Raw genomic sequence first — 144,179 nt, 5'->3', positions numbered from 1 at the left:
ATGATTATCTGCAAAATATCCTCTAAAAGAACAAATATCTTCGCAAATTTCTTCTGTGTTTCGTTTTGTTATTTTGGGGTTAAAGAATGGTTGACTGGCTCCTGCAAAGGTCCAGGCAGGTCTTTATCTGCAAGTGAGTGCACCAGCTGTGTGGTATTTGCAGTAGGAAAACAGGCAGCAAAAACAAATGGTCTAGGTTTTTTGCATTTCCTCTGTCTCCTTATTACATTTTTAAAAGTTAAAAATAACTAATAAAAAAAAGAGAGGGCCTTTTTCCACCAGTTACGTCAAGTTCATCTGACATCACATTCTGGATGAGTCAGAATTTCTTCAGCCAGATGTCAGCAAGGTCAAAGCCATATTTTTTTGTTTCTGTCTCTGGTGCCACTTACTTGACTGAGAGTCCAATTCTTGTCAATCTTCCAAGCTGCTGCTCAGTTTAAAAGATGTGATGTACAGACTCTTAGTTCCATTCAATTCTGTACTGAGAATTTCATTGTCTAGCATTTGGTCCCTGTGCCCACATTCAGTCTGTCACCAAGATCCAACTCAACTGGGTCACTGTCCACGTGGAGTTTGCACATTCTCCCCGTGTCTGCAAAAAGATGCGCAGGATAGGTGGATTGGCCATGATAAATTGCCCCTTAATTGGAGAAAAAAATTGGGTACTCTAAATTTAAAAAAAAAGATCCAACTCAGTCACCTTGCATCATTGCCTTCTTGCACCCAAAATGCAATAAAATTCCATAAAAGATGCTATAAGCTCCCCCCCCAGCCACCTGTGTGTATTTTCACAGATGTATGTGGGTGGCACTCCGGACCGGTGATGCATGCTTTTAGGGGTTTTTCATTGAGGAGCCTTGGTGAAAGGTCTATCAAGATAAGATAATATGAACCATTAGTTTTGTGCATTTAAGCTAAGATTTAAATAACTGTGGCACAGTGTATTTCCCTGCAGTGAAGATTAATGAAAACGGGCACTTTTTTTAAGAAGGCAAATAATGAATTAACTTCCACCTTCCTGCCCCTATCGTACTCCAACCCTGCACATAATATGTAATAAGTAACACTTCACTGGCTCTTGGTGAAGCTTAAAGCTGCTGCAATCTCTAATGTTTGTTTTTGCCCTTTTGCTCATAGGAAGCAGTGAAGATGGTGAAAAGGATTGAAACACAACATGGAAAGGAGGGTGCATCGATTTCTCAAATTTTTTTTAACGACCAGACTGTTTGATGGGTCAAGTCATTTCAGATTTAATGTAAGATGGATGAGTCGCCAAATCCTCTTCTAAGAAAATGAAATGAGATAGTTCGCAAAAAGGTATAAAATGCTTCAGTTTTTGTGTATGGTATATTAAAGATATTGTGTCCTTGTTGGACAGTAGTCAGTGTCACATCAAGGTGGGCAGAGATGTCAGGGGGAAAAAACCTTGAGGTTTCCCATGGTCACAACGCTTGGTAATCTCCTATTGAATTCCCTACAGCTTTACATATGATTTCAGTTTGGCAGAACATAGGACTGCTAATTGTCCATTAAGATTTTTGTTCCCTATAAAATACTGCAATGGAGAGTTGAAAACTTATCTCCAAATTTCTGTATAAAGTGTTATAACCAGTAAATGCTTGCTTTTTTCAGAGAGAGAATAAATTATAAACTAGGTGTAATTCTTAAACTCCAATACACCATTTCGGAGATATAAAGGGGATTTTATTCCAGAATTTACATTATGCTTTCCATGTAAAATGCATCCTGTGATTTTATAGTACTCTGATTTTGAAGTTATTTCAGAAATTGTTGTCCAGTGTGGCAGTTTATTAAATTCCAGTGGGGATATGAATGGGATGCCCAAAAATGATTATCATTTTCAGAAGCATGCTTTAACCACATGAATATTCCATAAATGTACTTATTCTCTTAAAACTGGCCACTCTACAGCAATAATGAAGTTTGCAAAAGATTGCAGTCAATCTGCCGACAGCAGTCTGAATTCTTTAACACTACAGATGGGTTTTGAAACAAACACCCCACAGCTGTGTGTACTAAGCATTTCTGTAGACTTAGAAACTCAGTTAAGGATGCATCTTTACATTGTAGCAAATTATATAAACAGTATGTATCAGTTACACCCTTCAGTTCTAAAATTCTGAGTGCTCCTACTTGTCCTGAGGCCCGTGTGAATAGTGTGTTTTCACGCAAGTTTATTTTCTTTTGCAAGACACTAGTGTCCATATTGCAACCAAGGTGGCCAGTATGGATCCGTCTTCCCTTGCCTGTAGCTCTCAGCAGATGGTAATGTTTTACACCCTTATCCACATTCCACCAATTCTGTGATGTTGGTGTGTGTATATTTAAAAAGTTTTTGAGACTGGGTAATGGTGCCATAAATAATGTGACCATTAGTGACTAAATGCTGTGCTAAGTGTGGCTTACAGAGAACGAAATATGGCACAAGGTAACATACTTGGGGGGGGGGGGGGTTAAATCAATAGTACTCCAGGTATGGTATTAACTTTTGAAGGGTGATCATTGGTGGAAAGATCTGACCGCCCAAATAGAGTGGTGAATGCCATCTGTGGGAGTCCCAGCTTTAACTCTAATTGAACAAACTGTACCCCATGTAAGCAAAATCAGACAAAACTGCTGCAGCTTTATTTTAGGCCAGATTAATTTGGAGATTATCACAGGAAAAAAATCAGCCAGGCTTCCTGTGAATTGTTGAAATATGTTTCCCTGTTGACTGATGAGAAACAGTTTTGATGGTCACAAGGAATAGTTTGTGTCCAGTATTGGAGCTATGAATGTGTAAAATAGATATTTTATTTCAATTTTATTTTCTTATTCTGAAGGTGTAAAGCTGTGCTAGTAGTGCCCTGACATTATTACCTCTCCAGGTTGGCTGTGCAGATAGAAAACACTGGAAGTCATTCACTGTGGGATCCACCACAGCTTGATCTGTTCTTTCCCCGATATCTGCATGTGCCCCTACCCATTTCCAGCCCTTGCTTTGTAGTCTTTACTCCAGTCGAATTCTGCTGTTGGTAGCCGTGTGCCAACTGCTACTGCTGCAGTCACTAAACCCAGGGGATACACTGCAGGTCAAATGTGCAATCTTGGAGGTCTCACCAGAGCAATCGTGCATCTCCACAGCAGTACAGATTCATTCAGAATGCTTTTCCTTCCCTAATTCTCCATCCTCACTCCTGATTTTGGAAGTGTAACAAATCTACCTAGCCCTGTGGGATCCCACCACAGAAAAGAAAGCACTTTTTATTTAACTGGAACACTCCCATCTTCTCGATGTCTAGTGTCTTGTAGAAATGGAACGAGAGTTTACTGTCAGAGAGTGTGGGGTTGTAAGAATAGTGATGAATCCAGTCGTGCCTTTTGTCTGATTTTAGAGCAGGGAGGTTGGAATTTTCAAAACATTGAACTGGATGTGGGTTTTGAATTTGAGTAAGCCTCGCTGTCATGATAAATCAGTCAGAGGAGTTGGTCCTGAAATCTCCCGCCAGGCATTGTGGCTCTCACTGACCTTTTACAAATATTTCTTCATCTGAGTGAACTACCACTGTAAGCTGTGTATGTTTCTGAATGCCAGTGGAACAGTAGCAAGCGAAGGTTTGCTGGAACGGATAATAGCTAGTGAAGATAATTGAGCCGGTTGTCGTGAGCATTTCAAGACCGCAATTTCTGAAGTTATCCAGATTGCTGATTTTCTTTTAACGTCCTTCTTTGGGAATTGCTAGTTGTGGAGTTCATGGTTCTCAGGAAATGACACTCAGAAACAGGCCCCAAGGTTTCTGCTTTAATCCCTCATAGTAAAAAGGGGGTATCTGTTCAGATTTCCTATGATCTGGGATCACCTGATGCACGGGCCATCCACTGGTGCATCAGATTATTCGTAGCTTTGTACTGTTTTGGAACCAAGGAGTTATTTCCAATGGCAAACTCAGTTGTTGAATTTGGAATTTAATGCAAACAGGAAGTTAAGTACTTAGAAGATTTGAATTAGAGATGATACTTGCCAATCTTAACTCTTAAGGGCTTAGAGTCAGTGCTTTGTATGGCCCGATTTCTGCGATGTTATTGGAAATTAACAGTGTTTGCTGTGGAAATGTTAACAGTCTGAGATGGCTACCCTGAAATTCAATTTCTGAGACCCTCCCGGGTCAATAATTCAGTGGAAGACATAAAAACAAGGTTTTGCACAGAGCTCCCCACAGCTGAAACAAGCCAAGGGTTTCAAACACCCACGGCATTTTGTAGAATCTGCAGAAAAAAAGACATAAAATTACATGAAGACGGTTGCTGTTTATTTAAAAAAACATCTGTGACAGATGCAGACTGAAAATTGTCCTGTAGAAGTGGTTTTCTAGGAAACAGGTTAGATAAATTGTATTTGGCCCAGAACTTTCCTAAAGGTGCAGATTCCCCTGTGATATCTGGTTAGATTGACCAGTTCACCTGCAGTATATGTGCGTGACAATAAATAGCCACATGCATGTGTTTTCCCTGAACTGTGACTGGTATTGAGCTGGACAACTGCTTCGATGCAAATTGAACAATGTGGAAATGGCCATGCTATAATTTTACCTGGTGGGATGATTCACTAGGCCCTGACTATATGAAATGAAAATCATTGCAAATGCGGCAACACCTGATCACCCAGGCTCCGAGAACTTATCGATTTAATGTATTCACCTGACTATCTAACTCCACTAACTGGTGGTGAATACACAGACAGAATTAGTTATTGGCTTTTTTTGAATTAAAGAAGTTGAAGGCATGGCATAGAGGGAAACTGGAATTGCAATTTAGTCTTTGAATTATTAGCAACATTATTATAAGTTCTCCAGATCCCATTGCTGAATTTTTAATGATGAAATCTGTAGGATTTTCCTTCCTGGTTTGATCAGATCAGAGGTTAAGGAGAGTGAATGACCCCTTAAGATGCTAGCTCTACAGAGAATAATAACTGGTCTTCAGTACCGTTCAGAGCTGGGCCCTGAGCACTTGGTTCAGTGTCTGATGGTACATAGGTGTCATGGAACAATGAAAGATTTGAAGAAGTTAACTTGTGGAATGTCCCCATGTTCGTTAAATTTTGAAGTAATATTTAAAAGAAGTCCATGAATTGTGAAAATTGTTGCATCTCTTCTGCATTACTGCTGCCCATATTCTTCAGCTCCCTGTCGGGGAATAGATGCTGCAGCTATGAATTGCAGTCAGGTAGTATCCTGTTTATATTATGTATTCCCATCCAGTAGAAATCTGTAACTTTCACGCATTTGCAGTGCTCCTGCCCTCATGGGACTGTCCCACACAGTCGAAATATTTAAAATAATAAGTTTAAGAAGTGTTCAGGGCTTGGTACTGGCTGTGACTGGAGTTATACTGCAAGTTAGTTCCTGTGCAAAGCAGAAACCCTATTGTAAGGATACTAAAAATTGCAGCATAAGCTCTTAAGAATAGACCCCACTGCACATCGTCTCCCTCCTCATGCATTTATCCTAGGCAGTCCTATTTACTACCTACAAATGGTTACTGCAATCCCTGGATTGTGTTACAGTTTGTAGCACTCAAAAAATTACTGTTTACATATTTAAAAACTTAAATACAAAATATAGCATGTTGATTTTGTACTCGCATGTGTTTCCCGCACTGAGGGGACTGCCCTCTATGATGACCTTGTAAAAATGAGGAAAGTTTGTTCAAGTGATGGGATAACAGCTTTGTATTGAGATTAGGTGCATCATGGCATGTGTCGGTCAGGAATAATTTGTTAGTTCACTAGTTTGAAAGCAGCATATGGACTGTATATTTGACAATGAGAGGAACACCTGTTGAATTTGGATTACACTACTATACCTCATTTGTACATGCATACATGTTGTGATGGAATACCCTATTACATTGCTGAGGTACTGGCCAAGTTCTAATTTTGAAGCTGGTAGCTTTACCAATTTCAAATAGCTGTGCAATATCATAACCTTGAACACAATTCTTGTTATCGAACAGCTCATGACAGCTGTGAACTATTACTAGAGAAAAATGTACAAAGCAAAAATATTTTCATGTTTCTTGTGAAAAGTACAGGATGTATATTTTCCAGTGACTCAAAAATGTGTCTGTTTATGAACCCATGTTCCTCACAACCAAATGTAGAAATAATTTAGGGATAAGAAAGCATTTGGACCGTCGACAGGTAATCCATAAAAGTTTTATTGTCCCAAGGAAGATCCAGCAATTTTGTGGGAATTTAAACCATTGCCTTATCAAGGCACAGTTAGGGTGAGTGACACACCTAACACCACTCTTTATTGTAAATAAAGTAAAATCTAAGTAAAATAATGTTAACATTTTACTTTGTCCTCCTGGTGGTAGTCCATTGTGTGTTCTTTCCGTTACTAGTCAGTCAGACAGTTAGTTGCTTTTTTGGTGAGATGCTTAAGGAAGTGGCAAAAAGCATCATGCAAGTAGGAATGCTGTGATCCTTTTAATATTGCCCTCCATCCAGTGATGATGTGGTTATCGAGCAAATCACACACACCAAGCTCTTTGGCAGGCAGAAGAGCTGTCAAATAAGCATTAGTGCAATCACTCTTCTTGCTACGTGTGCAGCAGCTTTATTCGGTGCCACGCACCATGAATTTCCTCACTTCCAGGTTCCAGTTACCTTGTTGAGTTGTTCAGAACAGTACAGCTGTTGGATGAGTTTGTTTGTAAAATAAATGTTCACTCGGTTCCCACTTCCAACAGTACTGAACGTTTTCAGAATGCAGTGTCAAAGATGACCTGCATAAATTCTTGCTAACGTATTATAACTTAAATGCAAATATAGGTTCCAGCATGCTGAAGGTTTTGCCATGTTACTGCACATGTCTAAGATATTTCTGATTAAACAATGCAGTATGGTCCTATATGTGGTTTGACTAATCCTGTAAACATGAGCCATTGGAATGTGCCTAAACGATCAAAAACCGCATGTTCCGTTAAAAATACTTTCCTGTCGGGGTTCATGCTTGAAAATTATTTGTAAATAATGAAACACTATTCCCCCATCCCTACCCATCCCACTTAGAGTCGAAAGTTGTGTATACTTTTTTGTCAACAGTAGCTTGTTCTACATTATTTTGGATCTACTTAAATCATTGATGAAAATACCAGATTATTTTGTTCGATGTATTGCTTTACCTTGCACATTTGAGAAGTGTAACTTAATGTTTGATGGTACTGGATGTATATAAGTGTTTAATTCTGTCTGTAAATGGGAGATGATGTAACAAAGTCATAGGTACAAGGTTTCCTTTTGTAATTTAATAAAAATATATTATGAAATTATTGATTACATATCAGTTAATGAAAAAAGAAATCAGGTCACTGTCCATGAAATATGTACATTTTGATATGTAATATTTTTACTTTGATTTCCATGCGTAGTGTAATTCGATAAATTGTTTGTAATTTAAATGCACTATGGATATTTAATATTCAAAATAAAGTCAAATGAATTAATTTACATACTCAACTTTGTTCGACTTACTTTTTTTAGTCTTGTTGCAGATGTATTTTGAATTTTGCCTTTCAATTTAGCAATTAGATCATTGTTACTGTCTTCATGACATAAACTAGTCAGACAGACTAACAATACAAGATGACAACTTCCTTTGTAACACTCAGACTAGAGCAGCTACACTTCAGTTGGTGAGGAAAATTTGATCAATACCCAAGCTGTCTGCCTGATGTCATTCAGGGTGTGCTCGGTGTTGCTGAAACTGGCTTTGTGAGTTCAAAACTTGCTTTGGTGATAAGCCATCTTTAAATACTCCTGTTGAATAAATTGACATGCAAAGTAGTCTTGCCTGTGAATTTTCTGGCAAATAGATGAGCCAACATTTGGCTTGGGGAGGTGACGGTTACAACACACAGCTGTCTTATACACCTACTATTCTTTTTAGAGGATGTAGCATCAAAGTTCTGTTGCTTTAACCATTTAATGTTCATTTTAGGTAAGAACAAGAATACATGTGCTGAATCTGCTGACTTTTTTTTAAAAAAACATCTATAACATGTCAAGTTTAGGACACAAGGAATAATTGCATTGCTGATGTGCTTTGACATAGAATCACATGGGCCAATGTTTGTGATGTCAGGTAAGTAAATAAAACATTGTTAAAGTTTTAAATCCTTTTGTGTATGAAACCATTTAATCCATATTAATGAAATCCCAGTATCTGGAGCAAATAATATGACATTTCCCATTTACCAGATCTAATTTCTTGGTGTCTGAGATACTATTGAAACGTGGAAGCAAATCCTGGAGTAATAGTAAAAGGGTCTTGAATATAATAAACGCTGGTTGTTCATATTTGTAATCTGTGTTACTAAAACTTATTCCACCAGTACATTGCTGAAGCACATTTTCCTATGCCTCCAGCATATGTTTTTGGTAGGTTCAACTTAAACCCATCATTATATGTAAGAGAGGTAGCTGCATGTCGCAGTATTTTTATTCCATAAGTGTACTATCTACTCTAGCTCAAGAATCAACTACCAGCAATTCCTTAGCTGAATGCTACCTGTTGAAAATATACATTTTGGAACTGGGTTGGGCAAGTGGGTTCAACCTGGGCCTTTCATTTGGGACTTGGATTCAAAACCAGTCCAGACTGATGGGATCATATTTTCCCCAAATGGTCATATTACATTTCTGACACCAATTTTGATTTCCATGTGGACCTTGTGTAGCGAGTGTATGACATCTCCTCACGCGCAGTCAAACCAACGTCCTCTGGCCTATCTGCTATCCCAGCTATTGGATTTTATTTTGGATGACTGGGTTTATCAGAATTCCATAGGTCATGGACAAGCAGCAGTAACATTGATGCTTCTCATCCAGAAGCTGTAGCTCGCCTGGTCACAAAGCTGTAAAAAAAACTTTCTGAGGGCTAGATGGGACTCTTGTGTTCAAATCTTATTTTAAGGCATGCACATCGTAGATACCTTAGACACAACGTGGTTGCTTGAATTGTAGGTGAGATTTTGGAAACGGATACTGGAACAGAAGAGGATGGGAATATGTAGATTATGCCATCCAGAAACAAAATTTAATTTGTTGAATTAACAGACTCGAGAGTTCAACACACAACAGTTTTGTGAAAGATAATCAATCTATTACAGATTTCCACATTTTGCATATGTTTAGGGAACGATGGGAGGGAAAGGCGACAGTATGAGGGGAACGTAAAGGAAAACAATGGTGGGATGAAAAGAATGGGATAGCAATGGCATTAGAGAGGTGGCAAGGAATTGGGATTTAAATAATTAATGTAATTGATACTAATTTAACCCCAAATGTTTTGTGGGTCTTTAGTAGAATTGAAAAGCAGTGAAATAATTTTAAAGTTTTAAAATTTTAGTTAGACGACACTTGTGCACATTTCAGGACATAATCAGAGAGTCCTAACTGATTGTGGCAGGTTCTGTCAAAGGTCTTCTAAGCAGCCACTATTACAACAGAAGTGTTAGTACTTTCAAGATTGCGTGTGAAGCTCAACTGAGATTGAGGCAGCAGGCTTACACTGACATTCATCAGCTGATGAGCAAGACCTAACTTACAATCTTTGCAGTTGAACTTCAGACTGCCTTCCACAATGATGATTTTGGTGAAATCCTCAGCTAAGAGATTCCATACAATCATTAGTTGCTCCAACAACCTTGTTAATAGCAAAAATAACTTAACTTTTCAGTTCTTGAGAAGTTACCTCAAGCTGCTAGAAGAACTGCTGCTTTTTATCAGAGTAGCCAGCTGGGATCTTCATCTTTGTTCCATGCTGCCATGGTTCTTCACATGATTAAATCAAGAATGCCAGGAATATTTCAGAATTTTGACTTCATGTGCAGCTTGAAAGAAAGTTATCCTACATCCATGAGAAATTGTAATCAGGACAGTTTGTTGCCCAATGATGAGAAAAGTTTGGCTTCTTTTGGACTGCAGGTGATCAAGTTATTGAACTGATGGCCAGACATGACTCCAAGGCAAAGGGAGGTTTGACATGATTTATTCTTGATAAGGGAACTGTACAAAGATAGACTTTGTCAGAGCATGAGGGCTTCTATAAGCAGAAACTGTCAAGATATGGCTGGTCACAATGTGTTTTTAAAAATATTTTTATTGAAACGTTTCCAATTTTTATACAAATCAAACAATAACAGAATAACAATCTTTATCATTGTCACAAGTAGGCTAACATTAGAGTTGCAAAATGCCATGGGGCAAAAATCACTTGTGGGCGTCATATATAGACTGCAGTGGTGATGTTAGGAATGGCATTAAACAGAATATTAGACATGCATGTGATGAGGGAATATCTGCGATCATGTGTGATTTTAATCTGTACATTGATTGGGCAAATCAAATTAGCCACAGTAATGTAGAGGAGAAATTCCTGGAGTGTATACATATTGGTTTTCTTGACCAATGTGTGGAGGAACCAAGTAGAGAGCAGGCCATCGTAGACTGAGCACTGTGTAATGAGAAGGAAATCATTACCAATCTAGCTGTGCGAGACCCTTTGGGGATGAGCGACCATGAGAGGATTTTTAATCAAGATGGAGAGTGATAGGGCAGCATGGTGGCATAGTGGGTTAGCCCTCTTGCCTCATTGCACCGAGGTCCCAGGTTCGATCCTGGCTCTGGGCCACTGTCCGTCTGGAGTTTGCACATTCTCCCTGTGTTTGCGTGGGTTTCGGCCCGACAACCCAAAGATGTGCAGGTTAGGTGGATTGGCCTCTCTAAATTGCCCCTTAATTGGAAAAAATTAATTGGGTACTATTTTTAAATTTATTTTTTTAAAAGATGGAGAGTGACATAGTTGAATCGGAGACTAGGGTGCTGAATCTTAATAAAGGAAACTATGAAGATATGAGGTGTGAATTGGTCTTGATAGATTGGGGAGAGGTGCTTAAATGGATGACAGTGGATAGGCAATGGCAAACATTCAAAGAACGCATGGAGGAACTGCAGCAATTGTTCATTCCTGTCTGGCACAAAAGCAAAATGGATAAGAGGGCCAATCCATGGCTTACAAAGGAAATGAGAGGTAGTATCCGATCCAAGGAAGATGCATACAGATTGGCCAAGAAAAATAATAGGTCTGAGGATTGGGAGCAGTTTAGAATTTAGCAAAAAAGGACCAAGGGATTGATTAAGAAGGGGAAAATACAATACAAAAGTAAGCTTGCAGGGAACATAAAGACTGACACTAGGAGTTTCTGTAAGTACGTGAAGAGAAAGAGATTGGGGAAGACGAATGTAGGTCCCCTACAGACAGACACGAGGGAATGGATAATAGGGGACAAAGAAATGGCTGAGCAACTGAATACATACTTTTGGTTCTGTCTTCACAAAAGAGGGCACAAATCAGATACCAGAAATGTTGGAGTATGCAAGATTTGGTGAAAGGGAAGAACTGAGGGAGATCAATATTAGTAGAGAAATGGTACTGGGGAAATTGATGGGATTGAAGGCCGATAAATCCCCGTTGGCCTGATAATCTACGTCCAGAGTACTTGAGGAAGTGGCTCTAGAAATAATGGTGGTCATCGTCAAGGATTCTATAGACTCAAGCAGTCCCTGCAGATTGGAGGGTAGCTAATGTCACTCCAATATTCAAAAAGGGAGGTAAAGAGAAAACAGGAAATTATAGACCAATAAACCTAACGTCGGTAGTGGGGGAAATTCTCAAATCCATTATCAAGGACTTTATAGCGGGGCATTTCAAAAACAGTGGCAGGTTCGGACAGACTTAGCATAGATTTATGAAGGGAAAATCATGCTTGACAAATCTATTGGAATTCTATGAAGATGTAACTCGTAGAGTTGACATGGGGGAGCCAGTCTAAATGTGATCCCAAGGGACAGGGCTGCAGCTCAATGTTCAGAATCGCTGACATGGTGCTAAAGAAGGTGAGAGCCAAGCACCTGTCCACCACCCTTGAAAAGAACCGACTCATCTTGGACCTGGTCAGATGAACCCTATAAACCTCTATGTTGTATTAAGCCAAGCCTCACACAAGATGACATGGAGTTTACCATCCGCAGGACCTCACTCGAACACCTCATCATCCAACACCGGCCCAACTCCTCCCACTTGGCCTTAACCCCTTGACTGATAATGAATCCTCCGACATAATCTATCCTTAGATACCAGAAGTGCTCCCACCCTCCAACGCTGCGAGTGAAAAAACCCTCTCCATTAGTGAGGCTGGCGGCGCCACAGGGAATATCGGGAAGATCTGTTTTGCAAAATTGCAAGCGTGCAAATATCTGAACGAGTCAGATCACGAGAGCCCAAACTTCTCCGACAGTTCCTCTAAACTGGTAAACCACTTTAGTAACCCTGCAAAAGAAAGCCTTGAGAAGAAAGATTGGGAGACACTGAAACAAAAACAAAAACCTTGGGTGAATATTCATCTTCACCGTATGTATCCTTCCCGCTAAGGTCAGCGGAAGGGCATCCCACCTTTTCAAATTGGCATTCACCCCACCCACCAGACTAGACAAGTTAAGTTCATGGAGTGAGGAACCAATCATGGGCCACTCGGGTTCCTAGATACCAGAAGCTCGTCCTGGCCAGATGAAATAGCAGCCTCCCCAGATCAGCTCTCCTCCCTGCGTGGTTCACCGGCAAATATTCACTCTTGCCCAGATTCACCTTTACCCTGAAAAGGAGCCAAACTTCTTGAGCAACTCCAATATCTCCTCACATTGGGGCGAGAGTCTGTAGTATATTGTAACAAATTGCATATAAGGACACTCTATTCTCCCAAACAAACAAAAGGAGAGACAACGGACACCCCTCGTCAATTAGAAATAACCTGAACTCAGGGCTGGTTTAGCACATTGGGCTAAGCAGCTGGCTTGTAATGCAGAACAAGGCCAGCAGCACGGGTTCAATTCCAGTACCAGCCTCCCCAAACAGATGCTGGAATGTGGTGACTAGGGGCTTTTCACAGTAACTTCATTGAAGCCTACTTGTGACAATAAGTTATTAATACTGGATATTATAGTAGGTACACTCGTGATGGGGGACCCTGTATAAAATAAATTTTTGCCTGAAACCAAACCACCCCAGGATCTCGGAGGTAACCCCGCTCAACCCTATCGAACACCTCCGCGTCCATCGAAATAATCACCTCTGGCTCAGTCACAAAGGATGGCGACAGCACAACATTTAACAATCTCCTAACATTGGCTGTCAACGGCTAACACTTAACAAATCTAGTCTGCTCCTCCAAAATCACCCCAGGTAGATATTGTTCAACACCTTAGCCAACAACTTAACTTCAGCTTTTAACAACGAAATAGGCCTGAACTACCCACATTCCATAGGATCCTTGTCCTTCTTCAGGATCAAGGCAATCAATGCCTGCGCCAGCGTGGCTGGCAACATCTCCCGGGACACGATCATTAAACGGATCCTCCAGAAGTGGTTACCTACCAACCTATCAGCAAACATTTTGTAAAATTTAATCGGGAACCCATCTGGTCCTTTTCCCATCTGCATTAACCAAATACAGCTCATAATCTCCTCCAACTCTTGCCTTCACTCCTGTTCCACCTCTGAAAAAGCCAACCCATCCAAAAATTGCTTTATTGATGAACACTCCTGTGACACTCATAACCCACGAGAAAAGGCCTCAGAGACTTGGGACTCAACCTAGGACCCAAAACACAATTGAACCCCCTCCAAATAATTAGCTGATGTGAATTAAGATTTGAGATAGACGCCAGCACTTTACTACTCTTGTCATCCCAGTTTGGGGCATACACATTGCCTAACACCACGGACATGGCAGTCAACGATCCACTGATGATTACCTACCTCCCACCTGGACCTGCTAATATATTAACTGTAGGAAAAGCCACCCTCTTATTAATCAACACAGCAGCCCCTCGACTCCACAATCAAACCCGAGTGATATAACTGCCCCACCCAGCCCTTCTACAACCTTGTTTGAGTCTTAATTCTCAAATGGGTCTCCTGTGGAAAAATCATATCTGCGTTCAAACCTCTGAGATGCGCAAACTCCTGGGACTATTTAACTGGGCCATTTAACTGTCTCACATTACAAGTTATCAACTGGATAGTGGCCTCTGACAACCCCCCCCCCCCCCCCCCCCCCCCCCCCCCTCCTCCCCTCCCAATCCAGGATCGGCCATATCCAGCCTGTGAGGCAATCCAGTGGTGCCTCACTCTGCACCAGCTCCAGGCCACCCAGGATGGCCACCACTTACCCCATCAAGCCTGTCCAAAGCCGGGCAGTATACTGGCGGGAGCCACCAAGTGTGCGACTGCTCACCACATAGCCGCCAGGGGAAATTTGCCTTGCAATGACAACAAGGTAAATCTACTCCAGCTCCTCTGTGAAAGGTGGTGCAAATGTACAAGCGAGATCACTCATGACGGAGCATTCTTACATGAACATGGAAGGGTGCTGTGCTCTTCATTAGAATGACAGCAAAACAATCCCAGCTCCGCTCTCCAACAAGAAGAACTGTGCTTCAGTGATTTACAGGAGTCAGTTCCAGTCAGCATTTTGTCATACAGGCTGTCTTTGTGCTGTGTTTGAAATTCTGCAAGGGCATTGATGCTAAGCTCTACTTTTGCAAAGGATGAGGAAAAAGGCACAGGCACAATTGGTCATTGCTCTTTGCTTACTTTGGTAGAATGGGCGCTACTCTCATTAGGTTTCACTCTTCTTCAATGAGTGGCTCTGTATGGAATGTGGAAGATGAAGCCCACAAAAAGTCCTGATTACCAACAAAGAGTTCTGTGCAACATTTGAGAAGTTAGGGATATAATTTGCTAATTTGAAATCTCTGTGAAGAGCTGCAGACGTGCATTTGTCAACTCTATTGGCAGGTTGGGTGTAGAGGTGTGAACCGGTCCAAATGGTTCCGGTTCAGGCCTGGAATTTACACAGAGCGGTGCTTTCCACCGAACAAAAATACATTGTAGAGGCATATACAGCATGCCAATTATTAGCCTGCAATACCATGTCTGCAGAACATTCCAGAAATCCCATCTCTGAAGGACCATGAATGGAAACTAGAAAATGGTTTTGTACTTGTCATAGACGCTTACTCCAGCACTCGGAGGTGTAATGGTGCCTGGACATTATTCGTGCGAAAAGATGCAATGTGCACAAAGACAGCGTTATTGATTTAGCAAGCTGCTCTGCACCGACATCTCGTAATTAAATTATGAGAATGTCACATCCTTGCTGGAGACCTCTGGGACTCAGTGAGTGGATAGCCTCGATTTGGATGTTGATGATTCATAGATATGCAAATATTAGGCAAACTAAATAATGAAGGAGGGGAAAAATGGGTAAAGTGATCAACTCCATCAGCCACCATAACTGCCTTCCTTTTATGTCCCAAGGACTATTTATAGGCAAATGTAGGGATTTTGGATGATAAATGACTGCAAATACCCTTAATGTTGTATGGAACAAATAATTGCTACAGTAGATGTCTTCCTTCGCAATTAGTATGAAAAATCATTTAGATATATGTGTAATTGCACCATAATGTAATTCCATATCTCAGATGACCTCAGTGATACTTTTAAGTTCTCACACTACCCACTTTCAAAGTTTATAATAATAATCTTTATTAGTGTCACAAGTGCTGTTAGGTAATTTGGACATTCTGAATTCTCCCTCTGTATACCCGGACAGGCGCCGGAATGTGGAGACTGGGGGCTTTTCACGGTAACTTTGCTGCAATGTAAGCATACTTCATAGATCATAGAATTTACAATGCAGAAGGAGGCCATTCGGCCCATCGAGTCTGCACCGGCTCTTGGAAAGAGCACCCTACCCAAGGTCAACACCTCCACCCTATCCCCATAACCCAGTAACCCCACCCAACACTAAGGGCACTTTTGGACACGAAGGGCAATTTATCATGGCCAATCCACCTAACCTGCACATCTTTGGACTGTGGGAGGAAACCGGAGCACCCGGAGGAAACCCACGCACACACGGGGAGGATGTGCAGACTCCGCACAGACGCGCTGACTTGGCACAGACAGTAACCCAAGCTGGGAATCGAATCAGGGGCCCTGGAGCTGTGAAAAAACAGTGCTAACCACTGGGCTACCGTGCACCCGTGCCGTGCCATGGTGGTAGTTTGCTACCATTGCTTGAGAAAAAAAAGTTCATTGAATTCTTTATCTTTTTCACAGATCTTGGCAATTCCTCGGTAACGCTAAAACTTGGGAACATGCAGTACTTTGCTTTCCATACGTATTTTAAATATATTTACACGTTCCAGCTGCTTCCCAGATGAGGACTACTGTGTGGTACACAAAATCCAGTCAGAAAACAGCCTTCACCAAATGGTCAATTCAAATCATAGAATCCCTACAGTGCAGAAGAAGGCCATATGGCCCAGCGAGTCTGCACCGACCCTTCAAAAGAGCATCCTAACCAAGGTGCACCTCACCCAATCTCCATAACCCCTTATCCTAACCTCCACATCCCTAGACACTAAGGGGCAATTTAGCACAGCAAATCTACCTAACCTGCACATCTTTGGACTTTTTGGAATTCTTTTTCTTCGGGCGGCATGTGCGCAATGTTTAGCACTGCGACTACGGTGCTGAGGACCCAGGTTTGAATCCTGGCCCTGTGTCACTGTCTGTGTGGAGTTTGCACATTCTGCCCGTGTCTGTGTGGGTTTTACCCTCACAACCCAAAGATGTGCAGGTTTGGTGGATTGGCCACGCTAAATTGCTCTGTAATTGGAAAAAAAAAATTGGGTACTCTAAATATTTTTTTTTTAAGTTAGAGGCGGGCGAACTAATGAGAAGTTTTTAAAGTTATGAAAGCGTTTGATTGGATAGACATAAGGAAATTTCCAGCTGGAGAGCACAATTAGGAGCCACGTGTCAGTGCAGACTTGATGGGCCTCTTCTGCACTGTGATTCTGTGAAAAATTCAATGGTGCGATGAGAAAGGAGCAATATATAGGGACATTGTGACCAAAATTTACAGATGGTGCCAGAGAAAAGCGAGTACTGTGTATGGATTAAATGTGGAGCAACGACTTCCAGTGGCAGTTATGCAGCAGTAAGCCACACAAGTGGGAGCTCCCGTTTTAAAGAGATTTTTCGGCTCTTTTGAGAGCCCAAAATGGAAATTTTTCGACGTCTCCCGGTGGGGGAAGGTGTGCTGAACGACTTTCCCTGCAGTCCATGACTCGAACTCGGAGTGGAAAGGTGGAAAAAACAGCAGCAGCTCCTCAGAAAAAACAGGGGAAGGGATCCAAGATGGCCACCGACAGAGCTCCAGAGGAGTGGAGACTCTGGGCCCAGAAACAACAAACTGATCTCCTGCGCTGCTTTAAAGAATTCAAGGATGAAGTACTGAGCTCTCTGCAGGAAACAAACAGAAGGCTGTCAGAGATTCAGTCCACCCAGGGTGCTGCCATCAAGAAGTTGCAGACGCAGGCCATTGAACGAGAGGAGGAGGCCGTGGTCCTCGTGAGTAAGGTGGAGGGGCACGAAGCACTCCACAAGAAGTGGCAGGAACGCTTTGAGGAGCTGGATCACCGCATGAGGCGGAAAAACCTGCGGATCTTGGGCCTTGCGGAGGGGCTAGAGGGATCAGACCTGACAGCCTATGTGGCTGTAATGCTGAATTCGCTAGTGGGGGCCGGGTCTCTCCATCTGCCCCTGGAGCTGGAGGGAGCACACAGAGTACTGGCCAGGAGGCCTAAGGAGAATGAACCCCCGCGTGCGGTGCTGGTGAGGTTCCACCGGTTCAGTGATTGGGACTGCGTGCTGCGCTGGGCCAAGAAGGTGAAGAGCAGCAATTGGGAGAATGGGGTAGTACGGATCTACCAGGACTGGAGTGCGGAGGTGGCTAAGCGGCGGTCCGGATTTAATCGGACGAAAGAGGTGCTTTATAGAAAAAAGATAAAGTTCGGAATGTGGCAGCCCGCGCGCCTGTGGGTAACTTATTCGGACCGGCACCATTATTTCGGTTCCCCGGAGGAGGCGTGGGCCTTCGTGCGGACGGAGAAACTGGACTTGAACTAGGGGTTGGGGGTTGCGAGGTCGGCTGTAAGGTTTTAGTGCTGGATTTGGCTGTTGCTGTGTTCTCTTTTTCTTCGGTTTTTTTTCGTCTTGTTTTAGTACTTTTGCAATTTTGATATGGTTATTTACGGAGGGGTTGTCCTGCTATGTTTTTGTTTTTGTGTTTGGGGCATTGTTTGGGCTGTGTATCTTGCGGGGAGGGTCGGGGGGGTATGTTGTATTCTATGTCGGAGTGGGGGTATGGAGGGGGGCTGATATTTGGGAGCTGCGTCAGAAGGGTGTGGTGGGGCAGGGCGAAAGCGCGGGCTTTCCTCTGGTTTCCCGCACTGCGGGGCTGGGGGGCGGAGACGGTGACGGGGGAGGTGGGGCCTTAACTGGTTCTTCCCCGCGCTGGAGCGGTGCCAGGAGGAGGGATAGGATGGGGGATGATCCCACTTCGGGAGGGGTCGGGCTATTGGCGGGAGTTTCCGGGGTCAGCAGAAGTTAGCTGACCCACGGAAGTACAATGGAGGACGGTTCGCGGCTGGGAGGGTTCCTAGCCTGGGGGGGAAGGGAGGGGGGGGAAAGGGGAATACCGGGTTGCTGCTGGTAGGGGCAAGAAGGAGCTGGTGGGGGTTGGGGGGACAGAGGTGAGGGGTTGTCGCTATGGGGACGGGGTCGAGCAGGGGATGCTGGCCTGGGGCGGGCAGTCGACGGGCTATGGCTAGCCGACGGGGGAGGGGGGTGGGACGCCCTCTGATCCGGTTGGTCACCTGGAATGTGAGAGGGTTGAATGGGCCGGTGAAGCGGTCAAGGGTACTGGCTCACCTGAAGGGGCTAAAGGCGGATGTGGCAATGCTGCAGGAGACCCACCTGAGGGTGGCGGACCAGGTCCGCCTGAAGAAGGGATGGGTGGGGCAGGTTTTCCACTCGGGGTTGGATGTGAGGAACCGGGGAGTGGCGATTCTGGTGGGGAAAAATGTGTTGTTTGAGGCATCGGAGGTGGTGGCGGATAAGGGGGGTAGGTATGTGATGGTTAGGGGCAGGCTGCAAGGAGAGAAGGTGGTATTGGCTAGTGTGTATGCCCCAAATTGGGACGATGCGGGCTTTATGAGGCGTATGTTGGGACGGATCCCGGATCTGGAGGCGGGAGGTCTGATCAAAGGGGGGGACTTTAATACGGTGTTGGATCCTTCACTGGATCGGTCCAGCTCTAGGACGGGTAGGAGGCCGGCGGCGACCAAGGTACTGAGAGGGTTTATGGATCAGATGGGTGGAGTGGATCCATGGAGGTTTGTGAGGCCGAGGGCACGGGAGTACTCTTTCTTCTCCCACGTACATAGGGTCTACTCTCGGATAGATTTCTTCGTGGTGAGTAGGGGACTGATTCCGAGAGTGGAGGAGGCCGAGTATTCGGCCATTGCAATCTCCGACCACGCTCCGCATTGGATAGAGTTGGAGATGGGGGAGGTGCGAGACCAACGTCCATTGTGGCGGTTGGATGTGGGGTTGTTGGCGGAGGAGGAGGTGTGTAGGAGGGTCCGGGCAAGTATTGAGGGGTACCTTGAGGTGAATGATACGGGGGAGGTTCAGGTGGGGATGGTCTGGGAAGCCCTGAAGGCAGTAATTCGTGGGGAGCTGATATCCATCCGGGCACACAGGGAGAGGAGCGAGAGGAGTGAGAGGGATAGACTGGTGGGAAAGATGCTGGGGGTGGACAGGAGGTATGCAGAGGCACCAGAGGAGGGACTGTTGGGGGAGAGGCGCAGCCTGCAGGCTAAATTTGATTTGCTGACCACTAGAAAGGCGGAGGCACAGTGGAGGAAGGCACAAGGGGCAGTGTACGAACATGGTGAAAAGGCGAGTAGGATGCTGACTCATCAGCTCCGTAAGTGGGATGCGGCTAAGGAGATTGCTGGAGTGAGAGACAAGAGTGGGAATGTGGTGCGGAAGGGGGTAGAGGTGAATGAGGTCTTCAAGGACTTTTACGGGGAACTGTACCGGTCGGAGCCAACGGGGGAGAGGAGGGGAATGAAGAGGTTCCTCGACGGGCTTTCTTTCCCGAAGGTGCAGGAGGAGAAGGTGGAGGGGCTGGGTGCGCCGACTGAACTGGAGGAGCTAGTTAAGGGGATCGGGCAGATGCAGTCAGGGAAGGCACCGGGGCCGGATGGGTTCCCGGTGGAATTTTATAAAAAGTTCGTGGACCTAGTGGGCCCCTTGCTGTTGCGGACACTCAACGAAGCGTGGGAAGGGGGGACTTTGCCCCCGACGATGTCACGGGCACTGATCTCGTTAATTTTAAAGAAGGACAAGGACCCCCAGCAGTGTGGTTCATACAGGCCCATATCTCTCCTCAACGTGGATGCTAAGGTGCTGGCAAAAATCCTGGCCACCAGGATAGAGGACTGTGTGCCAGGGGTTGTGCATGAGGACCAGACAGGTTTTGTGAAGGGAAGGCAGCTGAACACGAATGTGCGGAGATTGCTGAATGTCATTATGATGCTGGCGATTGAGGGGGAGGCAGAGATAGTGGTGGCGCTGGATGCGGAGAAGGCCTTCGATAGAGTGGAGTGGGGGTACCTATGGGAGGTGTTGGGGAGGTTTGGATTTGGTGAAGGGTTCATTAGATGGGTAAGGCTGCTATATGAGGCCCCGATGGCGTGCGTGGCCACGAATAGGAGGAGGTCGGAGTACTTCCGGCTTTACCGAGGGACCAGGCAGGGTTGCCCCTTGTCCCCCTTGTTGTTTGCACTGGCAATCGAGCCGCTGGCGATGGCATTGAGAGATTCAGAGAGGTGGAGAGGCTTGGTGCGAGGTGGAGAGGAACATAGGGTGTTGTTGTATGCCGACGACCTGTTACTGTATGTGGCGGACCCGGTGGGAGGGATGCCGGGAGTGATGGAGTTACTAGCCGAGTTTGGGACCTTCTCAGGTTATAAATTAAACTTAGGCAAGAGCGAGGTGTTTGTGGTGCACCCTGGAGACCAGGAGGAAGGAATTGGTAGGCTCCCGCTTAGGAGGGCAGGGGAGAGCTTTAGGTACCTGGGGGTGCAAGTGGCCAGGGACTGGGGGACTCTCCACAAGCATAACTTTACCAGACTGGTAGATCAGATGGAGGAGGAGTTCAGGAGGTGGGACATGCTGCCATTGTCGTTGGCGGGGAGGGTGCAGTCCGTCAAAATGACAGTGCTTCCGAGGTTCTTGTTCCTTTTTCAGTGCCTGCCCATATTTATCCCCAGGGCCTTCTTTAGGAGAGTGACCGGCAGTATTCTGAGCTTTGTGTGGGCACATGGGACTCCGAGAGTGAGGAGGGTGTTCCTGGAGCGAGGAAGGGATAGAGGCGGGCTGGCGCTGCCCAACCTTCTGGGGTACTATTGGGCAGCCAATGTGTCAATGGTGCGTAAATGGGTGATGGAGGGGGGAGGGGCGGCGTGGAAAAGAATGGAGATGGCGTCATGTAGAGGTACGAGCCTGGGTGCCATGGTAACGGCACCGTTGCCGCTCTCCCCCAAGAGGGTTACCACGAGCCCGGTGGTGGCGGCGACCCTAAGAATCTGGGGACAGTGGAGACGGCATCGGGGGGAAACAGGGGGCTCGATGGAGGCTCCACTGCGTGGCAACCATCGGTTCATCCCGGGGAACACGGATGGGGGATTCAGAGGATGGCAAAGGGCGGGCATCAGCAAATTGAGGGACCTGTTTATTGGCGGGAGGTTTGCGGGCCTGGGGGAACTGGAAGATAAATTTGGCCTTCCCCAGGGGAACATGTTCAGATACCTGCAGGTAAAGGCGTTTGCTAGGCCACAGGTAGAGGGATTCCCTTTGCTGCCCTCGCAGGGGACGATGGACAGAGTGCTTTCGGGGGTGTGGGTAGGAGAGGGGAAGGTGTCTGACATCTATAAGGTAATGCAGGAGGTGGAGGAGTCGTCAGTGGAGGAGCTGAAGGCTAAATGGGAGGAGGAACTCGGGGAGCAGATAGAGGACGGGACTTGGGCGGAGGCCTTGGAGAGAGTCAACTCTTCCTCCTCATGTGCGAGGCTTAGTCTCATCCAATTTAAGGTGCTGCACCGGGCCCACATGTCCGGGACTAGGATGTGTAGGTTCTTCGGGGGTGAGGACAGGTGCACCAGATGTTCGGGGAGTCCTGCGAACCACGCCCATATGTTCTGGGCATGCCCAGCACTGGAAGAATTCTGGAAGGGGGTGGCGGGGACGGTGTCGAGGGTGGTTGGATCCAGGGTCAAGCCAGGGTGGGGACTCGCGATTTTTGGGGTTGGGGTGGAGCCGGGAGTGCAGGAGGCGAAAGAGGCCGGGGTCCTGGCCTTTGCTTCCCTAGTAGCCCGTCGAAGGATTCTACAGTGGAAGGATGCGAGGCCCCCAAGCGTGGAGACCTGGATCAGTGACATGGCGGGATTTATAAAATTGGAAAAGGTCAAATTTGCCCTGAGAGGATCAACACAAGGGTTCTATAAATGGTGGCAGCCTTTTCTGGACTTCCTGGCTCAGAGATAGGTAACTGGGTCAATAGCAGCAGCAACCCGGGGGGGGGGGGGGGGGGGGGGGGGGGGGGTGCATTATTGTAGTGTTTATTCTGTAACTTTATAGTGTGTTAATTTGCGTTGTTGTTAAAATGCTGGGTTGTTCATGGGGATGGGGCGAATGTATATGATTGTTAATATTATTGTTATTTTCGGTATTTTACTAAGGTGTGTTATTGTATAAAATCAAAATTTCTCAATAAAAATTATTTTTTTTTTAAAAATGTGGAGCAACTACAAATTATTTGATAAGAACACAGACTCCAAATATCATGTTGGGGTTGGGAGAGCAGAGGAAAGAAAGCAAAAACAGCAACAGTAGGGGAGGTTGATGTACCTCTTGGAGGTGTTTGTACCACCAGTGAAATGTAGAAACGTGTCCAGCTTTGTGACACAGCAAGACTTTCCAGTCTGCTTCAGGGATCGGGGCTTGTTTGGATTTGATTGTGAGAAGCCAGATATTAATGGAGTTTAAATACTCACCCCTGCTGCTCCCCTTTCCTGCCACATGTCGCCTCTCCCTCTCCAAATACATTGCAGGGTTTGGCATTGGTCCTTTTCATTAGAAATATTCAGGGATTCTTCTATTGAAAAGTAGAGTTGAAAGCCACAATTGTCTCTGTCCTGTGTTGTCTAACTACCAAATAAATATTTGTATTTAACATTCTTGCTGCAGTTGACTTTTCCATGTACTTTGTCTTGTGTTGCTTTTATTTATTCTTTCATGGTTTGTGGATGTCACTGACAAGGCCAGCACTTGTTGCTCATCTCTAATGGCGCTCAAACCTTTCATGACCTCAGGATGTCCCAACGTGCTTTACAAAAGTCCTTTTGAAGTGTAATCACTGTTCTGTAAGAAACAGATTTCCATTTGTGGGGCAGATCAGGAGAATTCAGACAAAACTTATTTACATGCATTGCACACCCCAACAGAAAATGCTGGGGAAACACAGAAGGTTTGGCAGCATCTTCTTCAGATCTCTGAAGAAGGCACACGGAATCGAAACATTAACAGTTTCAAAATCTAGGCTGATGCTCCAGGACAAAGCAGGGACTCAAACAGCAATGAGATAAATGACCAGGTGACCTGTTTTAATTATGTTATGATGTGGAGCTGCCGGCGTTGGACTGGGGTGAGCACAGTAAGAAGTCTTACAACACCAGGTTAAAGTTCAACAGGTTTGTTTTGAATCACTAGCTTTCGGAGCACTGCTCTTTCCTCAGGTGAATGTTAACAATGTTAGTTGGGGGATAATTATTGGCTCCAGGATGCTGGGGAGAACTCCCTACTGCTCTTCAAATAGGGATCAATAGCGTTCACCCGAGATGATAGTTTGGGGCCTTTGTTTTACATCTCATCCAAAAGATGACACCTCAGTGCACCACTCCCTCAGTACTGCACTGGAGCACTCCTGTGGGACGTGAAGCCACAGTCTTCTGGATGTGCCACCTTAGCGATGTTGGTGCCTCTCGGCAAGTCTTTCTGTGCTCCCTATTGAACCAGATTGGTGTCTCAGCTTAATGTCTTGGGACCTCCCCGAAGTGGCTGAGTGCACTGGACATAAATGGTTATTATGTGCCCTGGCGACATCCGGTTGCAGTGCTGAAGTTCTGTCTACCAGCTCCAGCTGACCACTTTGCCAAGCTGATGTAACTGCCACTATGAACTCTGGCACCGTGCCTAGATCTTCAGACATAGCATGAAGAAATCCCCCAAAAATGTTCCTAATGGAAATTTTCAAAAAAAATTTAAGGATTTCCATTTGTGGGTCAGATCAGGAGAATTCAGACAAAACTTATTTACATGCATTGCGCACTCGCTGCCACAGAGTAATAAAAACAGAAAATGCTGGGGAAACTCAGAAGGCTTGGCACCATCTTAATCAGAGCTCTGAAGAAGGCACACGGAATCGAAACATTAACAGTTTCTCTCTCCACAGATGCTGCCTGACCTGCTGGGTTTTCCAGCATTTTCTGTTTTTATTTCCGATTTCCCAAAAACCCCGTTATTTTGCTTTTACCGCAGAGCAGTCGAGGCGAATAACATGGATGAGTTTATGGGGAAGTTAGATAAATATACGAGGAAGGAGGGAATAAAATGTCACATCGATAGGAATGAGATGGAATAGATATGGTGCAAAGACAGTTGCTGTAAACAAACAAAAAACAAAAACTTCTCTTTCAAAAGGGCTGTCAAGTTCTTGGACTTGGACTTGGACTCAGCACTTGGACTGTCAAGTTCACTTGAGCAGGCAGAGCTGGGTTTAAACCAAATCATGCAAGCCCTGAAGTGGCAGGTGAGTTATGGAGAAAGCTTGGAGCATGCAAGAGCTTGGAGCCATAACTGAGCCATTAACCTGACGATACAGCTGCAGGGTGGCTGGGTTGGACTGGAGTCACGGCGCCTGCTTCTGCAGGAGGAACTCAGATCCTGTTTGTGTAGTGGGAATCCACCCCTGAACTCTCCCATTGGAAGAGAGTGAAACGCGTACGTGTACAAAAAAACAGAGCCTGCCGAGGAGACACTCTTGGTAACAGACCCCAAGTCCATTCACATTCCGTTTTATTATTTCACGGCATCTTTCATCCGTATATTCCCCGAGTATATTTACCCGCAGGTATGTAAAAACATAATTTGTAAACCATCGACACTGTTTTAAAAGATGCACGTAGACCCAGATAGTATCGATTATCATTGCGGTTAACTTGTGTCTGCACCTGTCTCAATTGCTTTGAACCTTTTAAACTCCGCGTTAACTGTTGCCGTTGAATGGTGAGGGGGCAAGTGCAGCGTTATTTAAAACTGGTTTAAGGTTTTGAAATGAAGATGCAAGGTGCTTGTTTGGTTTTTCCACCTAGGGTAATGATTAAAATATTTTGAAATGAGGGAATAATGTCTTGGCGGCGGGGGGGGGGGGGGGGGGGGGTTGCTGCAATGCTGACGTATAAAGCTAAGAAACAATATTTTAATTTTGAAAATGCTATTTCTGGTCTATTTGGGGTTGGCGACCCTGCAGATAAACTGGAGGGAACTTCCTAAATTCTTCCTTTTTACTAAAAGGAGGGGGTCCTTAATCTAAATGCTATCTCTCCTTTTACTAAATTAAAGCATGCTAAAGTGTCCCTTCGTGTCCAAAAGGTTAGGTGGGGGGTACTGGGGTATGGGGAGTTACTGGGGGTGGGGATTCCTGGGGGATGGGGGTTTACTGGGGATGGGGTTACTGGGGGATGGGGTGTTACTGGGGGGTGGGGGTTTACTGGGGATGGGGTGTTACTGGGGGGTGGGGTGGGGGTTTACTGGGGGATGGAGTGTTACTGGGGGATGGAGGTGGGGGTTTACTGGGGGATGGGGCTAACTGTTGATGGGTTGGGGGTTAACTGGAGATGGGGCTAATTGGGGGATGGGGTGGGGGTTACTGGGGGATGGGGCTAACTGGGGATGGGGGGGCTAACTGGGGATGGGGGGGTTACTGGGGGATGGGGCTAACTGAGGGATGGGAGGGGGTTACTGGGGGATGGAGCTAACTGGGGGGTGGGGTTTACTGGGGATGGGGATAACTGAGGGATGGGGGGGTTACTGGGGAATGGGGGTTACTGGGAAATGGGGCTAACTGGGGGATGGGGTGGGGTTTACTGGGGGATGGGCAAACTGAGGGATGGGAGGGGGGTTACTGGGGGATGGGGTGGGGGTTTACTGGGGGATGGGGCTAACAGGGATGGGAGGGGGGTTACTGGGGGATGGGGCTAACTGGGGGATGGGGTGGGGGTTTACTGGGGGATGGGGCTAACTGAGTGATGGAAGGGGGGTTACTGGGAAATGGGGGTTACTGGGGATGGGGCGGGGTGCACCTTCAGAGGGTAGGTGCAGGTTCGATGGGCCAAACGGCCTCCTGTACTGTAGGGATTCTGTGAAAACACTGCGGGATGGTGGAAATGTGAAATAAAAACAGTAAATGCTGGGAAAACTCAGCAGGTCAAGCAAAGTACTGGGTTTAGCCAACATGTTCTGTCTTTCTCTGTTTTTTATGTTGTCTGGAGAAAGCCAGGTTAATAGTGATTTAAAACTGAATGGTTAACTATTTTCTCAGGTCTTGTTTGGCAGCACAGACACCAATCGGTATTTATTCTGTATTTTATTTTTTGGTTTAGGTGGGGAGCAGGTTCCTGGGCAGTTGCCGCCGGCCGCACCGGACGATGCATCTTCGGCGGAGAAGTGGCGTAAAGGAGCAGGGAGCGCGAGGATGAAGTCCAAGCTGCCTTTCCCGCCGCCGCCATCGCCCTCCTCCTCGGACATGAAGGGCAAGTTCAGCGGAGCCAGAGCGGGGATGGAGCTGCACCTGGGCGCCGAGGCCACGTGCTGCCAGGGGCGGAGCGGGCGGCCGCCGCGTCCCCGCGGGACGCGCGAGCGCGGCGGCGCGGTAGGTGGCGCGGGCACGGCGGGCCGGCGCCGGGCGGTCGCGCCCAGCGCGCGCGAACGCAACCTGCGGCGGATCGAGAGCAACGAGCGCGAGCGGCAGCGCATGCACAACCTCAACAATGCCTTCCAGGCGCTGAGGGAGGTCATCCCCCACGTGGAGGCGGACCGGAAGCTGTCCAAGATCGAGACCCTCACCCTGGCCAAGAACTACATCGAGTCGCTCACCTCCACCATCCTGTGCATGAGCAAGGAGTACGCGCCGGCGCCCGGCCTGGCCCCGCCCCCGCCCGGCGACGCCAACGGCTCCGGCCCGCCCTCGCGCCCCCTCCGCAACCGCCACCGCCGCGTGCCGCCCCGCCCCCAGGACGACACCATCCGCGCGTGAAGCGATCGACTGGCTCCCCGCCTCGCCCCTCAACTGCCTTCCAAACTCGCCGTTGGAGTTCAGCCCGTCGAATCTTCTGGAAGAAAGGTGGGCTGCTTTTTGTTTGGCCAACTTTCTCCATGCTGCCAGTTTGAAACCGATGGGAGGGGCTTTCACACCCGGACCTTCTCCAAGACTCTCCGAGCCATGCCCTCTATGGTGGAGGAACCCACACACTGCACCTCCCCGGCAGATGTTCTGATCAGACCAGAGACTCCGCTCTGACACAGGGCAGGCCTCATATGAGAGAGAGTATGTTGTATGGCAGCTGACCGATGGACTGTGAGGCTGATGGACACCACGGAGCAGTGGCAATGGACCCAATATTAGCCAGAGTGGACACAACGGTGTGAAGGGTTTTATCCAGAACTGGAGCGGATTGTAGAAAGGCACCAAAGTTTGTGCTTGTCCACTTGGAAGATCAGGCAACAAATCTGACCTTTTTTTTAACATTACTGTCATGTTTTCTCTCAATGTGTATTTTTATTTGTGTTTTATTTGAATATTTAGTTTGAGTTTTCTAATTTATAAGCGATGCAATGTGTATCGTAGATTATGCCCCTGCAGCCAGTGCAGGTAGTTAAGGCGCTCAAACCTCTAATCCCTACAAGATTCAACTCTTGCACACTACTCCTTAGAACATGGGATTCTACAGTGCAGAAGGAGGCCATTCAGCCCATTGGGTCTGCACCGATACTCTGGAAGAGTACCCTACCTAGGCCCACACCCCCCCCACCCAACTTTTGAACACTAAGAGGGCAATTTAGCGTGGCCAATCCACCTACTTGCATCTTTGGACTGTGAGAAGAAACCGGAACACCCGGAGGAAACCCCACAGACACAGTGAGAAAAGTGCAAACTCCGCCCCAGGCCGAAATTGAACCCGGGTCCCTGGCATTGTGAGGCAGCAGTGCTAACCACTGTACCACCTTGCCTTGTGGCTCATCTCATACTGAATCATAAACTGGGCTTGGGAGCCTCCTTCAGTTTACCAAGATGTGGAGATGCCAGCATTGGACTGGGGTGAGCACAGTAAGAAGTCTTACAACGCCAGGTTAAAGTCCAACAGGTTTGTTTCAAACACTAGCTTTCGGAGCACTGCTCCTTCCTCAGGTGAATGAAGATTCACCTGAGGAAGGAGCAGTGCTCCGAAAGTTAGTGTTTGAAACAAACCTGTTGGACTTTAACCTGTGTTGTAAGACTTCTTACTCTGTTTACTAAGTGAAGGCCCTGTCTTCTCAACCTTGCCCCTCGCCTGAGGGGTGGTGATCCTCAGGTTAAATCACCACCAGTCAGCTCTCCCCCTCAAAGGGGAAAGCAACCTATGGTCATCTGGGACTATGGCTACTTTATCTTTTACCTTTACTAAGCCAACAACACCGTAAACATGAGAAGCTGCTATTTCTGGTGAAATGTTTCTTGAAATGATATCACTAGAAATGCTGTATTATTGTGGTACAGCTAATAGTTTTCCTCCTGGGCTGCTTAACGTCTAAATTATAGGTGAGGTCCTAAAACTGTCAGCGGAGAACTAAACCAGAGAGATTATAAATGATTGCGTAAAACTATTATATCTGTTAGAAGTGCACAGCAGCCTGGAGCAAACCATTTATCGTGTATCTGGGAAGTTGTCATTTAAAGGGACTGCTCAAAGATTTCTGGCCACGTTCAGCTCTAAGCTTTGATCTTTCTCACCTCGGTATGTTAACCTGAGGGAGAGTGGACTTGTTAGAGATCCTTCTCACTGGTCCGCTCTGAACATGACCAAATCAGCTACCCATAGGTGTAGGATACCTGTGATCCACAGGGTTGCTGTGCCTGCCTTTTGAAGTGTTGCACACTGGATGGCTCTGGAGAAGTAATTCACCGTCAGTGGGCATCTCAACATGTTCAAGTGTATTATTAATAAGGCAAAACAGACCAAAATTTAGTTTCACTTTAGTATAGATATGAGCTCACATAGATGGTGTGTAATAGTAATGGCCTCTTACAGAACATCTACCTGCAGTGGGGATTAGTTTAGATGTCAGAGTCCGGTGCTGTTCTTTTGTTCTGTCACAATAGTCCTGGCACTTCATCTGTACAGAGCAACATGCCTAGTCCAAACCTCAGCTAGAATTTACTGATAGTTCTGAAACATTTTGACCAAATTAAATAGAAGCTCCCCATGCCTGGGTTATTTTCTGGTAATGAGCAACAGATTATCACTTAGCATAAATGACAATTGGTAATCTGTTAACTGGGTAGGATAGTCTGGGCATTAACATCCATTATGGTCTCAGGAATTAAATTGACAGTTTATGTCATCTCGCATTTAGATCACCATTTCAAGTCTTAAGAATTTCATTAGGAACCCATGAGGTGACCAGTAATTGTTACCTGCTTTTGCTCTTGCAATTTCTTTTGGCCAATTGGAATTTATGAGCAGGATGATACATGACAAGGCAGACTGTCCCAACACAACCTGAACGATGGATCGATTCTAGTTCCTAGGTGCTGTGCTCTGGTCTGGAGTTGATTTATTCCATAATTATACTTCAGAAGATCAGTGGGCAGGGTGATTTTGAATTTACCTGTGCAAAATTTTTTTGAAAAGCAAAATTTCTGTATTATTTTGCGGACCCTCAGAAATAGGCATTTCCCTCTCAGCATCACTGACACCTGTATAAGTGGTCACAATTTATTTTCTTTCAGCCCGTGATACCCCAAAGATTGTGCAGGAACTGTGTGCTGTGCATTGCCACAAAATGTTGCAGCATTTACCTGAACTAATGAGATGCTTGGCATCAGGTAGCTCTGTTACATGTGTGCAATGGGTAAAGTAACATTTAAAAAAAGATCTTTTAAAGTACTGACATTTAATATTTTTTACCTGAAAAATTCTCCCATTTTGAGATTAAGCGCAGTGGCGGGCAGGTCCATTGATACCTGTCCTGCCAACCAGAATAGCAGGATCCCACACCAGATTCAGCACCTGGAACCTCATTAATTATGCACAAACGCGTTTCCCTCCAACTCTCCTGGTGTGCCGGCAACTGATTCATCCACATGGGTTAGCCCTGTTGCCTCACGGCGCCGAGGTCCCAGGTTCGATCCCGGCTCTGGGTCACTGTCCGTGTGGAGTTTGCACATTCTCCCCGTGTTTGCGTGGGTTTCGCCCCCACAACCCAAAGATGTGCAGGCTAGGTGGATTGGCCATGCTAAATTGCCCCTTAATTGGAAAAAATGAATTGGGTACTCTAAATTTATTTTTAAAAAAAAAACTGATTCATCCACACACCCTCAGCTGCGGGTTCAAAGGTAGCAGCGCCATATTTAAACTCCGGTCCAGTAGACCCATATGACTCTCCCCGGCCCACCTGTCTTCACCAGACAAGGGCAGCACGGTAGCCTTGTGGATAGCACAATGGCTTCATAGCTCCAGGGTCCCAGGTTCGATTCCGGCTTGGGTCACTGTCTGTGCGGAGTCTGCACATCCTCCCTGTGTGTGCGTGGGTTTCCTCCGGGTGCTCCGGTTTCCTCCCACAGTCCAAAGATGTGCAGGTTAGGTGGATTGGCCATGATAAATTGCCCTTAGTGTCCAAAATTGCCCTTAGTGTTGGGTGGGGTTACTGGGTTATGGGGATAAGGTGGAGGTGTTGACCTTGGGTAGGGTGCTCTTTCCAAGAGCCGGTGCAGACTCGATGGGCCGAATGGCCTCCTTCTGCACTGTAAATTCTATAAAAATTCTATGAATACAGGCTGTCAACAACCCAGAATGAAAAGTCCAACAGCCTCAAGAAATCTGTTTATTCAACCACCCTCCCCATGAGCCCATCACTTGCGAGGCGCCCATGCCCTACTACCCACCGCATCTGGAGTCTTCATTTGCTCCCCTCCAGTAAACGATGAGGTATCCTTTTGACCCCCTTGTAACTTTCCCATGCAGCCTTGTCAGGGTCTAGCTTCCCTCCTCTAGGTCTTCCCTCTGCCTGCCGTTCAACTTCTTTATCCAACTCCTCGCCCCTTCATGTGCCATCGTTAGTGCTCACACACCCCCAAGTTTGCACAGCCCTCCTTCCACATTGCCTTCCCCTTATCTTCGTTAGGCCACATCCCCCTCACTCCCCCAGCTTCACCTTGCACTGCACTCCCGGTTGTACTTGGATCTCTGTTGTGGTGGCAGCATGTGTCCTGCAGCACAGTGCGGTCCAGCTAGACAGTGCTGTATGGTACTAGGGGGGGGGGGATGGAGACCCCTGTATCCCTCAACCCCAGGCACACTGCTGAACAGACTCGGTGACATAGGAGGGTCCATGAGTCCAGCAGCGTGGTGCTGTACATGAAGACCAGCTCAACATGGAGATGGAGGGCAGGAACCAGTCTGCCGCGCAGAGTGGTAAACAGCGCATCAGGAGCAGTGCAGTTCTGAGACAGAAAGTTGCTGCACTCACCCCAAAGTCTCTGGCAAACTGAGAATCTTCTTGTGTACTCCTCTCATTAGCAATCGGGTTTGTGCCGATGTAATTTCCCGTGGCAACACAGGTTTGTGTAGAAGGATGAGGGGGGGTCTTATTGAAACTTATAGGATACTGTGAGTCCTAGATATAGTGAACGTGGAGAGGATGTTTCCACTCATAGTAAAAACTAGAACCAAAGGACACAGCCTCAGACTGAAGGGACAATCCTTTAAAACTGAGATGAGGAGGAATTTCTTCAGCCAGAGGGTGGTGAATCTGTGGAACTTGTTTCCACAGAAGGCTGTGGTGGCCAAATTACTGAGTGACTTTAAGACAGGATAGGTTCTTGATTAATAAGGGGATCAATGGTTAAGGGGAGAAGGCAGGAGAATGGGGATGAGAAATATATCAGCCATGATTGAATGGCGGAGCAGACTCGATGGGCCAAACACTGGTTAGTGGTACTTGTTACATGGCTTGAGAAGCTTATAGTGAACCACCTCTCATTCACATATGGATGTCAAGAAACCATTCCATGTTTTCTTTGCACAACCACCTGTAAACTATTTGACCTGGGATGTGGACCGAGCTGAAATCAAAAGCTCTCTCTTCATTCTCCAAGATAAAAATTACAAAGGAATATTACTGACAAGCAGGGTTATTCCAGCTTCCTTACTCAAGGTAAAAGAGCCCAGTTAATTTGAAACTCTGATGGGGACTATAGTTTCCCTTCTCTACTTCCAGTAGGGCAGACATTGCTTATACCTCTAGTTGAAATCAGGAGCTCACCCATCACTCCAGATGCTTCACTTTACAATCTCTCTGTAAGTAGTGCCGGAGTAAGATATTTATAGGGATTGTGGTTCTCATCATACAGTTAGTAACACAGAAGTAAAATTCCTTCCCTTCCTGACATACACTTATTAACTCCACCCCCTTCCATCCTCAGTTAGGCTGAACCAGCTTGAAACTTTTGGGCGCCTGTTCTCAAGTCAAGGCATTTCTTGCAGCTCGACTCAATTTCTCGAATGTTTCCTATTGCTGATCACTGATTTTGTGACCTGCATTAACTCCAATTTTTCCAAATCGCAGCTACCCATTTGCTGCCTGGACTCAGTCCTTGCTGACCCACCATAACTTTGTCTTCCTAGGCATTGAAATTAAAAATCTTCATTCCTACTGTCAAATCCCTCAGTGACCTATCCCTCAAATTCACCAGAATGATAGATTTATGGAATGGTTACTGCTCAGAAGGAGGCCGTTCAGCCCATAATGTTTATGCTGGCTCTGCAACAGCAATTCACCTAGTCCCACTCCCTCGCCCTTTTCCTATAGCCCTGTAAATACTTCCAATTGAGATAATAATCTAATTATCTTTTCAAAATTGAATCTGGTAGCAGTTTGCCGATGCTTTGTTTGCCAAACAACTTATATCGGTGTCCTCTGGTTCTTGATCTTTCCACCAATGGGAAGCAGTTTCTCCCTATCTACTCTGACCAGACCGCTCATTATTTTGAACACCTCTATCAAATCTCCTCCCACCTCTTGAAGGAGGCCCTAGCATCTCCAATTTATCTATATAACCAAAGTTCCTCATCCCTGGAACAATTCTTATGATTTTTTTCTGCACCCTTGCTAGCATCTTCACATCCTTCTTCAAATAGCTTCACCCCCAACTAATTTAATCCTCTTGCCTCATGAATGTAGAAAGTTTGCATTTTCAGGCTTCCAATCTATTCCGAGATTAGATACAAAGCCACAACTTTTTTCCCACTGCGCATGAAAGATTAAATTGTAATAGTACGAATCATTGCCCAAATTCTTGCATTTTAATTTTATTTGGATTTTATTTTTTTTGGCTTGATACAAAAAAGCCAAACCAGAACTTCAGAGGATGTCAGATGAAAAAAAACCTTCTGCAGACAAAATGAGTCAGTAACAGTGCAATCAGAATGAGTGTGTCCGGAGTGGAAATGGACATGAGCAGGGCTTAAAGGGTTAAATTAATTTAAAGTACAGAAGGAGGAAATTCGGCCCATTGAGTCTGCACCGGCCCTTGGAAAGAGCATCCTACTTAAGCCCACATCTCCACCCTATCCCCGTAACCCAGTAACCCCACCTAAACTATTTTGGACACTCAGGGCAATTTTGCATGGCATATCCACCTAACCTGCACATCTTTGGACTGTGGTTGCAAAAGCTTGGCATGTTATCCCCGAGTTTAGAAAATTGGAGGCTAATCTAATCAAGGTATTTAAAATAATAAATTCCATTAGGGTAGATACAGAGAAACTGTTTTCTCCAGTGGGGAATCTAGAACGGGGACATAATCTTAAAATTAGCACTAGACCATTTAAGGAAGCTCTTTTTCATATATGGAGTGGTGGAAATTTGGAACTCTTCCCCAAAAGGCTGTGGATCATTTGAAGTTCTCAGTAATAGATGATTGTTAGGTAGGGTATCAAGGGATATAGAGACAAAGTGGGTAAATGACTAGCTATGAAAGACAGAACAGGCTGAATGGCCTCTTTTTCCTCTGCTCCTAATTTATCACATTTTCTACATTTGAAATGAAAATCGCTTATTGTCACAAGTAGGCTTCAATGAAGTTACTGTGAAAAGTCCCTAGTCCCCACATTCCGGCACCTGTTTGGAGAGGCTAGTACGGGAATTGAACTGTGCTGCTGGCCTGCTTTAAAAGCCAGCGATTTAGCCCAGTGTGCTATGGTGCAGTGTAAATAATGAGAGGTACCGTTTTAAAATAAATTTAGAGTACACAATTTTTTTCCCCAATTAAGGGGAAATTTAGCGTGGCCAATCCACCTACCCTGCACATCTTTGGATTGTGGGGGTGAGGCCTACACAGACACGGGGAGAACGTGCAAACTCCACACAGACAGTGACCCAGGGCCGGGATTGAACCCGGGTCCTCAGCGTTGTGAGGCAGCAGTGCTAACCACTGTGCTACCATGCGGCCCTGAGTTTATTACCTTTGCTACAATTCAACAGACACTGAAGCTAGTATTGTGTGATAGTGAATGTGGACAGATCGGTCAGGTATTATGTGTCCCATTGAGACTCCAGAGAAGAAATTCAATATACTTGCAGAGACCCAATGAATTCCTACAGTGCAGAAGGAGACCATTCGGCCTATTGAGTGCACCAACCCTCCAAAAGAGCACCACCACCAAGCCCCCCCCCCCCCCCCCCCCAATCCCCTTAATCCTGGAACCCCACTTAACCTGCACATCTCTGACTGGAAAGATGGCCACAAGGAGTTGCTGGATTCACTCTTATTGACGTCGGGAGCTTTTGGACAAAGCTGGCTGTTCTCAGTCCGCCAGAATACCCAGGAATAGCAGCAGGGGTGGGAGGTGTTGGGCTGAACATGTCCATTAAGAAAAGGCAGTGACGCCAGCTACAACTTTCTACCTCACGGGTACAAAAACTCAGGTTAGTGAGTGTCACTGCTGTCAGTGATTCGAAAGTGTTAAAACACTGACCTCAGAGGTCGTGATGGAACTGGTTTTGTTCACCAAAGTCGTTGAAAGAAAATCACGCTGCAGTTTCTATAAAGTAGGGCTTGTCAGTGTGCCCTTGGGTTAAAAATAAAACCAAGGACAATAGTTTCCTTGCTTAATGCAAAGCTGATAGAGAATTCTGATTGCCAAGCGGCACCAGTGTTCGAGAATATACTTTTAATCGGTGCTTTTATAAAGTAAATGGTAGTGTTGAGCATTAGTGCGGGGTGGTTGCAAATTCCAGTCCCAGTGACCATATTGATAACAGCATAAAATAAATAACTGCATTTACATATCACCTTCCATCACCCCAGGAGGCCCCAAAGTGCTTTAAAATCAATAAGGTGCCTTTCCAAGTGTTGCAGGAAAATTGACAACCAATTTGCGCATATCAGGCTCCCAGAGGAAGTAACAGAATATATAGCACATCATAGGATTTTTTTTAGATGTTGGTTAAAATCTAAATATTGTCCAGGACACAGAATTCCTGCCCATTTTTGAACTAACGGCAAGCATCTGAGGGGGCAGACAGGCCCTCAGTTTAAGAGAAAGACAGCACCTCCGACAACACGACACTCCCTCAGTTTGGGGTGAAGTGTCTGGAGTGGAACTTGAACCCACAATTTTTAGAGGTGAGAGTGTGACCCAGTCGGGCAAAGCTGACACCTTGCGTCTTCGAGCAGGAGTGCAGGACAATCCGAGAGGTGAGTGTTTGTCAGAAGCACTTGGATATCGCTGGGTAGGGAGAACATTGGGCGGCCAATGCTGGTGTGTGCTTTTGAAATTTGGGTGCAGGCGCGCTGTTGGGAGGTTCAGTCTGTTTTAACCCACGAGTGGTTGGTGCAGTTTAAAACGGCGGTGCAACCCCACCTTCAGCCCAAAGAAAAAAATTGAGGTTTTAGACAGGTGCGGTACTACAGAAAAAAATATTGACCCCCATCCTTGATGCATGATGTTGGCATCAGCATTTAACAATATCCCGCGCACGGCGCCCCATTAGTGTGGCATTCGCTGCTTCAAACACTCCTGTACTGGATTCATTCTAAACTTTCTAAGCAGCAACAAATAGATTTCCAACTTTCAAACGATCTACAATATACACATCTTATATTTTTGCATAAATGATGGCATTTAACTAAAAAACACAAAAAACGAAGTACAATGTACTGGAAGATTTTTTTAAGTATTTACATTTAGTGATTACTTGAAAATATTTAGATAGATATGAAAAGAAGTTGGGGCGGGAGATAATATATTTTTTATTTCTAAACGAGTATTCTAAGATTGAGGTACAGCAGCTGCATTAAAATACAACTCCACTTACTGGCTGTAAAGTAGCATCGGCCTCGCATATCCAGAAGTGCAGTTCTGTTGCCAGATCACAATGTGAACCTGTGGTACACCACAGGTGTAAGAGTTTCAAACCCCTTTCTGTCAACCCGACGTGCCAGGGGACACACATGGAGGTGTAACTCCAGCAGGCAGGAGTTTAGGTGTATTTACAGCAATCTTTTATTTGTTTCCCTCCACCCGCCTCCTCAGTTATTTTGTTAGAGAAGTGGCGACCTCTGCAATCATTCTCCAAACAGATTTGCCTTTCATGATGCGCCTTGGTCTGACCCACAGCCCTGCTGTCTGTCACCATCTCAGTCTCTGCGGCATGTCTGCACCCGGGGTCCCAGAACCAGCTTGCTTATTACTGGGGGGGGGGGGGGGAAGAGAACATTCCAACAGCAACTTTATTTAAGCTGCTGTGTGAATGTAATGATGTGGAGATGCCGGCGTTGGACTGGGGTGAGCACAGTAAGAAGTCTTACAACACCAGGTTAAAGTCCAACAGGTTTGTTTCAAACACGAGCTTTCGGAGCACGGCTCCTTCTTCAGGTGAATGGAAAGGCTTGTTCCAGAAATGTTTATATAGACACAGTCAGAGATGCCCCGGAATGCGAGCACCTGCAGGCAATCAAATCATCAAAGATGCAGAGAGAGAGGTAACTCCAGGTTAAAGAGGTGTGAATTGTCCCAAGCCAGTTCAGTCGGTAGGCCTCTGCAAGTCCAGGCTTGTTGGTGGGGGCCGAATGTAATGCGACATGAATCCCAGATCCCGGTTGAGTCCGCATTCATGCGTGCGGAACTTAGCTATAAGTTTTTGCTCAGCAATTTTGCGTTGTCGCGTCTCCTGAAGGCTTCCTTGTAGAATGCTGACCCGGAGATCAGAGGCTGAATGTCCTTGACTGCTGAAGTGTTCCCCAACTGGAAGGGAACAGTCCTGCCTGTTGATAGTCGCACGATAATTGCTGAGCAAAAACTTATAGCTAAGTTCCGCACACATGAATGCGGACTCAACCGGGATCTGGGATTCATGTCGCATTACATTCGGCCCCCACCAACAAGCCTGGACTTGCAGAGGCCTACCGACTGAACTGGCTTGGGACAATTCACACCTCTTTAACCTGGAGTTACCTCTCTCTCTGCATCTTTGATGATTTGATTGCCTGCAGGTGCTCGCATTCCGGGGCATCTCTGACTGTGTCTATATAAACATTTCTGGAACAAGCCTTTCCATTCACCTGAAGAAGGAGCCGTGCTCCGAAAGCTCGTGTTTGAAACAAACCTGTTGGACTTTAACCTGGTGTTGTAAGACTTCTTACTGTGTGAATGTAAGACATCTCAAGGTGCTGGCCAGATGCACTATCGGTCAACCTTTAATACAGCTGCAGCCATGGCTACCCAGAACAGCGCGATTAAAATCAGGGCTGCCAAGTGGCCACAAGCAGGGCAGAGGAGTGGAAGTCTGCAGATGTCTCAGGGGATGGTAGGACTGGAGGAGTTTACCGAGATAGGGCGGTGGCGAGGCTATGGAGGGATTTGAAAACATAAAATGTTATTTTTTTTAACGGAACTGAATGGCAACAGGACACCTGCCCAGACGTGTGAGGCCAGTGGTATTGTTGCACACTTTGTGTTGCTGGAAGTTCATTTGTAAAGGAACTCCACTTGCCCATTTACCCTTGCTGCAGCTGTTCTACATGTTGTTGAAAAGCAAAATACTGTGGATCCTGGAAATCTGAAATAAAAACAGGTCAGGACGTGCCTGTGGAGAAGGACAGAGTTAACATTTCATATCATTGGCCAGGATTATTCACTCGCCACAGATACCACATTTTGCACATCTATTCATGTGCAAGATGCTGGAAGCGCTTTGTCCTGATTACTGTGTAGAGGGGGTAAATCGTCAACACATTTTGTGCAAGTGATCCTGTAAATTACACATTGCAGTTCTTTCCTCCATATTTCGAAAAGTGGTTTAATTTTTTTTTAATGCAACAGGTCCAAGTGTGTTTTTAAGATGTAATGTCTGTACTTTGATAGGTGAATGAAACCTGGTACAATAGTTTCCTTTTACGCTTTGTACAGTTTTAAAACCAAAGATGACATTTAAAAGCATTTCACTCCGTGTTTCCATCAGACAATTGTGAGTTAAAGCAAGAGATGTCAAATAATAATTTTGTTCTGTCATTTATAAACTGGTTTCCTGACATGATTTTAAGATTAAAGAAATTAAATTATTTTTGTGTATCATCGACAATAATTACTGAAAAACAATTTTCTTCCAGATTGGTTACTAAACATGCAGAAAATGGTTCGAATCATTTACAGACACTTTAATCATTGCATTTTACAGCCTAGGAGGAGGCCATTTGGCCCATCGAGGCCTGCTAGCTCTGTGAAGGAGCTGGCAGTTAGTCTCACATCCCTGCTTTTTCCTCATTCACCTGCAGGTTTCCCCCCCTCTGGACATATTTATCCAATTTCCTTTAGAAAATTACTACTGAATCTCCTTCACTGCCATTTCATGCAGCACCTTCTAACTCATAACGCCCTGCATATCAAAATATCCTCTAGTTCCTAAACCTGCAACTTCTGCTTCCCCATCCTCATACCAGTGGAAACAATTCCTCCTCAATATTGCACTTCCGTCTTCCATATTCTCTGACATTTAGCACACTGGGCTAAATCGCGCTGGCTTTTAAAGCAGACCAGCAGCACGGTTCAATTCCCATACCAGCCTCCCCGGACAGGCGCCGGAATGTGGCGGCTAGGGGCTTTTCACAGTAACTTCATTGAAGCCTACTCGTGACAATAAGCGTTTTCTTTTTTCATTGAAATTTGTCTTCACAATGGCCACTGATTTGTAACCTCTTAACATTAGGAACCAAAAGAAAAACATTTATATCTTGATTCGCATGGCTTCGGGTCAACCCAAAGCACTTTCTAGCCCATTAAGTACAGTTTGAAATGTAGTCACTGTTGAAATGGAGGAATATAGGAGCCACTTTGAGCCCACGATTCTTCCACAAGCCGCTATGTTCAGATAATTCCGTTTCAACGATGTTGGTTGAGGGATAAATATTGGCCAAATCACCACGTCGAGCCTCAAAACAGAGCCACCAGATATTTTATGCCCATCTTGATATAACATCTCCGCTGAGAGTCAGCGCTACTCAGCAGTGTCAGTCCCGGGTTTTTATTCCTAAATCACTTGAACTCAGCCTCCTCACCCAAGAGTCACAAGTGCTACCTACTGAGCCACGATCGCATCCACACAATACATCTTGCAGCAGCCTGAGTTGTCACACATTCCCCTCCATGGCAAACTCAAAAGGTTTGGCCTCTCCGTTAATGGAAGATACCAGGAAGAGGCAAAGCTTTTCCCCCAACATGAAAAGGCTGCAAAAAGAAACCCACAGCGAATAGTTTGCTGCACCCAGAGAATAGAAGGGGGGGGGGGGGGGGGGGGGAGAGATGGACCTAGAGCAACATCACTAAACCCTGTTTGCAGATAAACTGAAAAGACAATTGCACTTGTCACTTCTGATCACTCTCCCGTGTGAAATGGATGCAGATTTGGTTATTTCAGAAAAATTGGAAACAGAACCCCAATCAGACTGGCAGAATTGCTACGCTGCTGCAGAAATAGAAAAAACTGGACAATCTCAGCAGGTCTGATAGCATCTGTGCAGAGAAAAGGGAGCTGGCGGTTCAGGTCTGGATGACTCTTTCATCAAAGCTTTGACAAAGAGTCATCCAAACCTGAACCGTTAACTCCCTTTTCTCTGCACAGATGCTGTCAGACCTGCTGCGATTGTCCAGCATTTTGAGTTTTGTTTCAGATTCCAGCATCCGCAGTAATTTGCTTTAATACTCTGTAATAGGCTTTTCATTTACATTATAATTGGTGAATTTAAATAACTATTACCCCTCATCAGTTGAGAGGTGCAGATGATTTTCACATGGACTAGCACCTCGAGGAAAAAAACATCGCGGAAGATTTTTTTGGGACCAAAAGGTGACAAACATGTATCCCCGAATGAGTTTCTCTCTCTCTCCGCCACCCCTAACCCCCCCCCCCCCCCCCCCCCCCAGCTTTAGGACAGGTTGAAGAAAATGCAACCTCAAGTTTCTTCTCCGTTATTGGCGCGCACCATTGTAAATTTCCACACCGCTGTAAAATCGCTTCAGTTAGTTCCACAAAGGTTAAACAGCGGATCAAATGCTGCAGTCAAAGTTGGCGTCTTTTAACTGAAAAATGACCAAATTCACACAAAAAGATGCACCTGAAATTATTTCCACCTAGAGTTCCAATTCTTCGAGAATGTCAAAATCTCAGTTAGCCTAAAAGAATAATTCAATGCAATTTAAATCAAAATCAGGCTGTAGATGTATTTAGACTATTGGCAGTATGTTATCGGAGCAAGAAACTTACTTAGTAACAGAAACGTTGGCAGACACTGGTGATGCTGCGCTGGAGTGTGGCTAACTGAGCTATTATGTTAAAGTTAATTATTATCAATGTTAGAGTAAGCCAGCACTGCAGGAGAACAGAAAGTCTTGGAAATATTTAGGAACAGTAGATGAGATTACAGCTGTTATTGTGTAAAAAAAACTATTTAACTCTTTCTAGGCACAATGGGAAGCTTTTACATTTGACTCAGGGCCTCTGGTAATTTTGTAATGTTCTGAAAGGCCATCCCTGCTCACTCTCATGGCTCACATGTATGTTAATATGGGCAGGGTAATGTAGGTCATGTGATACTGGCGCACTTGCATCTGTAACCCAACGCAACTTGTTGGTGCATTGTGTGGCACCTTTAAAATAGCAGAGTATCCCAAAGCACTTCACGGAAGCTTAACCAGACAAAATTTGACACACAGCCATATAGGAGATATTTAGACAGATCACAGAGGTTTTAAGGAGTGTCTTGTGGGCAGCACGGTAGCAGCAGCGGTTAGCACAGTTGCTTCACAGCTCCAGGGTCCCAGGTTCGATTCCCGACTTCGGTCACTGTCTGTGTGGAGTCTGCACGTTCTCCACGTGTGTGTGTGGGTTTCCTCCGGGTGCTCCGGTTTCTTCCCACAGTCCAAAGGTGTGCAGGTTAGGTGGATTGGCTATGCTAAATTGCCCTTAGTGTCCAAAAAGGTTAGGTGGGGCTACTGGACTACAGGGATAGGTTGAAAGTGGGGGCTTAAATGGGGTGCTCTTTCCAAGGGCTGGTTCAGACTCCTTCTGCACTCTAAATTCTATTATAAATTCTATGAAAGAGGGAGGGTGGCATGGTGGCGCAGTAGTTAGCTACCTCATGGCACCGAGGACCCGGGTTCAATCCTAGCCCCGAGTCACTGTCCACGTGGAGTTTGCACATTCTCCCCATGTCTGCGCAGGGTAGGTGAATTGGTCACGCTAAATTTCTCCTTAATTGAAAAAAAAATATTTGGGTACTCTACTCGAGGGCGCAGAGTGCAAATTTCAGAGCTTAGAGCCCAGGCAGCTGAAAGCATGACCATGGTTGGTGGAGGGGTGATAATTGAGGATGTCCAGGAGGCCAGAATTAGATGAGTGGAGAGATCTCAGAGGATTGGAGGGCTGTTCAGAGTGATTAGGAGGGACGAGGCCACGCAGGGACCTGAATTAAGGATGAGAATTTTACACTTGAGGTTTTGCTGGGCTGGGAAAAGTCAGAGAGCACAAGGCTGGCGTGCGATGTGGGTTAGGATATGGCCAGCTTTGGAGAGTTTTGGAAAGGAGCGAGGAGAAAAACATTTGCAAGGTAGAAAAAGGCACCAAACACATGTGGAGATTTAAGAATCACAACCCTTAACATGTTGAATGTTTTTATTGGTATCAAATATGAGAGTATATGTGTTTGATACGTTGGTTCATCTAGCAACTGGGGTGTGTTTTACTATTGAGGCAACAGAACTAAATTATTAGACCTCATTTTTAAAACATAGAATAGAGAAAAGTCATTCAATAATGGGCTAGAGGGTTTAAGACTATGTCACAACAAATTATTAAAATATGCTGTTTTACAATCTGCACATGGCCCAATAATTTAATCTTATATAATTCAGTCTCTCTGACGATATATAAACACACAGGAACAGACTGACTGGTCCTTCAAACCCCGTCACATTTTGGCTGAAGCGTCTTTGATGTGCAATCTCTTCCAAACTGCCAATCCCCGTTTCCCCCTCCCCCATATTCTATCCCACCCCAATGCACATGTTGGTGGCATTTCGTATAATTATATCCAGTGGGGCAATGAGATAAACATTGCTGATTTTAAAAGCCCTCAAGTGGCCGATTACACCACCTTAAAATCTAGGTAACCATCCTGGAGAAAAAACATTGAGAGGAAAAAAGAAATTGCATTTATTTAGCACTTGTCACAAACTCAGGACATCACAAAGTGTCTCACAGTCAGTGAAGTACGCTTTAGAACAGTAGTGGTAGCGAAAGTGTCAATGTGATAATGGCCAGATAATGTTTTAGTGATGTTACTGAGGGGTAAATATTGCTTAGGATACAAGGGAGAATTAACCTGCTCTTCTTAAATAGTGTCATAGGGTCTTTTACACTCACCTGAGAACACAGAAATAATTTGCTTTTAATGTACCCATAAAATAATCTAGCAGAATATACATCTTAATTCATATGGGTGTATATTATAAAATATATACAATACTATCACTGTAAAATAAAATAGTTTTACAAAACATGGCTTAACGTCTTAACTGAAAGCAAACACCCCCCTTACCGCTGCATCTTTGATAGTCTAGTACTCCTTCACTGCTGCCCCTCTGATAGTGTAATGCTCCCTCAGTACTGCTTCTTTGATAGTGCAGCGCTCCCTCAGTACTACCTCTTTGATAGCACAATGCTCCCACAATACTGCTACACCTACAGTGCAGTGCTCCCCCCCCCTCCCCCCCCCATACAGCCCCAATAGTATCATAGAAAAGTTACAGCACAGAAGAAGGTCATTCAGCCAATCTTATCCATGCCAGCCTGAGGACACCCAGGTGCCCTTTCTAAATCCCAGCTTCCTGCCCCTGGTCCAGAACCCTGGTTCTTACAGCACTTAAGGTGCAGATCCAGATACTTCTATGTTTTGAAAAAATGTATTCAAAATTTTTACAACAAATAAACCCAACCCCAAACACCTCCCCCCAAACTGCACCCCCCCCCCCCCCCCTCCCCCAAATCACTTCATGGCAACTAGATCTCCAAAATATAAGACAGACAAACTGACCTCCACCCCAACAGGACCCGCCTGCGAGTGATCAACAAGACGAAGGTTAAAACATCTGCCCCCACTCCCGTCTGCAATGCTGGCAGATCTGATACCCTTATTATGGTCCCCAGGGGACCCAGCTCCAATTCCACATGTAGAACCTCTGACATGGTACTGAAAAAACGATCTCCAAAATTTGTACAACTTCGGCCATGACTAGAACATATGGTCATGATTGTCTGGGCCCCTCCCACATCGCTCACAGCGATCCTCCACCTCCTCAAAGAACCGGCTCATCCTTGCCTTTGTTAAGTGCACCCTATGCACCACTTTTAATCGAATCAACCTCAGCCTCGTGCAAGAGGTTGAGGCATTGACCCATCACAGCACTTCACACCATAATCCTTTCTCCAACACCATCCCCAACTCTTCTTCTCATTTGGCCTTAATTCCTTCCACAGACTCCTTGTTCTCCTCCATGATCCTGCCATAGATCACAGAAATGAGCGCACTCTCCAGGCCCCCCACCAACAGCATCTCCTCTAACAACGAGGACGGTGCCACCAGAAAGTTCAGGAAGACCTTTCTTTTTTTTTAAATTTTAGAGTACCTAATTCATTTTTTCCAATTAAGGGGCAATTTTGCGTGGCCAATCCACCTACCCTACACATCTTTGGGTTGTGGGGGTTAAACCCACGCAAACACGGGGAGAATGTGCAAAACTCCACACGGACAGTGACCCAGAGCCTGGACCGAACCTGGGACCTCGGCGCGTGAGGCAGCAGTGCTAACCACTGCTGCACTTCGGGAAGACCTTTCTTGCGAAATTCCACACCTGCATATACCCAAATCCTCCTCATGCTGGAGCCCATACTTCATCCCCAAAATCTCCAAGCTTGTGAAACACTTCTCCCAAAGCAGATCCTTCATCTCTTTCACCCCTTTCTCCTCCCATCCCCGGAACCTCACATCCCTTCTCCCTTGCTCAAACACATGATTCCCTCTTATCGGCATCATCCTCGAACCTGCCCTCAACTTGAAGTGCTTTTTTTTTTATTTGTTCATGGGACGTGGGCATCGCAGGCTGTTCTAGCAATTGTTGCCCATCCCTAATTGCCCTTGAGGGGGCAGTTAAGAGTCAACCATTGTGGTTCTGGACCAGATAAGGAAGTCAGATTTCCTTCCCTAAAGGACACTAGGCTATTGTGATTGTCCCCAAATCTTCAGCACGGCTACGACCACAGGACTACCCAAGTACTTCCCTGAGGTGAATGATAGATGTGCCATTGCCAGCACCCGCAACCCCAAAAGAACCCATAAAGCCTTCGTCTGTCTACTACAGCCCCGTACCTTCTTCGCATTCGCCGCCAAATAGTGTAACAATTTGGAAGGGCCAAACCCCCCAACTGCTGCCGTCTTAGAGCACCCCCTTCCTTATCCTTGCTATCTTCCCTGCCCACAAAACAATGAGACCAGTCTGCCCACCCTTCAAAAGAATGACTTTGGTAAAAAGACCGTCAGATACTGGAACAGAAACAGGAACTTTGGCAGAATGTTCATTTTTACTGCCTGCACCTGGCCTGCCAGCGACAAAGGGAGACTATCCCATCGCACCAAGTCCTCCTTCACTCTCCCCACCATGCTCGTGAAATTAATCTTGCATAGCTGTGCCCAGTCCCGCACCACCTGCACCCCCAAATACCTAAAATGAGTTGCTGCTACCCAGAATGGCAACCCCTCCACTCCTGCCCCTGGAGAAGACACCACCAAATACTTGCTCTTCCCTAACTTTACCTTATACCCCCAAAAATGTCCCAAATTTCCTTAGCAACCCGATTATGTTCCTCACCGACGAGCTGGGGTCCAAGACATACTGCAGCAGATCATTTGCGTGCAGAGACACCCCATGCACCCCCCCCCCCCCCCCCCACTATCCCTTTCCATAAGTCCGAACGCCTCAGCGCAATGGCCAAGGGCTCTATCACCAATGCGGCCAGAAGAGGGGACATGGGGCATCCCTGCCTCGATCCCTGAAATAGTGGAAAGTACCCCAAATTCGTATCATTCATCCATGCCGCTGGGTCCTTGTATAACAATTTCACCCATGCCACAAACTTAGGCTCAATCCCAAACTTCTCCAGCACCGCAAACAAATAACTCCACTCCACTCTGTCAAAAGCCTTCTCTACATCTAATGCCATCACCACCTCCAGCTCCCTTCCCCCTGCTGGAGAAAGCGCCACATTCAGCAGACGGCGCACATTTCACGACAGCTGCCTGCCCTCAATTAACCCCGTCTGATCCTCCCCCACCACCTTTGGAAGGTACTGCTCCAACCTCAGCACGTTCTCCAATATCTTAGCATCCACATTCAGTAGAGGGATGGCACAGTAGCATAGTGGTTAGCACTGCTGCCTCACAACTCCTCACAGTTTGCATTTTCGCCCCGTGTCTGTATGGGTTTCCTCCCACTATCCAAAGTGCAGGTTAGGTGTATTGGCCATGCAAAATTGCCCTTAGTGTCCAAAAGGTGGGGTTACAGGGGTAGGCTTAAGTAGGGTGCTCTTTCCAAGGGCCGGTGCAGACTCGATGGGCCGAATGGCCTCCTTCTGCTCTGTAATTTCAAAGATTCTATGAAATGGGCCTGTATGACCAACCCTCTACCAGATCCTGCTCCTTTTTGACTAATGCCTGCTCCATTGTCTCCAGCAATACCCCCCTATACCATTGCGTCCTCAGTATGCTGGTATCCTCAGGTGCCAAAGTATGTTGAATTTTTTATAAAATTCCACCGGGAATCCATCTGGCTCCCAGTGTCTTGGATCCAGGTACTTTTAAAAAGAGTTTAAGGTTTCTGCCTCCACCACCAATTTGGGCAGTGAATTCCAGAATCCCACCACCCACTGTGCAAAAAGATTCTTCCTCATGTCTCCTCTACACCTTCTGCTACTTCACTTGAATCATGTATCCTGGTTCTAGAATTCTCCACCAAGGGAAACAATTTTATTCTGTCCTCTCTATCTCTTCCCCTCATAATTTTGTACACCTCAATTAAATCACTCCTCAGCCTTCTTTATTCCAAGGAAAATAACCTATAATCCCAACCTATCCAAACTCTCCTCGACTTTTCTAGCTCTGACAACATACCTCCTCTGCACTCTCTCCAGAACAATTATGTCCTTCCTGTAGTGTGGTGACCAGAACTTCACACGATACTCCAGTTGTGGCCTCACCAGTATTTTATTCAATTCCAACATTATATCCTTACTTTTATATTCTATATCGCTGCCAATGAAAGAGAGCATTTCATTTGCTTTCTTTACAACCTTGTCTACTTGAACTGCTGCCTTTAGGGACTTATATCTGTACCCAAGATCTCTCACTTCATCTAACCCTGTTAATATATTTCCATTTATTGTGTACTCCCTATAATTGTTTGACCTCCCTAAATGCAGGAGTCACACTTCTCTGTGTTAAATTCCATCTGCCACTTTACCGCCCACTCCACCAACCCATCTATATCATTTTGGAAATTATAGCTGTCCTTTTCACTGCAAATTTCCCAGTAGTGTCCCCCACATTCACGTCCAAATCTTTAATATACAACACTAGTGGTGCAGTATTCCCTCAGTACTGATCCTCCTACAATGCAGTAGCCTAGATTTTGTTTCAAATTCACTCACCAATCGACAAAAACAAATAAATTTGAATTCCATGCATGGATTTTACTAAATATGTGTAGATCTTTGAGCTTTTGGCACTCAACAGTACTGACAGCAGCTACTGCAATCTTCGCTGCCAGCTTAGTTCACTTAGTACACTCCCAAAACTGCTCCACCTAGCGTCACTGGGACACAATACTGAAGGCGTGGATCACAGTACTGTTGCTACACAAAACACTGGGGTAACTAGAACAAACTGTGGGTCTGTGTGTGAGAGAAGAGGCTTTTCCTCCAGCTTGTGCAGTAGCCGGTTCTCCACCCTTGTTTGGTAATACCATTCAGTATCCCCACCTCAATATCCCCTCGGCACACACAGACTACCCATGACCTCTTGACAAAGGGTGTCAGTATGTTGTAATAACTATTTAAGACAATATGTGCCTTCAGCAGGAAACTTACCTGATTCCAATTGAATTTGAAATGCATTTTAAGGTTGGTAAAGCCAAGTTGTTATGTAACAAACTGTGCTTGTACACCCATATATTGTTCTCACAATTGATGGATGCTGAATGTTCTACTCTTACCATTGTTTTCTGACAAGAACATTTGAACAAAATTATTTAAAGATAAAAAGTTACATTTGTTGAAAATATTTAGTCAATAGTTCATGCTAATATTTTAGAGGTAATGTTTAGTTCTGGGAAGATTAGTTTTGTGAAGGTAACTAAACTAAAATGTTGGACTTTAAGAGATTGTCGGAAAACAAAAATCACAGTTTAGAAGGTTACCTATGTTTTTTAATAGTCAGATTAGTAACAGCAGATGGGCCTACTTATCCAGAGAAATTGTAAAGGAGGGATAATTGGCCTGGAGGTCAGTTTGAGGACAGACCAGACCAAGCTATGTCGATATGGAGATGGATGGTTAAAAAGATTCTCTGATTTCAATGTATTTGTGTACTGGCTGGGAGATGCAGTTTATAGCTCACAGACAAATCCTTGGAGCTGTTTGTTGCAGCTATGGCTACCCCAGAGCCATTTAAAGCTTGGTGCAGCCAGTACCAGCTTAGAGAAGCTAGCGGTCTGCAAAAGAATTGAAAGTGTGCCGGTAGTTATAGGCGGGAGTGCGGTTTTGTGAATCCCACAGATTTATGGATCCTGTAGAACAGTCTCAGGAGGAGAGATTGAACCCTCAGGAGGTGAGCAGTCATTGAGGCAATCCAAATCGGAATGGCTTTTGATGGAATTTGGAGGCAAGATCTTCAAAAGCAATGAGTTGAAATCCCCCAGAAGGAAACAGCTTAAAAAAGGTTTTGAGTCTCACAGTGGTCCCTGTGGGCTGCTGAGAAATCCATGGGATCTGCCTTGGTTGCATCTGCATTTTAATGCGCAGTTTGATGTGTTGGATCACCGTTTGCCTGTTAATTCATATTTACATCATGTTAATTCTGAACATTGAAGTACAAGATAGATATTGTAGATTGTGCTCGTTTAAAACAGTGGAATCTTATGGCTTCATTGTCCTGGTGAGTAACTGGGATGTCAAACTTGATTACTTTAAATAAATAGTTACTGGTCCCTAACTAGAACGCAATGCATTTTGTTTGCAGAATCTTTTATCTATGTAAAATGAAATTTATTGCATCATTTGCATACCCAGATTATGATTTTCAATTAGAAAAATAATTTCATGGTTAGTGGGTGTTGAAGGCTAGGCCAACATTTTAAAAACACTGCGTGGGATAACTCCAGTGTTAACCACACCAATCTCTCTGCAATTGTCATCACTGCTATATTCAACATGAGCTAGACTGGAAAAAACCTCCCAGCGAACTGCCTTGGAAAGCAAGATTCCAACTTATTTGATGCAAAATTACTGCTGTATGGGTTTGCATTTTAAGCAGGTAATATGGCCAGGGTTGTATTGAGTGAATGGAAATTTTAAGCTGCACTCATCTTAAAATGTTCAAGATCCTGGGAAATAGGACCTAGCTCTCCTGCAACAACAAAAAAGACTGGAAAATCTCAGCAGATCCTGCAGCATCTGAAGATCGAAACAGAACTAACGTTTCAGGTCTGTGACCATTCATCAGATCCCAGAAAGTTAGAAATGTTAAAGGATTTAAACAAAGTGAAGAGGGGTGGCTGAGGGAAGGTGGGAAATAGAAGAAAAGGGAAGGTTTGTGACAAAGACAGGAGAGGTTGAGGGGTTGGTTTTGCAGCATTTAAAAAAAAGGTTAGTGGGACAAAGAAAGAAACAAAAGATGTGTCTGGAGGAGCTGTAAATGGCAGAAGGGTGAACAGCAACCGCCTTCGAGAGCAAAGAAAGAGAAAAAAAACAAAGACAATAAAACAAAAACCTGCAAAGAAACATGGTCTCCTGTCAACGTAAAATGGCCGCCTACGCAAGCGCACTTGTCCTTGCAGACATCACTCTGCTCCGTCCAGTGTGCCAGAAAGCATTAAAAAAAAAATCGAAGGCCAAGCCCAAAAGAGAAATCAGCAAAGCCTAAGAAAGAAGCAAAAGCAAATTGCAAACACCTGAATCCAAAGGCTCCGATCAGAGCCACCCAAGTCTCTTCGGAAAGAGCTAATCCCTGTCCCGGAGCTGGGAGCAGGTACAGGTAGAGTATATTTGAGATTCTGGAGGGGGGGGGGGGGGGGGGGGGTTTAAGCGCAGTTGGCTGCACAGCTAGTACGTGATGCAGAGCGAGGTCAACAGCGTGGGTTCAATTCCCGTACCGGCTGAGGTTATTCATGAAGGCCCCGCCTTCTCAACCTTGCCTCTCGTCTGAGGTGCGGTGATCCTCAGGTTAAATCACCACCAGTCAACTCTCCCCATCAAAGGAGAAAGCAGCCTATGGTCATCTGGGACTCTGGCGACTTTACTTACTATTTGAGATTTACAATGAACAGATACTTTCCTTACTCAAGTCAAATAGCATACAGACTGGGTGTGTGTTAGATCGTGAGTTGAATGTGGATAATATTGACAGCAGAAGTACGAATCCCATTCATTTTGTTGGAGGTCACTATCGTGATAAATCATAAATGTACTGCTCAGCTGTTGGAGAATGATGGCTGCAAAAGGTATGGAACATGTGAAACATTAGGACTGTGCATGCGTGGCATTGGCAGAAAATGCAGCCGCAAAGGGAAACATAATGGAGGCAGAGGGTTAGTTTGAAGTTGCTGGACTCAATGCGGAGTCTGGAAGGCTATAAAGTGCCTACCTAATCTTTCATCTTGCCACAGCTTTTGGGCAGCAGTTGTTCTTCCTTCTTTAGATCTGGAATTAAGCCATTTTCTGGTGGGATTGTGTACATTAAGCCTTTACAAGCACATTGCCACTACAAGAATGAAATGACAAACAAGTCTGATATTACTCTGATATCACTGGGTGGGATGGTAACATAGTGGTAATGATACTGCAATAATAATCTAGAGGCCTGAATTAATGATGCAGGGAAAGGAATTCAAATCCCACCACAGCAGCTGGAGGAATTTCAATTCAACTGATTAATAAATCTGGATTAAAATGCTAGGTTCATTAATAATGAACATTAAGTCACCCAACTGTCATAAAACTCCAGCTGGCTCACTCCTGTCCTTCAGGGGAGGAAACCTGGTCTCTTGAGTACAGCAATGTGGTTGTCTTAGTTGCCCTCTGAAATGGCCTTGCAAGCCACTCAGCTGTACCAAACCATGCAGAAAAAAAAGCACTGTGGGTGTACCTTACCCACACAGACTACAGCAATTCAAGAAGTCTGTTAGCCAGCACCTTCTCGAGGGCAATTAGGGATGGGCAATTAATGCTGCCCTTGCCATTGGCGCTCGCATGAATGAATAAAAAATAATTCATTTGCCAATAGCCAATATCCTTCCTGTTCTGACCTCCCATTTTTCAGTCACCTGAGCAAGTAATTGAGAATTCTTGTAGACTACCTGGCACAATAGTCCTTCAAGACAGGTCTTTCAGGAAGAAACCTATTTCCATTAGATGCATCAGATTTTCAGTAATAAGGCACTGAATCATCGTTCTTTGCCTTGTATTCAGACTTGGGGGTTACATTGAGTGGATAATGAGCACTGTCACGGTTATGTTGCTGGGCTCATGGAGATCCATAAAACATTTACAAATGGAATTGGTTTGCATGAGCACATCCTGCGAATGGATGTGACAGGTTAGTTTTTGCTGTGAGCAAAGGTTAAAAAAAATGACACACCGTGTTCGTGCGCACAGCAGGAAAAAGTACATGCTATCATGTTTTGGTAAAGCTCTATAACACTGTATTACACCCAGTTTGGTAAGTGATACATTTACACAATCTCTCCCACAGCAAGAATATCTACTTACATTACAAGGAACTTACAATCACTTCAAAAGGTCACAAATATAGATAACACATAAAAATGGAGAGCTTTATACCAATTTAAATTTGTTACACGCACATAATTTAATACAAATGCTTTGTTAACATCACCAAGACCCGTGCAACCTCCAAAGAATCACTGATGTTTGCCAACGTTCTCTAGCATTCCCCTTATTTACGTGGCTGAGAAACAAGAATTAAATATTAATCTTCCAATAAAATGGTATTCACCCCCCCCCCCCCCCCCCCCCCCCCCCCGACTGAAAATCAAATAGCATGTATATATTGGACTGATTTATTTCTACTGAAATATGTCACCCGACAGAAAAATTAAACAGTTCAGCTACCATTCTGCTTTTGGGTTCTAAATGTATTTAATTCCTCACAAAATGACTGGCTCGCCAGTGCTTTCAATCACATAAACCAATCATTGCTTTCATCTATATTTCTGTGTAATAATAGTTCATCAATAAAAAAATACAATATTTTCCCAGAGAGAATGCATGCAAACCAGACACAGCAAAAAAAAAAGTGAACTGGTCCTTCCTTTCACAGTATTCTTCCCAAAATGTGATGGTTGGGCTTCACACAGACCAGAACTTCCTCTTGTCTTCAACATTTGATATCAAACAGTAAGAATTTAGAGACTGACACCATACAGCTGTACACCATAAATAAAATATAATCTAAAAAGAAGCTGGATTTTCAGTGATGTTTAGAGAATGTGCACAGATTAGCCTAATAATAAAGGGTTTCAATCGAACATCACAGTAATCAACAATACCCCGTAACATGATTTGCAAACATCTTGTATGGAATGGTAATATATCGTAACATTGTTTTATGCATCTAGCACTTTTACAGATTGCTGTAACTTCCTAAAGGTTTGCCTTACACAGAATTTACAACACAGAAACCAGCCATTTGATCCACATGAGTCTCCTCCAAGCTTACTTCATCTCATCCGATCAACATATCCTTCCATTACTTTTTTCCTCATGTTCTTAACTAGCTTTGTCTTAAATACACTTATGCATTCATCCATCAAATAAAATATGCCCTGGGGGTGGAGGATAGGTGTGGGGTGTGCAGGTGGGCCTGCAAATCATGTCCACATGTTTTGGGCCTGTCTGAAGCTGGGGGGATTCTGGCGGGGGTTTGCCAACGTTATGTTGCAGGCCTCGAATGTGAAGGTGATCCCAAGTCCAGAAGTGGCGATCTTTGGAGTGTCAGAAGACCTGGGAGTCCAGGGGGCGAGAGAGGCCAATGTCCTGGCCTTTACCTCCCTGATAGCCCGGAGACGGATCTTATTGGAATGGCGGGACTCGGGACCACCGAAACCGGGGGTTTGGGTGAGCGACCTAGCAGAGTTCCTCAGTCTGGAGAAGATAAAGTTCGCCTTGAGAGGGTAAATTCCTGTATGCTTGCTTTTTTTATGGTTGTGTGTGGTGTGTATATATATATATATATATATATATACACACATACATAAACGCCTCAATAAAATATTTTTTAAAAATAAATTAAAATATGTCCTGCATATATTATTTGAATGAGCCCGAGATGCCAACAAGAAGAATCCTTAGGGTAACAGCCCCTGAATGCGACTTGTAACATTGGGGTGCCATTTACTTTAAAGGTTGGATCTTGTGATTTTTCTTCCTTGTGTACAGAAGACACCTTCCACCTGGACATTGTAATCATTTCCCATGGACACACGGAGAAGAACAATCAGCATGGTGGGAAATATCCTCTGAACAATAATCAAAACAGAACTGTCTGCAAAAACTTTCAGTTAAAAGCAAAGATATACATGTGGCCCTTGGAGGACTCTTGAAATTAGCATGGGAACAGGAGGAAAACATTTGGCCCTTCGAGCCTGTTTTGCAATACACTGAGACTGACCTAACCCCACATACCCACCGTTGGTCATATCCCTCAAGAAAAATCTATCAATCTTGATTTAGAATTTACAATTGCCCCAACATCAATTGTCATTTAAGGAGAAGAGTTCCAAAATTCTATCCTGCTTTGTGCGAAGAGTTGGTTTCGAACTGTGCTCCTGAAGGATTTGGCTCTAGTTTTCAGGCTATGTCCCCTAGTTTGGGTATTCCCGAACCACAGAAAGAGTTTTGCCCGATTTATCCCATCAATCCCCTTATCTTGAAAGCTTCTATCAAATCATCCATCAAGCTTCTAAATTCCAGGGAACACATTCCCAGTTTGAGAAATTATACAGATGACTTTACTTGTCCAAGTAATAACTACTTTCTGCATGAACATGTTCCACATATCACTGTAATCAATTAAACAGCATCCTGTCAGAGAAGAGCGGCCCAGCCAATAGGTGTGCAGTGATATTCTCTATGGTTGGCTCTCTGTAGTGCTCTTGCATCATGAGAACATATAGAAACAACTCTTAGCCATTTGAATGCCTACCATCACCAAAAAGAACACAACAGCAGAGAATATGATCCATCTGTTTGCTGAACTTCACGCAACAAGCAGACTGGCAGGATAAACTATCAGATAAATACCATATTTACCCTAATGTGTCTCTCCAGTGACAAAATGTGAAGAGAAAAAGATTGGTGAAGACATATGTACATTCAGAAGGAAGGGAATTTATAATGGGGGAACAAAGAAATGGCAGGACAACTAAATATATACTGTGTGAGATCAAAAGGCCATGCTGCGCCCGAAAAACGGCGCAATGTGGCCGATAGAAGCTGGGAGACCCCATTCCCGGGATCTACCCAGCTCGCAAAGCCTCGCGAGATCTAATGCGATCTCGCAGAACGTTTTGATGTAAATCCCGTCCATTGTGGGCGGGATCGCTTTTCGGTAAATCTGCATGTTAGAGTCTCACTCTAATATGCAGTTTCTCGGGGCGTTGGGATCTATCCCCTTCACCTCGGAGACCTCGGGCTAGCGCCGTTCAGTACTGGTTTCCACAAACGGGGACCAGATGGAACGGCGCTGGTGGGAGTCTCCCAGGTGACCGGAGGCCCCCAGTTTTGTGCTCTTTGGGCATGGTGGTACCTTGGTATTGCTGGTGCCCCCTGGGCATCTTGGCACTTCCAGCCTGGCACCCTCAGGCTGAAGAATGAGGGGAGAACTCCTAAAAACCTATAAAATTCTAACAGGACTAGACAGGGAATTTGCAAGAAGGCTGTTCCCGATGATGGTGGCGTCCAGAACCAGGGATCACATTCTAATGATACAGGATTGACTGTTTGACTGTTTAGAACAACGATGAGGAGAAATTTCTTCACCCAGAGAGTGATGAGCATGTAGAATTTGGTAGCACAGGAAGTAGTTGAAGCCAAAACGTTGTAGGTTTTCAAGAAGCAGTTAGATATAGCACTTGGGGCAAAGGGGCTCAAAGGATATGGGGGGGGGGGGGGGGAGAGAGAATTAGGTAATTGAGTTGGATGATCAACCATGATCATCATAATGAATGGCTGAGCAGGTTCAAAGGGCCTAACAGATTCCTCCTGCTTCTGCCAAGGGTTACATCATCTTCAACAGATGGCTCTTTCTCAGCCAAATAAAGGAAAAAAACACTGACCATCAACTACAAGTTTGAATGAATGCAAAATAACAATGGTTGCCCCCAAGAGGAAGCTTCATCAGAAAAGCATCTTACTCTGATTGACCAAATATTAGAACAGGACACCAGAAACCTCCAAGTGGAGGATTGAGTTGGAGGTAAATGGTAAGATCATCACCAAAGTCACTTGGAACCAAGGATTTGTAACATCACACTCTGTTCTACTAATAAGCCTAGCTCCTGAAAAAATGGCGATGTTTTTGACAAACACTGAAGCCAAATTCTGAGAGAGATCCATTGACCATTTGGACATGAATAGGTGTAGAGCCTCAAAGGATATTAAGGATACTGTCAGAAAGGTACTTTTAAAAATACATTTAGAGCACCCAATTCTTTATTTTCCAATAGGGCCAATCTACCTATGAAAATTGCTTATTGTCACAAGTAGGCTTCAAATGAAGTTACTGTGAAAAGCCCCTAGTCGCCACATTCTGGCGCCTGTTCGGGGTGGCTGGTACGGGAATTGAACCAGGCTGCTGGCCTGCCTTGGTCTGCTTTAAAAGCCAGCTATTTAGCCCAGTGTGCTAAACTAACCAGATGCTGCACATCTTTGGGTTTGTGGGGGTGAGACCCACACAGACACTGGGAGGATGTGCAAACTCCACTCGGATAGTGACCCGGGGCCGGGATCAAACCCGGGTCCTCAGCGTTGTGAGGCACCAGTGCTAACCACTGCACCACAGTGCCGACCCTGGTAAGAAAGGTACTTGGCAAAAAGTCTGGAGCAACTGGAACTTAAACAGAAATGTTTAATGCAAGGTTCATTTTCTTGAGCAAGATAATGGAGAAGACATTGTTTCATCTTTTTTGCAAACACAAATGGAAGCAGCTTGGCTGAAACCTTCACTCGCTGTTTTGTGGCTAGCTGGAGTGCACTGGCTATCTAGTAGCACCAACCCTGAAGAACAAATGACTGATATAATTACATTGCACGGGTCTCTGGATAACTGTAGGCAGCTCCCCAGCTGACCCTGAACCAGTTTGAGCATGATTGTAATGATGCCAATGCTCAGGTGAAGAAGTGGAAGACAGTTCATAATTGGGTTTTTCGCTTCCCATTGGTTATTGCTTTGTCTGGAATGCCTTGATAGGTTTTGATTCAATTCCTGAACCTGCTGCCCCGAACAGGCGCCAGAATGGCTAGGGGCTTTTCACAGTAACTCCATTGAAGCCTACTTGTGACAATAAGCAATTATTATTTACCTGGTATAATATTATCTTACTCAAAGAGTCGTGACTGTTTGGAATTCTCTAACCCCAGAGGGTTGGGAAAGCTCCACTGGATTGGATTGGATTTGTTTATTGTCACGTGTACCGAGGTACAGTGAAAAGTATTTTTCTGGGTGCAGCTCAAACAGATCATCGAGTACAATAAAATAAAAATAAAAATACATAATTGGGCAACACAGATATACAATTTAAATACATAGACACCAGCATCAGGTGAAGCATACAGGAGTGTAGTGTTAATCAGGTCAGTCCATAAGGGGGTCGACTGGTGGCTAAATTTAAAGCTGGGATGGATGTGTATTTGGTCAGTCAGAGAATCAAGGGATACAGGGAGTGGGTAGGAAGGTGGAGTTGATGCCTAAAATCAGCCACGATGGTACTGAATGATAGAGTCGGTTTGATGTACCTTACTGTCTATTTTTGCTGTGGTCTCTTGTATTGAATAACCCAGAGTACAAAAAGTCCAAACAGAATGAAAGAAAGAAGACTTGCATTTATATACCACCTTTCGTGACCTCAGACATCCTAAAGTGCTTTACAACCAATATAAAAACATTTTTGAACTGCAGTCACTATTGTAATGTGGGAAATGTGGGAGTCAATTTGTGCACAGCAAGATTCCACAACAACAACTGTGCAACTGTTCCCTTTGCCTCTCCTGTTTTTAGTACCTTTTAATGAGATTTAATTTCTTTTTGGGCTGAAAAGTTCAAAGGAAAATTCAAGGCTTCCAAAAGGTTTTGCATGCTATTCTCCAGTGTTTGACTGCTGTAATATAGAGTTTATGGATCAGTAGTTCAAGAGGACAGGCTGTTCCTTCCACACTGCTCTCATCCTCTTTAACATGCTGTGCTGAGGGACCTCAATACCACCAGATGAATTATTTTAAAACATCCTCCAACTATTAATAAAACACCCTGTGTGAACGAACTTGTGATTTAGCAGCAATATCACAGCTAACATCCCCCTCCCTGCTACTTTGCTGCCTTCTCCTGGGTCATGCTGGAATCTCTCTTTTCCCCATGAGCTCTCCAATTTCTCTGTCTGGATAAGGGGTCTGGGTAAACCGGGAGTGTACGGGGTTGATTTTAACAAGTGCAGTTGGTTGGGTTGGTCAGAAGTCACTGGAAAGCAAAGGGGGAGGGAGTCGAAAATGGATGACGGAGGGGGTGAAAGTTGTAAATGGAAAGATTTAAACAAGGTTTAAGACATTGGGCCAGTGAAACCATCTAACCAGTAATTCATATCTTCAAGAGTAATTGGCAGAGTAAATCGAAAAATGGCCTCACCACTGTTGATTCGGTTTTTCTATAATAACCAATTGCCAATACAGCAGCTGAGATCAAAACTGGGGACCATAAAGTAAGATAATGACCATCAAATTCAGTAGGGAATTACCTAGAGAGCGATGAGAGTGTGGAACTCGCCACCATATGGAGACAAATACCAGATGCATTAATGGGGAAGATAGATAAATACGTCTGTGAAAAAGGAAGAGAAGGGTATATTGATAGGGTGAGAGGAAGTGGGGGGGAAGGAGATTCTTGTGACGTGTAATCACTGGTTTAGACCAGTTAGGTGAATCGTTTCTGTTTAATCTTTGTAAACATTAAGCTGACAAAGAACAAATAAATACTTGAATAAATATTTATCCAATCTCTCGCCATAACAGAAGTGCATTTTTCGTGGGAACCTTCCTTTGTAAATCAACAACAGCCCGGGTGCCTCATTTTTATCGCCAATCATGTTCAGTTCAACCAAATATTTAAAGATGGGACTAATTCTCAGTTAATGTTCAGATATAGTCTAACAATCCTTGGAACCATTGCTGCCACACGACGCCGAGGTCCCAGGTTCGATCCTGGCTCTGGGTCACTGTCCGTGTGGACATTCTCCCCATGTTTACGTGGGTTTCGCCCCCACAACCCAAAGATGTGCAGGGTAGGTGGACTGGACATGCTAAATTGCCCCTCAATTGGAAAAAATTAATTCGGTACTCTAAAATTAACAAAGAAAATCCTTGGATCCCTTTTTTGTTTTAGTAAACACTCCATTTGCCAAAACAGGAATCAAGACAAGATAAAATGGCAGTGAATAGTTGACACAGTCCAAATTGCTTCATTGCAAGAGGCATTATTCAAATCATTGGTATAAAACAAAGGGGAAGTTTGGAATATAGTATATAATTTTAGCATACCAATAACAGGCTATTAGAGTGCCATTATTTGTAAAATAAACTGTTCTGGATTCACTTTGTAAATGGCACTGGATGTATGGGAGAGCATTTGAGACAGGCTTCTGCAAATTGGACGTGTCTAGATTCAGAAGTCCATATTTGGATTTTGTTTGCATTTGGCCCACCCCTGGTAATAATAGCCAAGTTAATTTACTAACAGCAGAACTTTTGGGTGGACGATTGATGTTACATAGAATGAACAGCAGAGAAATAACTAATTCAGTTCAGCTGGCCCATGCATCTCTCTCACCCCTCCTTATCTCAACCAATCAGTTGTGAAGGCAATTCAATGAGTTTAGCTAATCCACTGCCAGGTCAAACAAGTAGCAACATTCAAAGCTGATATGCCATTGCAGCATAAGAAGCACTATGACGAAGCATCATGGCAACTAGCCATGTATTCAATCTGCTTTAAAGAGCTGCCAATTGCCAACCTCAGTAAATTCAAGTAAGTTCAACACATACACACCTTTCTCCAGGAAGACCGGTTCCATCTTTCAACATACATTGGTGGGTTTGAGAGGTTCAGGATCAAGTTAAGCTCAGTTATTTAATGGATTTGAAAGATTTGGGCACATGTGTGAGTTATCCCACTGACACAATGTGTCAGTACTGCGACAGGAACAGTACCACTGCAAAGTCCATTAAGGGGCAACATGTCCTGAAAACAAACTGCACTGATTCTTTATTGGCCTTTCAAACCTGGAGAGACTGGATTACAGACGTAATGTAGTCTGATCAACCAGCAGTGGAATGGAATCCAAGTGTTGTGTTGGTTTTGGACATTTCAGTGTCATATACTTGAGGTACCTGTGCCACATTTTTTGGTATTGGATTTCAAACAAAGTGAGAGTTTTTTTTGCCAAAAGTGCAGTACAACTGGGCAACAGCTAAACACTGTTAATACAGTAGAGAAACTTTACAAGAGCATTCTACTTACTTAAGAAAGGGACGAGTCGGAGATTGGCCTGGGAAAGAAGATCAGTAGTTATCCAAATTTGTAACAACACCAAACAGAAAATACAACAGTTATGGTGTAAACTGTCAGCAGTTAACAGCACTTCCATTAAGTTGCTGTTGTTCGTTGACCATTAAACCGCTTCTGGAATTATCACCGACAGTTCCATCCTGGTTAGGCAGTTTCACTGGTGTGTTATCAGGTGCTATAAGAATAGGATGGTGTGAAGATTCCACTGAGTTTGCTCTGATTGTGATGTGGTCCCAGCCACCCTTTCAAAACAAAAGAATTTCAGAACAAGTTATCTTCATGGAAGAGACCGCAAAGTGGGCAATTCAAACTTAAATTATATGGCAGCTAAGGATCATTAAAGTTGCTTTTTTCTTTCGGCACGGTGGCGCAGTGGTTAACACTGCTGTCTCAAGGCGGCGAGGACCCCGGTTTGATTCCGGCACCGGGTCACTGTCCGTGTGGAGTTTGAACATTCTCCTCGTGTCTCACCCCACAACACAAAGATGTGCAAGGTAGGTGGGTTGGCCATGCTAAATTGCCCCTTAATTGGAATTTTTGTTTAAAAATTTGTCTTTTTTTGTTGGGTATTTAAAAGCCTGGGTTTTGAGAATATTTTCTGCACATTTTTACAGCAAAGGAGGCCATTTGACTCTTCGAGTCTGTGCTGACTCTTCAAAAGAGCTATCCAAATATTCTCACTATCCAACCTCCCACCTTTTCCCCGTAAGCTCAGGAAATTCCCTCTTTTCAAGAATTTATCCAATTGACCTTTGAAAGTTACAATCGATTCCGCTCCCTCATAAACATTTTGTTTTTGAGTTTTGGTGTCATAAACATGAGTGGGAAAATCAGGAAAGGCCTAGGCCTTCCCAAATAAAAATCAGATAAATCTGGTAAACCAATTAAGGAGAAGATTAATTGGGGAAAAATACTTAAATCCAACATATCAAAGAATGGGAGTAAGGAACGCACATCTAAGAGGCTCCATTGCGGTTCTGAAAGCATATTTTCAAGCACATTTTGCAGCATGAATATTGCAAGGGGTAAAGTCACATGAAGCTGCATATTAATTTACAGTAATGGGAACAAAATCCATACATCTTAAAATGCGGCTCAATTTACACACCTGGCATTGTAAGTTGACTCGATTTGTTTGTCTGTAGCACCTGCAATTTACGCTCTGTAGGTCAAATTTAATTTGGTTCCTTTTCTAAAAATGGAACCGCAAACTATCTTTTTGTTTTGTCTAAATATCGGGGGGGGGGGGGGGGGGGGGAAGAAATGCGCCGCATTGTATATGCACATGCAATGGTCTTATGGGTGTGATTTACTGAATCACTGGCCCTGACTTCAGTTCAGAAATCAAGCATACATTTCAGGGTTTGGTGGTGGATTGCCAAATTGGGCAGGAGATTTTTTAAACTAATCTAACATTGAAAAGTAGATGAAAAATTTATGGTGAAAAATGGGCAAATAAACTATTTACTAATCCTCATATTCAGTTTATAAGAAAAACGTATTTTATAGATCTCAGCTTCCTAAACTACTGGGGGGACAAAACAAATGAAAATCAACACCCTGAAACTCTTGAGGCTTTGGGCTTGATAACAGAAACTTGTGCATTTAATTAAACATCACATTAAAAGGAAACTCCCGATTATTTATCATGATTATTTATAAGCATTACTACGCCCGTACAATTATAATTTGTGAACTTACTCCGATGCCATAGTCCCAACTGCTACCAATGGGCTCTCGTGGCTGGACACCCATTCGATGGCACACTGTCCCACAGCTCAAGTTGTGACTCCCCTGAACTTTATCGGCAATTATCCAAACCTGTGTCAGGGACAACAGTACATATTTTGTTGGTTAGGCTAACCTGAATCAACACTCAGTCAGCAGTGCTATCTCTTTTCAGTAATATAATAATGCCAACTTGCATTTATATTGTATCTCTATAGTAAAATATCCCAAGTTTTCATAGGAGTGATTAACAATAACAAATAGATTCCAAGCTACAGGCGACATCAGACTAGGGCAGCATGGTAGCCTTGTGGATAGCACAATTGCTTTACAGCTCCAGGGTCCCAGGTTCGATTCCGGCTTGGGTCACTGTCTGTGCGGAGTCTGCACATCCTCCCCGTGTGTGCGTGGGTTTCCTCCGGGTGCTCCGGTTTCCTCCCACAGTCCAAAGATGTGCAGGTTAGGTGGATTGGTCATGATAAATTGCCCTTAGTGTCCAAAATTGCCCTTAGTGCTGGGTGAGGTTACTGTGTTATGGGGATAAGGTGGAGGTGTTGACCTTGGGTAGGGTGCTCTTTCCAAGAGCCGGTGCAGACTTGATGGGCCGAATGGCCTCCTTCTGCACTGTAAATTCTATGATATCTAGGTGACCAAATGCTTGGTCAGAAAGGAAGCAGTGTCTTAAATGAGGAGAGGGGGGTTTAGGGAGGGTATATTTTTAATTTTTTAATGCGAATATACAAATGAATTAGAAGTTTGCCATTCGGCCCCTCGAGTCTTCTCTGCCATTCAATGAGATCATAACTGATCTGATTGTAATCTCAACTCCACATTCCTGCCTAACCCCCTTAATCTTTCACCAAGAACTTATCAAACTCTGCCTTGAAAATATTCAAAGACTCTGCATCCACTACCCATAAAGGAATACAGTTCCAAAGACTCACGATGCTCAGAAAAATTTCTCTCGGGCAATCCCTTCATTTTAAAATAGTAACCCCTAGAAGATGGGATACGGGCATCGCTGGAATTTGTTGCCCATCCCTAATTGGCCTGGAACTAAGTGGCTTGCTAGGCCACTTTTGTGTACAGTTCTGGGCACCACACTTTAGGAAGGATGTGAACGCGTTGGAGAGAGTACAGAAGTGGTTTACAAGGATGGTTCCAGAGATGAGCAATTTCAGTTATGAAGATAAATTGGAGAAGCTGGGACTGTTCTTCTTGGAGAGGAGAAGGCTAAGAGGAGATTTGATAGAGATGTTCAAAATCATGGGGGCTGGACAGAGCAGACAGGGAGAAATTGTTCCTGCACAGATTTAAAATGATTTGCCAAATAAAGCAAATATGATGTGAGAAAAAGCTTTTTAACGAGAGTGGTTCGAGTTTGGAATGCACTGCCTGGAAGCATGGTGGAAACAGGTTCATTGACGCATTCAAGAGGGCATTAAATGATTATTTGAATAGAAACAATGCGCAGGAGAACGGGGATGAGAAAATAGCAGCCATGATTGAATGGCGGAGCAGATTCGATGGGCCGAGTGGCCTAATTCTGCTCATATGTCTTATGGTCTTATGGGTACGGGAAAAGCAGGGGAATGATATTAAGCCCTGATGCTCGTTTGGAGAGCCGGTGCAGACACGATGGGCCAAATGCCTTTCTGTGATTTCAGAAGGTAGTCGTGAATCAATGAGGGTAGTCGTGAATCAATGAGAGGGTAATCGTGAATCAATGAGAGGGTAGTCGTGAATCAATGAGAGGGTAGTCGTGAATCAATGAGAGGGTAGTCGTGAATCAATGAGAGGGTAGTCGTGAATCAATGAGAGGGTAGTTGTGAATCAATGAGAGGGTAGTTGTGAATCAATGAGAGGGTAGTCGTGAATCAATGAGAGGGTAGTTGTGAATCAATGAGAGGGTAGTCGTGAATCAATGAGAGGGTAGTCGTGAATCAATGAGAGGGTAGTCGTGAATCAATCACATTGCTGCGAGTCTAGAGTCAGACTAAGTTAGGATGGCACATCTCCTTTCTGAAGGACATTAGCGAACCAGATGCGTTTTTATAATAATCGATGGCAGTTTCATGGTCAACATTACTGAGATTAGCTTTTAATTCCAGTTTTATGAATTCAATTTAAATTCCACCAGAACCCGTGTCCCCAGAGTATTAGCCTGGGCCACTGGCCCAGGTTAATATTAGTAATTTTACTAATCCAGTAAAATTATCACCACACCACCGTCACCCCCGAAATATCAGGCAGCTGACTGAAACCAACAGTGGAACAATTGAAGTCAGGGATGCCCAAGAGGCCAGAAGTGCAGAGATCTTGGAGGGTTGGAGGGCTGGAAAAGGTTAGAGAGAGATGCGGGAAGAGAAGGGAGTGGAACAAGGCCATTGAGATACTTTAAAAAGAACAAGGATGGGAATTTTAAAATTGAGGTGATGCCGGACTGGGAGCCAATGTGTGTTGAATTAACGGATAGTTCAGTACAATTCCATATACTTATTATCACATTTATCTGTCAGCCAGCAGGTTGCGGATAGATGTTAAATGAGGCTCCATTTGTTTATGCTCCAAATGCAGAATATAAATATTCATTAACATTGCAGGTTAATTCTATAGAACATCGCTGGCAGATTAAGAAAGATTTGACTGTACAGAATAGCACAAAACCACAGAGTAATACCTCAGCTCTCATTTATCAACATCAAGCTATACATGTGACAATCGAAACAATAATTATCTTCATAAACATACAGCCCAATTGCAATTCTAAGTGAATGAATGAGTTAAAATTGGACCTGATATAATCTTTAACCTAGCAATTAAAAACCCATTTTCCATTACTTTCTGCGAACTGTATTTATCTTGTGAAGTCACTATGCTTTTTACTGCCTGATCCTTGTACTTCTTTAACTTTCTTCCCTGTTATTTTTGGGTTGCATGATTGAGAAGGCATGGGGCCAGGAAAGGGGTCACTATCAATACTGCTCTAGAATTACAAGAACGTTCTTGGTGCAGGTCAATATGACCCGTGATTTAATGTCCCTTCCAATCACTGGTTCCCTAAAGGTCCAGATGAGGTTCACAAGAGGTAGAGCTCTGTATTCTGGGACTTTATTCGCTGAAGAAGAGGAGGAAAAGCAGGAGGAGGGGATCTGATCGAGGTTCTTTTAAGATTTTCACGGATATGAACAGTTTGTGTCTGCGAAATATCATTCTGTAGATAATTTGGTTTTGGTAAGGCAGTGTAAAATTGTGAAACAGATTGGTAGAAAACCATAACAGGTTTTGAAAAACGGACCAGAAAATCACCGATTGGAAAAGGTGATACAGAATGATTCGTTCTTGAATCATGGTAAGGCAACTGATGGGAAGTTCAAAATGATCGAGTAGATAGCCTAAAGGTCTTGACGCCAATACAGTTTCACTACGAGAACCCACTGCTAAACCCATGAGGAAATGCATCATCATCATAGTAATATTCTAGGCAACTGATCCCAATGACCCAGCAGTGTACTTCTTGATGTGTAGAAAGAGAAAATAAGCTCAAATTATAAACATGGAACAATTCCAAATTCTTTAAGTCCTTTCGGGAAGGAAACCTGTTCTTCTTACTCAGGCCTGAACCTGTATGTAACTCCAGTCCACACCAGCATGCTTGACTCGCATCTGCCACCTGATTGGTCGTACACACCACAAACGTATGTAGAAATTGTTATATATATTTCATATTTGTGGCAATAATGTTACTTAATAAACCCTGGTTTGAAATGCATGCAGGCAGTATGTCTGCTAAAGCTGTAATTAAGAAGTCATAAAAGGTGAGATTACAATTCATTCTGACTACTTATTTGGTTACCGATAAAGGACTAAAGGGATACTATTATGATTACTGGAGATTCTCTGGAGAGTAGATAATTTGAGGGGTTGTACTTAGTCCGAGCTAAGCAGGTGATGTGGCATCTTAGTGGGATACAGATGATGTAATTAGTTTTGCAGTTTGGTATATGGGGTGGAATTCATTGGCTGTTCACGCCGGCAGGAATTTCGGACCAACCGATGGTGCATGGGTTTCCCGGAAACGAGGAGTGCAGTCAACAGGAAATTCCTGGGACCAGAAAATCCTGCTGGCCGGCACCCTCCCCAAAACACACGGCGGGTTGGTCAGTCAATCCCGCCCACAATTTTAAGTTGAACAGTTTTGTAAAATGCAGTTAGGTTGAGCACAAGTGTACTGAATTGGCTCTTGAAAGGGTCGCTCACTCTTCAAAAGTCTCTACACAACTGTGCAAGTAATCTGTTAACTTTATTTATGAGTGCCATTTGAACTGTATTGGGTTACTTAGTTGGAATTAGTAGGAGATATGGATAGTAAGTTCAAGTTTTTCCTTTTATTTAAGAAGTGTTCAACTGTTAATTGTAAACCTATTTGTTTCATGTTAATGTGTTTATTTCTGTGTTTAAATTAAAATCTGGTTTAACATAAAAGATACCTATTGGTCAGAGATATCACTGAGTAAAGTCCTTTCCTCACAGTTTAAAAAAAATTAAAGCAATTGTTTGGGGTTCCTGTCCAGTATCCTAACAGTTATATTGGTTCACCCGCATGTGAATAACTAGGAATGGGCAGCAAATGTTAACCTTGCAAGCAATCTGTCTCCTTCTTAGCAACTTGCAGCACCTATCCTATTCTGAGCACCTGGGGATGCTCCAAAATATGTGGACTAGCCATGCTAAATTGCCTCTTAATTGGATAAAAAAAAAGAAGAATTGGGTACTCTAAATTTATATTAAAAAATGAAAAAAAAACATAGCAAAATATTCCAAACTGCTTCACAGGAGTGATTATCAAACAAAATATAACATAAGGAGATATTAGGCAGTCAAAAGCTTGGTCAAAAAGATTGGGTTAAAGAAGCAGCTGAGAGGAAGAGAGAGGTGGAGAGGTTTTTACTTAATTTTTTTACTTCATTTTAATTTTTCCAATTAAGGTACAATTAGCATGGCCAATTCACCTACCCTGCACATCTTTAGGTTGTGGGGGTGAGACCCACGCAGATATGGGGAGAATGTGCACACTCCGCACGGACTGTGACCCAGGGCCAGGATCGAACCCAGGTCCTCAGCGCCGTGAGGCAGCAATGCTAAACACTCCGCCACCGTGCCGCCTATGGAGAGGTTTTTTAAAGGAGGAATGGTGAGGTTCTATAAGGAGAGAGAGATGGAGAAGTTTTATAAGGAGAGTGGGATGGAGAGGTTTTATAAAGAGAGAGGGATGGAGAGGTTTTTTAACGAGAAATGGATGGAGGGTTTAAAAAAAAAATTTAGTGTACCCAATTATTTTTTTCCAATTAAGGGGCAATTTAGCGTTGCCAATCCACCTAACCGGCACATCTTTGGGTTGTGGGGGTGAGACCCACGCAAACACGGGGAGAATGTGAAAACTCCACACAGATAGTTACCCGGGACCGGGATTGAACTCAGTTCCTCAGCACCTTAGGCAGCAGTGCTAACCACTGCGCCACTGTGCCGGCCTGGGATGGAGAGGTTCTTTAAAGGTGAGAGGGACGGATAGGTTTTTGTAAGGAGAGGGATGGAAAAGTTTTTTTTAAAGGAGAGAGGGATGGAGAGGTTTTTTTAAGGAGAGAGGGATGGAGAGGTTTTTTTAAGGAGAGAAGGATGGAGAAGTTTTTTTTAAGGAGAGGGATGAAGAGGTTTTTTTTTAAAAAAGGAGGGATGGAGAAGTTTTTAAAAGGAGAGAGGGATGGAGAGGTTTTTAAAGGAGAGTGGGATGGAGAGGTTTTTAAAGGAGAGTGGGATGGAGAGGTTTTTAAGGGAGAGAGGGATGGAGAAGTATTTCTTTGTGGGAAGAAGATTCCAGAGCTTTGGGTCTAGGTAGTTGAAGACACAGCCACGATGATGCAGCGATTCATATCATGGAAGTGCAGGAGGCTAGAACTGGATAATTGCTGAGATTTGAGGGGTGGCAGAGTTGGAGGAAGTTACAGAAATAGGGCAGTAGGTTGCTTATTCATAAGGAGCTGCCCTGCAATTGAGTTCAGTCATGTTGATAAAGTGGGCCAAAGCAAGGTATAGAAGTCAAATAAAATGCCCAATCCTCCTCGTGAACTTGGGCTAAGCTGTGTAGAAAGAATATGGTTATGACACCAGACAGAGTTCAGGAGTAGGAATAGGAAGAAGGTGGAGGTCTATGGTGTGCAGGGGCTCCAAGATGCCCTGCAGTGAGATTTTCCACATTGTCCTCTTAAAGCAGGACAAAAGTTGCAGACAACTGAAAAATATATTAGCTTTGTGCCACTGTAAATGAGAATGGTTTATGTCTGTTGCAGAGTTTAAAGCTGGAATGTGGATGAAGCAATGATAAAATGGTGGAGCAGGCTACATGGGCTGAATGGCCTACGTTTGCTCCCATGTCTTATGGTCTTATAAATAGATTCTTAATCAGGAAGGGAATCAAGGGTTATGGGGATAAGGCGGGAAAGTGGAGTTGAGGATTATCACATCAGATCAGTCATTGAATGGTGGAGCAGACACGATGTGCCAAATGGCCTACTTACGCTCCTATGTTTGATGGCCTCATAAAGGTGTCAGGAACTCTTTAACATTGTCATAAAAGTGAGTGAAATTGACTTTCTTGCAGTTGAATTGCTTGCAGACAGAACAACCCACAGCAAGAGGGGAAGAGAAAAATGAAGGAACTGCAGACAGCCACCAGAGGGCAATGCTGTTGAAGGGCCGAGGTAAGGGAGGCGATATCACTGAGCAAAATTCTCTTGATGCCCGGATTTAAAACAGAAATTAAAACAGAAAATGCTAGAAAAACCCAACAGGTTAGCAGCAACAGTGGAGCGAGAAACAGAAATTACTTTGACAACTGTTAATGTTTCAGGTCTCCTTCTGAAAAAGAAAGAGACACTGGGGAAGGTACAAACAAAGATGCACAAGGATGATGCCAGAACTGACAGCTTGCAACTATCAGGAAAGATTGAGCAGCCCTGAACGTTTGTCTCCAGAGCGGAGATGGCTGAGGGGTGATCTAATTGAAGTTTTTACAATTTTTGATACGAGAGATGGAGATAAATTTTGTTCACTTACGGGGGAGACCAAAACCTAAGGCTATGAATAGAAGACGGTCACCAATAAATCTTAAAGGGGATTCAGGAGAAACCTCTTTACCCAAAGAGTGGTGAGAATGTGGAATTCATTACAACATGGAGCAGGCGAGGAGAGTTGTCACAAGATGCATTTAAGGGGAAGCTAAATAGGGAGAAAGGAATGGAAGAATATGCGGATGGGGAGTGGAAAGAGACTTGCGTCAAGCATAAACAGACACAGACCAACTGAATGATAGATCTATTTCTGTGCTGTAGATTCAACGTAATTCTACAGAAACAGTTCAAGCTCTTTCAACAGAACCCCCGTTCCAATGAAAAGTCATCAACCTGAAACGTTAACTCTACTTTTCTCTTCTGTCGGACATGCTGAATGCTTTCCAGCATTTTCTGAAGTTATATGAATTCCCATTACAGGTATGGAACCTCAGCTGAGGTTTACACATCAGAGCGGACTAACCTGATCAAGAGGACCTACAGACACTTTGCGAACGTTAGTGGAAACATGTTGCCAGCATGAACCTTGAGGATAACTTGGAGCAATACCTTGGCGAAACCACAAATTACCTAGAATAAAAGCACCGATAACTTGGGTTAACCTTTCACCATGCACGAGTCCCGTTCACTAAAATCTTTGTCTTTATATGGATTAATTAAAAATACTTATACTGATCCCTTTCGAATTCTCTTTCATTTAGAGAAAATGCCTCATCATCACCTGAAAGGTCAGTGGAAACAAATTCAATAACTTTCAAAAGATAATTAGATAAATACTTTTCAGGAAAAAATTGCAAGGCTACAGGCAAGTACAGGGGAATGGCACTAACTGGAAAGGTCTTTCAAAGAGCCGGCACAGACACTATGTCCGGAGTGGCCTCCTTCTGTACTGTTAGGTACACAATCATTCCATCATGCTACGATTTTTCAAAAAAGGGTTTTTCTACCCAGCTTTAATTCCCATCCAGCAGGGAGCTGTAGATTTTAGGGCTATATTTGGCAATTGGTAAATGGCTGACATCTAGAATAGTGAAGTAGTTACACAAGTTACCACTAATCACTGATGCGTCACAAAGAAATAGATTATGGGGGTGACATACAAGTAACACAATAGCCTTATGTATTGCAAACAAAGGAAATTCCTCCTCTTCCTCCAGAGCATGGCCTGTGACAATGGTGAATACCATGGGCAGTTCTTTATGTTGCAATCTGAAGACTTTGCTGCCTACGCCCCAGCCAATGCCTGGCATGCACTGTCAAAATAATCACAGCTGTATTTTCTCCCCTTATAATCCTAAAAATAGTTTTCGAAAATTTAACATGTGTTTCTGCCAGTTACTTTGTGAAATAATTACTTAAATTAACATTACACTTAACCAATGTTAAACAACAAATATTAAATTAATCAATAGAAACATGTAGTCATATATAGTACTCTTGCTTTAATCTAAGTACATCTTAATAATTAAAAACGGACAATATTAACTGTGGCTAATTTTATTTAAATGCACAAAACTTGTAACCGCTTCATGTACCTGAAGGCATTGCTATATCATAAAGTCAGTTTTACACATGATTATTTTATGAGTGGAATATTTAAGCAGTTCCAAATTTGGCTGGGGTCACATTGCATGAACTGTCAATGAGCTGTAACATTAGCTGGTTGCCAAAGCAGTACTTTCAAATTTATATATAGCATAGGAATATAATAACCGGACACATATTGCCAAATTGCAATGTAAAATTATTTTGTCTTGCGGGTTGACCTCGTGCGTAGAGGTCTACTGGCAGCTGGATGCAGTACAATGATGTCATTCACTATGCATGTCTGCGCGGACCATACTCGGTGGCCATTTTGCATTCTGGATCACAACAACTACCCTTTTCAGGCAGTGCATTCTAGATCACAACAACTACCCTTTCAGGCAGTGCATTCCAGATCACAACAACTACCCTTTCAGGCAGTGCATTCTAGATCACAACAACTACCCTTTCAGGCAGTGCATTCTAGATCACAACAACTACCCTTTTCAGGCAGTGCATTCTAGATCACAACTACCCTTTTCAGGCAGTGCATTCTAGATCACAACTACCCTTTCAGGCAGTGCATTCTAGATCACACCAACTACCCTTTCAGGCAGTGCATTCTAGATCACAACAACTACCCTTTTCAGGCAGTGCATTCTAGATCACAACAACTACCCTTTCAGGCAGTGCATTCTAGATCACAACTACCCTTTTCAGGCAGTGCATTCTAGATCACAACAACTACCCTTTCAGGCAGTGCATTCTAGATCACAACTACCCTTTCAGGCAGTGCATTCTAGATCACAGCGACTACCTTTTCAGGCAGTTCATTCTAGATCACAACAACTACCCTTTCAGGCAGTGCATTCTAGATCATAACAACTATCCTTTCCGGTAGTTCATTCTAGATCACAACAATTCACTGTACAAAATAATGTTTCCTTCTTTAACCAGAGTATTGCTCGGCCGCTCTTTATGAAGGATTCAAAGGCGTTAGAGAGGATTCCAGAAATATTCACGAGAATGGTTCCCGGGATGAGGAACGGTGGCTATGAAGATAGATTGGAGAGGTTAGGGTTGATTCCCTTGTAGAAAAGAAAGTTGAGGGGAGATCTGGTGGAGGTGTTCAAAATCATGAGTGGTCTGGACAGAGCAGATAGGGAGAAACTGTTACCGCACATGGAAGGATGGAGGAAGAGAGGGAACAGATTTTAAGCAATTAGTAAAAGGAGCAAAAGCGATACGAGGGGAACCATTTTTAATGTAGCGAATGGCTAAGGTTTGGATTACACTGCCTGGGAGTGTGGTGGAGACAGTTATCTGAATAGGGAGAATGTTCAAGGTTACGTGGAGAAGGTGGAAATGGGATTAGGTAAGTTGCTCATTTGGAGAGCCAGTGCTGCCACGATGCACTAAATGGCAACCTTCTGCATTGTAACAATTTTGTGTTTCTTATCTGGCAACAGCCAATCATTTTAAGTCTGTGTCCTCTGGTTAATTACCATCCTGCCAATGGAAGCAAATGTTCTATGTCTGATGGATCCAGCATACAGTGCCCATCACTAGTTACTCCAAGGGAATTAAGAGTTATCCATATTAGTGTGGGACTGGAATTGTATTTCTTTATACTCTGGAGCCAAGGTTCATTGCATTTGTACTGTGAACTCTCCTTGCTGTATCAATGGCTTACTTCTGCTCTAACACACAATCTCAAAATTGAACAATTGTAAGAACTTAGGGTCTAGCCAGGTGAAGGCAATAGGAAGTCGGGAATGTATGAAAGACTACAGTTAGAAGAACACAGAGTTCTTATTGGTTATAAAGCTGGAGATGCTATCACTAAATCTCTTTGCTTCTCCCCCTCCTCCTTTAAGACACAATCTGTCTTATCAAGCATTTGGTCACCGATTCTAATATTTCCTTCTTTGGCTCAGTGTCAAATCTTTTCTGATAACACTCTTGTGTATTAGCACCTTGGGACTGTTTATTATGTTAAAGGTGCCACATAAATGCAAGTTGTTGTTGAATGAAAATTCACCTACTAATGGACTGGACTGGAATCACGTGTGGGTCAGACCTGGTAAAGGATATCAGTCTCCATTTCCTGAAGGGCACCAATGGACTGGTTGGATTTTTACAATAATTCAGCAGTTTCCAAGGTCATGTCCTGGTGCCAGTTTATTAATGTATCCGCTCAAGGCAAGATTGAGGGATAACATTTCATCTTCAGTCAGGCACTTTGCAACCTTCTCAGTTTTGGTTATAATCGCGCTTCCCATTTTCTCAGACAGCAGATGCTGGCAAGGATTCTGCTGCTGTCTTTTATGCCTCCTTTGGACCCATCTTTTGTTTCTTCACTTGTTCTGTTTTGTTTTACATCATTATCATTCCTTTCCTCATTTCATCACTCCTGCCTTCCATCCTATGATAGAGCCTTTCCCTTTCTTCTTCCCCTTGTTTATAGACTGCTGAATCTGTAACGTTTCCCAATTCTGATGGCCGCACATTAACCTCAGTTTCTCTTTACGCAGACGCAGTCAGCCCTACTGAATATTTCTAGAATCTTTTTATGTAACAATTGCAATCTCACGTGGTGGGATCTGAACTTCTGACACCTGGCTTGCTAGCTCAGGACCAGCAGGCTACTGTGCCCAAAGTATAGTCATTTTTCTCATGTCCACATTCTAATTATATTACAAAATGTTCACACACACATAGTGGCAGCTTACCATTTTCATCCACTGTATACACAGACGTCTGGCCCACAGACACTTGTATTAGCTTCTGTTTAGGAGGGGGGGGAATGTGATACCAACAATCACCTGTAAAGAAAAGAAAGACTTGCATTTATATAGCGCCTTACACAGCCTCAGGACATCCCAAAAGCACCTTACAGTCAACAAAACATTTCAAAGTGTAGCCACTGTTGTGATGTATCTAGCAGCCAAATTGCATACATCAAGCTCCCACAATTTGATGGCTAGATAATCTGTTTTGTTGAGGGTAGTTGAGAGATAAGTATTGGTCCCTGGTCACCGGGGAAAACTCCCCTATCCTTCTTCCAAATTGTGGGTGTGGAACCCAAGTTTAACATCTCATCCGAAAGATGGTACCTCTGCCAGAACAGTTCTCGCTCTACACTGGGACTGTCAGCTATGTGTTCAAGTCGCCAGAGTGGGGATTGAATGAACTCCTAACTGTCTGGCTCAAAGACAATGAGCCACAGCTGAAACACCCCTCCTCCCCCCAGAAAAACAGGGTAACATACACCACTTGTCAGCAGAATTCCAAAAGATTCTAAGACGACCGCAGAAAATTTACATTATATTGTCACCCTAAATACAAACTTGGTTGTGTGAATGTTTTAAAATAAAATCAAGATATCAAGCATTGTAAGGAATCTGTGCAACATCAAAGCTCAGTTTCTTAAAAAAGAAATCGCGTTGCAAGATTTAAGTCCTGAATTATATGTTTACCTGTGGAGTTTTGTGGGGAGACAGAACCACGGTAGAAAGCTGCTCCATCCCTGGCAATGGCCCAAACCTGGTAATAGCCCCCAATTGAGATGGATACAAACGGTTGATCTGTACCGATGTGCAGCCACGAAACGCCCTGGAAGAAAAGTTACTTTGCTATGTCAGTCTGTCAAATATTTTATACAAGGTCAGGGTAGTACTAATTTATTCATAGCTGGGAAAGTAGCTGTGCAACAATCGCACCTCTGAGTCAGAAAGCCATTGATTCAAGCTTCACGCAAAAGACCTGTGCATTGAATCTAGGCTGACACTGCAGTACAGCACTGAGAGATTGCTGTATTATTGTAAGTACAATCTTTTGGAAGAAACATTTAAACCAGCCCCCTCAGGAAGTCGCAAAAGATCCCATGGCATTATTCGAGGAAGTACAGGGAAGTTATCTCCTATGTTCCGACTAATATTTATTTCTTCACCAACATAATTAAAACAGTTTTTCTGATCATTGTCACATTGCCTTTTGTGGGAGCTTGCCTTGCGCAAATTCGCTGCCTTGTTTTCTACATTACAACAGTGACTAGACTTCAAAAGTGCTTCATTGGCTGTAAAGCACTTTGGGGTGCCCTGATGTCATGAAAAGGTGCTATATAAATGCAAGTTTGCATTCTTTCTTTAACCAGCATGACCACAAAGTTGAGCAGTTGTGGGACCTCAGTGTCTACAAAAACAGCTGGTTCATTTGACTGTGTAACACTACATGTGAAATCCTGAAACACATTATCCAATGATTTATAAATGCAAGGATTGATTTTTTCTTCTCACAGAGCAGCGAGTATATGTAATAACACCAGTTAAATTAATAAACGATGCTTCAATTGGCACCTTCAGAAAAAGAAAAACAGCTCATTCCATAGCCAGTCAACAATGGGATTAAAACAAGGATGTGTACCCAGTGATGATTGAAGGTGTTGTTGCTATGTTTGGGTTCCTTAATTTGGTGGGGATGGGGCAGGTTGTGCAAAGGGAGGTAACTGGTTGGGTTGAGTAATGTAAGCTGTATGGTTAGATATTCTTAGCTCAGCTAAAGTTATGTTTTGTGGGCGATGGGGAGCAGGGAGAAACCTTCCTGACTCTTACCCTTTGAGATGAAAGGCCATTTGGCAGGATCCATGGTAAAGTAGATTGGACACGGTCAGCGGAGGGTAAGACACAAAGGCCTTCACATCTCCATGCTCATTTTGTCTTTTGGAAAATTCTCAAAATAGGTCATTTGAGAATTTTGGAAAAGTACCTCAACTTATCTGTTGAAGTCTCATTTTCAAGAAACAGCGTTGTCATTAACAAGAGATTTGAATGAAAAGTGCTATAGCTAAAATTTGTTTTCTTACTAGTGCATTTTGCTTAGTTACTCCCAGCCGACACAAGACATCCCCTTTGTTGCTAATGGCCCACAATGCTGAGGCGTCATCTGCCTTCTGTGACACACATGGGATCAGTGAAATGTCCCGGAGAGCAATGGGTGCAACCTCAAACCAGGGACCTGTTGTAACTATTTTGCATTTTCTACAGAATTAAAAACAAAGGTGCAATTAATCCTTTGTAATAGAAAACAGAAATGTAATTAGTAAAGATAAGTTATCTTTTCAAATAGAATAATTTACAACTTAAGGGTGACCAACCCTTTCAATTTTAATCTTTACCTTGCCCATCGTCTGCGTCGCACAAAATCTTTTATCGTCTTATAGCCATGGTAAGAGCTGAAATGGGCAATATTCATTAATATCACATCTCATATTAATACAATTACACACTCACTTCACATTTGATCTTTTAAAAAAATAATAGACTAAACTGAAAAGCATGTTGTAAAACGGGAATTAAAAAATAAATAATCAGAAGCGCCATCTAAAATAATTTAAAAGACATTTTAACATGTTGGGGAATAAAAACCACATAACTTGCACTGATAATCATCCCACAGCTACACGTGCATTTCAACACCATCCAGAAAGTTTAAAAATGGAGAATATTTGATTAAACCACATTTCACAATCCCCTGCAGTCTTGCACTGTGCTTGGGTCAAAACCCTGGAACTCCCTTCCCAATAGCACTCTGGATGTGCTTACACCACAGGAGACTGCAACGGCCCAAGGCAGCAGCTCATCGGCACCTTTTCAAGAGCAATTGGGGATGGCTAATAGCTAAGGCAAGGTAAAGACGTCATAGTCCCAGACGACCATAGGCTAATTTCCCTTTGAGGGCGAGAGCTGATTGGTGGAGGTTTAACCTGAGAATCACCACACCTCAGGCGAGCGGCAAGTCCGAGAAGGTGAAGCTTTCATGAATAACCTGAGCCGGTACGAGAATTTAACCCATGTGCTGGCCTTGCTCTGCACCAGCTGTCTAACCAATTGAGCTAGGGATGGGCAATAAAAGCTGCCCTAGCCAGGAATGCCCACATGCCATGAAAGAATAAAACATACATAGTAGTAATTTTATAAAACCTTAAAAATTATTCATTCAGTTTTAGATGAGAATTATAACATCACAAAGGATGATTTGAAAGCCCACTGCATCGTGCAAGTTCATCAAGTGAGGCATGCCACTCGTGAGGATTAGCATATTTCCACTTCTTCTCGCCAGACTTAGCATCAAGCAATGTGAGGTGATGCAAAGCGCAGTGAAGGCGCTTTTCTTTGACAATGTGCGGTGATCTGATGACTGGGCTCTGTTATTGAACCTACTCATGCACAAGACTGGAATTTTATGAACCTCGAGCCTCTTCATAGAATTTACAGTGCAGAAGGAGGCCATTCGGCCCATCGAGTCTGAACCAGCCCTTGGAAAGAGCACCTTACTCAAGCCCACACCTCCACCCTATCCCCGTAACCTAGTAACCCCACTTAACCTTTTTGGACACTAAGGGCAATTTAGCATGGCCAATCCACCTAACCTGCACATCTGTGAACTGTGGGAGGAAACTTGAGCATCCGGAGGAAACCCATGCCGACACGGGGAGAACATGCAGACTCCGCACAGACAGTGACCCCAAGCGGGATTCGAACCTGGGACCCTTGAGCTGTGAAGCAACTGTGCTAACCACTGTGTTGCCGTACCGCCCATTCTTCTGCCATTCAATCCATTCTTGTCTAATTTGAATGTTAACTCGATCCACCCACCTTGGCTAGCAAAAATGTATTAATCTCAGATTTAACAGCGTTAATTGAGCTAGTGTTAAAGGACTGCACATTGTCAAAGGAAAGCTTTTAATGAAAGTAGTTCCACACTTCTATCACCCATTGCATAGAGAAGTGCCTCTTAATTCTCTCCTAAATGGTCTGGCTCAGATTCTAAAGTAATGTTCACTTATCCCAGACTTTCTAAGCAATGGGAAACCCTTTTTCTCTATTTACTCAACAATTATTTTCAAAATACTACAAACCTCAATCAAATCACACTTTGTAGTCCAGCGAATATAAACATAGCTTATTTAATCTCTTTTCACAATTTAAACCTTGAAGATCTGGTAACATTCTGGTGTATCAATGTTACACTCCTTTCATATATACATATGATGCCCAGCACTATATACTGTGCACCTGATTTTCGGTGACTGTTTGGAAGTTTAAAAATGGGGTGGAGTTAAACTCCGGCTATTGTAATAGATACAGTAAGAAGTCTTACAACACCAGGTTAAAGTCCAACAGGTTTAATTCAAACACGAGCTTTCGGAGCGCAGCTCCTTCCTCAGGTGAATGTCAGTATCTATATGCGCGATCTTCCTGGAGATCCTCTCCACTTTGAGCCGGCAGTTTGCGGTGTCGATGGTAGCCATGATGTGGAGATGCCAGCGTTGGACTGGGGTGAGCACAGTAAGAAGTCTTACAACACCAGGTTAAAGTCCAACAGGTTTGATTCAAACACGAGCTTTTGGAGCGCAGCTCCTTCCTCAGGTGAATCCTGAGGAAGGAGCTGCGCTCCGAAAGCTCGTGTCTGAATCAAATCTGTTGGACTTTAACCTGGTGTTGTAAGACTTCTTACTGTGCTCACCCCAGTCCAACGCCGGCATCTCCACATCATTGTAATAGATGGCATGGTAGCCTCTAAATTTTGAGGATATTTACTAGAGGTTAAGTCCACCGAGTGTCAGCAACAAGGAGTTATATTCCGAGGGGAGTCTCTTCTCACTGTACTACAACAGCCAACCAACACTGCAAGCCACAAAATCACCAGCGCTGTACTTAAAGTTTAATTCTAATTGATGCATTTGAGTACTTACGCAGGGAAGTCAGCTGCATATTGCCATCCTTCTCGATCAGTCCCTCCTGGGGCATTGAAGTCAATATACCAATCAGAAACCTGTCAGTAAAGAAACCTGGCTTTAAAGAAAGACAGCATCTGGCTGTTTGGATGAGATTTCATTTTTCAGCAACAGACATGAATACCATTGGTTCAAACTTCGAATTTTACAACACAAGAAGTTTCACCACAATCTCCTTTTGCTGCACTGCTCTCTGCTGCCACCAGCTGGGAATTTGATTTGATTTGATTGTCACATGTACCGAAGTACGGTGAAAAGTATTTTTCTGCGGTCAAGGGAACGTATACAGTACATACACAGTGGACAAAAAAGGAATAATCAACAGTACATTGACAAATGCTACATCGACAAACAGTGATTGGTTACAGTGTGGAACAAGGGGACAAACAAAGCAAATACATGAGCAAGAGCAGCATAGGGCGTCGTGAATAGTGTTCTTACAGGGAACAGATCAGTCAGAGGGCGAGTCATTGAGTAGTCTTGTAGCTTGGGGAAGAAGCTATTCCTATGTCTGGATGTGCAGGTCTTCAGACTTCTGTACCTTCTGCCTGATGGAAGGGTCTGGAAGAAGGCAAAGCCTGGGTTGGAGTGGTGTCTGATAATGCTGTCTGCCTTCCTGAGACAGCGGGAGGTGTAGGCAGTACCAATGTGTGGGTGGCAACCTTCTGTGATGCGCTGGGCTGAGTTCACCACACTCTGCAGTTTCTTGCGATCTTGGGCTGAGCAGTTGCCATACCAGGCTGTGATGTAGCTGGATAGGATGCTCTCTATGGCACATCTGTAGAAGTTTGAGAGAGTCGATGCAGACATGCCGAATTTCTTTAGCTTCTGTAGGAAGTAGAGACATTGTTGGGCTTTCTTGGCTGTTGCATCAACGTGAGTGGACATGGACAGACCGCTGGTGATGGTGACCCCCAGGAACCTAAAGCCCATCCGAGGGGGGGGGGGGGGGGGGGGGGAAGAGTGGGTCGTGCTATGCTTCCTGAAGTCGATAATCAGTCCCTTGGTATTTCCAACATTGAGAGAGGGGTTTTCGGTACACCATGCAACCAAGTGATCTATCTCCCTTCTGTAGTCTGATTCGTCGTTGTTTGAGATACAACCCACCACAGTCGTATCATACGCTAACTTATAGATTAAGTTGGAGTTGAATCTTGCCACACAATCGTATGTATATAGAGAGTACAGTAGAGGTCTGAGCACACATCCTTGCGGTGCCCCGGTGTTGAGGTCTGTTGTGGAGGAGGTGCTGTTGCCTATCCTGACAGATTGGGATCTGTTGGTGAGGAAGTCAAGCATCCAGCTGCACAGGGAGGGGGTCAAGTCCAAGATTGCGGAGTTTGGTTATAAGTCTTGTTGGGATAATGGTGTTGGAAGGTGGAGCTGTAGTCTATGAACAGCAGTCTCACGTAGGTGTCCTTGTTGTCGAGGTGTTTGAGTATTGATTGTAGAGCCAGGGAGATAGCATCTGCTGTGGACCGGTTGCGGTGATAGGCGAACTGCAATGGATCGAGACTGTCTGGGAGGCTGGCATGGATCCATCTCATGACTTGCCATGTGGAGATGCCGGCATTGGACTGGGGTGAGCACAGTAAGAATTGCAGGCAAAATCTTTACAGAACATCTTTCGTTGTATCATATGGCCAAGGTACAGTTATGAATTTGTCCCATTACTCTGCACAGAAATGTGCCCCTTTTGCAAAGCCAATGTTTCACTTTATTAGACTTTATGTTGAGTGGGATAAATCATTACAGTTGTGCACCATCAGCAAGATTTTAAAACTCGTGCTTTATTTACATACCATGTAAAGGATTTTAGGCAAATTGCTGCAAGACGGAACATGGCTACTGACTGCTGCCCTCTTGGCATGACAAGAGGAACTGCACCACTGACTGGTCTGACTGAGACAGCTAGCTCAATGGACCTGAGTAAGGATCAGCAATCAGGATTTCCAGCTACTTTCAGCTCAGGAATAGGGTGGGGAATCAAAGGGAGAATTTTTTTTAAAAATCAGGGCTTCTAATTTGCTCCAAGGCAAACGTGGTTCAGAGCTGGTGATTTTGCAGGTCATTCCAGACATTTAACCTCACTCTATGACTGGCACTTAATTCTCTTTCTATTCAGCAGCATTCCGATTCTAGCCCTTTGCTCTCTCTTTTACTGAAATATTTGTTTATCTTCAGTTCTGATGATGGGTTATGTGCCCAGAAAAACATATAATGCTCTCCTTTAAACTTGGCTGTCACCTTCCTACAGCTAAAATAAGCTTTCAGCTTCATATCAATGTATCCCATCATCAATGAAGATGGGCAGAACAGTATAAAATTGGAGGGGTTTAGTAAGAATTGCAGGTTGACACGTGAAGACGGTCTAGTTAGACAGGGTCCATCTAGGAGGAGCAAACCTCCGTGTGTCAGAAGGAGAGCAAGAGCTCGCAAGGAGATTTAAAAAAAAAGACAACACAGTTAGCCTTGTGGCTTCTACTCACTGTTCAAATTCTCAATGGCCTGAATTTTGCTTGGCACCTGTCATCCTGAGTGTAGGCGGGGAATGCATCCTCTCTGATAGGCCTGCAGTAATTTGACGGTCAATTGAGCAATGATAGGCAGCAGGCACAACTTCTGTCAGCACTTGGACTTGCAGAGATGTTGGTCAATCAGATTGGCTGACAGCTCTCCAGCCCCTCCAGGCATAGTGCTGCAATGGCCAGAAGACATCCTGCAGCACCTGCCTGAGCCTTAGTCCCGAGACCGCACCAGGTAAGTACCAGTGCTGCCAGAGAGGGAGGGTAGTGGATGACCTGGGTCAGGAGGGAGGGTGATCTTGGCACGGGGGGGGGGGGGGGAAGAAGAGTGCCCAGGTGCCTGTGGGGAGGGCGCCCCAGTCCGAAGAGGCCTTCTGATTGAGGTGCACCCACCTCTCACCGCAGATACAGGGTGGAAATTGAGGCTGGGTGGGAAAAGGCACTTAAGTGGCCATTAGGTGCCATGGATGGGCTTCCAGCCAAAGCCCTGCCCACTCGCCAGACTGTAAAACTGCATCTGGGTCTGTGTTGGGTTTTCCAGCAGAAGAAAATACGTCAATGTTAACCCTGCAATCCTGGAAATAAACAAATAATAAAAGTGCTTATGATTTGATGTGACCATCAATTCACGCGGAACACGATTGGAAGTAAACTGTGGTTTTAATAGTCTTACAACTGAGCCTGCCTGCGACCAGAAGAACTGAGGGCAGGCTCACACAGCTGCAGCACTTTATACTTCTGGTAGTGGGAGGGGCCATGGACAGGGCCATGGGCAGAGCAAGGGTGGAGCCCTGTCCAAGCTCCTCATCTCCCCCTATGGGCAGAGCCGCGCAACGGCTCACAGACAGAGCCCACAAGGACACAATACCATACAATACAATAGTGTGAATTACATACACCCCCTGTAAAAGAATCAAGTCCGGCGGGGGTGACGGGTCTACAGGTTGAGCCGGTCCGGTGGCCAAGTCGTCCTTTGGGATTGGCGGAGCACCGGGGTTGCAGCCTCTTCGGGTGGCTGGGTGGTGACGGTCGGTATGGGTATGAGGGTGGACTCCGGGGGTGTTTCGGTCCGAGCTCCATTCCTGACCGGTGCGACGGGCGAAGGGGGGCGCAGGAAATCTACAGGTGCGGGGGCGCAGGGGGTTGGGTGGGGTGTAGTGTGAGGGGTACCTATGCGGTGGTAGTGGTGGATCCTGCAGGCGCCAGGTCCCGGAGGGAAACGGTGTCCTGACGGCCGTCGGGGTATTCAATAAAGGCGTAGTGTGGGTTCGAATGTAGCAGTAGTACCCTCTCTACTAGTGGGTCTGTTTTGTGTGTCCGGACATGCTTCCGGAGGAGAACCGGGCCCGGTGTCCTCAACCAAGATGGAAGCGAAGCCCCCGTGGTAGTGCCCCTAGGGAAAACAAATAATCGTTCGTGAGGGGTCTGGTTGGTGGCGGTGCACAGGAGGGACCTAATAGCATGGAGCGTGTCGGGGAGGACCTCCTGCCAATGGGAGGTCGGGAGATTCCTGGACCGTAGGGTCAGTAGGACGGTCTTCCAGACCGTCGCGTTCTCCCTCTCAACCTGCCCGTTCCCCCTGGGGTTGTAGCTGGTAGTCCTGCTCGAGGCGATGCCCTTGTCGAGCAGGTACTGATGCAGCTCGTCGCTCAGGAAGGACGAACCCCTGTCGCTGTGTACGTAGCTGGGGAAACCGAACAGGGTGAAGACACTGTGAAGGGCTCTGATGACTGTGTGGGAGGTCATATCGGGGCACGGGATGGCAAAGGGGAAGCGGGAGAATTCGTCTATGACGTTGAGGAAGTACACATTTCGATTGGTCGAGGGGAGTGGCCCTTTGAAATCGATGCTCAGGCGTTCAAAGGGCCGGGATGCCTTTACCAGGTGGGCCTTGTCTGGTCTATAGAAGTGCGGTTTGCACTCCACGCAGATCGGGCAATCCCTGGTGATGGCTTTTACCTCCTCGGTGGAGAAAGGCAGATTTCGGGCTTTGACGTAGTGGGCGAGCCGGGTGACCCCCGGGTGGCAGAGGTCGTTGTGGATAGCCTTCAGGCGGTCGTCTTGCGCGCTGGCGCATGTGCCGCGGGACAGGGCATCTGGGGGCTCGTTGAGCTTCCCGGGTCGATATATGATATCATAATTACAGGTGGAGTGTTCGATCCTCCACCGCAAGATTTTATCGTTTTTTATTTTGCCCCCTCGCGAGTTGTCGAACATGAAGGCAACCGATCTTTGGTCGGTGATGAGGGTAAACCTCCTACCTGCGAGGTAGTGCCTCCAGTGCCGTACAGCTTCCACAATGGCTTGAGCTTCTTTTTCGACTGAGGAATCTCGAAGCTCCAAAGCGGAGAGGGTTCGGGAGAAGAAAGCTACTGGTCTCCCTGCCTGGTTCAGAGTGGCGGCGAGAGCGACCTCTGAGGCGCCGCTCTCCACCTGAAAGGGGATGGATTCATCCACCGCCCGCATGGCGGCTTTGGCGATGTCCTCCTTGATGCAGTTGAAGGCCTGGCGGGCCTCAGCCAACAGTGGGAAGAGTGTGGTCTTAAATAGTGGGCGGGCTTTGTCCGCATACTGGGGGACCCACTGGGCATAATAGGAGAAGAATCCCAGGCATCCCTTGAGGGCCCTGGGACAATGAGGGCGAGGGAGTTGTAAGGGGGGGTGCATATGGTCCGGGTCGGTGCCCAGGACTCCATTTTCCACGACATAGCCGAGGATGGCTAGTCTGGTAGTGCGGAAAATGCATTTCTCCTTATTGTAGGTGGGATTGAGTTTCTGGGCGGTTTGGAGAAATCGGTGGAGGTTGGCGTCGTGGTCCTGCTGGTCATGGCCGCAGATGGTGACATTGTCCAAGTACGGAAACGTGGCCCGCAGCCCGTACTGGTCCACCATTCGGTCCATTGCTCGTTGGAACACCGAGACCCCATTCGTGATGCCAAAGGGGACCCGGAGGAAATGGAAGAGGCGGCCATCTGCCTCGAACGCCGTATAGTGGCGGTCCCCCGGGCGGATTGGGAGCTGGTGGTATGCAGACTTCAGATCCACCGTGGAGAATATGCGGTACTGGGCGATCTGGTTGACCATGTCTGCAATTCTGGGGAGGGGGTACGCATCGAGGTGCATGAACCGGTTAATGGTTTGGCTATAATCAACCACCATCCAAAACTTTCCCCCGGTCTTGACGACCACCACCTGAGCTCTCCAGGGGCTGTTACTGGCCTCTATGACTCCCTCACCTAGGAGCCGCTGGACTTCGGCTCTGATGAATACTCTGTCCTGCAGGCTGTACCGCCTGCTGCGAGTGGCTACTGTTTACAGTTAGCCGTTAGGTTAGCGAAGAGTGGAAGGGGGTCGATTTTTAGAGTCGCTAAGTTGCATATAGTGAGTGGAGGTAGGGGTCCGCCGAAGCTGAGTGTGAGGCTCTTGAGGTTACATTGGAAATCGAGCCCGAGTAAGAGTGGGGCGCAGAGGTCGGGGAGTACGTACAGCTGGAAATTAGAGTAGCAGGCGCCCTGAATCGTTAGGGTCGCGATGGTGCGCCCTTGTATTTGGACCGAGTGCGAGCCCGAGGCGAGTGAGATAGTTTGCCATGCAGGAAGATAGGGAGCGAACAGCGTCTTACCAGGTCAGGATGTACGAAGCTCTTGGTGTTCCCGGAGTCGAAGAGGCACGGTGTCTTGTATCCGTTGATTTGAACGGACATCATCGAGCTCTGGAGGTGCTTCGGACGGGACTGGTCCAACGTGACTGCGTTGAGTTGTGGGTAGTCGGCGGCTCGATCAGCAGTGCTGGAGTGGCCCCGTGATCACTGTAGTTGGGGTGATGGCCAAGATGGCCATGATCGCACGCGGCGGGTGATGAAGAAGATGGTGCCCAAAATGGCGGCCCCCATGACTCGCACATGGCCGGCCGCGTGGGGGAGGATTGCCAAGATGGCGGCCCCCATTAGTCGCACATGTCGGGCGGAGGTGGAGTCGGCAGACACGCTGCAACGTTGCGGGGTCTGCGAGTTGGGGAAGCAATTGCTCTGGACTGCGGGGGGAGTTAGAGGGTTTCGATTTCGCCAGGCATACTCTGGCATAATGTCCTTTTCGACCGCAGCTGCTGCAGGTCGCGTTGGGGGCCGGGCAGTGCTGAGCGGGTGTTGGGGCTGGCCACAAAAATGGCACGCTGGCACTCCATAGTGAGTGGGTGGCCGCGCGGTGCAGGCCTGGGGCAGTCGCTGGTTGGGGGTCCACGATGGGGTCGCTTGGTCCGCGGGGAATGTTTAGACTTCGGAACGCGACCTCCATAGTAGTTGCTAGCTCTATCATGTCCTCCAAGTTCTGGGCCCCTTTCTCGAGTAGTCGCTGGCGCACATAGTTAGACCAGAGCCCCGCAACGTACACATCACGGACAGCGAGTTCCATATGCTGGGAGGCCGTTACAGCATGAAAATTGCAGTCGCGAGCAAGGGCTTTTAAGTCGCGCAGGAAGTCCTCTAGCGACTCTGCGGGGCGCTAGCGTAGACATCGTTTACCAGCCGCACTTACAATCGGTTGAGCATTGCAAGGGCCTCAGTATAGGAGTCGGTACAATTGAGTTGCGTAGATGCGATGGCTCACCCGTGCGTGCAGTAGGCTGAGTTTCTGCTTCTCTGTAGTCTTGGAGGTGATCGATTCAGCCAGGTAGGCCTTGAAACACCGAAGCCAGTGTAGGAAGATTTCCTTCGCCTCTGCAGCCTGCAGGTCGAGTTCTAGTCGATCAGGTTTGAGGGCTGATTCCATAGTAGTTTTCTAAGACTATTAAATTGATGTGACCATCAATTCACTCGGAACACGATTGGAAGTAATCTGTGGTTTTAATAGTCTTACAACTGAGCCTGCCTGCGACCAGAAGAACTAAGGGCAGGCTCACACGGCTGCAGCACTTTATACTTCTGGTAGCGGGAGGGGCCATGGGCAGAGCCACGGGCGGAGCCAAGGGTGGAGCCTTGTACAAGCTCATTTCCCCCTATGGGCAGAGCCGCGCAACGGCTCACAGACAGAGCCCACAAGGACACAATACCATACAATACAATACAGTGTGAATTACATTCACCACATGGTTGTTGTAATTGAAGGTGTTAACAGCACTTAGATCCAATCATAAAAATGTATGAGACAAACATGGATTGAATAAGTGGAAAGAATGAGGGGGAAGTATAGAAGAATTTGCCATCTCAGCTGGGTGTAAAGATCCCATGGCTATGACTTCAAAGAACACGAGTAGAGTTATCCACAGCAGCCTGAACATGTTCCTGATTACAGCATGTGGCTACAGTTCAAAAGTACTTAATTGGCTGTTAAGTGCCTTGGGACACCCTAAGCTCATGAACGAAGCTACATAATTGCAAGTCTTTCCTTTCTCCCCTCTAAAGAAGTTTAAAAATAACATCAACAGTTTATAATGGGTATTAAGGCATTATGATGTACATACCCAGGTCCATTGAGAAGGAGGTTTGGTGTGTGCCTTGGTGCATTCTTGCAGACCTGATGCATTGCTCCACATGTACCGGTCAGTTGGCAGCCCCCTGTAAAAGAGGAGCTTTAGCATGGCTAGCACCTTTCTCGCAGCAACATCTCACAGCTGTTCCGTTAATAAGTTATCCATCACCTAGAATTATACACACAGCTGGATTTTCAAATCCTGCTGGGTTTGGGAGCAGAGATGAGTAGGGGATAAGCATCGCCCAGCTTTTTGACATGCTAATAATAATAATCTTTATTAATATCACAAGTAGGCTTACACAAACACTGCAATGACGTTACTGTGAAAATCCCCCAGTCACCAAACTGCGGCGCCTGTTTTGGTACACTGAGGGAGAATTCATAATGTCCAATTCACCAACAGCACATCTTCAGGACTTGTGGGTGGAAACTGGAGCACCCAGAGGAAACCCACGCAGACACAGGGAGAACGTGCAGACTCTGCACAGACAGTGACCCAAGCCGGGAATCGAACCTGGGACCCTGGAGCTGTGAAGCAATTGTGCTAACCACTGTGCTACCCATCCGCCCGCGTTTCCCAGATCCATTCTGCTGCAGGGCCCTTTTTGCAGAGGCGGGATCAGGGAGTGGTAAGGTGGGTAGCCAATTCAGCTCATTAAAAGTTACGCAAGGCCAATTAAAGGAGACTGACAGGGATTGTTTTTCAATCAGTTTCCAGGTTTCAGCAGACAGTGGGGCCAGTTCAGATGCCTGGAGGTGGGCTCCTGGTGGCAAAATGAGAATGGCCATCTTCTACAAGAGGAGATCTAATCATCGTCCCTTGAAATTCAATGGCATTAGTATCACTGAATCCCCCACTATCAACATCATTACCATTGACCTGAAACTGAACTGGACCAGCCATATAAATATTGTGGCTACAAGAGCAGGTCAGAGGCTAGGAATCCTGCAGTGAATAACTCACCTCCTGAATTACTAAAGCCTGTCTACCACCTATAAGACAGAAGATGGAATACTTCCCAGTTGCCTAGATGAGTGCACCTCCAACAACGGTGAAGAAACTCGACCCCATCTAGGACAAAGCAGCCCGCTTGATTGTCTTGATTTCCACAGACATTCAATCCCTCCACCACTGACACGCAGTGACAGCCGTGTGCACCATCTACAAGGTGCACTGCAGTAAGCCGCCATGTCTCCTTAGGCATCAACTTCCAAACCCACAACCATTACCATCCAGGAGGACAAGGGCAGCAGAAACATGGGAACATCTCCACTTGGAAGTTCCCCTCCAAGTCACTCACCACCCTGACTTGGAAATATATTGCCCGCCGTTCCTTCACTGTCGCTGAATCAAAACTGAATCAAAATCCTGGAACTCCCCCCTTAATACAACTGTGGATGTACCTACACCACATGGACTGCAGCGGTTCAAGAAGGCCGCTCACCACCCCCTTCTCAAGGGCAAATAGGGTTGGGCAACAAATGTTGGCCGAATGAATGAAGCCCACATCTGGCAAAAATTAATTTGAAAAAAGTAGTGACTCCATCTCAGAATGAACTCAATTGGCTGTGTCGCAGGTTGGAAGACCTGCATTGGTGGAAGTCGTTATGTAAAATGGCCACCTGCAAAGGACCATGGGAATTGTGGTCAATTTGGGACACAGACAGGTACACAGCCTCTGTGTATTGTGCAAAGAAACCAGATTTGGCTGAAACTTGTATCCATTAAGAGTCGATCACCATTTCCCCCAGGACCATAGAGTTTGAATCAAGGGGTTACAACAGTAGCAGACTAACCAGCGCAACCCCCCCTTATTTGGAAAGGCCTACGTGCCTGGGACAGATAGTTAGGATTCGCCCAGCCATCGTGGTAACCGCCCCCTAATTGGCTGAGATCGATGAGGGTGATCGAAAACCCGATCGATCCATTGGATTCGGAGTAAGGACCGCCCAAAAGGGCGCGAAAGAGACGAAGGATAAAAAGCCCTGCACACTCGAGATCGGTCTCTTTTGGGACCCGCCTGTGCGACCAACTGCAGCAGAACAACCAAGTTCAAGGACCCACGACCATTCCTGAAGGACGAGCTCAGCTGAGACGAACCCAACAACTTCCAAACTGACCACATGGAACCAGATAAAGGCCTTATCTCACACAGTGCCAGTCACTCGAAGTTAAGTAAAGGTCATCTTAGTCGTTAGGTGTAGTTTAGTACGGAGCCGCGTGTGTTATTGCATAGAGATACAAGTCTTGTGGTATTAATAAACTGTGTTTTCGAACTAACATATTGTTGTGTGATCATTTGGTCGATAAAAGAAGCAGCTTGTGGTTCACCCCAAAGTAAAGAAGGCAACAATAAATGCAGACTTTTTTTTCTTTTTCATTCACGAAATTGCCTTCAAAACATGCGCTAAAATATTTATGTTTCTAAAAAACGCTTGTAATAAGTAAGCATCCTAACGAGAATTCAGAACCAAAGTTTTATGCTGGTACATGTGTCTCATACCGACTGCTGTATCCGGTAACAGGATTCCAACGTTGGTTTTCATAGATGTAAACACACGTTACATCTGACTGTGTGTAAATATTATCTGTACTGCTAGCCAGTCCTGAAAAAAGTAAATGACATATCACTAAAAAAGGCAAGTTTTGCAAAAGAAAATCCATATTTAGTTACGTATAATTCATTTATTTGCAGATAGCAGGCATAAACAAACATTGAAGAAACAAAACAGCAAGGTCTAACAGTCAGAGCACTACATGGTGCAAACTGTAATATTTCCACAACTGATAAACTGATCGTTTCTATCAGTGGGTGAATTTTAATTCAACAACAACAACAACAACATGTGTTTATAGAGCATCTTTAAAGTAGTAAGTTATCCCAAGACATTACACAGGAGTGATTATCAAACAAGTTTAGACACAGTTGAAAGGAGGGAAACATCAGGCTATATGACTGTTGATTAGAGATATAAGATTAGACATATATATTAAGAGAGAGATGGAGAGGCAGAGAGATGTAGGGAGGCCCTCCTCCAGCCCGAAAAGTCTCAGCAAACTCTGCCTTCCTCCAACTGTGGAGTATTGTGCATCCACCATATCCTTCACCACACAACTTCCTTCACCCAACTATGCCCTAAGCTCTCTCAGTTTTTACAAATTCTGATAAGGCACAAATGGACCATTGATGCAAAACAAAGAGTTCACAGTACAAATGCAATGAGCCCTAGCTCCAGAATAAAAAGTGAATTTCTGCATTGCTCATTTCCTGATATGAGCTGGGTTAACTGGGGATGTGCAAAGCAGAGGGTGCCTGCAGCGAAGGGAGACATGTACTAACACCCCCTGACAGAAAACCACAGAGATATTTGGGCAGGCATATGTTGTGGAGACAGTGGGGTTCGTTCTTAAAATGGGGTCCATTCTTAAAATAAGTTCAGGACATAAAAGGAAAGCAATTAAAATGAATCACCTTGAAAGAAGCCACCTCCATATCCACCTGTGTAAACCCAAGCTGTGTGATCGTACCCAATACCCCATACAATTCCTTGGCTGTTGCATTCAACCAAACGGAGATGTCCTCCAATCTGACGCCAATACCTACAAAAGACAATTTTAGAATCATAGAATCTTGCAGTACACAAGAATGCCATTCAGTCCATCATTCCTGTCTCAACTCTCTTTAAAAAAGAATATCCAGTTAGTCCCACTTCCCCCTTCACTCCGAGCTTTCCCTATAGCCTACAAATTTTTAATTTTTAATTATTTATTCAATTTTCTACTGAAGGTTACTGCAGAATCTGCTTCCACATCCTTCCAGCCGGTGATTTAATACAAAACTGTACACAAATGCATCTGAGCCACTTTACCAGAATCTAAAATTGTTCTCTGTACATACAGAACGTTTTTTGAGTGTAATGTGTGCTGGTTTGCAATCTGCATAGCGGATCTGAAAAGTTTTGCAGATGGTGAATCACAATTATTTCATGACATAGGGCAGAATTCTGAGTCCATATTAGCTGTCGGTGTAAACAGCGACGTGGGTCCAAAATTCCACGAGAGTTGGGAAACACTATTCTCGCCAGCGAGATCCCATTTTGTGATTTTCCATGCCCCTTGCCCGTGACATAACGAGGTTCTCACCCAGGTAGGTTGGGAAACTCATTTAAATGCATGAACATCTCATTAGCGGGCCGTCCCACTGAGACTTCTGCCCTCCCTGAATGTTTATTACGCGACGCGATTTACAACAGCTGTATAAATTCGAGAACCTGCCGACCTCACCTCCAACGGGGATATCGGAGGGGAGCACTCAGGTCGTCATTACCATCCAGGGTGTCTAATGGAGAGGGGCCACTGAACAGAATGTGTGGGGGGGGGGGCAGCTAAGTGATTATTGAGTTGGGGGGATCGAGTCTCGGCACGTGGTTGGGGCAGCAGGGGGGTGTATGCTCGCAGGCCTTAGTGGGCCTTCATTGTTGCTGGCAGTAGGTTTCCAATGGATCTCTCACATGATGTGTAGTCAGTGCTTCTCGGGTCCCCCTTTCTGGTGTTAAAACGATCTTCCCTTTTGGAGTGGCACATGGAAATGGGTGGGAGCGATAAACATCACTGTCTGCCCCTCTACAACATTCGTGGCCAGGTGTCCATGGAGAGGGAGTGTGGTGTCCAGTGGCACCCTTGAGGCCTTCCTTGCCCTTTGGGCTCCGCAGGGACTGTAGTGCCTGATTGTCCCCTTTAATCACATTTTGGCTTGACATTTTTAATTTTAATTTATGATTCGCTGTTTAAGCCAGTTTTCTTTTAAGAGACTGCCCCTTTAATTTGCCTACTGGAGGGCTCCTCCAACTGGCCCAAGCACTGGAACTACATCTTTAGCAGGACGCTCGCCTGCTTGACCAGCGCAAGTCTCCACCTGCTGAGGAGGCAGACAGACTCTCATGAGCTTTCAGCCAAAGGCTTCCTCATGATGAAAGAGTGCTGCTACAAATGAGAGGCTGTGTGTGTGCGTGTGCGTGTGTCTTGATGTTACAGCATTATCACAGTGGGAAGGGAGAGAACCATTGAGATTCCACCCTCTCAAGGAGATGGAGGATGCATGGATTTGCCAGAGCATGATGTAATGATATGATAGCAAGGAGGCACTTTATGGGTGATCAGCGTGACCTTTACCACATTTGATCGTTCTAACACTCGTGACTGATCTCTTCTGGTGCCCAAGTTTACCCCAGGCCACTACGTGACTATTTTTCTTTGCCTTCCTCACACTCCTGGTATGTCTAGGTGTATTCCGAGGATCCACAGCTGGGGATGAGGCAGCCTGCTGATTTCCACCCCCTGCTGCCTGAGGTGCCCTTGGTGGATGGCCCCTGGAGGGTTGGGACCTTGGGGGTCCGGGTCTGCTTTCGGGCAGCATGCGTTTTCCAGTGCTACCCACCTCAGTGTGTGGGGCTTGGGGTGTGTCGGTCCCAGGAAGTGGGGGTGGGCGGGTGAGAGAGAGAGAGAGAGAGTCAGATCAGCTGGACACCCACAAGGTGGCCTGGGTGGAAGGACCCTGGCTGTGCACCCAGAGCTCCTCTATAGAGCGACAGCTGGAGTGAGATCCAGAAGGCCTGTCATCCTCTGGCGTTGATACAGGTGAACTCCCACAAGTGCCTGCACCCTGCACCATGCAGCTCGCCCTCCGAGATGGAGTGCACGTTCTGCGCCAAGGTCTTCAACTGTGGACACCACCCTCACAGTGTTGGCCTCGTTGCCTCAGTGACGGTACAATCTCCTCGGACAGAAAACAATTGGACTGCTCCAGTCAGCCTTGCCGTCCGAGGAGGGATGCTGACATCCTTTCCTGATATTCACAACTCTGCCTTTGTAGTTCCAACAGCTCTGGGATGGATGATCCCAGGGGCACGCTATCTGACCGCGGTTCAGCAGAGTCCTGGGCTCCAGCATCCTTCAGAGTCCCGGATCCTGGGACGTCCCTACCTCCACTTGGTGTGGATCATCAGCTGTGAGGTGCTCACTAGTGAGTGACCCAGAAGCCCTGCCTACTTAGTTCTGCCGTGCTGTAAGTATCTGCATTGGTCGAGGGTGCAGATGACAGCTGTGATGCCGCTTTGATGCATGTCTCCAAGATGTCTCCCTCGGAGCTGCTTGGTTCTGTGGTCTCCAGAGGGCACAAGAATGGTCCGGGCTGGCCCACTGATCGATCTGCAAGAGAAGTGAGATGGCGTTAATGCATGGCTGGGGCAGACTGACAGAAGAAAGTTCACTTACGTGAGGCACAAGCCATGGCTGGATGTGTTGAGCATTCTCACTTTTGTCTCTTGCCCCCTGCAGCAAGTTCCAGACACACACCACCCTCTGTGTGAAAAGGTTTTCTCACATCCCCTCTCAACCTCCTGCCCCTTACCTTATATCTATGCCCCCCCAGTCGATGACCCCTCCATCAAGGGGAAAAGTTTCTTCCTGTCTACTGTATGATAGTGACGTTTAAGGGGCATCTTGACAAATACATGAATGGGAATAGAGGGATACGGACCCTGGAAGTGTAGAAGAGTTTAGTTTAGATGGGCAGCATGGTAGGCGCAGGCTAGGAGGGCCAAAGGGCCTGTTCCTGTGCTGTACTTTTCTTTGTTCTATCTATTTCCCTCACAATTTTATACAACCTCAATCATGTCCCCCCTCAGTTTCCTCTGCTCCAAGGAAAACAGCCCCAGTGTATCCAATCTCTCTTCATAGCTAAAACATTCCAGTCCAGGAAACATCCTGGTAAATCTCCTCCTCACCCTTTCCAGTGCTATCACACCCCTCCTATAATGTGGATTCCAGAACTGCACACAATACTCCAGCTGTGATCTAACCAATGTTTTATACAGTTCCAGCATAACCTCCCTGCTCTTAAACTCCATGGGCGCGATTCTCCACCCCCCACGCCGGGTGGGAGAATAGCGGGAGGGCCTCCCGACATTTTTCACGACCTCCCGCTATTCCGCTATTCCCCCCTCCCCCCCCCCCCCCCACACCTGACCAACGCCACGAATCGCCGCTCACCGTTTTTTACGGCGAGCAGCGATTCTCCGAGGCCGATGGGCCAAGTGGCCGGGCCTTCACGCCCGTTTCACCACGGCAGCAAACACACCTTCTCGCTGCCGTCGTGACACGGGCGCCCAGATGCCCGTTTGGGGCATCTGGGGGCCCGATTGGCACGGGAGCACCACGACTGTGCTCGGGAAGGGACAGGCCCGTGATCGGTGCCCACCGATCACGGGCCAGCGTCCAAAACAGATGCACTCTTCCCCTCCGCCGCCAGGCAGGATCAAGCCGCCACGTCTTGCCGGGCGGCTGAGGAGAAAGATGGCAACTGCGCATGCGCGGGTTGGTGTTGTCCAACCTGCGCATGCGCGGCTGATGTCATCGGCTGCGTCAGCCGCCGTGAAGCTTGACGTGCGGCCTTGACGACTGTCGTCAAGGCCGCGCCGCCGTGACGCACGGGGCCGCGCTCCTAACCCCGCCCGGGGGGGGGGGGGGGGGGGGGGGGGGGGAGAATCGGCCCCGGAAGTGGCCGTGAAGGCTGCCGTGAGTCACGGCCTGTCCCACGGCAGCCTTTACGCGCCCCATGCCTCGGTTAATAAAGCCAAGCATACCATATGCCTTCTTAACCACTGTATTCTACCTGCCCTGTTAACTCCAGGGATCAGTGTACATACTCGTCAAGGTCCCTCTGATCCTCGCATCTTCCCAGGGTCCTGCTATTTATCATGTATTCCCTTGCCTTGTTGGTCCTGACAAGCACATCACCTCCCACATAGCCGATTGAATTCCATGTGCCACTGATCAGCCCATCTAACCAGCCTGTCTATATCCTCCTATAATCTAAGGCCATCCACCCCACCAATTTTCATATCATCCGCATACTTACTGATCAACCTTCATACATTCATCTCATTTATATAAATCATGAAGAGCAAGGCCCCCAACACTGATTCCTGTGGGATCCCACTAGATACAGGCTTCCAGTCAGAAAAACATCCCTTGACCATCACCCTTCCTGTCACTCAGCCAACTTTAGATCCAATTTGCCAAGTTTCCTTGGATCCCATGGGCTCTTACTTTCGCTCTCAGTCTCCCATGTGGGACCTTATCAAACCTTTGCTGATGTCCAAGTCGACTACATCAATGCATTTCCCTCATCTACACACCTGGTCACCTCTTCGAAAAATTCAATCAATTTGGTCAGACATGATCTCCCCTGAGCAAACCATGCTGACTGTTCTTGATTAGTCCCTCCCTCTCCAAATGCAGATTAATTTGCTTTCTCAGAATTGCTTCCAATAGATTTCCCACCACTGAGGTTAGACTGACTGGCCTGTAGTTTCCTGGTTTATATCTTCCTCCTTTCTTGAATAATCGTACTACATTAGCTATCGTCCAGTCTTCCGGAGCCTCTCCTAAGATGAGAGAGGAATTGAATTTTATTGCCAGTGCCCCTGCTATTTCCTCCATTGCTTCACTTAGCAGCCTGGGGTACATTTCATCTGGCCCTGGAGATTTGTCTACCTTTAAGCATGACAGACCACTCAGAACCTCCTCTCGGTCTATGTTAATTTCTTTAATTTTATCACAGCCCTTCACCCTGATTTCTATACCCAAACCGGCCCTTTCACTAGTGGACACAAAGTATTCATTTAGAACCCTATCTATGTCCTCCAGCTCCACACACAAATGACCAAATTGGTGGTCCATGATGAGCTCTACTCTCTCCCTCCTTATCCTTTTACCCTTAATGTACTTGTAAAACAACTTAGGATTTTGCTTTATTTTACCTGCCATCATCCTTTCATGTCCCGTTTTTGATCTCCTAATTTCCTTTTTATGTTCCCTCTTGCGCATTCTATATACCTCTAGGGCTTCTGCTGTTTTGAACCGGAGATATCTGCCATAAGCCTCCCTTTTTCTCCTTATCTAATGCTGCATATCCTTCGATATCCAGGGTTCACTGGATTTTTTGGTACCACCTTTTTCTTGATTGTAGCATGTTGGCCCTGCACTCTCCCCATTTCCTTCTTGAATGCATCCCACTGTTGTGCAATGAGGCAGATGGAGTTTGTAGGCAGGAGATGTGCCTGTTCCGATGTTAATGAAGACTGGCATACGTGAGAGGGGAGTAGGAGGAAGGTTGTGCGGAGCATGGGAGGTACTGGGGCGTTAATGGGGAGGGGTGGGAGGGTGGTATGAAAAGAGTTGGGACCCCGTGAGGTGGCTGGGAGTGAGATCAGCAGAAAGGTGTGATGGGTGTGTTAAGGGGTGCAATGGGAGACACGATGAGGCAGACTTACCCTGGCTGCACGAAGAAGATAATTCTTCATCTTTCAGCACTGCAGTCCCGTTGTCTTACGGAGAGAGTTGGCATTCACTATCACATCCACAACCTCCCAGGCGGGGTTGATAACCTCGCTTGGTGTGTTTCTGGCCGATACTTGGGTACAGGATGTCTCGCCTCTGCTCTACACTATACAGAAGATTGGTGAGGGCTACCTCCGTGAAATGCGGTGCTGTTTTCCTGGCAGCCATCTCACCGACCTGACAAGTGCTAGGGAGGCATTTAAAAGAAGCGTTCCATTGATTGCAGAGATTACATTTTACTGCGATGAGCGAATCAGAGGCAAGTCACCATGAGTGCAGCGCGAAACACGCGAGAGGCTGAATATACGGTAATGTATCTCGGTGACGGTACCAGCAGAATTCTCTCCGGTTTTCTCGCTGAGACCAACACTTAGGAAAAAAAATCACAAAGGTACACCATGGTTAGTTAACGGGAGCGTAGTGGGGGGTAAGCAGGTAGTTAGAGTGTTAAAGGGGGACGGGATTGTTGTTTTGTTTAGGGGAGGGAAGGGACTGCTGACGGGGGTGGGGCTGTCATGTAGTAACATGCCTGTGGACATCAGAGGGTGGGCCTGGGGGGCCGCGGATCAAGGGCCGGGGGCTGGCCCAAGAAGGGTTATGGTTGATCGGCAGGAGAGGGGCGGGGAAGGGTAGGGCAGGGCAGAGGGGGCTGAAGGCACCAGTCAAACGGTCGCGCATGTTTGCTCACCTGAGGAGCTTGAAGGTGGTTGTGGCCTTTTTACAAGAAACGCAATTGAAGATTGGGGCCCAGTCTAGGCTAAGGAAAGGGTGGGTAGGACATTTTCCATTCAGGATTGGATATGTCACGAGTTGCTGATAAATATGGGGGGAGCGTTTGAGGTGGGGAATATAGTAGCAGATTTGGGAGGACGTTTTGTGATGAGTGGGAAATTGAAGGAGATGCTGAGGTCTTGGTGAATGTTTATGCCCCGAATTGGGATGATGTCGAATTCATGAGGTGGGTGCTGGGGAAGATCCTGGACCTGGACTCGCACCGGTTGATTATGGGTGGGGTACTTTAAAACAGTCATCGAGTGGAGATTGGACGGGTCGAGTCCGCGGTCAGGGAGGGTGTTGGCGGTGGCAAAGGAGCTGAAGGGGACCTGGGGCCCCTGCTGTAACGGCATACAATGTGACGAGGGAGAAGGAGGAGCTTCCCCCTACGTTATCACAGGCTTCATTATCCTTAATTTTGAAGAAGGATCCGGAGCAGTGTGGGTCCTACTGCCCGATATCGCTGCTGAATATAGATGCCAAACTGTTGGCCAAGATCTTAGCCTCGTGTATTGAGGATTATGTGCCGAGGGGTGCTAGGACATGATCAGACGGGGTTTGTAAAGGAGAGGCATCTGTTGGCTAATGTTAAACGATTATTGATTATTATTGGTGGAGCTTGGCGGCACGTAGCACAGTGGTTAGCTCTGCTGCCCGGCGCTGAGGATCCGGGTTTGAATCCCGGTCCTGGGTCACTGTCCGTAACCCCCCATTGCACACACTCCCCATGTCTGCGTGGGTCTCACCCCCACAACCCAAATATGTGCAGGGTAGGGGGATTGCTCACACTAAATTGGCCCTTAATTGGAAAAAAATAATTGGGTACTCTAAAAAAAAAATTTTTAATTATTGATGGAGCATAGGGTCTCGCTATACGTGGACGATCTACTGATTTATATATCGGATCCACTGGGAGATATTGGGGGGAGACATCTAGGAATTTGGTTGGTTTTTCAGATACAAGTTAAACATGGGGTAGAGTGAGGTCTTTCCGAACCAGTCAAGGGGGCAGGAGAGGGGGTTGTGCAAGCTGCCATTTAAAGAGGTGGGTATGAACTTTAGGTAACTGGGCATCCAGGTGGCGCGGGGATGGGAGCAGCTGCATAAATTGAATTTGGCATGAGTGGTAGAGCAGTTGAAGGTGGACTTTAAGAGATGGGACGTGCTCCCATTGGCGCTGATGGGGCAAGGCAGGTCGTGAAGGTGACAGTACTCCCGAGGTTGTTATTTGTGTTCCAGAACCTTTCGATCTTCATTCCAAAGGCCTTTTTCTGGAAAATAATCCTCTGATTTTGGGATTTGAGTGGGCGGGGAAATCCCCACGGGTAAAGAAGGTGCTCTTGGAATGGGGATGCGGGGATCAGGCTGGCCTTGCCAAAAATAATGAACTATTACTGGGCAGCGAATATGGCCACGGTTAGGAGGTGGGTAGTGGGGGAGGGATCGGCATGGGAGCGGATGGAGGCAACCTCTAAGGACACAAGCTTAGGAGCACTGTTGACGGTGCTCCTGCCGGCCAAGTACTCCATGAGCCTGATTTGCCGGGTTGGGGGGGGGGGGGGGGGGGGGGGGGGGGGTTTGGACGCAGGGTTTTGGGGGTGACGGCAGGCAGGGATCAAACGGTTTCGAGACCTGTTTGTGGCGGGCAGTTTTTAAGAGTTTAGAGGAATTGGAAGAGGAATATGAGCTGCTGAGCGGGAATGGGTTCTGGTACTTACAGGTGCAGGATTATGTTAGGAAGCAGGTGCCTCCCCCAGGACTGCAGGGCAAGGTGGTGTCGAAAACAGGAGTTCGCGAGGGTAGGGTTAGAGGTGGTCGGAGATTTATAAGGAGTTAATGGACTGAGAGGGAGCCCCAATAGGAGAAGTTAAACAGAAGAAATAGGAGGATGAGCTGGACAGGGAAATGGAGGCTGGGTTGTGGGAGGAGGCTTTGAGGAGAGCGAATACACTTTTGTGTGCTCGGCTTTATAGAATCATAGAATTTACAGTGCAGAAGGAGGTCTTTGGGCCCATCGGGTCTGCACCGACTCTTGGAAAGCACACCCTACTTAGGCCCACACCTCCACCCTTTGCCCGTAACCCAGCAACCCCGCCGAACCAAGGGCAATTTATCATGGCCAATCCACCTAGCCTGCACATCTTTGGACTGTGGGAGGAAACCGGAGCACCCGGAGGAAACCCACACAGACACGGGGAGAACGTGCAGTCTCCGCACAGACAGTGACCCAAGCCGGGAATCGAAACCTGGGACCCTGGAGCTGTGAGGTAACTGTGCTAACGACTGTGCTCCGGTGCCGCCTCACTACCTGCCTTATTCAATTCAAAGTAGTCCATAGGGCACATATGACGGTGGTCAGAATGAGCAGGCTCTCGGAGGGGGTGGAGGACAGGTGTTGCCGTACGTGGGGATGGCTGCAAACCATGTCCACATGTTTTGGGCATATCCGAAGCCGATGGGGTTCTGGCAGCGGTTCGCAGACGTAATGTTTGAGGTGCTGAGGGTGAAGGTGGCCAGAAGTGGCGATATTCGGAGTGTCAGAAGACCCGGGAATCCAGGGGCAAGAGAGGCAGACGTTTTGGCCTTTGCCTCCCTGGTAGCCCGGAGATGAATTTTGTTGGTGTGGTGGGACACGGGGTCGCGTGATGAGCGATCTGGCGGAATTCCTTAGGCTGGCAAAAATCAAGTTCTCCTTTAGAGGGTCGGGGGAGGAGTGGGGGTGGTTTGCCTGAAAATGGAAACCATTTATTGACTCCTTCAAGGACAATTAAGCCGTCAGCAGAGGGGGCAGATATCTGCGTTAAAAATGGGGAAGGCAGGGTGGGTGGAGGTGATCGGCAGGGAGGATGAGATTTCCTGTTTGTTCTATTTTTGGTTTTGGGTGTGTTTAATGTATATTTAATATATAAATGCCTTAATAAAAATATATTTTTTAAAAATACACCACGGTTTCTCCCATTTCAAACTGCAACATTTGGAATTAAAAACGTTATACAAGTATCTGCACTGACCACAGAACCTAATGAGTGGCTGAACTGTTAAGGTCCATTTGTGAACCTCCCAACTAAACTCTTGAGATGTGGGCACCGCTGGCGAGGCAGGTATTTGCTACATGCCCCTAGTTGCCCTAAGAATATTAACTGCTGGTTGTGCCTGGGCCACTTCAGAGGGCAGTGAATCCATGTTGGTGTGGGACTGGAGTCACACCTGGGCAAGACCAGCTAAGGACAACAAGTTCTCTTCCTTGAAGGACATTGGAGAACCAGTTTTTAAAAAAAATAACAATCCAACAGCTTTGTGATCCCCTTTATCCACATCGTATTTCAGAACACAGACTGAATATATTATTGAAGCACGCAGATCATGCACTGCAGTTCAGATCTGAGCATCCTGGAAAAGACAAGGACTTACAATTGGTCACTGAATGTAGGATGCTGCGCTGCTTCCAGATTTGGGGTTGGTTCACTGAAGAAGATATCTCCTTTACATGTGACGGACCAAAGGGCCTGGTTAGATGGGGGACCATGGAGTTCCCTGCTGTCACAGCACGCTAAACTCAGGACAGCAAGCTGTAACACAACATGTTAATCTGCATTACAAAATACAACTGATACAAATATCGTACAAGAATGATATGCCATTTTACTTTGTTTGGTTGCAACTTTGCCTGCTGCAGATGGCTACAAAAAGCATTCAATTTTCTACTTGACCATCATCAAGAACAACCTGCAAGGTGTCTTTAACAGCACTTGACAGGAGTGTTATCAAACAAAATTTGACTCTTGAGCTGCATATGGAAATATTAGGATAGGTGACCAAAACCACCAAAGAGGTAGGTTTTAAGGAGCAACTTAAAAGGAGAAGAGAGATGTGGAGAGTTTATGAAGCAAATTTGAGGACAAGATTTGTTTCTCTATCTCATTGTTTTGTGAACAAGATAATAGAACAAGGAGAGGCACAATTTTTTTGTGTGAGATACTGATATAACTTTATTAGTGGCTACCAATTTGAAAAGAATGGTTTGAATAGGGCAGGTTCACTTTGTATCCCTGAAACATTTTTGGGTTGAAAAAAAAATGTGGAATTCCAATCAGTTTTTTCTCCCTCAATGATTCGTCTGACATTTGTACCATGTATTTGGTGCAGGAGGTTCCCAAGATTGGACCCTTATAGCATTGGATTGGATGATGTCAAAAAGACAGCAACAGACAACCCACCAAAATGTGTTGAGGTTAGAGGTTAGAGTTAAAGAAGGAACAAATAACAATTCAATCTAGAGAACCAAGGGAAGGGGGTTGCACGTGTATGGATATCAGGGATTCCCTGTGATTCAGGCCCAATCCTTTCGTAGTTGAACAGAGTAACAACAATTTAGTTCAATCTCATGGCACTTTGGGTCAATGGGCAGTCAGTGTCCTTGGAGCAATAAAGCATGAGTCAGTGTCGTCCAGAGAGGAAGAGCAAAAAAATTAACTGGCAGAAGGGGTGAATCGAATCAAATTATTTCTTCCAAATGCAGGTTTTCCTTAGTAATGGCTCATTTTGAGGCTGACCTGCCCCATTCTACAGGGAAGCAGTTCCTCCGAGACTTTCCTTAACTCAGTTAAGCAGAGTGATTCAAGGTCATGCCCGACAAGTTTGCGGCAAAGCAAGTTATGTGCTGAGCCTCAAAGCTGCTTTTGTCTGCTAGCTGTATCGACAATGACCGTTGCACAATGTCTCACTTCTTATTTGTACCATATGGTTCTGCTCTGCAGAGAAATCGCAAAAATAAAAGCAAATAAGGATCGTACCACAGACAAGTTCCTTGGCTCACATCTAAAAATCACATTACAGACTCTCGCAGTGGCTCAGGAGAGATGTGGTTGATGATGAACAGGAATTTCCCAGCTTCAATCCCTGATTCATGTTGAGTTGGCTGCGATTCTCCTTCATGGGGCAATGTGATCTTACAATTCAACATCCGCTGGTCAAAGAGATAAACCAGGGATTTTCCTCCTGATCACTATCCTGTGAACTGTGCTAGGATGCGCACAGATGTGGGCATCATTAGCCAGTGCTGAGCTGCACAAAATCTAGGCTGACGCTCTAGTGCCGGAACTGAGGGAGTGCTGCAATGTTGGACCTGCCGATTTCGGGATGGGACGTTGAACCAAATGACTGCCCTTTCAGCTGGATCTAATGAATCGCATGGCACTATTCAAAGAAGAGCAGGGGAAGTCTCCAAGGCGACTTTTCCAATATTTATACTTTAAGTAACATAAGATAAAACCCACATTAACTGGTCGTACTTATCTCATTGTGGTTTGTGGGAGCTCGCTGTGTGCAAAATGGTTGCCGTGTCTTCATTGTAACAGTGATTGCACTTTAGAATCATTTCATTGGCTGTGAAGAGTCTTGAGCATCCTGAGGTTGTGAGTGGCACTATATAAACAGCCTCTTTATTTCCTCCGAATGAACACAACCGCCTATAAATTCTTATTTTAATCCTGCATTGCGCCTTTTCATTTACAAAATACCTATAAGATCAGCATGTAACCTACCAGAATTAGAATTTAGATACTGTTAACATTTTAGATCATGCAAGTTAGCTTTGAGGACTTGTTGAGCTACATGTCCCTGAAAGTCAAAAAAGATACAGAGCTGACTGATCCCAGCTACACTGTAGTGAGAGACAACTCTGATCACAGTTATTAAAAGGTGTTACAAAACATATTTACAACACAGAAACAGGCAATTTGGTCCAAGTGGTCTGTGCCAGCATTTATATTCCACATGGGTCTTCTCATTGCATCCCATCATTTTATTGTTCTAATCCTTTCTCCCTCATGGACGTATCTGACTTCCCCTTCAATGCATCTTTGCTATTTGCCTCAACTGCTCCTTGGGGTAGCAAGATCCATATTCTAACCACTCTCCAGATAAATAAATTTCTCCTGAATTCCTTATACGTTCACACATATAGATGTTTTTCATTTTCACATTTTAAGAACAATTTATTCTTCAGTTGCTGGATTCAGACAACAGGGGCGCGATTCTCCGCTCCCGCGCGGCATCGTGAAGGCCGTCGTGAACTCGGCCGAGTTTCACGACGGCGTCGGACGCTGCTCCTCGCACCCTATTCACACCCCCCCCCTCCTCCCCCCCCCCTCCTCCCCCCTCCTCCCCCCCTCTCCTTCCCCTCTCCCTCCCTCCCCCCTGCTCCCCCAGGGGACTAGGAGCGGCGTTGTGAGAAACTCGGCCGCCGGGCCTCGACGCTTGCGTCAAAGCGGCGCGCCGAGAATGACGCGACGGGGGCGCCTAAGTGACGTCAGCCGCACATGTGCAGGTTGGCCGGCTCCAACCCGTGCATGCGCGGTTGCCGTCTTCCCCTCCGCTGCCCCGCAAGACGTGGCGGCTTGATCTTGCGGGGTGGCGGAGGGGAAAAGAGTGCGTCTCTTGGAGACACGGGCCCGATGATCCATGGTCACCGATCGAGAGCCAGTCCCCTCCCGAGCACGGCCGTGGTGCTCAATCCCCTCTCCGCCCCCCACAGGCCCCAAACTTAACTTTCGCGCTATGTTCATGCCGGCAGCGACCAGGTGTGGATGCTGCCGGCGTGAACAGGTCGGGAACGTCAGACTGCTCGGCCCATCCGGGCCAGAGAATCGCCGGTCGCCGTGAAAAACGGCAAGCGCCGATTCCGCAACACGACATTTGGGGGGGGGGGGGGGGGGGAGAATCGCGGGGGGTGCCAGGGCGGCGTGTCGCGATTCGCCCGGCCATCCCATGATTTTCCCACCCAGCGTGGGGAGCGGAGAATCTCGCCCCCAGAATCTATGGAGGCAGGATCCCATTGTCATTAAGAATGTTCACAGAGGCAGTGACTATGGCTGAAGGAAATGGTTAGCAGACTTAATCATCCTTCATTTAATCACTTACCCAGTCATACATTTCTTGCTCTGTCGTTGTTGCCAACCTGATTGGCCATCTCTGTTTCGTCCTCTCAGGAGTATAAATAGCAAACGAGTGTTTTGTTTCATTAGCGATCGGAACCAAAATTGTAACTTCATTTGAAAACACATGAAGGTACTGTAACATTTTAAAGAACAAATAAGTCAGACAACTGATAGGCTATTATTAAAATGTTAGAAAACTATATCTATGTTAAAGGACACACGAAGAGTGATTATTCCAGGAAAACCAGTAGAGTCCATAAAGAGTTGCTTCTTTTATATTTATATTTAACATACTCTCATTGATTGTGAACATACGTTTGTTAAATAATTTAGAGTACAATATCTTGCGCTAGGTCGGTGTAATAGAAAATGAGCCAGCGATAGGGAACTCTATCACTGTGTTATTATTGCTGGGAGAACACATAACTGCAAGCTGGTCAGCCTATCCACTCACAGGTTTTGTAACTTCGAGGGTTAAGCTCACAAGTCTCCCAGGCCACCTGAGGGCAAGCTCTCCGATCCATGGTGAGCCAGGTGCTGCAAGATATGATGGTGTGAGTTGGCCATTTCTAAATAGGTGGCACGGCAGCACAGTGGTTAGCACTGTTGCTTCCCAGGTCCAGGGACCCAGGTTCGAATCCCAGCTTGGGTCACTGTCTGTGTGGAGTATGTACGTTATCCTGTGTTTTGCATGGGTTTCCTCCTGAAAGATGTGCTTGTTAGGTGGATTGAACATTCAGAATTGTCCCTTAGTGCAGTGTTTTTCAAACTTTTTTTCCGGGGGCCCATTTTTATCAACCAGCCAACCTTCACCGGCCGACCTGCGTGACCCACCATTTTCTCTTACCTTGTTTGTTGCTGACAAAAATGGAGGAAATGATTTTGTGTCCCTTTGGCTCCAATTGTCCCTTTGGCTCTCCCGAAATTAGGAAAAAAATGGCTGTGACCATATAAAAACAAATGCGGCCGCACTGCGCATTTGTGTCCGATCATCGGTACGCATGCGCATAGTTTTACACATGCGCACCGATGATCGGGCACGCATGCGCAGTGCGGCCAAATTTTTTGTATCTGTTCCTGGCCATTTTGAAGGACGCACGCAGGCTGCTGCGGCTGTTGCGCACAGATTGCGCGATTGGGAGCGCCGCGACGGACGGCTCCACAACACTCCCGACACCCGTCCACGATCCACCCACAGGTCGCGCCCCCGAGTTTGACAATGCCTGCCTTAGTGCACCCGAACAGGCGCTGGAGTGTGGCGACTAGGGTATTTTCACAGTAACGTCATTGCAGTGTTAATGTAAGCCTATTTGTGACACTAGTAAAGATTATTATTATAATAATAAGTGGAATGGCTGAGATTGACAACTCTTGTCGTTTTTTTTTGAAAGGGGAAGGAGCGGAAAGCACAGCTGCACTCCAAATCACCCTCCCATTATTTCCTTTCATTTGGCACTTTCTTGAAGATAAGTGGTGATTCAACCCCTCGAGCCTGTTCTGCCATTCAATTAAATCATGATTGATCCGTATCTTAATTCCATCTAGCATCCTTGGTTCCAAACCCTTCATTCTCTGCACCCACAAGAAGCGATCAACTTCAGTTTTAAAATTTTTAGCTGACACCAACCGTAGTAGCTTTTTGAGGCTGAGAGAGGTCCAGATTTACACTTTATTAGTGTCACAAGTTGGCTTACATTAACATTGCAATGAGGTTACTGTGAAAACCTCCAATAGTCGCCAGACTCTGGTGCCTGTTCGGGTACACAGAGGGCCAATTCAGAACGGTTCAATTCACCTAACAAGCACGTTTTTCGGGACTTGTGGAAGGAAATCGGAGCACCCGGAGGAAACCCATGCAGACATCGGGAGAACGAGCAGACTCTGCACCGACCATGACCCAAGCCAGGAATCGAACCCAGGACCCTAGCACTGTGAAGCAACAGCGCTAATCACTGTCCTACCGTGCTGCCCCACTATCCTTTGTAGGAATAAGTGAATCCTGACATCCCTGAATGGCGCAACCTCTTTTGACATGTGAATCTTTCAAGGTAGAAGCACCTTATAAAAACAAAATAATATACAAACATTCCCACCAAAACAGATCTTTATTTACAGCACAAATCTAAATTGGATTATGCTCTTTCTGGCTGGTGGTGATTTAATCTGAGGGTCACCACACCTCAGGCAAGGGACAAGATTGAGAAGGTGAGGCCTTCATGGATAACCTTAGCCTCAGCCGGGGAATTGTTGGCATCACGAACCAGCCATCCAGCTAACTGAGTTAACTGACCACCTACACCTGTGCCGTGCACCTATACACACCTATACACATGCACTGCAAATCGGCAGCAGTTTCATTAGGAGCAATTGGGGAAGGGCAACAAAATACTGGCCGAGTCAGCGATGTCCACAGCCTGTGAAATAATTTTTTAAAATTCCAATACAGGATTTTGCTTCAAAAATGCCCTCCACCCCACTCACCCACTTAAGAAAAAATCTTGTTCTTAATCTCAGCAAAGTGCTGCACAGCCTCTTTCTAACCAAAAGTAATAAGTAAGAAAGCTGCATGTTTTGTCAGAACACTGGGAAGGGGGCAGCACGGTGGCGCAGTGGTTAGCATTGATGCCTACGGCGCTGAGGACCCGGGTTCGAATCCCGGCCCTGGGTCACTGTCCGTGTGGAGTTTGCACATTCTCCCCGTGTCTGCGTGGGTTTCGCCCCCACAACCCAAAGATGTGCAGTTTAGGTGGATTGGCTACGCTAAATTGCCCCTTAATTGGAAAAAAAAAAAATTGGGTACTCTAAATTTATAAAAAAAAAAAAAAAAAAAAAAGAACACTGGGAAGAGTGTGAATAATCACAGGTGAGTGGTCAAAGGAATTTTCTTATCTCTTCATTGGGAAAACAACATTTATCCTTGAACATGTATTTACAAGAATAATTACTCACAAGCACTATTTAAATTCCACAATTCTTAAATTGCTACAAGGACAGAATCCACATTCAGTAAAAATGAGTTAAATAACCAATTGATTTTTACTTTAATATTTTGAGGCATTTTAGCTTATTTAAATACAACAATTAAAACTGGGGCAGCACAGTCGCACAAGTGGATAGCACTATGGCTTCACAGCTCCAGGGTCCCAGGTTCGATGCCCTGCTGGGTCACTGTCTGAGCGGAATCTGCACGTTCTCCCCGTGTGTGCGTGGGTTTCCTCCGGGTGCTCCGGTTTCCTTCCACAGTCCAAAGATGTGCAGGTTAGGTGGATTGGCCATGCTAAATTGCCCTTAGTGACCAAAAAGGTTAGATGGGGTTATTGGGTTACGGGGATAGGGTGGAAGTGAGGCCTTAAGTGGGTCGGTGCAGACTCGATGGGCCAAATGGCCTCCTTAAGCACTGGATGTTCTATGTTCTCCAATATCTCTAGCTCCATTCCAAAACACTGAAATATGGGGCAACACTGCTGGTGTCGACTTGATGGGACGATTGGTCTCCTGCACTGTAGAAATTCTATAGTTTTATGCAATAGAACAGATGAATTGCCCTGAACCAGCCAAGTCCACTTAGTGAGCAAAGATCTTGATCACATTCCCTGTAGCATCCAGCATGTAGGTAACAGGACAGAAGTGACAGACAGTACTCACCTTCTTCTCATCATTGAATGTGTAGTAAATGAAAAAGATCCCATCCCTCTTCCCGTCATTCCCTGTAAACTGTTCCAGTGCTACCCTGACATCTATCCATTTGTGTGGCTTTCCATCTCTCCACCACTGCATTGCTCCCTTCTTTATCCATACGGACTAGGAATAAAAGAGTGACGTGGAGAAGAGAACAGTAACAAATCACTGGAAGGATGTCTATCCACGTATAAATAATAGGCAACATTTCCCCATTGTCCAAAATTAAGAAACCCACCTCACAATAATGGAAAGTCACCTGTAAATCAGATTTAAATATTTAGCTCCTTAGATGGTGTTTAATGCATTAGTGTTACTATTACACCATATGAAGAATCTCTTTTGTACTACAAGAATAACTTTTAAGGCTCCACCTCCTGGTGAAACTTCTTTTATAAATTAATTATGGAATGAAAGCACAAATCTGGGAGAAATAGTGTGATCCAATAATTAAAATGTTCAATTTGTTCTCGTGTCAGCTCAGACCCTGGTGGGTAACACTCTCACCTCAGAGTCAAGAGTGGATTCAAGACCCACTCCAGAGACTCAAGCAGACAATCAAGGCTGGAAGTGCTTAAGGAATGCTACACGCTCAGAAGAGCCAGCTTGTGAGTGAAATATTAAACTGAGGCCGTGTCTACCCTCTCAAGTGGATGTAAAAATCTCCCTTGGCACTATTCCAAAGAGCTGGAGAGTTCTTGCTGTGCACTGGCCAATAATCAGATCTCAATCAATACCATCAAAACAGACTATGTGAACAGTATTACATTGCTATTTGTGCAAACTTACAGTGCAGTGCGCAAATTGATTGCAATATCTCCTACAGAGAGATATTACAGGGACTACACTTCAACCAGTAATTCATTGGCTGCAAAGTGCTTGGGGTGTTGAAAGGTGCTGCGTAAAGGCAAATCTTTCTTTGAGATGTTAGAAGCACCTTACCTGCTCCACTGCCTGCTCATAATGCTTAAAGTCCTCCAGCTCCCGTTTGGACCGTTCAGTTAACTGGTGAACTATCTGCTTCCGCCAAACCGTCTGCTGGGCACAGTTAATGGGCATCGAGAATGACTGCACAGAAAATAGCTGCCCTGCAAAATCATGGAAACAAAATATGGTGGACCACGTCTGTCTATTTTGTTTTTAAATATTAAAGAGTGGGGGAAAAAGGGTCAATACATTTTGTGAACCTGATTGGAGGTGATAAAAGAAATCTGTTTGAAGAGGGTGGGACTGTGAAATGCAATACCAGTGGTAAAGAAACTGAGAATGTTTTTCAAATGTTTTAAAACACAAGGAGTGTAGTCAAAGCAGTGTTTCAAGATTTCATTTTGTGGGATACATTATTTTGCCAGACACTTAGGATTAAAGTGCAGCAATGATTGGAAGTGTGGTTTGAAGATCAGTATATAAACAACTTTTGGTCCATTTTAGCTCATCCAAACAAAAAGACAAGCTGCACCACAGGAATACAGTTATTGGGCCATTTGGCCCCTCCAGTCTTTTCCTCTGCTTAATGGGATCATTGCTGATTTGTGACCTAACACAACATTTTTGCTTTTGCCCCATATCTCTTAAACACCGTCAGTTAACAAATCATTCACAGATTTAAAATTACTTCTTATCCCAACACCAAATGCCATTTGTGGAAGAAAGTTCCAAACTTCTATCACCCCTTGTGAGTGTTTCTGAACTTCATTCGCGAAAAGCCCGACTCTCAATTTTAGGCTTTATCCCCTAGTCCAATATGGTATCTAATTGATTATTAAATTATTTCAGCGATTTTGTCTCTGTTACATTGATTTGCCTTCCACTAGTTTCAATTAGTATCCCCTCCGTCTTACTCTCAGCTCAGTGTGAAGCCATTATTTCAGAATGCTGTCGGGCCAGGAGTCAGTGTAGGAGAGTGAGAACAATGGGTCTTGGGTGAACAGAACCTGCTGTGGGTTAGGAACTTAGGAATTAGGAGCAGAAGTAGACGATTCAGCCCTTCCAGCCTGCTCCGCAATTCAATCAGATCATGGCTGATCTCTTCCTGGTCTCAAATCCACCTCCCTGCCCGTTCCTCGTATCCCTTTAACCTGTTTTTTTTTTAAACCAGAAGTATATCTATTTCCTTCTTGAAACCATTCAGTAACTCAGATTCCACCACACCATGGGGCAGCGAGTTCCACAAATTCACCACCCTCTGCGAGAAGTAATTCCACCTCATTTCAGTTCTAAATCTACTGCCTCTCAACCAATATCTGTGACCTCTCGTTCTAGATGCCCCACAAGGGGGAACGTTTGGTCTATATTTAATTATAAATTTATCTATATTTACTTTATTTATTTACATCGATCCCTTTTAGTATTTTATATACCTCAATCAGATCCCCTCTCATCCTTCCAAACTCCAGCGAGTGTAAACCCAAACTATTTAATCTCTCATCATGCGTCAACTCTTTCATCCCCGGAATCAATCTAGTGAACCTCTTCTGCCTCCAATGCCACAAGATTCTTCCTCAAATAAGGAGACCAAAACTGGACATAATACTCCAGATGTGGTCTCACCAACACTATACAATTTCAATAGCATTTCTCTACTCTTATACTCCAGTCATTTTGCATTAAACACTAAAATTTCATTTGCCTTTTTAATTACATGCAGTACCTGCATACCGACTTAGGGTGTGGGACAGCAGAATTTTGGACGAGTTCAAGTTAATAGAGGGTGCAAGGTGGGAGGCTGGACACTAGAGCATTGGAATATTCGAGTCTGGAGGCAACAAAAGCACATATTAGAGTTTCAGATGAGAGACTGAAACAGGGATGGAGACCTGTTGTACACTGCATTCAATGAATAAAACATGTTCAGGATATACTGTGACACTGGAAGAGATGCAATTACCATTGGTGCATTATACCCCCAAGTGCACGATCACTATTATTACTGGCTACATGTGCACAGGAGCATTAAGAACATAAAAGAGACTGACTACCTGACTGGGCAGTGAACCAGTTCAGCTGGGTGTGAGCTTCTATGTCACAACCTCCTCCACTGAGCCAGGCCCAGAGTGGGCGCTCGTCAGACACATAATGCTCTTCAATTCCAAAAGGATAGGTGCCTACAGAAGAAACACTGGACGTTTCAGCCAGGTCAGAGGTCATTGTGTTTGAATCCGAGCGTGCAATGACCAATTCAGCACCATCTGGCAAAAGGCCCCCTTGGTCTAACAAGCACTGAGATTGGGCGACACACGGTTCAGGAACAGATCGCATCCACTTCTCCGAGGATGCTTCCATTAACGGGATGGTTTCAAACACAGTCTCAACATCGGCACATTTTTTCTCCAAGGCAGCACTGGAAGTAACATCTCCACCTCCACTGGCTTGAGGACAGGTCTCACTCTCGCCAATTGTTTTAAGAACATTTTCAGTTTTCTTTGCCAGTTTGTCCATTTCCGAAGCGAAATCGACTTCACTGCAAATGGAAGCTTGGGATGGTAATCTAACTTCATCGCCAAAAAAACAGCCAGCGCTGAAATGAAAATAGAAAACAAAGTTAAAAACTTTCAAGGGTAATTGGCTAAAGAACCAGAAGCGAGATGAGGAGAGACTAATGTATACAGCGAGTTGCTATGATCTGGAATACACTGCCTGATAGGGTGTTGGAAGCAGGTTCAGCAGTAAATTTCAAAAGGGAATTGGTTAAATACTTGAAGGCGAAAAAAATTTCAGGGCTCTGGAAAAAGAGCAGAGGAGTGAGACGGATTAGTTAGCTGTAGCCTGGAGTTTGTTGCCTGATATATTGTGGCAGGCCTCCATATACCTCATTTTAAAAAAGGATAAGGACCCCATAGAATGTGGCTCAATCAGCCCATCTCTCTTTTGAATGTGGATGCCAAGCTATCGGTTAAATAGTGGCTCTGTGATTGATGTACTGTGTCCCAGAGGTAATTGCAGAGGACCAGAAAGGCAGATAGGCTTAATAATGGGGCAGCAGCAATCGGCTAATATATGGTGGGTTCTGAACATTGTCCTCGCCCCTTCTCCAGCCCCCGAACCAGAGGTGATCATATATAGATGCTGAGAAATGTTCGAAGTGGGAGTATCTTTTTGAGTTGATTGGACCTCAGAGGTTTATCTCCTGAGTGTGGCAGTAGTATAAAGCTCCTAAGGAACGTGTATGCAGCGACACATTTGAGTTTGGGATTTTTTCCACTGGGCAGGGGTATAAGGCAGAAGTTCCCATTGTCGCTACTCCTGTTCGTGCTAGCAATAGAAGCTTTAGATATTGCACTGAGGTCTTTGGGTGTGGGGGGGGTGTGGGGGGTGAGAGGAAGGAGTATAGGGTGGCTCTGTAAGCCAATGACCTACTCTTGTATGTTACGGACCCAGTCTCCTCGATGGATGAAATTATGAAGCTACCGAGTAGCTCTGGCTCCTTCTCGGGCTATAAGTTGAACCTGGAGAAGAGTGAATATTTTCTGGTTAACCTCCCCCTCGGGAAGGGGAGACAATCTTGGGTCACCAGAGGTAGTTTGTGGTATCTGGTATCCGAGTGGCCCATGATTCAGAAGTTAAATTATAGGAGTATGGTGAGGTCCGATTTACAGAGGTGGGATGCCTTAACTACATTTCTCTTGGCGCCGCAACCTGCTCTGCTGGGGAGAATCCTATTGCTGGTAAGGTCTGGGGGGGCAGAGGGGGGGCATATCAAATATTTATGGGCAGATCATGTTAATGGAAGCAGCTCGACTGGAACGGGCGAGGGTGAAGTGGAGGAGAAGTTGGGACCCATTCTGGATGAGGATGTGTGGAGTGAGACCCTAAATAGGATGAATTTAATCTCCTCCTGCACGCGGCTCAGTCTGATTCAGCTAAAGGTGGTACATAGGGCTCTCCTAACTAAGGCTAGGACGAGTAAGTTCTTTGAGGACATGAAGGACAGTTGTGAGCGGTGATCTCGTAGGCCTGCTAATCACACCCACATGTTCTAGTTGTGCCCAACGATGGTAAGCTTTTGGGTCTCCTTTAGCACTATGTCAGCGATTATTAACAGTGATCTGGAGCCTTGTCCTTTCGTGGCCATTTTCGGGGTGTTGGACTCGCCGGAGCTGCAGACCGGGGTGAAGGCGGATGTCCTGCCTTTGTCTCACTGATAGCCCGGAGGCAAGTTCTGTTTTAACATTTCTTTTCCAATTTAGGGGCAATTTAGCATGGCCAAATCCACCTACTCTGCACGTTTTTCGGTTGTGGGGGTGAGACCCACACAGACACGGGGAGAATGTGCAAACTCCAAACGGACAGTGACTCGGGGCCGGGATTGAGCCTGGGTCCTCAGCGCCGTGAGATAGCAATGCTAACCACTGCTCCACCATCTCCCGCCCCCACCTCATGACATTTCTGTATTTGGAAAAGGTCAAGTACTTTGTTAGTGGATAGGTGGAGGAATGGCCTGAGGTGGTGGCCATTCATCCAATACTTTAAAGAATTAGTCACCATCAGCTATTAGAAGGGGGCGGGGAAGGGTTGGTTAGTATTATGATTGGGGGATAGTTATCCTTGTTGGGCTGTTTGGGGTTTTTAAGGTTGGTTTGGGGTTTCTTTTAGGGTTAAAAACTTTCTATAGTTATTATGACACTGTACTTTGTATGAGCAGCGTTTTGGGCTGTTTGAAATTGGGTTTGTCACAAATGAAAAATTTGTTAATAAAAATACTTTAAAGGACTTCCGGTGGCGGCGATGTTTGAGTGAGCCGCACATTCGGCGGGCTCTCACTCCAGCCGGGCTTTAGGGCTGATTCCCCGCGATAACGGGACCACGGAGCGGCAAAAAGGCGGCCGCGAAAGTGCTGGAGAGCGGGCTGCAATCGATGCAACCGTGGGAGTCCAGGAAGTAGAGGAGGAGAGAGAGAAAGAGACAGAGGCAAGGAGCAGAGGAAGCTGACCTGGAACTTAAGATGGCGGACACACGGACCTTTCTTGCTCCAGGAGAAGAAAAACAGTTTTGGGGTCGCTGAAGCAGGACAACTTGGACCCACTTCAGATGCTCAAGAGGTAAAAGTTAAGGAGCTGGGAGAAGGAAGGCGGCAGCAAAAGTGCTGAGGAGCGGGCTGCGGCACATGGAACAGCGGGAGTCCAGAAGGCAGAAAAAAAAAGGAGAAAAAGGGACAGAGGCAAGGACCTGAAGAAAATTACCTGGGACCTAAGATGGCGGATACACGGACCCTGGACTCAGCAATCCAGCAGGCGCTGGATAACATGCTCCAGGTAATGAAGTCCAGTTTTGAAGCGCTGAAGCGGGACAGCTTGGACCCAATCCAGAAAGCGGTGGATCAGCTGAACCAGAGGCTGGATGCGCAAGATGTTAAAGTTAAGGAGCTGGGAGAGGCGATGGAGGAGCAGGCGGATGCGCAGACGGTTGCGGCGCTAGAGGTTGACGGGCTGAAAGAGCGGCAGAGAAGACTGCTGGACAGAGTGGAGGAGCTGGAGAATAGAGTCCGCAGGAACAACCCGAGGATGGTCGGCCTCCCGGAGGGGGCTGAGGGAGCTGATGCCGCAGCGTTTGTAACAGACCTATTGATGCAGCTGATGGGGGCCGAAGCCTTTCCGCGACCGCCGGAGCTGGAGGGGGCACACAGAGTGCAGGCGAGGTAGGGGCGGCCGGGCGGACCCCCCCCGCCCGATGGTGATTAGGTTCCACAGGTTTGCGGACAAGGAGCGGGTGCTGCGGTGGGCAAAGAGCGCCAGGAGCAGCATGTGGAACAACAGTATTCTCCGCATTTACCAGGACCTAAGCCAGGAGGTGGCTCGGCGGCGAGCAGCCTTTAAGAATGTCAAGGAGGTGCTGTTCAAGAAGCACGTGAAGTTTGGTCTGCTGTTCCCGGCTCGCCTATGGGTCACGCACCAGGGTCAACACCACTACTTCTCCGAGCCTGAAGAAGCGATGGATTTTGCGAGGGATCAGGGGCTGGTCCCGAAAAGAGGCCCCACGGACGCGAATTAGGGCCCGAGGACTACCGTGGGAAGGTACGCCGAATGGGCCTGGACTGCTGTTCAACGGTTTGCTGGGCCAAAGGTGCCCAGTGGAACATTTGAGACTCTTTCCTTTGTTCATGGACATTGGTTAGGGGGGGTTTTTTTTTTTCTCTTTTTTGTCATGTTTTTTTTGTTTTTTCCTCTTTTTTTCTGTTTTTTCCTTTTTGGGCGGATTTGTACTTTTTGTGCAGCTCGCGGAGGACACTGGAGCCGGCTTGCTCCAGTGGGTTGGAGAGGGAGATGGGGCGCCGGGGAGTGGGGAGGAGGACGGGGAAACAATGGGAATGAGACAGGAGGGCGCCGGAGTGTTGAGTCACCGGGCTAGCAGATTGGCTAGTCAAGGGAGTCAGGTGGGGGGGGGGAGATCACAGCCAGTGGATGGCAGGGGGTATCGGGGGATGTGGTTGGGGGGGGGGGGGGGGGAGGGTTGTTCTGCTGACGTGGGAGGGACTTGAAATAGGCAGTGGAAAGGAGGTCGAGGGTGGAGGCAGCCAACGGGCGGGCCAGGAATGGCGCGACGCACGGGCCGGCCCGAGAAAGGCTACGGCTGACCGGCGTGGTGGGGGGGGGTGGGTTGTGCCCCCCGACCAGGTTGATCACCTGGAACGTCAAGGGACTGAATGGGCCGGTTAAGAGGGCGCGGGTGTTCGCGCACTTGCGGGCTCTGAGGGCGGACGTAATTATGTTGCAGGAGACACATCTGAAAGTGTCTGACCAGACCAGGCTAAGGAAGGGCTGGATTAGCCAGGTCTTCCACTCGGACTTGGACTCGAAGTCCAGAGGGGTGGCAATCATGATCAACAAGCGGGTGCAATTTGAGGCGGAGGGCATAGCCGCAGACAGGGGGGGCAGATACCTGATGGTACGGAGCAGACTGGAGGGGAGAAGAGTGGTGCTGGTGAATATATATGCCCCGAACTGGGTTGACGTGGACTTCATTAAAAGAGTGCTGGGGAAGATCCCGGACCTGGACTCTCGCAGGCTAATAATGGGGGGGGGACTTTAACATGGTCCTTGACCCGACTTTGGATCGGTCGTGTCCCAGAACGGGTAGACTCCCAGCAATGGCAAGGGAGCTTAAAGGGTTTATGGAGCAAATGGGGGCAGTGGACCCCTGGAGAGATAGACAGCCGACAGGAAGGGGCTACTCGTTTTACTCGCACGTCCATAAAGTATATTCTAGGATAGATTTCTTCGTACTAAGCAGGGATTGTATAGGCGAGGTAAAGAACACGGAATACTCGGCAATTACTATCTCAGACCATGCCCCGCACTGGGTAGACCTGCAGATCGGGGGAGCGAGCTACCAACACCCGCAATGGAGGCTAGACGTGGGACTGCTGTCGGAGGAGGGGATCTGTGAGAGGCTTCGGAGGTGTATGCAAAATTACCTGCAGGTGAATGACACGGGGGAGGTCTCAGCGGCGACCCTGTGCAGTACTGTGCACTGGCAGTAGTGCGGGGAGAGCTGATTTCAATTGGGGCCCACAGAGCCAAGGCAGACAGGGCAGAGATGGATAAATTGGTCAGGGAAATGGGTCGGATAGATGAAGAGCACGCGGAGTCCCCGGGGGAGGTTTTACTCAGGGAGAGGCAGAGACTACAGGCGGAACTGGGGGCACTATCCACGAGTAGGGCCGTGGAACAGCTTAGGAAGGCGAGGGGAGCGGTGTACGAGCATGGGGAAAAGGCTAGCAGACTGGTAGCGCAGCAACTCAGGAGGAGGGAGGCGGCCAGGGAAATAGGTAGAGTGAGGGATGGGGAGGGGCGCAAAGTGGAGGACCCGGCAGGATTGAATAAGGTATTCCGGGACTTCTATCACAAGCTGTATACTTCGGAGCCGCCGGAAGAACCGGAGGAGATGAAAAGGTTTCTGGACGGGTTAACCTTCCCAACAGTAGGTGGGGGGCGAGTGGATGAGCTGGGGGCCCCGATTAGAGTGGAGGAGGTATTGGGGGGCCTAAAGGCCATGCAGTCGGGGAAAGCCCCGGGGCCGGATGGATACTCAGTAGAGTTCTATAGGAAGTTTTCTGAGCTGGTGGGCCCGGTCTTGGCGAGGGTTTTCAATGAGGCAAGGGACAGAGGGACCCTGCCGCCGACAATGTCGCAAGCCACTATATCACTGATATTGAAGCGGGGTAAAGACCCGGAGGCGTGCGGGTCCTACAGGCCAATCTCCCTGATTAATGTTGACGCCACGCTCCTGGCAAAGGTACTGGCGGTTAGAATGGAGGACTGCGTACCGGAGGTGATTGGGGAGGACCAAACTGGGTTCGTGAAAGGTAGGCAGCTAGCTGCCAACCTGAGAAGATTACTTAATGTGATAATGATGTAAGGAGGTATTGGGGGGCCTAAAGGCCATGCAGGCGGGTAGGGAGGTGGAGGTAGTGGTGGCAATGGACGCCGAGAAGGCCTTTGACCAGGTGGAGTGGGACTATCTATGGGAGGTGCTCGGACGGTTTGGGTTCAGGGAGGGATTGGTGGATTGGATCAAATTATTATATCAGGCCCCGAGGGCCAGCGTCAGGACTAACAGAGAAGTGTCGGAGTACTTTAGGTTGTACCGAGGGACCAGACAGGGCTGCCCGCTCTCCCCGCTGCTGTTTGCGCTGGCCATACAGCTGCTGGCGATTGCGCTGAGAGCCGCAGAGGGATGGAAGGGGATGGTGAGGGGCGGGGTAGAACATAGGGTCTCTCTTTACGCAGACGACCTGCTCCTGTACGTGTCGGACCCAGTGGCCGGGATGGGAAGTATACTGGGAATGTTGAGGAAGTTCGGCCAGTTCTCAGGATACAAATTAAATATGGCCAAGAGTGAAATGTTTGTGGTACAGGCAAGGGGCCAGGAGATCAGATTGAGAGGGCTACTGTTTAGGCTGGTTGAGGAAAATTTCTGGTATTTGGGAATCCAGGTGGCACGAGGCTGGGGCAGGCTGCACAAGTTAAATTTGGTCAGGGCGGTGGAGCAAATGAAGGGAGAGTTTCGGAGATGGGATGCACTCCCGCTGTCGCTGGCAGGGAGGGTGCAGGCTGTAAAGATGACAATCCTCCCTAGATTTCTGTTTATTTTTCAGTGCCTCCCGATCTTTATCCCACAGTCCTTCCTCAAAAGAGTTAACGGGCTGATCATGAGCTTTGTCTGGGCGGGAAAATCCCCGCGGGTGAAGAAGGCGATGTTGGAGAGGAACCGCAGCGAGGGAGGGCTGGCTTTGCCGAGTCTGATTAATTATTACTGGGCGGCCAACATCGCTATGATAAGGAAGTGGATGGTGGGTACGGGGTCTATCTGGGAGCGGGTGGAGGCGGCTTCGTGCAGGAGCTCCAGCTTGGCAGCCCTGGTCACGGCTCCTCTACCGCTGCCGCCGGCCAAGTACACCACCAGCCCGGTAGTGGTGGCAACCCTGCAGATATGGGGCCAGTGGAGGAGGCATGTATGGGAGACGGGGTCGTCGGTTTGGGCGCCAATCTGCGACAACCATCGGTTTGCCCCCGGGGGTATGGATGGGGGGTTCAGAGTATGGTGGCGGGCGGGGGTGGGAAGGGTGGGTGATATGTTCCTGGAAGGGAGCTTTGCGAGTTTGAGGAGCTTGGAGGAGAAATTTGGGTTGGTAAGGGGAAATGATTTTAGGTACCTACAGTTGCGGGACTTTGTTCGTAGACAGGTCCCATCTTTCCCACGCCTCCCGCCAATGCGGATCCTAGACAGAATAGTCGCTAGGGGGCAAGAAGGGGAGGGTAGAGTCTTGGGTATTTATAAGGTGCTCATGAGGGAGGAAGGGTCCCAGACAGAGGAACTGAAACTTAAATGGGAGGAGGAGCTAGGTGGGGAAATGGAGGACGGGCTGTGGGCAGAGGCCCTGAGTAGGGTAAATTCGACCGCGACATGTGCTAGGCTCGGGCTGATTCAATTTAAGGTCGTTCACCGGGCCCTTATGACAGTGGCTCGGATGAGCAAATTCTTTGGGATAGAGGACAAATGCGCTAGGTGCGCGGGAGGACCAGCGAACCACGTTCACATGTTTTGGGCATGCCCTAAACTGAGGGGGTACTGGGAGGGATTTGCGGGGATCATGTCCCGGGTGCTAAAAACAAGGGTGGTGATGAGTCCAGGGGTGGCAATTTCTGGGGTTTCGGAAGACCCGGGAGTTCAGGGGGAGTAAGAGGCCGATGTAGAGTAGAGTAGGGAGGAAAAAATGGCAGGTAGTACCGGTGGGAGAGGAGAGGGCTTGTGCAGTATGTTACGATTGAAGTATTGAAAGTACATGGATGTTTGCACATTTTTGCCTTTTTTGCTTTCTTTCTGTTGATGTCTGTAACTGTTTACAAAGCCAAAAACTACCTCAATAAAATTGTCTATTAAAAAAAAATACTTTAAAAAAAGATTTGGTGTCAATCAAAAATTTCAAAAACTGAGATGAATAGATTTTTGTGCAGATTGGTAATAAGGTTACTGATCCAAGGCAGGGTTATGGAGCTAGGATACAGAGCAGCCTTAGTTAAATGACTATCAGTTTGAGCGGCTGACTGACCTCCATCTGTTCCTTTGTTCCTTCCTATAAGTGATTATTATTTATGTTGCAAGATTTAAATGGCAATTAGAATTAGAACAGTACAGCACAGAACAGGCCCTTCGGCCCTCGATGTTGTGCCGAGCAATGATCACCCTACTCAAGCCCACGTATACCTATACCAGTAACCCAACAACCCCCATTAACCTTATATTTTTTTTAGGACACTAAGGGCAATTTAGCCTGGCCAATCCACCTAACCCGCACATTTTTGGACTGTGGGAGGAAACCGGAGCACCCGGAGGAAACCCACGCACACATGGGGAGGATGTGCAGACTCCACACAGACAGTGACCCAGCCTGGAATCGAACCTGGGACCCTGGAGCTGTGAAGCATTTATGCTAACCATCATGCTACCGTGCGGCCCCTCATTGTAAAATACAAAATCTGCGCATGCTGTAAATCCTTTCATTTTGATGGGTTACTATACCTTGCAAGACTTGTAGCGCTGCCTGTACGAGAAGCTCGGTCATGCTCCCTACTCACTACTATTGCTTTCCAAGCCTTTCCACTGTATTCAGTAGGGGTCACTCCATGACGGAAGTAGATATTACGATCTTCATAGCCAATTCCCCATACCTTGGATTAGAATGGAAAAGAAATTGGGTGTAAGCAACCCGTAGTATAGCTAGTTGTCAAATTTGATTTTGACCCAAACGGCAACCTAAAGCGTTTGGGTATGGTAACACATTGACAGGTGGAATTCAAAGCTGAATTTGGTTCATCTAATTACGCACCATTCACAAGGACTTGAGCACCTCTCACAGTCCTCCTACCAAAAGGAATGGATCAAAAATGTTTTGAAGATAATTTTTAAAAGATTGAGGACTAACGTAGAGTAGATGAATGATGGTGTAAATTAAATCAAGGACATTTAAATCGTGAAACCAAACTGCATTAGTAAACTATATTTGCTTCTGAAATAGCACAATAGCTTTGTGTAATTTTAATGCTTTAAGAGCAACATTAAAAAACAAAAGAACTGCAAAAAAAAATCATACCTGATCATTTAATCCCACGTCCACCATCACCATCTCTATGTTCATACAAATCCAACCCGTTCCCACAGGGTTTTCGGAACAGACACCTCTTCGAAACCAAACCTAGTGACAGGTAAACACAGCTTTCAAAGTTACACATTAATTGACAAAGTGTTCAAAAGTATGAGGTGCTTTGAGAGAGTAGGCAGAGAGAAACTGTTTCCCCTGGCAGGAGGGTCTATAATCAAATTTAACATAATTGCCAACATAATCTGAGATTAAGAGGATCTTCTTTTTTTGTGGTCAGGAATACATTACCCAATAGGGTACTGGAAGCAGATTCAATGGTAACTTTCGAAAGGGAATTGGATATATAGACAAAAAGCAGAAGTTTGCAGAGGGAAGGTCAGGGGAGTGCATTTAATTGTATAGCGCTTTCAGACAGGATGGCTTGAAAGGAATAAAAACAGAAAATGTTGGAGATATCAGCAAGTCGGACAGCATCTGTGGAGAGAAATAGAGTTGTGCTTCACATCGATGATACTTCACCAGAACTGAGGAAAGACAGAAAGCCAGTAATATAACAGGTTTTGAACAAGCGGAAGGAAGGAAGGGAGGGGAAGGAAAATCAAAAGAGAAGATCGCTGATAAAGTGGAGGGCCGGAGAGATTAAATGACAAAAGGTTTCATGGTACAAAAGCTAAAGGGATTGATACTGGGACAGGTAAAGAAACAAAAAGGTGTCCAGATAGGGTGTGAATGGCAGGACAACATCCGCCTGGATGCAAAGTCAAAGAATAAAGAAAGAAACAAGAGAAAAATGAACCAGCAAAAAATAAATACATAACAAAGAGAGGCAGGTAATGATCTCAAATTATTTAACACAAATGTTAAGTCCAGAAGGTTGCAGAGTGCCAAGTCAGGAGCATTATCAAACAAAATCTGACATTGAGTCACATAAGGAGATATTCGGTCAGGTGAATAAAAGTATTGGCAAAGAGGTAGGTATAAATAAGTGTCCTAAAGGAGAAGAGAGAGGCAAAGTTAAGGGACTGTGCTGCCTGAGGCACGGCAGCCAATATCACAGCAATGAAAATTGAGGCTCCTCAATAGGCCAGAACTGGAGAGATAATCAAGGGGCAATTTAGCGTGGCCAATCCACCTATCCCTCACATCTTTGGGTTGTAGGGATGAGACCCATGCAGACACGGGGAGACAGTGCAAATTCCACGAGCGCAGATATTTTGGGAGAGTTGAAGGGCTGGAGGAGGCAACAGAGATAGGGAGCGGGCAAGGCCATGGAAGGAGTTGAAAACAAGGAGAAAGATTTTAACATCAAGGTGGCACCACCACATGAAGCGTCAAAATAGATCAGTGAGCACAACAATGATGGGTGCGCAAGACCTGGGTGTGAATTAGAATACAGGCTACAACAATCATAGAGAATAAGATGGACGACACTTGGGCTAATATAGAAACATGTGTACTAGCTAAGAACATGGCTGAAATCTTCTTCAAAAGATTTTTCTTCAAAATCTGATTATATCAAAAGTATTCATGAGCCACTATGGTCTTTGATATATAAAGACTGCACGATATAGTTTTACTTTGTAGTTTATTTCTGTCAATTAGTGTTATAATAATTTACTGAAAACAAATTTCACCAACACAGGAAACTGATAATGCACCCAAGACTGCAACAGAGAAGAGAGATTCCAAGAGGATTTGAGAGACGATCAAGCAAGTTTCGAAAATGGATTGAAAACCAGAGTCAATGGGAATCAGAAAGAGGACATTTCAAAGATTGATTTTAGAAGAGTGGGCCACATGGTAATAAAGCAAGCACACATTGTATTACATCGGATGATCAAAACAAAAAATAAGTTGCACAAAGGGTAGCAATTTCAAAAGAGGTATTCAGCAACAACGTGCATTCATATAGTTCCTATAACACAGTAATGAGGAGTTTCACAGGAGTGTTATCAAACACTAAGCAACCTAGGGAGATATTAGTTCAAATGACAGAAAGCTTGGTCAAAGAGGTAGATTTTAAGTAGCATCTTAAAGGAAGAGAGGGAGGTCGAGAGGTGCAGGAGGGAATTCTAGAGCTTCGAGCTGAGACAGTTGAATGTACAGGCACAAATGGTGGCAAGATTAAAATGGGGAAAAGCGTGGAGGGCGTTCCCCAAGCTACTGGAGTACACACTGTTAGAGCAACTGCTGCTTCCTGATGACTTGTGGAAGGGCAGGTTTGGAGATACATACGGGTGGTTGGTGGAGAAGGGAGGGGTGCAGGTGGTGATGATCAAGAGAAAATGGGAGGTGTTGGGGAGGGAAATAGGTTGGGGTCTGTGGTGCGAGGCGATGCAACCTCCTCCTGTGCAAGGATGAGTTTGATTCAGTTCAAGGTGGTGCATTGGGTTCATGACTTGGGTGAGGGCGAGTGGGTTCTTCCATACGGTGGCCGATGGATGTGAGAAGTGTGGGCTGGGGCTGGCAAATCATGTGCATATGTTATGGGGTCGTGTGAAGCTGGAGAGCCATTGGGAGGCAGTGTTTGGAACGCTATCCAGGTTAGTGGGGGTGGAGGTCAAGACGGACCCAACGGTGGTGATTTGTAGGGTCTCTGAAGTGCTGGAGTTTCTGGAGGGGAAGGTAACCGATGTTGTGGCCTTTGCCTCTCTGATTGCTCAGCAAAGGATCCTGTTAAACTGGAGATCGGACATGCCGCCGGAGGTGGCAGCCTGGCTGGGGGATTTGTACGACTTGCTCTGATTGGAAAAGATTGAGTTCGCGTTGAGGGGGTCAGAGGAGGGTTTCGAGGTGCTGTGGAGGCTGTTCATGACACTATTGGAGTTTTGTTCGTTGTGGGAGGGGGGAAATAAAAGGGGAAAAATAGTACAAACTGTGGATTGTGATTTGATGGACTATGTATTTTGTACTTTGTTGATGTTACATGTGTTTCTTAAAATACCTTTTAAAAATTGGGGATAGTTAAATAGGCCAGAATTAGATGAAGATGTATCAGGGCATCGTTTGCCTGGATCTTGCAGAAATTACCACAGCAAAGCCATGGAGGGATTTGAAGGCAAAGATGACAATTTTAATGTCAAGGTTTTTCTCAACCGAGAGCTGATGTAAATCTGTGAGGGGTGATGGGTGAGAGGGCCCTCATTAAATTTAAGATATCAGGCAGCAGAACTTTGGATAATCTCGAGTTTATGGAAAGTAGAATGTGGGAGGCTGGTTAGGAGTCCATTCAAATAGTCAAGTCTAGTGGAAACAAAGGCATGGATGCGAATTTCAGCAGATGAGCGGGGGCAGAGTCAGGGTTGAGTGAATTTACAGAGATGAAAAAAGGCAGTCTTAGGGATGGTGCTGATCCAAAGTCAGAAGGTCATCTTGGGATCAAATGTGACACCAAGGTTGCAAACAGTCTGGTTCAGCATTTTAACAGCTGCCAGGGAGCGGCTTGTAGTTGGAGGCAAGGGAAGAAAATTTGCAGCATGGATCTTAGACAATGGACTTTGGTTTTCTCAATATTTATGAGCCTCCCTACATCCACAAAATCACGCAGATTGTAAGAAGCAGAGTGTTTAAATATCAGGTACAATGAACAATTCTGTACGGGGGTGAAGCTGTGGACAGATGACATATTGCCGGGGTGAGGCATTTAAATTAAGCTATTACGAGTACATGTTGAAAACGGGAAAAGAAACCTGACTCACAAGAGGGCCCATAAATTGACAGAGTAGTTATAAAACGAAATGAGAACACACTGTTGACACATTACTCCAGAAACCAAATAAAAGATTATTGAGCATTGTTACTCTTTGGAAAAACGTCTGTTGTAATACATTCATGGGATATGCGTGTCACTGGTAATGCCTACTTTTATTGCCCATCCTTAATTACACATGGCAAGGTGGTGACAAATTACCGTCTCAAATACAGGTTTGCTAGCATATTCCATTAAGGTAGTTAAGAATCAACTACATGCAGGGGTTAGGTTATGAAGTGGTGTTGCTGGGGGGGGTTACTCTGCTGACGAGGGAGGGACTTAGGTTTCGGGACAGCGAGGAGGTCGGGGGCTGCCAGGAGGCAGGCCGATGGAGGCGCGGTGCATGGGCTGGAGACGGGCCCAGGAAAGGGGATGGCTGATTGGGGGGGGGGGGGGGGGGGGGGGTCCAGGAGACACACCTGAAGGTGGCAGATCACACCAGACTAAGGAAGGGCTGGGTCAGTCAGGTCTTTCATCTTTAATTCGGGGCTGGACAGCAAGACTAGAGGGGTGGCGATTTTAATCAATAAGCGGGTGCAATTTCAGGTGGGGGGGGGGCAAGACTGTTATGTCATGGTGAGCGGCAAGCTGGAGGGGAGGACAGTAGTCATGGTTAACGTGTACACGCTAAACTGGAATGACATAGAATTCATAAAGAGGGTACTGGGGAAGATACCTGACCTGGACTCGCACAAGCTGGAGATGGGAGGGGATTTTAATACGGTCATCGACCCCAGCCTGGACCGGTCGTGTTGAAAAACGGGGAGGGTGCCAGCAATGGCAAAGGAACTGTTAGGGTTCATGGAGCAGATGGGGGAAGGGTCGACCCATGGAGGTTTAGGTAGCCGACGGGGAGGGAGTTTTCTTTTTATACGCATGTGCATAAGGTTTATTCCCGGATTGATTTTTCATTTTGAGCAGGGATTTGCGGGGCGGGGGTGGTGGACACAGGGTATTCGGCCATCACTATTTTGGATCATGCCCCATACTGTGGAACTGCAGGTCAGTGAGGAGAGCTTCCAGGGCCCACAATGGACATTGGACGTGGGCTTGTTGGTGGACGAGGCGGTGTGCGAGAGGCTGAGGAAGTGTCTGCAGAACTACCTGCAGGTCAATGACACGGGGGAAGTCTCAGCAGCGGTGGTCTGGGAGACGCTGAAGGCAGTGGTGAGAGGGGAGCTGATTTTGTTCCGGGCTCATAGGGACAGGACGGATAGGGCAGAGACAGACCGACTGGTTAAGGATATAGATAGGAGGTATGCGGCGACCCCGTGGGCTGGAGCTTTTACGGGAACGTCGGAGGCTGCAGGCTGAGTTTGGGGTGTTGTCTACAGGCAAGGCAGTGGAGCAGCTTAGAAAGGCGAGGGGTCCGTTTTACGAACATGGGGAGAAGGCCAGCAGAATGCTGGCAAAGCAGCTTAGGAAGAGGGAGGCGGCCAGGGAAATAGAGAGGGTGGTTGATGGGGATGGGCTAAACAGGACGTTCAGGGACTTTTATAGTAGAGTCTATCGCTTGGATCCCCCCCACAGGGCCCGAGGGGATGAGATGCTTGTTGGACGGACTGACCTTCCCAAAGGTGGGCAGGGAACTGGTAGATGGGCTGGGGACCCCGATTAGGGCCGAAGAAATAGTTGAGGGCTTGAAGGCAATGCAGTCGGGTCAAGCCCCAGGGCCGGACGGGTATCCGGTGGAATTCTACAAGAAATTCTCGGGGCTATTAGGGCCGTTGCTGGTCAAAGCTTTTAATGAGGCGAGGGATAGAGGGGTGCTGCCCCCAACGATGTCACATATCGTTACTATTGAAACGGGACAAGAAACCAGAGCTTTGCGGGTCATATAGGCCGATCTCTGCTTAATGTGGACGCCAAGCTGCTGGCCAAAGGGACGATTTGGGGTCAGTAAGGGTTTTATCGACTGGGTTAGGCTGTTGTACCAGGCCCCGGAGGCTAGACTTTGGGGGAATTTGGCCGGTTTTTGGGATATAAACTGAATATGACAAAGAGTGAGATGTTTGTAGTCCAGGCAAGGGGACAGGAGGGTCGGCTGGGGGAGTTACCGTTTAGGTTAGTGGGGGACAGTTTTAGGTACTTAGGGATACAAGTGGCGCGCGACTGGGGCCGGTTACACATGTTGAACTAGCCCTGGTTGGTTGAGATGAGGGACGCGTTTCGGAGATATGCTGCGCTACCGCTGTCGCTGGCTGGGAGGGTGCAGACGGTTAAGATGACGGTCCTACCGAGATTTTTATTTGTATTCCAATGCTTCCCAATTTTCATCCCGCGGTCCTTTTTTAAGAGGGTTAACAAAATCATTTTGCGCTTTGTGCGGCGGGTAAATACCGGGTGAAGAAGGCGATATTCGAGAGGAATCGGGGGGGAGAGTGGGGGCTTGCCCTGTCAAATTTCAGTAATTACTACTGGGTGGCCAACATTGCTATGATAAGGAAATGGATGGTGGGGGCAGGGTCGGTTTGGGAGTGGATAGAGGCAGCTTCATGTAGGGGTACCATCTTGGGGGCATTGATAACGGCACCTCTGCCATTCCCGCCGGCGAGATACTCCACCAGCCCCATGGTGGTGGCGGCCTTGAGGATCTGGGGTCAGTGGAGGAGCAGTGGGAGCATCGGTTTGATCCCCAATATGTGACAACCACCGTTTGCTCCAGGGAGATTGGATGGGGGGGTTTAAGAGTATGGCAAAGGGCGGGAATTGAGAGGATGAGGAAGAACTTATGGGGGCGGAGGAGACACAGACCAAGGAACTGAAGCGTAAATGCGAGGAGGAGTTTGGGGGTGAGATAGAGGATGGCTTATGGGCGGATGCGTTGAGCAGAGTCAACGCAACTGCTACATGCGCAGGGCTCAGCTTGATCCAATTCAAGGTGGTCCACCTGGCCCACATGACAGTGGCCCGGATGAGTGGACACTTTGGGGTAGAGGACAGGTCTGTAAAATGTGCGGGCAGACCAGCGAACCATGTCCACATGTTCTGGGCGTGTCCAAAACTTAGGGGATATTGGCAGGGGTTTGTGGACATCAAGTCCAGAGTATTGAAAACAAGGGTGGCACCGAGTCCAGAGATGGCGATTTTTGGGGTGTCGGAAGATCTGGGAATCCAGGAGGAGAAAGAGGCAGATGTTCTGGCCTTTGCTTCCCTGGTAGCCCGGAGACGGATATTATTAGCTTGGAGGGACTCAAAGCCCCCGAAGTCAGAGACCTGGCTATCGGACATGGCTAGCTTTCTCTGTTTGGAGAAAATCAAGTTCGCCTTGAGAGCGTCACTGTTAGGGTTCGCCCGGAGGTGGCAGCCGTTCGTCGACTTCTTCGCGGATAATTAATCGTCAGCGGGGGGGGGCGGGCGGACTAGGGTAGCGTAGAATAGGGAGTTAAATAGGCGGGTCTTGGAGAGATGGGAGTCGGTGTTTGCACTACGTTTATTATTCTTTATATTCTGTTTTTAATACTGTTGCTGTTTGCAATGCCAAAAATACCTCATTAAAATTGTTTGTTAAAAAAAGAATCAACTACATGCTGCAGGTCTGGAGATATTATAGGTAGATTTCCATCTCTAAAGTGTAGCTGATAAGTTTGTATGACAATCTGCTAACTATTACTGATATTCCAAATGTTATTTAATTAATTAATTGGTGGGATTTGAACTCATATTTTTGCATCATTAGTCCAGGCTTCAGGATTACTAGCCCAGTAACGTAAACACTATTCCCACTACACCCCTCATATGACAATTTATATCCCCAGATGGCAAAGGAGGACATGGTTAGACAACATGCTGAAATCAAGAGGTACAATATCTGGGGCTGATGCAATCAATTCTTGCATTGCCCTAAAAGTATGGAATGCACTGATTACCAACCTCCACAGCAGAAAAGCAACATGGAGAAAACAAACAAAGCCAATTATTCAGGAGAATTTGCACAGTAAATGCTTTTACAACTTTTCTTCACGTGTCAGTCGTAGCTCAGTGGCAGCACTCTCACCCCCGAGTTGCCTCTGGGCACAAAATTGAGGCTGACACTCCAAGTGCATAGTGTGGGGATACTGTACTTTCGGGGATACTGTCTTTCAGATAAGATGTTTGGCCCCTCAGATCGATGCAAAATATTCCACTGCACTATTTCAAAGAAAAGCACTAGCGTTCTTCCCAGTGCCATGGTCAATTATTTACCTCTCCACCAAAACCACACAAACAGATGATCTGAACATTATCTCAATGCTGTCCTGGGAGCTTGCTATGCACAAATGAACTACCACGTTTCCCACATAACAACAGTGACTACATCATCAGCTGTGAATGTCACGAAAGGCGCTTTATAAAACGGGCACGAAGTCCATAGAATCTACAAAGGAGGCCATTCGGCCCATCGAGTCTGCACCGGCCCTTGGAAAGAGCATCCCACCCAAGTCCACACCTCCACCCTTTCCCCGTAACCCAGTAATCCACCTAACCTTTTTGGACACGAAGGGCAATTTAGCATCACCAATCCATCTAACCTGCACACCTTTGGACTGTGGGAGGAAACTGGAGCACCCGGAGGAAACCCACGCAGACACGGGAGAATGTGCAAACTCCACACAGACAGTGACCCAGCCGGGAATCAAACCTGGGACCCCGGAGTTATGAAGCAACTGTGCTAACCACTGTGCAACTGTGCTGCACTACTGCCTGCTCTAAATATGTGTCAGAGAAATGGACAACATACAGCAGACATCTAAAATCCTGAGTTATATCAGTGTCCTCTCTCAGGCCATCATCGCAGTATCGAGGCCCAGCTATGTTTGGCGAGCTACATCGTCCACATGCCTGACCCAAGACTCCCAAAAGAAGCTCTCTAGTCAAAACTTTGTCACGGCAATCGGTTACAGGGAAGGTAGAGGAATCATTTCAGGGGCGACCTCAAAGCTTCCCTGAGAAACTACAACATCTGCACCAATATGAGGGAATCTCTTGCTTGACATCACACAAACTGGAGAAGAATCGTCTACAAAAGGTGCCAAACATTTTGAATGTCTCCAACAGGTCCAGGGGAATCCAACTGCAAACAGCAGAAGGAACATGCCAAAATCTGAGCAAAACACTACCTGCCCCACCTGTGGCAGTGTGTGGATCCAAAATTGGACATTTTAGACACCTTAGGACCCACGAATGGAATAAAGTAACCCTCGGTCCAGAAGGACTGCCTCAGAAGATGATAAATCCAAGCCTTTTTCTATTCGTCTCCTTAGCCATTCCTTGTCAAGATGGCAAGAGTTCCATGTATGCAAATGGTAGGACCAATTTCAGCTCTAGCTAATAATATTGATTTGTTTTAGAAAGCAGATGTATTTTGAGATTGTTCCTAGAAACCCAAAGCAAAAATGAGCTAGTTCCCACTGCCGATTGCCAACTCCACCCCCCCCCCCCCACTGATAGTTCACTTTATAAATGCACCATGTAGTTACAGCACTGACTATGCAGAGCACAGAAGGTCCCAAATTCACATCTCCGGCCTGCTTTGTTCCCGGATCTCAGCCGAGATAATAATGCATATATTATTTATTATATTATGGTTTAAAACATCTACAGTGTACTTACTCTTCTGTCCCGCGTGATAGCCCACAGCACATTAATGCCCACGGATGCCTGAACAAGACCATTTTCAGAGTTTGGTGGTTCAACAATCTTCCAAGAATTCCCTATGGACCAAGTAACAAAGACAATACTTATAGCATTCATGGCATGGCTTCAGAAGCAGAACCTCACATTGTCACGGGACTATTATTTGATCAACATGCAGCATTTCAAATTATGAATAAACATAGTAAGGTGAAGTAATATATAATCTGAAGGGAGACACCGTAACATAGACATTGAAGAGAGAGGGGCTCTGGCCTCTTCAGTGAACTCCAGTTTTCCAGATTTTCTCAAGATTTCAGTGATTTGATCCGGCTGCCACCAACAAAGCCAACAGTTGAACTCCAGTCCTAAGCTTTAGACCAATCCTTGTGGAACATCTGCAGTGACCGGCAAAACCGGACTTCCTGACTTGCCACCAGGTCTGAGGTGGCTGATTCGTGCATTGATTCAACTGGTGACCATCCCTCACCATGTGTTCTTCTACCAGTGTATCACCTTTAGCCACACTCATAGGGTCACTCCAATATCCCCTACATCAAAGGGAATGTCATTACAGTGTATCCTCAATGCAATTGTGAATAAACAGGCAACATTTCATTCCCCACGTAGTTTCCATCTGGAGCGAAGCTGCAGCGTCATCAGATTTTACCAGCTCCAGCCAATCAGGGGCTGGTTTAGCTCACTGGGCTAAATCGCTGGCTTTTAAAGCAGACCAAGCAGGCCAGCAGCACGGTTCGATTCCCGTACCAGCCTCCCTGGACAGGCGCTGGAATGTGGCGACTAGGGGCTTTTCACAGTAACTTCATTGAAGCCTACTTGTGACAATAAGCGATTTTCATTTCATTTCATTTTCATCTCTTTGGGCGATTCATTCGTTTCTCTGTAACCCAATCAAATGAGGAGGTGGACCCTTCACCTCAAAGTTTAGCAGTTTATGCATCGGACTGTGGGGACATCATAGGGCCTTCAAAGTCAATAAAACTGAGATTGTGGCCCCAATAGTAACAGAAAGGCTGGGACGGTTGTCACGGCACAAACAACCTGGCATGGCTGGGTGTATGAAGGCCCTGCAAAGTCCTTGTTTAAATAACATATTGCATTCTCCTGACTGACCGCCGTCCAAATTGACAGACTGGCCAGTGTGCGAATGCAATTGGGGAACGGGAGGGCACAACAGGGGCCTACTGGGGGGCCCTGGTAATTAAGAGTGATATTTTAAGCCTGAGTCTACAATTGGTGGGGTAAGGAAGTCAGAAGCTTGGAGATGGTGCTGTGGGACAGGATCTTGTAAGATTAGTGGGGCTATTAACAGATCATCTTTTGCCCCCCCATCCCCCAACACACTCAGTTTCAGTATAGTGGGGGATAGTGGGGGGCAGTTCAAATCAGGGCCATTGTTTGCTGTCTTCTTTGAATTTTTGTGAGCTTGGTGTTTGTAAAGAGCTGTTCTTCAAATTGTTGCTTCATAATAATAATAATCACTTATTGTCACGAGTAGGCTTCAATGAGGTTACTGTGAAAAGCCCCTAGTCGCCACATTCCGGCGCCTGTTCGGGGAGGCCGGGTCGGGAATTGAACCCGCGCTGCTGGCCTTGTTCTGCATTACAAGCCAGCTATTTGTGCTGAACCAGCCCCATTGTTGATAGATCCTAAATCAGAACTTCAAGGTCCATTAGTATTAACAGCTGCATTATGTATGTGAATGGAAGCATAGATAGAACGTTCATCCGTTGCGTGATGTTCCATGATGTGGAACTAAATGGCCCATGATGACAAGCAGCTTGGCACTTCCGGAATTGCACTGACATCAACTTCAGGAGCCTTTACAGCTCCAAACATCATTGTACTTGATTAGGGATACATTTTTTAGCAGTGTCATTAACTTCTTTACCCAGAGAACGGTTAGAATGTGGAACTCACCAACACATGGAATACGTGAGGTGAATAGCATAGATACATTTGAGTGGAAACATAGAAAATAGGAGCAGGAGGCCATTCAGCCCTTTGAGCCTGCTCCGTAATTCATTAGGATCATGGCTGACCATCCAGTTCAATAGCATAATCCTGTCTGCCCCCCATATCATTTTATCCCCTTTGCCCCAAGTGCTATATCTAAATGCTTCTTGAAAACACACAATGTTTTGGCCTTGACCGCGACCACTTCCTGTGGTAACGAATTCCACAGGTTGACTACTCTCTGGGTGAAGAAATTTCTCCTCATCGCTGGTCTAAATAGTCTACCCCATATACTCAGACTGTGACCCCCACCATCGGGAACTTACTTCTTGCATTTACCTTGTACAGTCCTGTTAGAATGTTATAGGTTTCTATGAGATTCGCCTCATTCTCTGAACTCCAGCAAATACAACCCTGACCAACTCTCCTCATACGTCCATCCTGCTATCCCAGGATTCAGTCTGGTAAACCTTTGCTGCACTTATTCTGAAGCAAGAACATCCTTCCTCGAATAAGGAGGCCAAAACTGTACACAATATTCCAGTTGTGGCCTTACCAAGGCTCTGTATAATTGCAGCAAGACATCCCTGCTCTTGTACTCAAATTCTCTCTCAATGAAGGCCAACATGCCATTTGTCTTCTTTATTGCTTGCTGCACCTGCATGCTTACCTTCAGTGACTGGTGTACGAGGACACCCAGGTCTCATTGCACATTCCCCTCTCCTAATTTATGCCCATTCTGATAACAGTCTGCCTTCCCATTTCTTTTTTTAAAAATAAATTTTATGTGCCTAGTTCTTTTTTTTTCAAATTAAGAGGCAATTTAACGTGGCCAATCCCCCTACCCTGCACATCTTTGGATTGTGGGGGTGAGACCCACAGACACGGGGGAAATGTGCAAACTCCTCACATACAGTGACCCGGGGCCAGGATCAAACCTGGATCCTCGGCGCCGTGAGGCAGCAGTGTTAACCACTGCGCCATTGCGCTGCCCTGCCTTCCCGTTTCTACTATCAAAGTGGATAACTTCACATTTATCCAAATTATACTGCATCTGTCATTAATTTGTCCACTCACTCAACTTGTCCAAATTATACTGAAGGATCTCTGCATCCTCCTCACCGCTCATCCTTCCACACAACTCTGGTGTCATCTGCAAATCTGGAGATATTAAATTTTTCCCCTCATCTAAATCATTAATATATATTGTGAATAGCTGGGGTCCCAGCACCGATCCCTGCAGTAGCCAACTAATCACTGCCTGCCAATTTGAAAACAACCCATTAATTCTACTTTTGTTTCCTGTTTGCCAACCAGTTTTCTATCCATCTCTAATCCCCCCTTTTTTTAAATTTTACACCCTAATTTCTTATGCGAGACTTTGTCAAAAGCATTTTGAAAGTCCAAATATACCACATCAATTGAGTCCCCCTCATCAACTCTACTAGTTACAACTGAGGCCCTGAGCAGAGTAAACACGACCGCAACATGCGCCAGGCTCAGCCTGATCCAGTTTAAGGTCGTGCACCAGGCCCACATGACGGTGGCACATTCTTCGGGCTGGAGGACAAGTGTGCTAGATGCGCCGGAGGGGCAGCTAACCATGTACACATGTTCTGGTCGTGCCCTAAACTCAGGGGGTATTGTCATGTCCCGGGTATTGAAAACTGTGGTGGTAATGAGCCCAGAGGTGGCAATCTTTGGGGTTTCGGAGGACCCGGGAGTCCAGGAAGAGAGAGGCGCCGACGTTCTGGCCTTTGCTTCCCTGGTAGCCCGGCGACGAATACTGTTAGCATGGAGGGGCTCAAAGCCCCCCGAGGGCTGAGGTATGGCTATTGGACATAGCGAGCTTTCTTGGCCCAGAGAAAGTCAAATTTGCCTTGAGAGGTTCGCTACTAGGGTTCGCCCGAAGGCGACAGCCATTTACTGACTTCTTCGCAGAGGAGTAAGCGTCAGCTGGGGGGGGGGCAAGGGTAGAGTAGAGTAGGGGAATATTGAGGCAGGTCCGTGCGTGAACAGAGCCGTGGTTTGCAGTATGTTTATTTTGTAATTTGTGTCTTCACTTTTTTTTGTACTTTTTCAATGTCACTTTTTCTATATGCCTAAAATACCTCAATAAAATTGTTTGTTAAAAAAACTCTATGAGTTACACCCTTAAAGTATTCCAGTAGGCTTATCAAGCATAATTTCCCCTTCATAAATGCATGCTGACTCTCCGATCCTGCCACTGTTTTCTAAATGCTCTGCTATAAAATCTTTGATAATGGATTCTAGAATTTTCTCCACTACCAAAGTCAGGCTTACTGGTCTATAATTCCTTTTTCTCTCTACCTCCCTTTTTAAATAGTGGAGTTACGCAAGCTACTCTCCGATCTGCAGGAACTGTTCCAGAGTCTATAGAATCCTGGAAGATGACCACCAACGCATCCACTATTTCTAGAGCTACTTCCTTCAGTATTCTGTGATGTAGATCTTGATAAGCAGAGGAGGGAGAAAGAAATGAAGCTTATGTTGCTAGGATGAGTTAAGGTAGGGGAGGCTTGCATAGTGTACACACAAACATAGATAACAACAATGCCAATTGGGTTATTTTTAACTGTGACGGGTATCTTACTGTTCCTGATTCACAAGACACAGAGTACAAGGATTTTAAACTTGAGCACACACATTGGGCCAAACAGTCTGTTTCTGCACTGTACACTCTAATGTTATTCAATGAATAGAACTTTCTAGTCTACCCATTCAGTGAGGATTCTAATTTTGACGTCCTATTTGACATTAAGCATGGGAGGACATTCACAATTGAAACTGTGTACCTTTAGGGTTCTCTCGGTTTACTCCCTCCCTCACCATCAGCTGACCTTCCCATAATACAGCACACACAAGGTCACTTGGTCCACAGGTGATCTGAACTACTTCTCCAGGAGTCTGAATTTCAGTCCATGACGAACCCTCGGGATTGTGATCATTTACATTTTCTCTATAAAACACCTGAAAGAAACCAAGTACTAAATTATGCACTATGCTGATTAAACCTAGGAGCTGGATATATTTTCCGGCATCAAATGTGTCCTTTAAAGGATCTAGGTGTCCTAAAAACATCTTTTTAAAAATTTTTTTTTTATAAATTTAGATTAGCCAATTATTTTTTCCAATTAAGGGGCAATTTAGTGTGGCCAATCCACCTACTCTGCACATTTTTGGGTTGTGGGGGCGAAACCCACGCAGACACGGGGAGAACGTGCAAACTCCACACGGACAGTGACCCAGAGCCGGGATCGAACCTGGGACCTCAGCACCGTGAGGCGGTTGTGCTAACCACTAGGCCACCGTGCTGCCCTGTCCTAAAAACATCTTAAGGATTTTCTGCCTGCAATGTTCAACCGTAGCACTTTCTTACCAACTTTGGAAAGGCAAACAAATATTTCTTCAAAGATAGTTTTAGGAAAAAGTCAGAAGTTTGTAGCTTGTGTGGAGTTAGTCTCAATATCGGGGTAGGAACACTGCCTTCAATATCAAAAAGCTTATGGAGGGATGAAATGCAGAGGGATGGGGGAAGAGAATCACACTCTTGATTGCTAGCCGGTCACTCCTGATGGATGTGATCACGCATAGATAAGATCCAGTTTGATTATGTTGCTTACACGGATATTTTTCGGACCTGGGGCACGGCTAGTTTTATGGGCATGGGGCAAATTTACCTTTGAACCAGTCCAAAAAGTGGCAGAAACGCGAGTGATGGTGGCTATGGGCAATGTTCTCCTTAAGTTTTGTGGGTGCATGGTTGCATAGTATGGACGCCTTCTGTGATAAATAATGCATGCGATCGGGCAAAGAAATGTAAAGGAACTGTGCTGAAAAAAGCCAGCTGCACACAATTACTAAATTTAAAAGTGAACATAGGTTATGGATGTGAAACCAAAAGAGAAAATGCTGGAAAATCTCATCAGGTCTGGCAGCATCTGTAAGGAGAGTAAAGAGCTAACATTTCGAGTCCAGATGACCCTTTGGTTTCAGATTCCAACATCCGCAGTAATTTGCTTTAATCCAGTTGGTTATGGATGTAACTTACTTGTGTTTTAAACTCTGCAATTTTTTGCACTATTTCAGCCTATTCCACACAGGCTGTGCTGACAAATGGGTGAGAAACACTCGGAAACTTCAGGCTGTGTTTTTTATACTGAGAATTTTGCCAAAACGATTTCCATTACATTTACATTTCTGAATTCATCGTACCTTTCCTTGTACTGTAACTGCCCAAACTGAAAGATGTCCTAAAGGCTCATCAGTGATTTCCCATCCTCCGACTGCAATATCATTAAAGGGGTCTGGCAGTTGCCCACTCTCAAGCGAGGGAATCTGGAAAGAAAAGATCTGACTTAAAAGACTTTACGTAACAAACTTCCACTTAGTTATTTCATTCCAAGTCAATCAGTTTAAAAGTACATAAATTGAAGGAACATTTTGCACTCAGTACATTAGTCACAAATCTATATTGGTATTGACAATACTGTAAAAGTATATCTCTGGGATTAAAGCCTCATGACTTCTTTCACATCGTTAACAAATTGAGACCTTTGGTTTAATGTTACTTAACGCTCAGGCTCGGAGTCAAATTGTGTTCCCATAATCATGTGAAGAGCAAGAGCTAGTATTTGCTAAATGGATGCCAAATGGTCTCTACTGAACTGAGGCGCGACGCAAAAAAACACTTGCCAATATTTTTTTTAACATATTCACAGGCAAGGTCAGCATTTTGAGGATGGCAGTTTCAAAAAAATGGCATTTTTGCTCCAGATTGATAAAATAAACTGAATTTTTATTCCTCTGCTGGTGTGATGAGATTTGAACTTGTGTTGCCCAAGGTTACTAGTCCAGCAACATAACCACTCTGCTTCGTACCCAGTGTCTTAAGGGCAGCCTACACATAAAGTCACGCACCTTCTGCCTAACTGTTGGACAAGAAGCTGTCAGTGGATAACCAGATGAGTTGTTTGGATTGGCCTTTTAGAGCAAATCACTAGTGTCATTTGGTTTTAAGTTGCTCTTTTCTGTACTCAAAACATGAAATATCAGTGTGCCAACTTTCAAATTGTCCTACTCAAAAAGGCAATTGTATCACAATGCAATTCTGTACCCTAATGTGAGATTAAGGAGGAAATACTCTAGACTATTAAAGTATGCACCATGTGAAAGAACCGGAAATCTGTAACTTTTTCTGTTATGGAACAATACAGCACAGGAGGCCATTTGGTCCATCATGCCGATGCTGCTTATTTACAAAATAGTTCCCGAGACATCCCTGAGGCCAAGCACTATGTCCCCAGCAAAGCAAAGTTGACATGGAATGGGATTCTTTCTTTTCCACCTCACCTGAGGATGTGTATGTGCTTTCAGAAAAGTTGGTAATGATTTAATCTTTTGCAAAATATGCTATTATTGTCTAAATTGGCAAAATAGATTCAGCATACATTACCCAATAGAAATACCTAGGGTAATTGCAATACCATCAGTGCAGCATGTTCTAAAAATTTCAATCTATGTTAGAGGTTTATAATCACATGAAAAGAAGCAAGAATCAGTACTTGCTGGAAACTGAATGTACTTGCAAGTCAATCCAACTCACCTTCTGAATAAACATGTATTCCTGTCATGTGCCTTCCATTTAGAATACCTCTCTGCAAATTCACACAAGGATCCATTCTGAATTATTATTTGAATCTTAAAATTACCCGGAGGATAGACTAGTTTACGAACCTTTGCCCACATGTCACGCGACTTGTATCTTCTGTATCGGATCCATCGCCGCCGTCGCACACAAGAGTTCCACCGCTTGTCTTTCGTGTAAGTAGCAGGAAAATCAAGGGCATATGTCCAACCCTGAAATGGCAAACACAAACATCTTTGTGTCATCTGTTACAGGCTTAAAAACTTGCACCATAAACTCACTGGCACAGATGGGCTGAATGTCTTCTTTCTGTGTCTTTGGAATCCTCAAAACAAAATGAAATCAATAGAGCTGCTATATACAGATATGCCAATGATCTCTCAAGAGGCCTTTTCTCCTAAAGAGATGGGGTCTCAGATAGAGATGGGGTAGTAGACACTTTGGGGCATTTTATTACATTAAGGGCACTATAAGTGCAAACTGTTATAGTGAACCAATGATTTTCCCGAATAAGCAAGAGTGGCTGTATGAGAAGGAGCTCATATGTTTGTAGAAATTTTTCATGACAGCAACATTTTCTGCAGTTAGTATGCAAAGTTGTCTTGTTGCAAGCAAGTTAGACGATATGTGTAGTGTAAAGGGTTATATTAATCTTCACAAGTGTTATTAAACAAAGACATTTTTACTCGAAATCTTAAATGTTATTCAGTGAAGGGAATTCGACATTTACCACAAGGAACACAAATCTGTAAAACAAGATACAAATGAGCTTTTAAAAAGATGTATGGTTCTGAATTTTATTAAACATTCATTATTAAGGGACCTTGTGTTAAAGTACTCAGATTATTTGAATATATTTTACTTAAACTTAATTAGTATTAACCCTTTTGTTCTCTAAACGGCAGATCCCACAATAAGTGGGATGCTATAATTCACCACGTGACAAACAGCAACTATTTATCTACCAAGTTTATTTAAAACAATCAAATACACTCAATAGGTCTTAATGTTGATTGGTTCAATTGTTCTCAAGAGAAATAGAATGTGTTGTTGGACATACAACTTTGCAATTAATCATTTGCAACTAATTCGAAGTGGTCCTTCATGAAAGATTATATTAAAATCAAAGCCTTACATTTGTTTAAATCCCTCCGTTCACCTCTGGAGATGTGATGCACAATGTAAATGGATCTTCTGCCCTCTGAGATCATTCCTGGAAGGACATGCAACCTGAATCACAAGGTGTGGGTTCAGGGCTAACTTCAGGGAATTAAGCATTAAAATTCTAGGCTGACACTCAGGACAGTACTGAAGGAGCCCTGTACTTTCAGAGGTGCTGTCTTTCAAATAAGATGTTAAACCGAGGCACTGTTTGTCCTCTCAGGTGGGTGTAAGAGGCCTCACGGCAACTATTGCGAAGAAGAGTAGGCGAATTATCCTCAGCTCCAGGCCAGTATTTATCCCTCAATCAACATCATACAAAATGTGTAATGACATTTCTGATCCAGTTGAAATTGTGTTCCGAGTGCTTGTTCAGGTGAGTTATAAGTTTCAGTTGTCTTTACCTACATGCTCATCATAAACAGACACTTATTGTAACCTCTTACCCCTTTTTCTGTTGGCTCTCCTCCAATATTTTCATCCACGTACCAGTCAGATTCCCACTGCCAGTGCTGTGACACAAGTTTAAATTCATCCAGCGGTTGGTGAATCAAGCCTGCAACGTTGCTCCATTGCCAGCGGTCACTGGGCAGAAGGCGGTCACTAAAACCATCCACAGGATTCCAGCGCTACACAAGAGAGAGTAATCAAATATCTGAGGCATAACACACACAGAAGCTATGCACTTTTAAAAGGTGTAGTTACAGGAGTTTATCTTATTTGTAACTTAGCACAGCCATAGATACAAATACTCACGTTCTCCTCTGATCATATCTATTTCCATGGCTATTGGTAGCCAAATAAGTAACTGAATAAGAAGTTTCTGTTCAGAGGGCACAATATTGAATTTCACACTCAACTGGTATTTAAATGCGAAAACGCTTTTATACTGTTACAGAGCAGTCAACTCAATGCCCAGAACTCATGCAGTCAACAGCACTGCCAAATATTGCCATAACAGGTTTGGATTCTAAGAGGTCAGGGGAAAGATAAATGAACTCAACTGAGTCTTGGCCAATTTTTCTTCTGCCATTAACATTAAATTAAAAAACAGATGAACTGGTCACTCAATTCAGTGCAGTTTGTGGAATCTTCCCGTGTAGAAAAATGGCTGTATCATTTACCTATATAACAAAAGTCATTGTACTTGAAAACAATTTATAACAGTAAGGTTTTAGCGATATTTCAGAAATATATATAAACATATGCTTTTTCTCTTGGTACTATATTGGACATAATGCCCCATCTCAGTTAAAAAGCAGCCCTGATAGCAACCAGGAAGACAGATCATATGTCCAGTCATCAAAAGGAAAAGGAAAACAATAGTAAGTTGCAAGCACAAAGACAAATGTTTATGCAATTTAAAAAAAAATAAATTTAGAGTACCCAATTATTTTTTTCAAATCAAGTGGCAATTTAGAGTGACCAATCCACCTACCCTGCATACATTTGGATTTCGAGGGCAAGACCCACGCATACACGGGGAGAATGTGCAAACTCCATACAGACAGTGACTCGGGGCTGGAATCGAACCTGGGTCCTCAGTGCCGCGAGGCTGATCACTGTGCCGCCCTATGTTTATGTACTTTTAAGGCTCCATACCTGATTTTCGTAGGTCTCTTCTTGGTAACGGATTGGGACCTCGTTCGAATGGACATAGACATAGATCTGATGGTCACATGCAATTCCCCAACAGCATTGCTTGACAGCTGCCAGTCTCTTAAATTGTAATCTTCCATCTTTGCACAACTCCCAGTATTGGCCGGCTGTAGAGAGACTATAAACTCCCCCGTGTACATCCACAGCCCACAGGAGGGAGCTAGGCATGGCCACTTCTAACAAAGAGAAGTGAATTCCATCAATTCAACTGTTCAATTGTCCAGCACTGAACTCCTTCCAGCAATGTATTCCAATGTTTCTCCCCAACCCTTCACTAAGCATTAATTTCTGAAAAGCATACGACCAGTGAGCAGATTCAGCAAGTTACCCTGAGCAATCTCTTTTCATTTGTCAGAATTGATACGCCATTCATCTGCTGAATCTATACAAAACAGGATCAAATTGGCAACAGCCTTCAATTAAATTGAAAATTAATTTGAAATTTATGTGGTTGTCAATGAAGGAATTCAAGAGTCCACTGGAGAATAATTATCTGATCCATGTGGGAAAATCAAAAAAACCCTCCAAACATCGGTATCAAAGGATTAATGAAAGTCCACGGTACACAGTTTTTGTTCCACAGGAAATCGTGTAAGGAGATTCTATGTGGTAGTCCTCATCTGGAAACTATTTTTAAACAATAATGCACATTAGGTAATTTCCCCTAATCCACAACTGCCTCAGTTAGTTCTGTAACGATACTATAGTACAAATGTTATCATTTAAATTAATCAGGGGACATGCATTCCAACCTAATTATGCAGAAAAATGGCATGAAAGAAATCACAGAGAAACTAATTACATTGGCAGGAGGGTTGGAAACCGTGGGGTGCACAGACCTATGCTATACGGCAAAAGAACCTGGGGTGAGATGAGAAAGTTGTTATGCAGAGAGTTATGACCTGGGATGCACTACCATAAGAATCAGACTCCATGGTAACTTTTAAAAGGGAATTGGATAAAGATTGGAAAGGATCTATTTGCAGGACTGTCTAGCTGGATAGCTATTCGAAGACACGGCACAGAAAAGATGGGCTGAACGCCCTCCTTCTGTGCTATAAACTTATATGGAGCAAAATTGAAATATGATCATTCACGTGCCATAAAATTAACCAATTAAGAAATTAGGGTAAAAATCCAAACCCGAAATACGAAGCGCATCAATCATTTTAGATAAGTGATAAACATATAGGAAATTATTCAACAGCTGCAATCCTATTAAACATCACAATGATACTGCAGTCAGTTCCCAGTACTTACAATAACCAGCCTAATACAGCTTTCACATTGTGGAATCTTCACATGAAAACTCCACAATGACGCCCTAAAATAATCTCTTTTTCAAAGTTAACTTTGACGAAACCGCAGCTCAGTTTCCAAACCTCAGCTGCTTACTGCAACTAATTGGCTATTTCTCAGTTACTGAAAGACATCAACAACCTACAGCCTTTACAGCTATTTTTACTAGTGCAGATCTTGTTTTACCCAAGTGAGGGTTCAAGTGCTGCTCACTGACATACTGCAGCTTATGAACCGGTTAAGTGTGGTCCATCCGGCCTTGCTACATCTCTCTCACCACCTTCAAAAGCCGGGCTCATCGATTTAGCCTTGCAGCCATCGTCTAACTCTTCCTCCTCGTTCTGAAATAAATCACTTTCAACATTCAAATTATTGTCATTACATGTCATTAAATGCCCCCTCCACACTCGGGACCTGCTGTGTCACCCTGCCCCAAAGTGTACCTCGGTCGGAACAGCAATAGAACCCATGCTAGTAGCGTGATTCTGAAAATCATATTAGCCATCGAGCCAATTGAGGTAACTGCCCTCAAAACTACTTTATATTTTATAAAATTCTGACTTTTGCGACAGTGACAGATCATTTGAGCATTTTTTAAACTGCCATTGCGTTTCAGAACAATTCAGCAGCTTCTATTATGCCAAAGTACAGAACTTTTAGTAAGAGAACACAATTTTGCACCTTTACAGACTAAATGTAGGTTGGACATTAATCTTTCTCAATAGTTACTGGTGGTCTTCTCAAGATGGAGGACCAGGTACCACTTTACAGTCCACATTCCAATTATATCTATACCTACCTGCATTTATTGTCTTTCAGACAGGACGCAAGCTACTCACTACAGAAATTTGTTTTATTCATTCATGAGATTCGGATGTTGCTGGCTGGCCACATTTATTACCCACCTTGAACAGAGTGACTTGCTAGACCATTTCAGAGTAGTCCACCATGTTGCAGGCCAGACCAGGTAAAAATGGCAGATTTCCTTCCCTAAAGAACATGAGTGAACCAGATAGATTTTATGACAATCGATAATAGTTTCATTGTCACCATTAGACTTTTAATTCTAGATTTTATTGGATTCAAATTTCACCAACTCCCATGGTGGGATTTGAACCCAGCTCCCCAGAGCAATGACCTTACTAATCATATCACCACCTCCCTTTCATAAAGAACACTTCAGGAGATTAACAGTCCACTGAGGGCCATCTGTAAATCAGTCATATCCATTCTTCACAGGAGTCTTTAAATCAAAGGACCCACTCTTGGGGGACGATCTCTGAATTGGTCAGCACAGCCTTTTAAGGGGACCGTCTCTGATTGGGTCAGAGCCCATTCCTGAGCAGACTGTCTCTAAATGAATGAGAGCCCACTTGAGGAGACCCTTTCTATCTGGACAAGCCCATTCTTAGTGAACTGTATCTAAATGGGTCAAAGCTCATTCAGAGACCACCACTAAAGCAATCACCCAGTCCACTCTTGTGGAGGAAACATCTTAAATGGGTCAGAGCCCATTCTTCAGGAAGGACCACCCTTAAATTAATGTTGGGAAGGGATTGCCTCTAAGGGATCAGAACCCAGGCTTGGGAAGGAACCGTCTCTAAATGAGTCAGAGCTCAGTCTTGGGAAGAGACCACCTCTAAATGGTTCAGAGACCAGTCTTAAGAAGAGACCAACTCTAAATGGGTCAGTGTCAGGTCTTGGGAAGGAACTGTCTCTAAATGGGTCAGTGCCCAGTCTTGGGAAGGGGCCATCTCTAAATGGGTCAGTGTCAGGTCTTGGGAAGGAACTGTCTCTAAATGGGTCAGTGCCCCGTCTTGGGAAGGAACGGTCTCTAAATGGGTCAGTGCCCCGTCTTGGGAAGGAACCGTCTCTAAGTGCTTCAATGCCCAGTCTTGGGAAGGGACTGTCTCTAAATGAGTCAGAGTCCAGTTTGGGAAGGGACTGTCTCTAAATGGGTCAGTGCCCAGTCTTGGGAAGGAACCGTCTCTAAATGGGTCAGTGCTCGGTCTTGGGAAAGGGACTGTCTCTAAATGGGTCAGATTCCAGTTTGGGAAGAGACTGTCTCTAAATGGGTCAGTGCCCAGTCTAGGGAAGGGACCATCTCTAAATCGGACCCACTCGCTGGACATGACACGTCCACCTCCTGGTGCCAGCTCGGAGCGGAGCCCTGGTAAATTCTCACCATTCAAACCGGACGCAGCTTCCGGAACCTTCTCTCTTGACAACAGCCGAAGCGCCATGGAGGTCCCGCCCCCCTCCGGACGCTATTGGCTACTGCCGCGCCGCTGAATGTTCCGATTGGCCGGCCAGCTGTCAGTCATACGTGGTCGCTACGTACTGACGTCAGAAGCAAACGGCACGTGCGTCTCAAGTCCCCGCCCCCTAACAGCTGATGCTGAAGATGCTCTTTCGCAACAGGGCAATGCAGAGCCATGCTATAAAACCTGTCCAAAGCAAATGATGGGGGAAATGTTTTTAAAGTGAAAAGAGACAGCAGGTCTTCTCAAGAGACATTAATGGCAGAGACAAGCCAGCCCCAACATCTCATAATTCAAAATCCTTACAAATCAAGAGGTTTAGTATAACAAACCATGAGTTGCTTGTATTTTTTTCCCAAACATATCCAATACAGATCGGCTCATAAACCTCATCATCATTTAATCTCTAATAAGTCACAGATCTTTACAAATACTGGATTGTAACATCAGAAAATGATTTTCAATTTCTTATAAATCTTGAGATAAAAATACTGAAAATGCTGAACACTGCAATCTTCAGGGAACTTCTCCATTTCTCAAGTTGGAGGGAAGATCATTGTTGAAGCAGCTGAAGGTGGCTGCGCTTCGGACACTATGCTGAGGAATTCCTGTAGCGATCGCCTGGGGCTGAGATGATTTGCCTCAAACAACCACAGCCACCTTCCTTTGTGTTAGGTCTGACTCCAGCCAGTGAAAAGTTTCCCCGATTACCAGACCTAGAAATAAAACAGATAAATTAAAATATTTAATTGCCACCTAGGTTGATAGGGTTGTTAAGAAGACGTATGGTGTCTTGCCTTTCATTAACAGGGGGATTGAGGTTAAGAGCGGCGTGGTTGCTGCAGCTTTATAAAACTTTAGTTAGACCTGTGGTGATATGCATCACTGTAAATTCACAAGGGGTTTATGCAAATACACTAAGACTAAATAAACACTAGAGGGAGCACCAGAGACATCATGACACACCGTCATTCAACCAATAGGTCAGTAACATAGGACACGACCAACGGGCAGTCAAGACACCCAGAGGTGACACTACCACAAGGGGCTACCCATATAAAAGGACAGGGCACACATGCTCTTTCTCTTTCCATAGGCGACACTCAGAGAGACAGGGGCAGATC

General features: G+C 45.6%; 2 protein-coding genes and 2 long non-coding RNA genes across 5 annotated transcripts in view; 2 read left to right on the top strand and 2 right to left on the bottom strand.

The window, feature by feature from the left end:
- lmtk2 (lemur tyrosine kinase 2) overlaps window positions 1-7,528 on the top strand; it is a 167,281-nt gene extending 159,753 nt beyond the window's left edge. Inside the window, exon 14 of the mRNA XM_038820432.1 lies at window positions 1,141-7,528. Within this exon, the coding sequence (XP_038676360.1) occupies window positions 1,141-1,169 (29 nt within the window). The 3' untranslated portion in view covers window positions 1,170-7,528. The remainder of the gene's footprint in view (window positions 1-1,140) is intronic.
- Window positions 7,529-8,617: 1,089 nt separating this feature from the next.
- LOC119978791 lies at window positions 8,618-27,322 on the bottom strand. The gene is made up of 3 exons (XR_005463573.1): window positions 27,270-27,322; window positions 23,111-23,477; window positions 8,618-9,055 (listed from the first exon to the last, which is right to left on the bottom strand). It is a non-coding gene; the product is annotated as an uncharacterized LOC119978791 (long non-coding RNA).
- A 30,037-nt stretch (window positions 27,323-57,359) lies between these two features.
- On the bottom strand, window positions 57,360-143,060 carry tecpr1a (tectonin beta-propeller repeat containing 1a). Of its 2 annotated transcripts, XM_038820667.1 has the most exons (26): window positions 142,980-143,060; window positions 141,700-141,784; window positions 139,439-139,671; window positions 138,283-138,465; window positions 136,765-136,887; window positions 135,244-135,366; window positions 133,824-133,998; window positions 129,010-129,110; window positions 119,658-119,759; window positions 119,087-119,235; window positions 110,047-110,585; window positions 108,011-108,156; window positions 107,036-107,191; window positions 103,374-103,523; window positions 99,864-100,021; window positions 89,749-89,876; window positions 88,780-88,882; window positions 86,265-86,358; window positions 78,241-78,320; window positions 75,661-75,717; window positions 75,349-75,523; window positions 73,964-74,099; window positions 73,217-73,309; window positions 69,424-69,530; window positions 61,807-61,926; window positions 57,360-60,347 (listed from the first exon to the last, which is right to left on the bottom strand). In XM_038820667.1, exons 3-26 carry the CDS (start codon window positions 139,661-139,663, stop codon window positions 60,162-60,164), a joined length of 3,609 nt encoding a protein of 1,202 aa, XP_038676595.1. In that variant the 5' UTR covers window positions 139,664-139,671; window positions 141,700-141,784; window positions 142,980-143,060; the 3' UTR covers window positions 57,360-60,161. The 2 variants fall into 2 exon arrangements, with proteins under 2 accessions (XP_038676595.1, XP_038676594.1); XM_038820666.1 differs by lacking the exon at window positions 141,700-141,784 and having other exon boundaries at window positions 142,980-143,040.
- Window positions 68,391-69,633, top strand: LOC119978790. Its single transcript, XR_005463572.1, has 2 exons — window positions 68,391-68,591; window positions 69,381-69,633. It is a non-coding gene; the product is annotated as an uncharacterized LOC119978790 (long non-coding RNA).
- Window positions 143,061-144,179: the final 1,119 nt, after the last annotated feature.

Source organism: Scyliorhinus canicula, chromosome 15, assembly GCF_902713615.1.
Source record: "Scyliorhinus canicula chromosome 15, sScyCan1.1, whole genome shotgun sequence".
Classification (NCBI taxonomy): domain Eukaryota; kingdom Metazoa; phylum Chordata; class Chondrichthyes; order Carcharhiniformes; family Scyliorhinidae; genus Scyliorhinus; species Scyliorhinus canicula.
This window is presented reverse-complemented; position numbering and strand designations above follow the sequence as displayed.

Excerpts from the sequence above, each read along its gene's own strand:
- tecpr1a (XM_038820666.1), bottom strand. The coding sequence starts at position 143,037 with ATGGCGCTTCGGCTGTTGTCAAGAGAGAAGGTTCCGGAAGCTGCGTCC. Across the intron at positions 129,111-133,823 it reads AAACCGAGAGAACCCTAAAG|GGAATTCTTGGAAGATTGTT; the intron begins GTACACAGTTTC and ends CTTGGTCCATAG. Across the intron at positions 107,192-108,010 it reads ATGAGCAGGCAGTGGAGCAG|TCCGTATGGATAAAGAAGGG; the intron begins GTAAGGTGCTTC and ends TTTTATTCCTAG.